Here is a 141,233-nt window from a genome sequence, read left to right on the forward strand (position 1 = left end):
CATACCAGGCTAGACAGATCTGCTCCAGCATAGCTCTGGATCAAACATTATTCACAAATGACCGCTGGATGGGAGCACCAGGAAATGCTCTCTACCCACCCCACCCCCTGTTCATGTGTCCATTTGCACATGACAAAAACATGAATCTATGACCATACATGTTCAGAAGGCAAGCAAGTGGAAGGGGGCAATGAGAGAGATAACTCAAGCTGGTTCTCAGTCACAATCTCACTTGCTGAGCACACAGACAGATCATTGTCTTGAGGATGAGGGACTCTGGTTCTAAACAATGGTTTCCTGTTTCAGATAGCATCTTGCGGCTTTCAGCTAAATGCCTTCCAGATGTTGTCAGGCTCCATCTCCCAATGGCCAGTTGACAGAGGTGATGTGAGCTGTGATCCAGCAATATCTGGGGTCATGCCAGTTCCACAGCCCTGGGGATCAGGGTTGGGGAATCTGTTGAACTCAGATTCCAAAGTGGGCTCATTTGTTGCAATCTGGTCAGATCAAGCCCCTGGATTGCATCCTGAGTTTACTTCAGAATCCACAGTCTGGTGGATTCCTTTACAGAGTGGCCCACGGACTGCATCGCTGCAGGAAGTTGCATTCTTGCCCTTGCAAACCCAGTAACGGACGTTGCAGCTTTGGTGTCTGTGAAAGAAACGAAAGAGGAGACTGCAATGTCAAGTAAACCATGCAAGACAGAACCCCAAGTCCTGCTTTGAGGACTTGAAGAGGAGAACAGAGGGCAGAGTTCCTGATTGTATAGGCATTTCTGAGCACACACCCCCCCTATGGAAATTGCTGAATGCACAGGGCCTTGAAGGCGGGGACTCCTGTGCAGGCTGGGGTTCCTCCGGTTCAGCCTCTGAATCAGACTTCCAGGCCATCACAGCCTGTGAGAAAGACAGCAGTTTCCTGTGTGGCCAGGAGAAGCCAGAGGAGCAGCAGGTGAATGTTCTAGCCTATCTAGCGCAGGTAAATGCTCCCGATGATTCTGCGACCGTTTACAAGTTTACAAGAGATTATAGGGAGCAAGCCTTACTGAACAGGATTTATATCTGATATATATGCTTTTGAACCAACTGCTGAAGGAAAGAAGAAGGAACAGCCAAAAATGACTGAAGTGACCGAACACCCCCAAATCAACTCCTAAGGGGGAGACTGACAAAGTTGCACTTGGATAAACGACTGAGAATTGTAAGTAAGCAACGAACTTTACCTACTTTTTTCTTCGCTCACCAGGGCCCTGCACAAAGAAATATACATTTCTTACAAAACGTTTGATTCCTGAGGATGCTAAAGCTATCCAATATCCAATACCTAGGGGCTGGAGGGTCTCGCCAGGGGTGCAAAGTGTATGCAAAAATCACCCAGAAAGCTGTCTCCAGTTATTTGTGCAAGGCCATGAGTTTACACAAGAGTTGGGAGCTGAGCAGTAGAAGAAATGTCAAGGTGGTATGAAGGCAGACCGCTGGAGACTATGGAGTCTATGACATATATATGTGTGGATCTGCACCACAAAGAGATCAAACGTCCCATCCTTCTTGCACCATGGCACAAAGGCATGCAGGTTTTTTTCGCCCTTCCTCCTCGCCTTGCCCTCACTCTGGAGGCTTTGAAGCAGTTGGATCTCACAAAATGTAGTACAGTGGTACCTCGAGTTACATACGCTTCAGGTTACAGACTCCGCTAACCCAGAAATAGTGCTTCAGGTTAAGAACTTTGCTTCAGGATGAGAACAGAAATCGTGCTTTGGCGGTGTGGGGGCAGCAGGAGGCCCCATTAGCTAAAGTGATGCTTCAGGTTAAGAAAAGTTTCAGGTTAAGTATGGACCTCCGGAACGAATTAAGTCCTTAACCCAAGGTACCACTGTAATTTCTAAAGTGGCTATTGTGTAAAGTGATTTTTTTTTCAGGGTGATGTCTATACAGCTCCTTGCCAAGGGCGCAAGGGACTCTAAGGTGTGTTCAGCTGAACATGGCCAGAGTCCCCCTGAAATATACTCGGAGTCGAGTGTGGATTTCATGCTCCTTATTCAGCTCATAGTAGTGAGGAATGGAAGTTCCCCCAAAATGTCTGCTTTATATACATTATTTACACAATGGGCCCCACGTGATTGGCTAATTCTGGGATTCTCCTGTAGGCCAATCAGGTTGCGGATTCACTTCCACCTGGAGTTGGATTGCGTGGCTCCTGCGGACCAATCAGACTGCTGCATTCTAGATCCTATTGTTCTAGGACCAATCAGACTGCCGCATTCTGAATCCTATTTTCATGGGAGAAATGTTGGAGGGTACGGAGTTATGTGACCCCCTGAGCCAAGGAAGTAAGTAATTTTATACGACCTTTAGGTGACATCTGAAGGCAGCCCTGTATAGGAATATTTTTTAATGTTTAATGGGTGGTATATAAATAATATAATAATTATTATTACTACTGCTGCTGCTGCTACTACTACTATGGAATAGGACGTCCCTATTTTCATTGGAGAAATGTTGGAAGTATGGGCACAACAATGTACTGTAATTTATTCTGACCATAGAGCGTCCCCATCCCTCAGTATTATTGCACGACAAAACTACATGCAAATGCCGCTTCTGGGTTTTGATTTCTGTTGATGCTTTAAGAGCTTCTTGCCTGATGGATGAATGCTCCCTAGGAAGCAGTAAGCCTGAAAATCAAAACCAGGCTTAGCAAAGCACTACTCCCACGCAGGAGCAGATATTAAAGAAAAACAAATTGCGGAAGCCATAGTTTCAGATCCACGTCTGTGTTCAGTCTAGAAGGGGTACCATAAACATTTTTATTGTGCAAGCACAAATTGCGCTTCCAGGAACTCATCAGGACAGGGGGCCTCAGCCCAGGGGACGCTGGCCTCTGGATGCTTTGCAAAGAAAAATATTATGCTATGAATCTGGCAGCTCAACACCCCTCCAGATCCAATTCAGCTCCACCTAGCGCTGCAGATGAAAACCACATGGCAACCACTGTCCCCGTTGCTTAGCTCAGCTCTTCTCCACCAAGGAGGAGCCACCACTTCTGTCCTCCCGAGTGCAAAGATGGGCAAAGTGAGGACATCATCTCCTGACAACAGCCAGGCAGGGCTTTCCCTGTGCGACACGTCCTCATTGCAGCTCAGCTCCTTGATCTGTCTTCAGCGTCAGCCTTGAGCCCTGATGCACAGAGGTCAAGGAAGAAGAGAGTACCTCTGTGGATGTGCAGAGTGCCTTTCACTCCCTGCCAGGGGCATTGCAGGGCATTTAAATGACACACCTTTCCCTGTGCTAAATTTTTAAGTGTAGATACTGTTATGTACTGAAGTTCTGACCCTGGGCCAGCAGGGGGATACTGTAGATAGTTTTCACTCAGGTCCACATATGCAAATAAGGAATTGAAAGTGACGTTCAGTGGTTGAATAGTTACAGAAAGTTGTTACTGTTGCTTTGTAGTTGAGCTCTATATAAGCAGGTTGGCTGAACCCTTCAGCTCAGTTCTGTTCTGGCCTGTGAATAAACAAGAGCTGTTTGAAGAATCGCTGTGTCGTCTGATATGTTCACCCACAACTTAACAGATACAGGTTTAGGCCTCTGAATGAGTGAAGGTCAGTGGGTAGGAGTCCCAACAACAGACACAAAGTTTTGCAGCAGGCCCAGCTATTGGTAAGCCAAGTTTGGCTTAAAAACAAAACAAAAAAGCTTTTTCAAGTTTGGGGCCCGGTGCAAAAGATGCTGTGTGGACACCCTGGGTACTTATGAACATTGATTTCATTGATTTGACCACTTTAGGTCAGGGAACCCTGGGGTTCTCTAAACCCTGGGTCACCAACCCAGCACCCATGGGTGCCATGGCATCTGTAAAGGCTTTCATTGGTACCCCAGGAAAGGTGACCCAACTTCTGAGCTTTCTTTTCTTGAAAGAAAGTTATGGGGCTAAATGTGCAGATACCTTCTAGGGAATTTCTGTGAAATGAGTTTGATGTGGCCAGCACGTATATTTTTCCTCGTACTGTTATTGTTGGACAGCAATGACATCAATGTGTGGGTGAGGAGGGAGAGAGAGGGAGATAATTGTTGTGTGATCTCCACAATCAGGACTGGCACAACATAGCTAACTTCCCACTGTAAGCATAAAGTTGTCGGCTCTAAATTTTTTGCTATGCCACACTCCCACATGGTAGCCATTTTGTGACTAGTACCCCCAGCACTCCCATTGATATGTGCCCATTGGTTCCAAAATTTTGGCTACCGCTGCTCTAGATGGTGCTGGACTACAACTCCCACAAGCCCTGACCTTTGGTCATGCTTGATGGGCCTGATGGGAACTGTAGTCCAACAAAATCTGAATGGGGAGCCACAGGATCTCCACCCCTGCTTTGGCTTGTAAGCCTGAGGTAGGACATATGTGGCTTCTAATTCCTGTCCTGGGCTGGGTGGCTTTCTTTTCCTTCTTTTAACATACAATTCTTTTATTAATTTTTTCAAACATTTTTACAATAACCTTCAAATCAAATAATTACATTATTTCATAAGCTGACTTCCCTCTCTCAGCTCCTCAGTGTTTTTACTCAAACCTTTTCTATTGCGTTATATCGTTATCTATTACAAAAGGTTTCTCTATTACAATTATTTGTCATTTTTATTCTGCTGATTTTATCTTGAATCCTGCCCACGATTTCATTTGACTGTAATATTTTTTTTTCTAAATAATCCATGAAAGGCTTCCATTCTTCTATAAAAAGTTCATCATTTTGATCTCTTAATTTCCCTTTCGGCATTGCCAATCCTGCTAGGGTTGCCATATTTCCAAAAAAAATTTGGCCATTTCTGAGCTATTTTTAAGGAAAATCAGCAAAAAGCGCACTGCCGACATGGGCAGCCATACGTCCTGATTTTCCCAGACATTTCTCCAATTTCTTCCCAGGCACTATTTCTGACTGCAGTATTCCAGATATGTCTGGGAAATTCTGGATGTATGGCAAATCTAATTTCTGCATAGCCCATTAATTTTAAAAGTCACTCCTCCTTCAGTGGAACCTTCTCTTCTTTCCATTTCTGTGCCTGTAATATTCTAGATGCTGTTATCACATACATAGACTTTCTACAGAAATAACTAATCTCCAGAACAAAATATACCCTCACCCCCCCAAAAAAAACCCCTCCTGCTTCACCCTGTTATTCTTTCAGTGGTCTTCCCTTCAGCTCTGGCATTTTTGGGCCACCACAATGCCGAATGCCTTTGCGTCTGTCTCAGATAGTGGCAAATCGATCTTGGTCTCCTTGAACAATTTGACAGCAAAGCCTGCCTCCTTGAGGGCTTCCTCCGCAGATGCCCACTCCAAGTAGAGGCAGGAGAAGGGCTGCTGGCCCACCTTGTAGTAGGTTTCTTTTAGGACGGAGCCTAAGATGAGGTGCCCCCCTGGTTTGACAAGGGAGCTGATGTTCTTCAGAGCAGAGCGGTAGGTGGGCAGGTCTTTGCAGGCTGCTTCCAGGCACAAGGAGGACAGCAAGCAGTCTGCGGGAGGCAGAGCCACAGGGCCCAATGGGCTGGCCTGGGTCACGTCGCATTTCAGTACCTGCTTAATGGCTCTTCGGACCTTTTCTTCCTTTTCTTCCCACTTTTCCCTGGGGAAGAATGAAAGATGAACATGACAAGATCCTTGCACCCCACAATGCCCAACCCCTGTCCTCAGATGTTCCTAATTCCAGCCAGGCACATCTCAGGATCGCTCCACATCCTCAGCTGAATGTGTGAATAATTCCTGGTTGCCATGGATCTCAAAGGGTGAGCCAGTGTCCTACAAGTTACAAGCAAGGTGCAATTTACTCTGTATGTGCCTGGCTGAAATTTGCAGATGTTATTTTCCTATTAGACGTTGGATCAGTAAAGGTGCTGTGCTGCTGTGCTCACGTAAACCAACTGAGGAAACTAAACTACAGTGCCTGATTGCTGCTTCTTTCATTTACGGTCTACAAGAACCTGTGATGGCTGTACCAACCTTCCTTCCAGAGGGTATCTGAGTGCCGAGGAGTCTTAAAATTCCACCTTCAATGTCCCATGCCAGAAAATTCTCCATACCTGTTACCCTCCAGCTCGCACACATATTTCACCACCGGGCTCCAGTCGAAAGCTCCTGGCTCCTTCCTTAGCCATCGTTGCATCTCCTCCCTGTTCTGATCGCAATAATCTGTGGCGACAATTTCTCGGAAGGACTCACAAGCCGAGAGGAACTGGTAGATGGTCGGTCCACTTCCAATATCAATCAGGGTGTCACCTTTTATGTCATCTGCATGGAATTAACCCATTAACCCATTTGTTCAGATTTCAGCCATGATTCTTGGAGAACAACAGCCTTGCTTGGTCATTTCACATTTAGTCAACAACTTTATATGTGAATATTAGAAGGGAAAGCTTTCACAGTGTTTCAAAACTGTTGCTGAATCACTATAGATCAAGGGTGGCTAACCTGTGCTAATGGGGGAAGACAGAAAATCAATTCTATTTGTATTGGTAGGCAAACCTGCCTAACCTCTTTTCAAAACAATATATGAAGTGATGCACAGGTAGCTTTCAAAATTCACACATCTCTGAATTTTGCAGTGTAGATCTACAGTCAAGACATGGGTACAAAAATAGACATAGCAGGGTAAAGTGTGCATAAAAGTTCATGTCTTTATGAAACAATATTTGAAAGGTATCAGGGAAAACTGCTTTGCAAAAATCCATGTATTATACAAAAATTGCACACAGAATTCTGTCTGTTAGGAGACGTTTGCACTAAAATGCTAATGCATTTTCATAAGAACTTAATTATTCCCCCTGCAAATTGGAATGTGGAAATGTGGGGAACGGAACTTAAGGCTGGAAGAATGAGAAACAACAAATGGCAGGTTTGCTCATTTCGACTTGCAGCGCTCTAAATGTTGCTGAACCACAACTCCTATCATTCCCCTGAGCACTGACGCATGCTGGCCGGGGCTAATGGGAGCTGGAAAGCTACAACCACTATAGATCCAACTGGTATTAAAGGTCTCTCCCACCACAGGCCACCTTAGAGGCTGGCAACTGTGGACATAATCAAATTGATCATTCATATCCCTTTCAGGGAATCTCTTTCCAGGCAACCCAGTTTTGTGACAGCTCTGGAGCCCATGAAATACACCAGCACTTACCTAAAGTGAATGCCTGGTGGAGATTGTTCAGAAAGAAAAACAAAAAGGCATTCTTGTTTTCTTTTCCAGAGCTGAAGTTGTAAAAGGTGTCCAAATATTCTTTTGGATTGAAATGTGCAGCATAGAACTCTTTGTCGGTGAAAGCCATTTGCACGATCCTTGAAAACCTGTTCGGTTTTTGGAGTGTTTATAGGGAGTTTTGTTTACTGGCTCCTCCTTTGCATTCCTATTATGCTATCTAGGGTCATTAGGGGGGTTTTCTTCTTCTTCTTCTTTTTTAATGAAGTCACCAGAATTCCAGCCTATCCGGTCTTTCCTGCCCCTCTAAAAACCAAGCAAACAAGCAAATACCTTTTAAATATCTTCTAGGTTTACCTCTGGGACATCTTTCGTAAGCTAACCTTTTCTCCCCTATGTCTGAGAAATTATCTGTTGCAAACAATTATTATCTTGGAAATGGAGAGAGAAAATCCCAACGTCCCTTTGTGTAAAAACACTTAAACTTTGGGATCACAATACCTGGAAATAATTAACTTATTTGCCTAATGTTATACTGGCCCTGCTTCTTTGAGCTGTGTGGCAATTCCAGGGTGCAGCATTTATGTACGTCTGTTTTCCTTCGGAAGCAGCTCACAGCTGGTATAGTTCTAGATATAGCTTAACTTGTGATGGATTTCTTCAATAAACACACCATTGTGATATTTGATGTGACTTTACTTGGTGAAACAGAACAGCAGCTGCTGCTGGGGACTCCACAAAATCAGACCCTCCAACTATCCCTATTTTCCAGAGACGTCCCTGATTTAGAGAATTTGTCCTAGTTTCTGATTTCATCCCGGAATGTCCCACTTTTCCTTAGGATGTCCCTATTTTCATTGGAGAAATGTTGGAGAGTATGGAGTTATCTGACCACTCAGCCATCTGAAGGCAATTCTGTACAGTCGTACCTCCATTTACGTAACCCTCTGGTGGTTACGTAAACTTCGGGATGCGTGTGCGGCAAACCCAGAAGTATTTTACCGGGTTTTGCTGTGTGCACATGCGCAGAAGCGGTCCTCAGGTTGCAGAAACCTCGGGATCCGACCGGACCTCTGGAACGGATCCCGTCCCCAACCGGAGGTACCACTGTATAGGGAAGTTTTTAAAAAAATGTTTAATGTTTATTATTTTTCTATATATGTTGGTAGCTGCCCAGAGTGGCTGGGTCAACCCAGTAAGATGTATGGGGTATAAATAGTAACATTCTCATTATGCAATTGGACCTCCCTATTTTCATCAGAAAAATGTTGGAGGGCGTGCAAAATGGAGTCCACAGGCCTATAAATTGCACAGGTCTATACAGAGGCATTTCCTCACCTTAGTTTTACACATGTGTAGAAATTTGGGCTTGTCCACATTTCCACTTACAGTGGTGCCTTGCAAGACGAAATTAATTCGTTCCGCGAGTTTTTTCATCTAGCGAATTTTTCGTCTTGCGAAGCACGGTGTCAGAAAAGTTTTGGAAAAGCTTCAAAAATCACCAAAAACCTCAAAAAGGCTACCACACCGCATTCTATGAGTTGCTCCTTGAAGTCGAGTCGCAACTGTATTAAGGGTGTTAAGAAAAAGGAAACAAACTTGCAAGACGTTTTCGTCTTGCGAAGCAGCTCAAAAACCGCAAAACCCTTTTGTCTAGCGAGTTTTTCGTCTTGCGGGGCACCACTGTACTCTGTGGTATTCTAAGCATGTGCTCTAAGAGGTTTTCCACTTGCCTTGCCACTTTCTTTGCTGTTTACTACTACAAAGGCCAATCTGCAGGAGAAGCAATGATCCAATTCAGCAGTAAACAGCAACTTTTCCTGGGGGGGGGGGAGGCAGGAAAAGTGGAAGTGTGGATGAACCCTAATTCATGTTCTTGGAGGAGAAAAATGTCTGCATGGTCAGAATTAGATGCCTGATTCAGCAGGAATAATAGGGTGCCTACTGGCTGTCAGGCAAACTCAAAGCTGAGTTCTTCCTGTGCAAACATTCTGGACACTTACAGACTGAGTAAACAGATTCTCCCAACAAGGTCTTTTCACACTCTGTTTTACTGTTTTTACAACTCTTGACATGTAGACTCTCTATCAAAGCATATACTATAATTTATTTAATCTCCAATCCTGCCCGCAATTCATTTGAGTGTAATCTTTTCCTAAATAGTCCACAAAAGGCTTCCATTCTTCTATAAAAAGTTCATCGTATCTGTCTCTTAATTTTGCTGTCAGCATTGCCATTTCTGCATAGTCCATTAAATGTAAAAGCCACTCCTCCTTCGGTGGAACCTTCTCTTCTTTCCATTTCTGTGCATATATTTTAGCTGCTGTTGTCACATACATAAAATTTCTAAAGAAAAAACTAATATTTTTTACAAATTCCACCACAAAATATTTCCTGCTTTGCCCTGCTTTTCTTTCAGTGCTCTTTACTTCAATTCTGGCATTTCTGGGCCACTGCAACGCAGACCGCCTTCGCGTCCGTCACAGAGAGTGGCAAGTTGATCTTGGTCTCCTTGAGCCACTTGACAGCAAAGCCTGCCCCCTTGAGGGCTTCCTCCACAGATGCCCGCTCCAAGTAGAGGCAGGAGAAGGGCCGCTGGCCCACCTTGTAGTAGGTTTCTTCTAGGATGGAGCATAAGATGAGGTGCCCCCCTGGTTTGACAAGGGAGCTGATGTTCTTGAGAGCAGAGCGGAAGGTGGGCAGGTCTTTGCAGGCCGATTCCAGGCACAAGGAGGACAGCAAGCAGTCTGCGGGAGGCAGAGACACAGGGCCCAATGGGCTTGGCTGGGTCACATCACATTTCAGTATCTGCTTGATGGCTCTTCGGACCTTCTCTTCCTTCTCTTCCCACTTTTCCCTAAGGGAGAATGCAAGATGAATGTGAAAAGATTCCCACGCCCCACGATGCCGGACCCCCCAAGTGTCCCTAACTTCCAGGGACAGTCCCAGATTTACAGAAGCCATCCCAGTTATTGATTTGATCCCAGAATGTCCCGCTTTTCCTTAGGATGTCCCTAATTTCTTTGGAGAAATTTTGGAGGGTATGGAGTTATGCAACCCCTGAGCCAAGGAGATAAGTAACTGTATAACCTTTAGAAGACTTCTGAAGGCAGTCTTGTATTGGGAAGTTTTTGAAATGTTTAATGTTTTATTATGTTTTTATCTATGTTGGAAGCAACCCATCAAATTCTCCATACCTGTTACCCTCCAGCTCGCACACATATTTCACCACCGGGCTCCAGTCGAAAGCTCCTGGCTCCTTCCTTAGCCATCGTTGCATCTCCTCCCAGTTCTGTTCAGAATAATCTGTGGCGACGATTTCTCGAAAGGACTCACAAGCTGAGAGGAACTGGTAGATGGTCGGTCCACTTCCAATATCAATCAGGGTGTCCCCTTTTATGTCATCTGCATGGCATCAACCCAATAACACATATGTTCCAATGTCAGCCATGATGCTTAGACAACAACAGCTTGGCCTGGTCATTTCACATTTCGTCAAAAACATTATATGTGAATATCAGCAGGGGAATTTTTTCACGGTGTTTCAAAATTGCTGCTGAACCCTATAGATCAAGGGTGGCTAACCTGTGCTAATGGGGGGAGGGAGAAATTAAATTCTATTTGCATTGATAGGCAAACCTGCCTAATCTGCTCTTTTCAAAACAATATATGAATTGACGTACAGCTAGCTTTCAAAATTCACACATCTCTGAATTTTGCAGTGTAGTTCTAGGAATGGGCTCAGAAATACATATAGCAGGGTAAAATGTGCATAAAAGTTTATATCTTAGCTAAAACAATATTTTTTTGAAATGCATTGTATTAGCAAAGACTGCTTTGCAAAAAATCTGTGTATTATGCAAAAATTGCACACAGAATTATGCAGTTAAATCAGTACTAAAATGCTGATGCATTTCTGTGCAGATGTAATTATTCCCCCTACAGACTGGAAAATGGAAATGTGGGGAACTGGACTTAATCCTGGAAGAATGAGAAACAACAGATGACAGGCTTGCCCATTCCAACCTGCAGCCCTCTAAATGTTGCTGAACCACAACTCCTATCATTCCCCTGAGCATTGACACATGCTGGCCAGGGCTAAGGGGAGCTGGAAAGCTACCACTGCTATAGATTCAACTGGTATTAAAGGTCTCCCCCACCAGGGCCACCTTAGAGGCTGACATAATCAAATGGATCATTCATGTCCCTTTTGGGGATCTCTTTCCAGGCAACCCAGTGTGGCGACAGCTCTGGAACCCATGAAATACACCAAGACTTACCTAAAATGAATGCCTGGTGGAGATTTTTCAGATAGAAAATCAAAAAGCCATTCTCATCTTCTTTTCCAGAGCTGAAGGTGTAATAGGTGTCCAAATAGTCTTTTGGACTGAAATGTGCAGCATAGAAGTCTTTCTCGGTGAAAGCCATTTGCACGATCCTTGAAAACCTGCTCGGTTTTTGGAGTGTTTATAGGGAGTTTTGTTTACTGACTCCTCCTTTGCGTTCCTATTATGCTATCTAGGGTCATTAGGGGGTTTTTCTTCTTCTTCATCTTTTTTAATGAAGTCACCAGAATTCCAGCCTATCCGGTCTTTCCTGCCCCTCTAAAAACCAAGCAAACAAGCAAATACCTTTTAAATATCTTCTAGGTTTACCTCTGGGACATCTTTCGTAAGCTAAACTTTTCTCCCCTATGTCTGAGAAATTATCTGTTGCAAACAATTATTATCTTGGAAACGGAGAGAGAAAATCCCAACGTCCCTTTGTGTAAAAACACTTAAACTTTGGGATCACAATACCTGGAAATAATTAACTTATTTGCCTAATGTTATACTGGCCCTGCTTCTTTGAGCTGTGTGGCAATTCCAGGGTGCAGCATTTATGTACGTCTGTTTTCCTTCGGAAGCAGCTCACAGCTGGTATAGTTCTAGATATAGCTTAACTTGTGATGGATTTCTTCAATAAACACACCATTGTGATATTTGATGTGACTTTACTTGGTGAAACAGAACAGCAGCTGCTGCTGGGGACTCCACAAAATCAGACCCTCCAACTATCCCTATTTTCCAGAGACGTCCCTGATTTAGAGAATTTGTCCTAGTTTCTGATTTCATCCCGGAATGTCCCCCTTTTCCTTAGGATGTCCCTATTTTCATTGGAGAAATGTTAGAGAGTATGGAGTTATCTGACCACTCAGCCATCTGAAGGCAATTCTGTACAGTCGTACCTCCATTTACGTAACCCTCTGGTTACGTAAACTTCGGGATGTGTGTGTGGCAAACCCAGAAGTATTTTACCGGGTTTTGCTGTGCGCACATGCGCAGAAGCAGTCCTCAGGTTGCAGAAACCTCGGGATCTGACCAGACCTCTGGAATGGATCCCATCCACAACCGGAGGTACCACTGTATAGGGAAGTTTTTAAAAAAATGTTTAATGTTTTATTATGTTTTTATATATGTTGGTAGCTGCCCAGAGTGCAGCAATAAGATGTATGGGGTATAAATAGTAAAATTCTCAATATGCAATTGGACGTCCCTATTTTCATCGGAGAAATGTTGGAGGGCATGCAAAATGGAGTCTACAGGCCTATAAATTACACAGGGCTTGTCCACATTTCCACTTATTCTGTCGTTTTCTAAGCCTGTGCTCTAAGAGGTTTTCCACTTGCCTTGCCACATTCCTTGCTGTTTACTACTGAATCAGAACAAACGCTAATCTGCAGGAGAAGCAATGATCGAATTCAGCAGTAAACAGCAACTTTTCGGGGGGAGGGGAGAGAGAAGTGGTGGGAAAAGTGGAAGTGTGGATGAAGACTAATTCAGGTTCTCGGAGGAAAAAAATGTCTGCATGATCAGAATTAGATGCCTGATTCAGCAGGAAGAATAGGGTGCCTACTGGCTGCCAGGCAAACTCAAAGCTGAGTTCTTTCTGTGCAAACATTCTTGACACTTACAATCTGAGTAAACAAATTCTCCCAACAAGGTCTTTTCACACTCTGTTTTAACTTTTTTACAACTCTTGACATGTAGACTCTCTATTGTTAACGGAAAAATCCGAGGGCTCCCTTGGACAAAAACAAAGACACCAACCAGGATAACTTGGAGCAAAACAGCAGCCTGTAGGCTTGGCCTTTATTGAACTGTTGCAACAGGGTGTTCCCCTCACTTGCAGGAGAGAGGAAAGACCCAGAAAGATGGTGTGCAAGACCTTATAAAAACTTTTGAAATTCCCATCCTCTAGGTCAAGCCCACCCCCAGAAACATCATGCATACATTACAGAAAGGAGGGGTTGAGGGAGGAGTTGTGGTGGTAACCTGAGTGTCCTGTCACCTGGCCTTCCCCCTCCCCATGAGTCACCTCCAGGAGACAAAGGGGAGTTTGCAGTTTCCTGCCCTCAGAGGGAAGATCTGATCATTGTCCTTTGTTTCAGTCCATGCTGAATCCACTCCCATATGCAAGTTCTTTGTGATTTTGATTGTCTTCTGTCTGGGATCATCAGGGTTGGCATAGCAACTGGGCAGGGCTCCTGTGGATGTGCTGGGATGGTGAAGGGATTATGGCTGACCAGAACCAAGCCACCCCCCTTTGATAGTCCTTTTCATATGGAGTAAAATAAAAATGGAACAGTTCAAATCTGATGTATGGTTGATTTTTCTATGAATTTATAACAGAAATGTGGCGTATGTAATGTGTGAGTGAGTGTGTGTGTGAAGTTTGTACAAACAGAATGATTGGGGTGGGGGGGTTCCTGCTACACTATCAAAGCATATACTATAATTTATTTAATCTCAAATCCTGCCCGCAATTTCATTTGAGTGTAATCTTTTTCTAAATAGTCCATGAAAGGCTTCCATTCTTCTATAAAAAGTTCATCATCTTGATCTCTTAATTTCGCTGTCAGCATTGTCATTTCTGCATAGTCCATTAAATCTAAAAGCTACTCCTCCTTCGGTGGAACATTCTCTTCTTTCCATTTCTGTGCATATAATATTTTAGCTGCTGTTGTCGCATAAATAAAAGTTCTAAAGAAATAACGAATACTTTTTTACAAATTTCACCACAAAATATTTCCTGCTTTGCCCTGCTTTTCTTTCAGTGCTCTTTACTTCAATTCTGGCATTTCTGGGCCACTGCAACGCAGACCGCCTTCGCGTCCGTCACAGAGAGCGGCAAGTTGATCTTGGTCTCCTTGAGCCACTTGACAGCAAAGCCTGCCCCCTTGAGGGCTTCCTCCACAGATGCCCGCTCCAAGTAGAGGCAGGAGAAGGGCCGCTGGCCCACCTTGTAGTAGGTTTCTTCTAGGATGGAGCATAAGACGAGGTGCCCCCCTGGTTTGACAAGGGAACTGATGTTCTTGAGAGCAGAGCGGAAGGTGGGCAGGTCTTTGCAGGCCCCTTCCAGGCACAAGGAGGACAGCAAGCAGTCTGCGGGAGGCAGAGACACAGGGCCCAATGGGCTTGGCTGGGTCACATCACATTTCAGTATCTGCTTGATGGCTCTTCGGACCTTCTCTTCCTTCTCTTCCCACTTTTCCCTAAGGGAGAATGCAAGATGAATGTGAAAAGATTCCTGCGGCCCACAATGCTGGACCCCCCAAGTGTCCCCTTCCAGGGACAGTCCCAGATTTACAGAAGCCATCCCAGTTATAGATTTGATCCCAGAATGTCCCGCTTTTCCTTAGGATGTCCCTATTTTCTTTGGAGAGATGTTGGAGGGTATGGAGTTATGCAACCCCTGAGCCAAGGAGATAAGTAACTGTATAACCTTTAGAAGACTTCTGAAGGCAGTCTTGTATTGGGAAGTTTTTGAAATGTTTAATGTTTTATTATGTTTTTATCTATGTTGGAAGCAACCCATCAAATTCTCCATACCTGTTACCCTCCAGCTCGCACACATATTTCACCACTGGGCTCCAGTCGAAAGCTCCTGGCTCCTTCCTTAGCCATCGTTGCATCTCCTCCCAGTTCTGTTCACAATAATCTGTGGCGACGATTTCTCGAAAGGACTCACAAGCTGAGAGGAACTGGTAGATGGTCGGTCCACTTCCAATATCAATCAGGGTGTCCCCTTTTATGTCATCTGCATGGCATCAACCCAATAACACATATGTTCCAATGTCAGCCATGATGCTTAGACAACAACAGCTTGGCCTAGTCATTTCACATTTCGTCAAAAACGTTATATGTGAATATCAGCAGGGGAATTTTTTCACGGTGTTTCAAAATTGCTGCTGAACCCTATAGATCAAGGGTGGCTAACCTGTGCTAATGGGGGGGAGTGAGAAATTCAATTCTATTTGCATTGATAGGCAAACCTGCCTAATCTGCTCTTTTCAAAACAATATATGAATTGACGCACAGCTAGCTTTCAAAATTCACACATCTCTGAATTTTGCAGTGTAGTTCTAGGAATGGGCTCAGAAATACATATAGCAGGGTAAAATGTGCATAAAAGTTTATATCTTAGCTAAAACAATATTTTTTTGAAATGCATTGTATTAGCAAAGACTGCTTTGCAAAAAATCTGTGTATTATGCAAAAATTGCACACAGAATTATGCAGTTAAATCAGTACTAAAATGCTGATGCATTTCTGTGCAGATGTAATTATTCCCCCTACAGACTGGAAAATGGAAATGTGGGGAACTGGACTTAATCCTGGAAGAATGAGAAACAACAGATGACAGGCTTGCCCATTCCAACCTGCAGCCCTCTAAATGTTGCTGAACCACAACTCCTATCATTCCCCTGAGCATTGACACATGCTGGCCAGGGCTAACGGGAGCTGGAAAGCTACCACTGCTATAGATTCAACTGGTATTAAAGGTCTCCCCCACCATGGGCCACCTTAGAGGCTGACATAATCAAATGGATCATTCATATCCCTTTTGGGGATCTCTTTCCAGGCAACCCAGTGTGGCGACTGCTCTGGAACCCATGAAATACACCAGCACTTACCTAAAATGAATGCCTGGTGGAGATTTTTCAGATAGAAAATCAGAAAGCCATTCTCATGTTCTTTTGCAGAGCTGAAGGTGTAATAGGTGTCCAAATAGTCTTTTGGATTGAAATGTCCAGCATAGAAGTCTTTCTCGGTGAAAGCCATTTGCACGATCCTTGGAAATGCTCTGCTGAGAGGTTTTTGGAGTTTCTTTTTGGAGTTCTGACTCCACCTCTGCATTCCTGTTATGTAACCAAGGGTTGTTGTGATGTTTCCATTCTTAAAAAATGAAGCCTTGCTGATTCCAATATGTTGTGATATCCTTATTAGCTTCTCTTCCCACCAGTCTAAAAAGCAAGCAAACAAGCAAAACAACCACCTTGCAAAATCCTTCTAGGTTTACCTCTCTGGCACTCTTCCATATATTTTCGAAATTGTCTGTTGAAAACAATTAGTATCTTATAAAGAGAGAGCGAGAAAATCCCATAATCCATTTATGTAATAAAGGTTAAGCTTTGGTATCACAATACCAGGAAGTAATTAACCTCTTGGCAGAATGGAAAGCTACCACTCAGAATGCTTTTTTGAGCTGTGCGGAAGTTCCTGGGTGCAGCATTTATGTAACTTATGGATAGATAGATCAATCAATCAATCAATCAATCAATCAATCAATAGATAGTATTTACAAATATATAGTTTCACTTTTGGTGGATTACTTCAATAAGCACACTATTGTGATGTTTGATGAGACTTTACTTGCTGAAACAGAACAGCAGTGGCTGCTGGGAAACCCACAAAAATATAGTCCACGGCGTATGAAGTACACAGGCCTGAACAGAGGCATTCCTCACCTTGGCTTTATAAATGCGCAGAAATTCAGGACTTTCTAGCCATGTGTCCAAGGGGCTTTCTTGCTACCTTGCCAGTTTCCTAGCTGTTTGCCACTAAATTGGAACAAATGTCAAACTGCCAATTGGACGTGCCAATTCATTTTTTTAAAAAATAAACATTATTTTATGATTTTCAATTTTATACATTTCAATAGTTTTATAATCACTTTAGCATTTAAAAACTTGACCTTTCCCCCTCTTTCTGTGGTTCCTTAAATTTATTTTTAATATTTTCTGCATATCGAATTTATGCAGGCAGAGGGCCTTCTTGATAGTGGCGCCCACCCTGTGGAATGCCCTCCCATCAAATGTCAAGGAATTAAATGACTATCTGACCTTTAGAAGACATCTGAAGGCAGCCCTGTATTGCAAAATTTTTAATGTTTTATATTTTATTGCATTATTATTATTATTATTATTATTATTATTATTATTATTATTATTCCGTTGGGTGCCACCCATAATAAATTAATATACAGTAATAATAATAATTTTTATATACCTTAATTTGCTCATTTATTCTTCTACTTTAAATATATACTCTTATGAAACTGCAGGTTATTACAATAATCCTGCCAATGTTCTTATCTTTTTACAGTTTACTTGTAAATATTCAATAAACCATTTCAATTCTTTTATAAAAAGTTTGTTATCTTGATTTCTTATTTTTCCAGTAAGTTTCGCCATCTCTGCATATTCCATAAGTTTCTGTATCCATTCTTCTTTTGCTGGGACTTCTGCTTCTTTCCATTTTTGGGTGAGTAACATTCTTGCCACTGTAGTCACATACATGAATAAATTTCCACACAGTTTGGGTAGTTCTGTCCCTATATTTCCCAAATGGAAAGCTTCTGGATGTTGTTTTTACAAACATTATTTTAAACATCTTTTTCATTATATATCGTTTCCCAGTGAGCTTTAACTTTACTGTAAGACCACCACATATGATAAAAAGAACCTTCTTTCTCTTTACATTTCCAGCACTTATTTGATATGGATTTATACATTTTTGCCAATTTACTCAGTGTTAGATACCATCGATATATCATTTTCATATAATTTTCTCTTAAACATAACATGCTGTAAATTTCATATCCGTTTTCCACAATCTTTCCCATGCTTCCATGTCTATATTAAGACCAATATCTATTGCCCAATGTATCACTGAGGATTTTCATAGAATCATAGAATCATAGAGTTGGAAGAGACCACAAGGGCCATCGAGTCCAACCCCCTGCCAAGCAGGAAACACCATCAGAGCACTCCTGACATATGGTTGTCAAGCCTCTGCTTAAAGACCTCCAAAGAAGGAGACTCCACCACACTCCTTGGCAGCAAATTCCGCTGTCAAACAGCTCTTACTGTCAGGAAGTTCTTCCTAATGTTTAGGTGGAATCTTCTTTCTTGTAGTTTGGATCCATTGCTCCGTGTCCGCTTCTCTGGAGCAGCAGAAAACAACCTTTCTCCCTCCTCTATGTGACATCCTTTTATATATTTGAACATGGCTATCATATCACCCCTTAACCTCCTCTTCTCCAGGCTAAACATGCCCAGCTCCCTTAGCCGTTCCTCATAAGGCATCGTTTCCAGGCCTTTGACCATTTTGGTTGCCCTCCTCTGGACTCCTATTGATGCAGCCCAGAATTGCATTGGCTTTTTTAGCTGCCGCTAAAAACTTGCTCATCCTTTGTCTCCCAAAGGATTCCAACAGTGATCACCAAAGTGGTGTTTTTACCTCTAATAGATTTTTGTATTTATCCCATATGCTATATAATTTTTTCCAAATTATATGATTTTTAAATCCTTTATGTACTTTCACCTTTTTATACCATAAATGAGCATGCCAACCAAAAATATTACTATGACCTTCTAACTCTAGAATATGTGAATTTTCCAATGTCATCCATTCCTTCGGCCAACAAAGCCTAGAAGCTTCATAGTATAATCTGATATCTGGCAGAGAGAAACCTCCTCTCTCTTTTGCATCTATCAATATTTTATATTTTATTCTCGGTTTTTTCTCTTGCCAAATATATATTTGCCATACGTTGAAACAATCTGTCTTGCCAATCACCGGAATTGTTTGAAACAAAAATAACATTCTAGGTAATACATTCATTTTTATAGTTGACACTCTGCCTAATAGTGAAAGATTCATTATGTTCCATATTTGCAAATTTATTTTAATATCTTCCCAAGTTGATGAATGTGCCAATTCAACAGTAAACAGCAAGTTTTCCATGGGGAAAGTAGGCTGGATGTTGAGACCCTGCTAATCCCCGGATCCAGCAAGTGGTAGCATCTAAGCATGGATTCAAATTCCTGGTGAGGTGATAGCCTAAGTATGGGTTGTTAAGCTAACAAAGGAAGTGGCTCTTTGCCAATAGTTAGAAAGACAAAGGCCAGAGCTGAGAGTAGAGATATGTGATCTAGAGGCTCGCATTTGGAAGCTAGAAGGAGGCAGAAGCCAGAGAGTCAGAGACATGCCTGATTTCTGCTGGAAATCAAGGGCATGGCCATGAGAGAAACAAGACCTTGTGTTAATGCTGTGAACCTCTCCATCGTAGGCTTGGGTTGTATATGTGTGTAAATAAACCATATATCCTAAAGGCACCACAGTCTCCACTGTCCCTCATTCTGAGGAAACGGGACCCCAGGATCCCTGGAATCTGGCACTGCTTGGAGATTGTGGTGGCGTGCAACAATATGTTGTATTTAATCAGAGTGTTGTATAGTGCTATGAGGATCTCCTACATTTTAAAACGTTACAAACATCAGCAATAACAACTGTCATCCAGTAATAGAACCAGATGCAAATTCATAGTTTTGCTGTGGGTTAAACCACAGCGCCTAGGACTTGCCGATCAGAAGGTCGGTGGTTCAATTCCCCACAACGGGGTGAGCTCCCGTTGCTCGGTCCTTGCTCCTGCCAACCTAGCAGTTCGAAAGCATGTCAAAGTGCAAGTAGATAAATAGGTACCGCTCTGGCGGGAAGGTAAACGGTGTTTCTGTGCACTGCTCTGGTTCGCCAGAAGCTGCTTAGTCATGCTGGCCACATGACCCGGAAGCTGTACGCCGGCTCCCTTGGCCAATAAAGCGAGATGAGCACCGCAACCCCAGAGTCGGTCACGACTGGACCTAATGGTCAGGGGTCCCTTTACCTTTACCTTTAAGGGACCACGAGGATCATCTAGTCCAACTTCCTGCAGTGCAACAACGTGGGGCTTGAACCCACAACCCTGAGATTTAAGACTCTTGTGCTCTACCAACTGAGCTGTTGCCTCTGATGCCTTGCAAATTTTGCATATTAGAATCAACTCATTCGGGATCTCTAAAACACCATTTCCTCTGCAGCGTACTGTAAGTTTTATCATCTCACAGCTTTGGCACTCTCTTGGGCAATCCTTGCTCAACTTCTGGGAAGGAATGCTGTGGCTTCTCAGTTTGTTTTGCAACACATTTTTATTGTTGCCCAGATGTAAGTTTTAAGGCTGATGATGGGAAACAAGATTTCAAGTGCACCTCTGTATGTGAAGTGTCATTTCTTCCCAAGTCATGCACTGCCACGTGCCTATAAAGTTCATCTCGTACACTCGATTCGGTCGCGTTGATTGTATTGTTCACCTGCTGGTCAGTATTACAGCACACACACGAGTTGCCATTTTGTGCACATAGCTAGGGAGGTCTAGCTGCAGAGACCAAAATACTCTTATAGGTGTGGTCAGACCACCTTCTTTGTAAGACAACGGCTTTAGCTGGCCAGTTAAGTACTTCCATTCACATGTCCAAAGAGTACCCTGTTGCCATGGAGACAAAGGAATGGGCCTTTCCCCCATCTTTTCTGGCTGGATATCACATCATTCTAGGAGAGAGAACAATAGGCCAAGGGTGGCAATATGTGTGAACGAAAGAGAGTTTTGCCTCAGGCTGGAAGCTGGAAGAACTGAGGTTTGTCTTGCTTTGTGCAGGACCTAGAGTTGTGGCTTGGGGATCTCCCTGGGAATCTAGTGGGGGAGGCAAGATCTTCTAGAGCAGTGGCTTTCAACCAGTGTGCTGTGGCGCCCTGGGGTGCCTTGAATGATGGTCAGGGGTACCGTGGGCGACACTGGCCTCTGTCCCTCTTTGCTCCTCTCCTTGCTCTGATGCCCTTTTGTTTCTCTTTCTCCCAAAGGCTTACACAACTGTTTATTGCAGCAGCCCTGGCTATAAGTTCCACAGATGAATGGTGCCTCTGGAAGGCATCTCTCTTTGCAGTATGTGTGTGTGTGGGGGGGGGGGGAGACAGCTCATAGACCAGGGACAGCAGCAGCAGCTGCCTGGAAGACTCCCAAGGAGAAGAAAAAGAAGAGTTTGGATTTGATATCCTGCTTTATCGCTTCCCGAAGGAGCCTCAAAGCGGCTAACATTCTCCTTTCCCTTCCTCCCCCACAACAAACACTCTGTGAGGTGAGTGGGGCTGAGAGACTTCAAAGAAGTGTGACTAGCCCAAGGTCACCCAACAGCTGCATGTGGAGGAGCGGAGACACGAACCCGGTTCACCGGATTATGAGTCTACCGCTCTTAATCACTACACCACACTGGTGTAGGAGAGGGGAGGGGAGAGGAGACTGAGTGAACAATACACAAGGGAGGGTGTAATAATAATAATAATAATAATAATAATAATAATAATAATAATAATAATTTATTTATACCCCGTCCTTGGGGTCAGGGCGGCTAACACCAGATATATAATACAGTGGTACCTCGGGTTACATACGCTTCAGGTTACATATGCTTCAGGTTACAGACTCCACTAACCCAGAAATATTACCTCAGGTTAAGAACTTTGCTTCAGGATGAGAACAGAAATCGTGCTCCGGCAGCGTGGCGGCAGCTGGAGGCCCCATTAGCTAAAGTGGTGCTTCAGGTTAAGAACAGTTTCAGGTTAAGAACGGACCTCTGGAATGAATTAAGTACTTAAACCGAGATACCACTGTACATTAAAAACACAAAATCAAACAACTGATTAAAACATAACTCAAAATCACAGTAAAATCAAAATAAAATTAAGTGGCCAACCCACGAATCACAGCCATGAAGGTAGGGATATTAAATATTTGCCAGACCCAGTCACCCATGCTGGTCCCATATGGGCCGATAGAAAGGGCCAAGGGAGCCACTTACATACAGGGTTTCATGGAAAGAAGGGGGTCAGAATGGGCCCGGACTAAAGGCCTGGCAGAACAGCTCCATCTTGCAGGCCCTGTGGAAAGATCTCAAATCCCGCAAAGGTGAGAGGCTGCCAGCTCTGCAAGCAAGGGTTGACATAACTGGGTTCCTGAGCCCCACAGGGGGGTTGCAGAAAGAATGTAGTTGGTTAAAAGAGCTGTGGACTCAAAAAGGTTGAAAACCTCTGTGCTAGAGTGTTAGTGCTGTGAGCCCTTCCATCCTAGGCTCAGGTTGTATATATGTGTAACTAAAACCATACATCCTAAAGACACCACAGTCTGCACTGCCCTTCATTCCAAGGAAACAAAATCCTTGGGCAGCCCTGGAAGTCCTTGAATCTCATCGCTTGGAGACTGAGGTGTGCACAACAATATTTTAAATCATCTCCTTTTGGTGTAGACATGGCTGAATAGGGCCCAACACTGGAGGGATTACATGTGACTACTGCTGCAGCTGGTGGGCAGCAGAGAGAGAGTGCAGAGATCTAACACCAGGCTTTGTTTGCTTTGAGAGGGGCACACCGATCCACTCTGTGCATGCAGTCGTTGCTGCAGCTGGCACGAGTATGCTAACGAAGTTGGAATGACTCTTTGAGCACAGTCACGTCAGTTTAGTGGAACTGAAGTGTAGGGCAAAATCCGTATCCTGGCAAAAGCTCTTTACAGTAATTAATCAAAACGAGTTTCCCCCTTCCAGGATGGGAGAGCAGATGATTTAAAAGGTAGATGATTAAAAAGGAAGGCTGGGATTGTAAAGTAATTAGTCTGATCGATATATCTGCTAAACTTTATGCCTGGTTCCATCTGGGAATACAAGAACTTGCTAAGCAGATGAAAACTCTGTTACAGTTGAAAAACAATCTGTTTCTGGAAAAAGTGACTCAACAATTGGCTACGTTTTGCTTTCTATAATCTGAACCAGAGAGGGGAGGAAACAAACATATTTCTTGCCAGTTTTAGTTACAGGCAGCAGAGATGGTGGGAGAACGGCTCAGTTCAACATGGATCACAGAGGACTTTGGTTAGCTCAGGGTTTATCTCTGCAGAACCTCAGGTGAACCATATATTTCTAGCTGGCCCTCAGGAGCCTGCTCAGGGCACACGACACCCTTGCTGGCCCTTCTCCACCCACACCCTTGAATGCTTGAGCCTGGCTGGAATGTGCCCTTGAGTTTTGATAATGCTTTTTCGGTTGCCTGGATAGAGATGGGGCATGTGTTTACAGGAGAGGACCTCGGTCTTTCAAATTTCAGTGGCACCCTGTGCAAGGCCAAAATTCAGCGCCCCCTTGCCTTCTGTTCTGCTCAATGCTCTACGGCTACGTCTTAGTTGTGATGCCCTGCGGCGCACCCTAGGCTTGGCGCCCAGCGTGGTGAAACCATTCACCTTGCCCTAAAATTGCCTTTGGTGTGTAGAAACCTCAGACTTGGAACATAGCCTATGGTGCAAATGTAGAAGTCACAGCTGTAGTCCAGCCTACTTTTTGCCACTGGCCATGCCTATGATAAGTCTCATGGAGATGTTGTGGAGTGTATGAGGCATTGGATGACAGGGAGGAGTGGGATCAGAGAGCTGGGGAAAGGTCCTGTCAGGCTGTGGAGCTGGGAGCCTGTGATCCCAAGAGCAATGTGTCCCAGTGGAGGGACTCTGGAGCTTGGGAGATGAAGATCTGGATCCCCAGTAAGGGCCGAGTGGGTTGTCAGGAGAATGGCCCACACTTGTGCCACCAGATACTGCAAGTGTAATATCTCTACCCACGGCTCTGTCTCAGGTGCTTCCCTCCCCACACCAGCAAAGAGTTAATCCCTTCCAGGGAGGCATCCGGAGATAAGTCCAATGGTGAGCCAACTGGAGTGTGAGTGCCTGGAGGCAGTTGGAGGATGGATAGCGGCTAATAGATTGAGGTTGAATCCTGACAAGAGAGAAGTACTGTTCTTGGGGGACAGGGGGCGGGCTGGTGTGGAGGACTCCCTGATCCTGATTGGGGTAACTGTGCCCCTGAAGGGCCAGGTGCACAGCCTGGGAGTCATTTTGGACTAACAGCTGCCAATGAGGCACAGGTCAATTCTGTATCCAGGGCAGCTGTCTACCAGCTCCACCTGGTACACAGGCTGAGACCCTACCTGCCCGTGGACTGTCTTGCCAGAGTGGTGCATGCTCTAGTTGTCTCCTGCTTGGACTACTGCAATGTGCTCTACGTGGGGCTACCTTTGAAGGTGACCCGGAAACTACAACTAATCCAGAATGCGGCAGCTAGACTGGTGACTGGGGGCGGCCGCCGAGACCACATAACACTGGTCTTGAAAGACCTACGGTATATTGGCTCCCAGTACGTTTCCGAGCACAATTCAAAGTGTTGGTGTTGACCTTTAAAGCCCTAAACAGCCTCGGCCCAGTATACCTGAAGGAGCGTCTCCACTCCCATTGTTCAGGCCAGACACTGAGGTCCAGCTCCAAGGGCCTTCTGGTGGTTCCCTCACTGCGAGAAGTGAGGTTACAGGGAACCAGGCAGAGGGCCTTCTCGGTAGTGGCGCCTGCCCTGTGGAACGCCCTCCCATCAGATGTCAATGAGATAAACAACTACCTGACATTCAGAAGACATCTGAAGGCAGCCCTGTTCAGGGAAGTTTTTAATGTGTGACATTTTAGTGTGTATTTTTGGTCTTTGTTAGTAGCCTCCCAGAGTGGCTGGGGAAACCCAGCCAGATAGGTGGGGTACAAATAATAATAAATTATTATTATTATTATTATTATTATTATTATTATTATTATTCTGTTGACTCCATCTCCATTTCCAAGGACGTGGAAGCAATAGTGCCGGCACAAACAAACCTTGTGCTCCCAACCTCTGTGAAGACGTTTCTGCTTGCCTGCTTGCCCATTCCCAGGCTTTTTGACATCAATGTAGGTGAAGAGCTGCAACATCTTAGCTAATGCCCAGATCTCTGCCATGCCTTATGAACTTTGTAACCTGCTGTCAAGTACAGGAGTTCCCCTCTCCCTTCTGGTAGCCCACCAATAAGACTTAACAAGCATTTGGTAGATTTATAGTCCTTTCATTACAGCATTATGTTACAAGCACAAACAGGCAACCCTCCACAAGGATGTTGTTGTTGTTGTTGTTGTTGTTGTTTAGTCATTTAGTTGTGTCCGACTCTTTGTGACTCCATGGACCAGAGCAAGCCAGGCACTCCACAAGGATATCAGTTGCTTATTCTGATTCCTCCCCACTTCCGCAGCAAGAAACACGCCAACAGGAAGTCCCTTCCCACCGAGTCTCCTTTGTTCTCTGACACGCTCAGACCTCCAAATTCAGGGGGTGGAAGGGGGTTTCCCCACACTCTCGATTGATGTATCGCCCAGCTGCTCCCTCTCTTGCGGTTGCTTAGCTACTATCTCATAGCTGGGTAGCTCCTCTCTCAACTGTGCAGCTTCTGTGTCTGGAAGCGGAAGCGGGGGGGGGGGCAAATATTCCCCCTCCTCTTCTGTTAGGAGCTAATCTCCCTGTGATTGCATTCCCCAATCTTCTGATCCAGACCAGCCCCTGACACCTGCAGTCCCATGTTGAATTGTCATGCTGACTTCTTAAAGAAAACTTGAAAAACTCCAGCTGTGACAAAAGTTTGAGTTCCAAGTTGGATCGAGGGGGTGGAGGAGCCAGCTCAAAGCTCATTTCCCCCCTACCTGCTACTGGATTGCAGCCTCTGAAAGATTGCGTATGAGGGGATCAGGTGCTTAGAATGAAAATGTCCCCCCTCCAGACAAACACCTGAAGGGTTTCTTCAACATTAAACATTAAAAACCAACTGAAGATACACCTCTTCACCCTAGCTACTGACACCTGAGATATTTTTATGACCCACCTCCTTTCTGTAAGTTGTTTTTAATATTGTGTTTTAATTGTTGTAACCTGCCCTGGGAGCTGAGGGGGAAAGGTGGGTTTACCCTCATGCTCATCATCTGACTAATCGTGTCCTTGTTGTCAGCAATGCTTCACAGCTGCATTCCCATGGTCTTGAAATTATTATTTTTTTGTTTTAAAAAATACAGCTTGCCTAAATGGTAAACATGACCATCATCGGAAAATGCTCTCTTGTCTAGTTTTTGATTTTTTATTCATATATTTGGTCCTATTACATATGATTGACAACGTTCAGAATTACAGAAAACAAACTGTATACGTTTGCCAAAAGCAAAGAAGTGATTATATAGTGTTCCTTACATGCCAGAATGAACCAATGCCATGTATTGTTTTTAATATTCAATTGGGAGGAAACTCAGCTAGATGGGCGGGGTATTATTATTATTAATGATAATAAATATTCCAGATAGTAATTCTGCAAGTACTGCAGTAGCTCATTATTATGCATATTGCTGCAGGATATAAAACTTATGCCTACTGCCAAGAATTTCACATTAGCATTTGCAAAGCTGTGAACATAATGAAGAAGATCCACTCCCAACCAGCGTGGGATACTCAGCTGCTGCTTGAGGGTTTCCCCCAGGTATCAGGGGGGCCACGGTGAGAACTGGATGCTGGACTAGATGGGCCATTGGCCTGATCCTGCAGGGCTCTTCTTAAGTTCTTAAGCTGTAGTTTGGATGACTGTGTCATGAGAGGTAGGCCTATGTGGTGATCAGGTAGCGGAATTCCCAAGGTTATTTATTTGTGTGTGTGTGTGTGTGTGTGTGTGTGTGTGTGACTCCGTATGCCTATTTTCCAGGGACAGTCCTGGATTTACAGAAGCCACCCTAGTTTCTGATTTGATACTGGAAAGTACAGCGGTATCTTGCTTTTTGAACATAATCCATTCTGGAAGACCATTAGACTTCTGAAACATTCGAAAACAAAGGTGCAAAGGGGGGGGGTCTGCAAATTCAGTGGAGAAAACTGAAAAAACCCGCAGCGGAAGCCGTTTGACTTCTGAGGCACATTTGAAAATGGAAGCATTTATATCCGGGTTTTCAGCGTTCAAAAACCGAAACGTTTGGCTTCCAAGATGTTCAAAAACCGAAGTACCACTGCACCACTTTTCCTTAGAACATCCTTATTTCCACTGGAAAAATGTTGGAGTGTGTATGTCTGTGTCTCTCTCTGTGTGTAGATCTATCTCTATCTCTATCTCTATCTCTATCTCTATCTCTATCTCTATCTCTATCTCTATCTCTATCTATATAGCTGCCCTCACTCACACTGACCTGCATGTGTGGACTACGTCTAGACATTGATTAATACTTTCCTTTGGCCTCCTGTCATTTCCCACAAGCACCTACACCTTGATACGTTTCTGGGCAACCAGGAAATAGACATTCTTACAATCACTATATGTTGGTGAATAGCTATTTTTGGCCCCTTCAGACCATAAGATATCAAAGCCTGCCTCTGTCACTGCACTGTCTACAGTTTCCTTCTCAAGGTAAAGGTTGAAGAACATTTGCTCGCCAGCCATGTAGAAGCTTGCTCCGAGAGCTACCAGGAGCACAAGGTGCCCCCCGGGCTTTACAAGGGAGCCAACGTTCTTCAAGGCAGCACGGTAGGCAGTCACGTCTTTGCAGGCCGAGTCCAAGCAAAATGCGGAAGTCACACAGCTAGCTTGGGCCACCACCAGCGGAGCCAAAGGGTTGACTTGGGTCACGTCACATTTCAGCACTCGCCGGATGGTGCTTCGTACCTTCTCTCCCTTTTCTACCCATTTCTCCCTGGGGAAGAGCAAAGGTGGGAAAGAGCAGGAAACAGTGAGCATGCAAACCTCCTTTTCTGGCAAGCCAGCAGCCTTGTCCCCCTGCAGGAGCATGTGAAATAAAGCAACTTCTTTATTAAAATATTCAGCTACCGCTTCTCCAGTTGCTCATAATGGATTACAAAACTGGAAGGGGTGTGAAAAGTGCTTTGCTGCTGGTGGTGGCTGAGGGCACATGCCTTAATTTTGTTGCGCTGGTCAAATTGGCTTGGCAGGCTTTTGCAGAAGTATGAAACCTGCCATCCTTGTTTAGAGATGAAATGGGGATGGGTGTGTACAGGCCAGCTGCCACATTCTGGTCCCATCCTAGGTGGTGGCCATATTTCTGTTATAATGAATATGCATTCTAAAAACAGCGGCAGAAGGTTCTTGCGGCACCTTTAACTCAATCCTAATCAGACCTACTCTGAAATAAATCCTATTGAATTTAGCAGCGCTTACTGCCAGGTTATTGTTGCAGCCTAAGAAACTTAAGAAAGTAAGTCCAGTTCATCAGATGCATGGAGATTATGTGTTTGTTAGGACAAGCTATTTAAAGCAATTCACAAACACCTCCCTTTCTGTAGTATTCCCAAGTGTAGGTCCCTGAATGGTCACTCTGATCAGAAACCAGAATGTTGTGCTGTGCCCCTCTATAAATGTCATTACTTAGTATAAACCTGTGGAGAAACTATAGCTGAAATGTCCAAATCTACCAAGGATGCTGCAAAAGAGAGTTCCCAGCATTGGCAAGAGGTTGCACTAGATTGAAGTACTTTCAAACTGTTCCATGAGTTTATTAATGAATGGAAGTTAAAAGCCCAGTACCTGTCTCCCTCCAGCTCACACACATATTTCAGAGCCTGGCTCCAATCAAAAGCATCTGGGTCCTTCTTCAACCACCTCTTAATCTCCTCCCTGTTCTGGTCAGTGTAATCTGTGGCAATGATCTCTCGGAAGGACCCGCAGGAAGAGAGAAATTGGTAGATAGTGGGTCCGGTTCCAATATCAATCAGTGTGTCTCCTTTAATGCCATCTGCATTTGAAAATGATAATGAGGTTACTGTTACACCCACACCCACACACGATTCCTCATCTTGGCCACATTTTGTCTGCCCTCACTGGGATGATGATGGCATCTTTTGCACAGGGTGACAAATTGAAGTGGCAGTAGACTTATTTGCTCATGGGGTCTTAATCATAAGACGCATGCAAAGTTCCTGGATAATAATAAAAGCTTGGTATGCCTATATGTCCAACTGCATGCACTAAAATATCCTCTTTCTCCTCATTAATAATACTAATTAATTTATATAGCACCACCACTGTGCATGGGGCATTATAGAATGCAACAGGGAGTTTACAGTGTCAAGAGGGACAGTGTATACCATTCCATTATTTCTCCTTTCCCATCAAGGAAGCTGACTGACTCACAGGCACTAGCAGAGAAAGAGGAGTGTGGGGGAGTGCACTGCCCCCGGCAGCACAATCCCATTGGGGTGACATCACGGCTGCCCCCCGTGCCTGTGCTGGGTGCCCAGCCCTCGCAGGCAGAGTGCCCCGCCCCCGGGAGCGCACCCTCCCTGCCTGCTCTCTGCCCCCCCAGTGCTGGAGCATGAAACTCTGCCACTGCTCAGAGGCCATTGCCTTTCAAAGATATGAAGGGTTCAACGGGTACTTATCCCACCCAACAGTTATGCTGCTCTGATTTCAATTTGCTTGCTGTACACTTATTCATACAAAACATGAATTTGGAAGCATTCTCTCCATCATGAACAACAAATTGACAAAGCTCAGCCAGCCCAGCAGTGCCAGAAAGCAGTCTATGGGGTACTCACCCACGGTGAAAGTTTTGTGGAATTTTTGCAGATTAAATTGTAGGGCCCTATTTTCTTGGGTGCCATCTTCCTTGCTGAAGGAATAGTACATTTTTAAATAATCTTTTGGAGCAAAATGCTTCCCGTAAACATCTTTCCCAGTGAAGTCCCCCTCCATCCTTCCTCCAAGTCTGCAATGCACACAAGTGTTCCTTTCCATTCTTATTGATCCAACCTCCCACCCCACCCCACCCCACCCCTGCCTATTCATGGAATGAAATCTCTTTCCAGTTGTGGACGTCATCTGGGGAACATTTGGAATTATTAACTAGTGCTGCTACTGATGGGGTAAACCTCTTGCAGGATGGGTAGGTTTGGTTTGTCCAATATTATCTCAATAGATAATGCTTAGGAAATCTCAGAAATTTGCAAAAGTTGTTTACTTCTAAAGGAGAAACCTCACTTTCTTACAACTTAACTCTTATTAATTTATCCCCTATAAAAACAGATCATTTGTATTCAAATAATAAATTAATCAATTCATCAGCCTGGATCATCAATCAGTATATTATTATCAGTTCAGCAATTCATTAATTCATCAGTTATTTTGGCCTTCATCAGTTGAATCTATCAGTTCATCCATAAAATAGATAGTATCAAATAGGAAATACTGCAGGAATAAGCCGTTTGCAGGATGGGTAGGTTTGGTTTGTCAAATATTATCTCAATAGCTAATGCTTAAGGAACTGGGTGTCTCTTAAATATCCACATAATGTAGTTGCCAACTTTTCAGCTGCCTCTAATCCCCTCTCTTTAACAGCAGCCCAGCCCAAAGATGTTAATGAAAAAGGAACTGCCTCTAGTGGTATTCCAGCTGCTGGATAAGCTTAGCTATTTCATTTCTGTTTAGGGGAATGCTCTTAAACAGGGGTCAGCCGGTCCACTGTCCCTCAGACCTTGTGGGGGGCTGGACTATATTTTGAAGAAGAAGAAAAAAGAACGAATTCCTATGCCCCACAAATAACCCAGAGATGCATTTTAAATAAAAGCACACATTCTACTCCTGTAAAAACACCAGGCAGGCCCCACAAATATCCCAGAGATGCATTTTAAATAAAAGGACACATTCTACTCATGTAAAAACACGCTGATTCCCAGACTGTCTGCGGGCCGGATTGAGAAGGTGATTGGGCCAGATACGGCCCCCAGGCCTTAGTTTGCCTACCCATGCTCTTAAAGGTACAGAAGCAACACAAGGGTTGGGGAAGGTGCCTCCTCTGTCAGAATATGGCAGTTCCATTCTTCTTGCCTCCTCTTTTTAAAAAATAGGATATAGGGGTGGGGAAGTGTTTTGTATAATAGAAAAGTCTTGGGCCTCTGCATTTGCCAAGTTTTCTCAAACAGTTACACAACCAAGAACTAGGGAGGAACAGAAAGAAGCAGGGCGACAGAGTCCATTTCCACCTGGGAACTAATATTTTATCTCTGTTGAACATGGAGGCTGACATTCAGTTTGCTGGTATACACACCTGCTGTTCCATCAGTTGTGAAGGTGGACTCAGGGTACCTACTGCAGGGGCCAAATTAAATGTGATGCTGAAACACCAGTCTTTGTATTTATTATGCAAGTCTTTACAAAAAAACACAAATAGCATCAGCTGGGAGACGTGATATTTATTGGGATTGTGGCAGGCATGGGGGGGGCAAGCGATTGACCCATTCCTCCTGTACTATGACCCTCAGGAAAATCCCATCCATTTTGCACAAGAGGGATATCTCCCATTGGCACCAATGGGGTATATTCCTCGAAAGAAATGCAAGCTCCAGTAAAAAGGGGGGTGCCTCAAAACCACCCCCTTGCATTGTTGTTGTTGTTGTTTAGTCGTTTAGTCGTGTCCGACTCTTCGTGACCCCATGGACCAGAGCACGCCAGGCACTTCTGTCCTCCACTGCCTCCCGCAGTTTGATCAAACTCATGCTGGTAGCTTCAAGAACACCATCCAACCATCTCATTCTCTGTCGTCCCCTTCTCCTTGTGCCCTCCATCTTTCCCAACATCAGGGTCTTTTCCAGGGAGTCTTCTCTTCTCATGAGGTGGCCAAAGTATTGGAGCCTCAGCTTCACGATCTGTCCTTCCAGTGAGCACTCAGGGCTGATTTCCTTCAGAATGGAGAGGTTTGATCTTCTTGCAGTCCATGGGACTCTCAAGAGTCTCCTCCAGCACCATAATTCAAAAGCATCAATTCTTCGGCGATCAGCCTTCTTTATGGTCCAGCTCTCACTTCCATACATCACTACTGGGAAAACCATGGCTTTTACTATACGGACCTTTGTTGGCAAGGTGATGTCTCTGCTTTTTAAGATGTTGTCCAGGTTTGCCATCGCCTTTCTCCCAAGGATCAGGCGTCTTTTAATTTCGTGACTGCTGTCACCATCTGCAGTGATCATGGAGCCCAAGAAGGTAAAATCTCTCACTGCCTCCATTTCTTCCCCTTCTATTTGCCAGGAGGTGATGGGCCCAGTGGCCATGATCTTCGTTTTTTTGATGTTGAGCTTCAGACCATATTTTGCGCTCTCCTCTTTCACCCTCATTAAAAGGTTCTTTAATTCCTCTTCACTTTCTGCCATCAAGGTTGTGTCATCTGCATATCTTTAAGTACTTGGGAGTGCCTGATCACCTCATCTTGTCCCACATAGAGATTTCTCAGGAGACAGATGAGGTCCCCCTTGCATTAGTGCTGTCAAATTCCCAGTTCTGAATGTTTTCTTCCACTCTGTAAGGTAAAGGTAAAGGGTCCCCTGACCATTAGGTCCAGTTGTGGCCGACTCTGGGGTTGCGGCGCTCATCTCGCTTTATTGGCCGAGGGAGCCGACATTTGTCCTCAGACAGCTTCTGGGTCATGTGGCCAGCATGACTAAGTCGCTTCTGGCAAACCAGAGCAGTGCACGGAAACACCGTTTACCTTCCCGCAGGAATGGTACCTATTTATCTACTTGCACTTTGATGTGCTTTCGAACTGCTAGGTTGGCAGGAGCAGGGACCAAGCAATGGGAGCTCACCCCTTCAAACCGCCGACCTTCTGATCGGCAAGTCCTAGGCTCTGTGGTTTAACCCACAGTGCTACTCAATGTGACTCGTCTAAGCATATATGCACACACAAGGAAAATGCACGGGTGTGCCGTAGTGCTTTGTGCACAAATCATAATCACATATCACTGGGCAGTTCTGTGTTTTCCCTTTTAAAAGTCCTGGCATGGTTCATGGAAGCTTTGTGAAATCTCTGCCCAGAAGGAGCCTCTAGTAAAGGCTCATAGCCAAAAAATGAAGGGAAGCTCTTACACAATCGAGCATTTAACTTTAGCCTTTGGACTGGGTCTTGAACTTCTGTTCCAAAATTCCTCTGTGATTTGAACTGTGGATTCAGGCATGCTGGTGTGCCAGACAATTTGAAATTGAACAAAGCTGGCATTCAAAAGCACACCAAAGCTCTTGGAAACTGGAGCTGGAAATGAAGATGTCGAAAGGGCATAGATACATGTTTAGGGTTCCCAGATCTCTGACTGGAGGCTGGAGATGCACCCTTCCTCACAACAGCTACATATGAAGAGGCTTCTAGGTGGTGTCACGTATCTCTAGGGTTAGTATTTTTATTTCCTTTTATTTCTTGTATTTTAATTCCAGAGAAATCTCCGCATGGTTTACAAAAATATAACACTTTTAAAATATTTCAAACAATAAAACTTGAAAAAAAAACCCTATGATGCTGTGAATTTCAAAGCATGAATACGGGTGCAGCAAAGAATAGGGTGTTGCCTGAATGCCTTGTGCTAATGTACCAAAGCATTCTCTCAGTAAAAGTCAACAGGAGAACCTCAACGAGAGTCTTGGCTCAATTCCAGGTGGGCAGGACACTGGCTGACTTCTCCCTTCCCTCCTGATGGAAGGGCCTGGCTGGGAGAAGCTACACCAGGACCCTTTGAAGGCTCAGAAGAATGGCAGGGCCTTGGAGGAGAAAGGGCACATGGCTCCACAGGAAACCTGCTGCTATTCCTCTTCCAGAGCCACCTCCATGGGCTCACTCTCATCAGCATGGAGCCCCAGGGAAGGTTGCCAAGGCAAATGGCTTGGTTTTGTCTCTGCTGACTGACTGGCAGCTGCTCCCCCTGGGATTCAGGGAGTTTCCAGTCCCACCTGCAGTTGCCTTTGGGGATCGAACTCACAGCCTTCTGAACGCACAGAAGCCTGCTGTTTCAACATCACATTTAATTTGGCCCTTGCAGGAGTTATCTTGTTAATAATTCCAAATGTTCCCCAGATGAAGTCCACAACTGGACAGAGATTTCATTCCAGGAATAGGCAGGGATATGTTTTGGGGTGGAGTGGGAGGTTGGATCAATGAGAATGGAAAGGAACAAATGTCATTTGTGTGTATTGCAGACTTGGAGGAAGGATGGAGGGGGACTTCACTGGGAAAGATGTTTACGGGAAGCATTTTGCTCCAAAAGATTATTTGAAAATGTACTATTCCTTCAGCAAGGAAGACGGCTCTCAAGAAGATGCTCTCCTAAATTTTTATCTGCAAAAATTCCACAAAACTTTCACCATGGGTGAGTACCCCATAGACTGCTTTCTGGCACTGGTGGGCTGGCTGAGCTTTGTCAATTTGTTGTTCATGATGGAGAGAATGCTTCCAAATTAATATCCTTTTTTTTACAAGCGTGTCCACCTTTTGCAAAATTTCCAGGGGTCATCCCGTTCCCACAAGAATCGTGGTGGGAGGCAGAAGTGGGATCAACCACCCTTTATCCCTGGAGCATTTGTTGTTGGGGCCAAGGACAGTGAGCCAGTGGGTCACTTCTCAGACCAATTAGTTATTTCACTGGGCAAGTGGCCAAGAGGACTCACTGCCCCTTTGCTAGGTCCCCAAGCTGCTATTCAGCCGGGTCAAGAATTTTGTTTTGATCCAAACAATCACTTCCTTGATCAAATTTTCCACAGCCAGCTGGAATAGTTCAGTTCATAGAGTGGCTGCATGTCTAGCTTTGCAAAGGACAGCCCTCACATGAAGGAGTGCCAGAGGAACGATCCTCTCTCTGGACATCCTCTGTCCCGTTCAGTTGTTCCTTAAAGATGCAAAACCCTAAGAAAAGAGAGCAGGAGGATTGCCTTGAAATTGCCCTCCACTGCTGAGCTTCTAGACAGCAGACTGAGCTAGTCATCCGGCCACAGCAGTCCCACTGTGGTGAAATGGACTGTGATTCTGTTCAAATTATAGTATAATGATTTCAAAAAAGAAGAGATGAGGAAGAAAAGCATGTAGCATTTTTAAAAAACAAACCAGCTTAATCTAAGCATGCATAAAAATCCATGTGTTGGTAAAGATGCATTCTATTTGGGGAAATTGCTTGGAAAACATGCATGAAATGGATGCACCTTGCTCAACCTTCTGCATGAGAAGCTGCCCTAAAAAATCCCAATTGTTCTTTTGCATCTGATCACTGTTGGCCATTGCTGGGCAACCTGTAACCTCCATGGTTGTGCACTCCTCTCAGCCAGCATGGCCAATAGGCAGGGGCGATGGAAATTTCCAGCCAGTAACGTCTGGAAGGCAAAGGTTTCTCCTTCCAGGGAAAACTGTATTGGCCACTGACCCTAAAAAGTGTGACATTAGATGTTTTGCATGAATAAGTGTATGGCAAGCAAGTTCATATCAGAGCAGTCATTCCAGCTTGCAGTAGGATATTCCGTAGCACTGGAAAAACTACAATTGTCTTCCTGCCCACAGCATAACTGTTGGGTGGGAGGAGTACCCTTTTGGAGTATACATTGTCTCCTTTGAGCCTGTAAGCTCCCTGTTGCATTCTATAATGCCCCATGCACAGTGGTGGTTAAATATATTAATTAATATTGTTAATGAGGAGGAAGAGGATATTTTAGTGCATACAGTTGGACATATAGGCATACCAAGTTTGTGTTATTATCTAGGAAGAGCATGCATCTTATGACTAAGACCCCATGAGCAAATAAATCTACTGCCACTTCAATTTGTCACCCTGTGCAAAAGATGCCATCATCATCCCAGTGAGGGCAGACAAAATGTGGCCAAGATGAGGAATTGTGTGTGGGTGTGGGTGTAACAGTAACCTCATTATCATTTTCAAATGCAGATGGCATTAAAGGAGACACTCTGATTGATATTGGAAGCGGACCCACTATCTACCAATTTCTCTCTTCCTGCGGGTCCTTCCGAGAGATCATTGCCACAGATTACACTGACCAGAACAGGGAGGAGATTAAGAGGTGGCTGAAGAAGGACCCAGATGCTTTTGATTGGAGCCAGGCTCTGAAATATGTGTGTGAGCTGGAGGGAGACAGGTACTGGGCTTTTAACTTCCATTCATTAATAAACTCATGGAACAGTTTGAAAGTACTTCAATCTAGTGCAAGCTCTTGCCAATGCTGGGAACTCTCTTTTGCAGCATCCTTGGTAGATTTGGACATTTCAGCTATAGTTTCTCCACAAGTTTATACTAAGTAACGACATTTATAGAGGGGCACAGCACAACATTCTGGTTTCTGATCAGAGTGACCATTCAGGGACCTACACTTGGGAATACTACAGAAAGGGAGTTAGTTACAGATAGGTAGCCGTGTTGGTCTGCCATAGTCAAAATAAAAAAATTCCTTCCAGTAGCACCTTAAAGACCAACTAAGTTAGTTCTTGGTATGAGCTTTCGTGTGCATGCACACTTCTTCAGATACACTATCTAGTGTGCATGCACACGAAAGCTCATACCAAGAACTAACTTAGTTGGTCTTTAAGGTGCTACTGGAAGGACTTTTTTTATTTTGACTACAGAAAGGGAGGTATTTATGAATTGCTTTAAATAGCTTGTCCTAACAAACACATAATCTCCATGCATCTGATGAACTGGACTTACTTTCTTAAGTTTCTTAGGCTGCAACAATAATAATAATAATAATAATAATAAATTTTATTTATATCCCGCCCTCCCCAGCCAAAGCCGGGCTCAGGGCGGCTAACAACAATCAAATAATCAGTCAAATAATCACACAATCTAAAAATATTTCATTATAAAAATTAATTAAATCAAATTGATGGCAACCAATTAAACAGAATTATGTGCAGGTTGCCAGAGGAGGGAGTCAGGCTGCGCCCTGACCAAAGGCCTGGCGGAACAACTCTGTCTTGCAGGCCCTGCGGAAAGATGTCAGGTCCCGCAGGGCCCTAGTCTCTTTTGACAGAGCATTCCACCAGTTTGGAGCAGCAGCCGAGAAGGCCCTGGCTCTAGTTGAGGCCAGCCTAACCTCTCTGAGGCCTGGGACCTTGAGGATGTTATTATTTGCAGACCGTAGGTTTCTCTGTGGGGCATACCAGGAGAGGCGGTCCCGTAGGTACGAGGGTCCTAGGCCGTATAGGGCTTTAAAGGTTAAAACCAGCACCTTAAACCTGATCCTGTACTCCACCGGGAGCCAGTGCAGCTGGTATAATACCGGATGAATGTGCTCTCGCAGCGAAGACCCCATAAGGAGTCTCGCCGCGGCATTCTGCACCCGTTGGAGTTTCTGGGTCAGTCTCAAGGGCAGCCCCACGTAGAACGCGGTAAGTAAGCGCTGCTAAATTCAATAGGATTTATTTCAGAGTAGGTCTGATTAGGATTGTGTTAAAGGTGCTGCAAGAATCTTCTGCTGCTGTTTTTAGAATGCATATTCCTTATAACAGAAATATGGCCACCACCTAGGATGGGACCAGAATGTGGCAGCTGGCCTGTACAGACCCATCCCCATTTCACCTCTCAACAAGGATGGCAGGTTTCATACTTCTGCAAAAACCTGCCAGGCCAATTTGACCAGTGCAACAAAATTAAGGCACATGCCATCCACCACCAGCAGCAAAGCACTTTTCACACCCCTTCCAGCTCTCTAATCCACTTTCAGCAACTGGGAAAGCGGTAGCTGAATATTTTAATAAACAGGTTGCTTTATTTCACATGCTCCTGCAGGGGGACGAGGTTGCTGGCTTGCCAGAAAAGGAGGTTTGCATGCTCACTGTTTCCTGCTCTTTCCCACCTTTGCTCTTCCCAGGGAGAAATGGGTAGAAAAGGGAGAGAAGGTACGAAGCACCATCCGGCGAGTGCTGAAATGTGATGTGACCCAAGTCAACCCCTTGGCTCCGCTGGTGGTGGCCCAAGCTAGCTGTGTGACTTCCTCATTTTGCATGGACTCGGCCTGCAAAGACGTCACTGCCTACCGTGCCGCCTTGAGGAACGTTGGCTCCCTTGTAAAGCCCGGGGGGCACCTTGTGCTCCTGGTAGCTCTCGGAGGAAGCTTCTACGTGGTTGGCCAGCACCGATTTTTCTGCCTTTACCTTGAGAAGGAAACTGTAGACAGTGCAGTGACAGAGGCAGGCTTTGATATCTTATGGTCAGAAGAGGCCAAAAATAGCTATTCACCAACATATAGTGATTGTAAGAATGCCTATTTCCTAGTTGCCCAGAAACGTATCAAGGTGTAGGTGCTTGTGGGGAAATGACAGGAGGCCAAAGGAAAGCAATAATCTTACAATGTCCAGACATAGCCACACATGCAGATCAGTGTGAGGGCAGTTATATATCTATATCTATATCTATATCTATATCTATATCTATATCTATATCTATATCTATATCTATATCTATATCTATATCTATATCTATATCTATTTTTTGTTGTTGTTTAGTTGTTTAGTCGTGTCCGACTCTTCGTGACCCTATGGACCAGAGCACGCCAGGCACTTCTGTCTTCCACTGCCTCCCGCAGTTTGGTCAGACTCATGTTTGTAGCTTCGAGAACACTGTCCAACCATCTCATCCTCTGTCGTCCCCTTCTTCTTGTGCCCTCCATCTTTCCCAACATCAGGGTCTTTTCCAGGGAGTCTTCTCTTCTCATGAGGTGGCCAAAGTATTGGAGCCTCAGCTTCACGATCTGTCCTTCCAGTGAGCACTCAGGGCTGATTTCCTTAAGAATGGATGCGTTTGATCTTCTTGCAGTCCATGGGACTCTCAAGAGTCTCCTCCAGCACCATAATTCAAAAGCATCAATTCTTCGGCCTTCTTTATGGTCCAGCTCTCACTTCCATACATCACTACTGGGAAAACCCTGGCTTTAACTATACGGACCTTTGTTGGCAAGGTGATGTCTCTGCTTTTTAAGATGCTGTCTATATCTATATCTATATCTATATCTATATCTATATCTATATCTATATCTATATCTATATCTATATCTATATCATCTATATCATCTATATCATCTATATCTATACACACACACACACACACGTGTCAAACCCTTCAATATTTTTCCAGTGAAAATAAGGATGTTCTAAGGAAAAGCGGTACAGTGGTACCTTGGTTTTCGAACATCTTGGAAGCCGAATGTTTTGGTTTTCGAATGTCAAAAATCTGGAAGTAAATGCTTCCATTTTTGAATGCACCTCAAAAGTCAAACGGCTTCCATTGAGGTTTTTTTCCCTTCATTTTTCTCTATTGAATTTGCAGACCTCCCTTTGCACCTCGGTTTTCAAATGTTCAGAAGTCAAATGGTCTTCCGGAATGGATTACGTTCGAAAACCAAGGTACCGCTGTACTTTTGAAGATCAAATCAGAAACTAGGGCGGTTTCTGTAAATCCAGGACTGTCCCTGGAAAATAGGGATATGGAGTCTCTCTCTCTCTCTCTCTCTCTCTCTCTCTCTCTCTCTCTCTCTCTCTCTCTCACACACACACACACACACACACACACACACACACACACACACAAATAACCTTGGGAATTCCGCTACCTGATCACCACATAGGCCTGCCTCTCATGACACAGTCATCCAAACTACAGCTTAAGAACTTAAGAAGAGCCCTGCAGGATCAGGCCAATGGCCCTTCTAGTCCAGCTTCCTGTTCTCACCGTGGCCCCCCTGATACCCGGGGGAAACCCTCAAGCAGCAGCTGAGTATCCCACGCTGGTTGGGAGTGGACCTTCTTCATTATGTTCACAGCTTTGCAAATTCTAATGTGAAATTCTTGGTAGTAGGCATAAGTTTGATATCCTGCAGCATAATAATGAGCTACTGCATTACCTGCAGAATTACTATCTGGAATATACATGGCATTGGTTCATTCCGGCATGTAACGCTATAATCACTTCTTTCCTTTTGGCTCATGTATACAGTACGTTTTCTGTAATTCTGAACATTGTCAATCATATGCAATGTGACCAAATATATGAATAAAAAATCTGAAACCAGACAAGAGAGCATTTTCAGATGATGGCAATGTTCACCATTTAGGCAAGCTGTATTTTTTAAAACAAAAAATAATTTTAAGACCATGAGAATTCAGTTGTCAAGCATTGCTGAGAACAAGGACACGATTAGTCAGATGATGAGTGTGAGGGTAAACCCACCTTTCCCCCTCAGCTCCCAGGGCAGTTACAACAATTAAAACATAATATTAAAAACTTACAAAAATGAGGTGGACCATAAAAATATCTCAGGTGTTAGAAGCCAGAGTTTTTAGGGAAAATAGAGATGCAGAAGCCACAAAGCCACTATGTTCCTAGTACTCCAGGAGGGAAATATGACCCAAATTGCTCAAATCTGCTTTTCACACCATTGGCATATTAGAACACCATCCCTGAAATCAATAGAGGTGAATGAGAATAATGCGAGATAAAAGGATTCTGCTTAAACCTCGTCTATTCTATTTGTGTTACATGCAACAAGCAATAGGTAACAGCTGAAAATTTCCTGTTCAGTAAACTGCAACAGAACCTTTGCAGGGAGTCACTGCTGGTGTGTATAAAAACCACCAAGTCTAGTTTACGACAGCTTCTGCCACTGCAGAGAAGCTTTGCCTTATTTCAACATTGCTAGAAATATTATTTCCAGACCACTCCTGACATCACCTTATTTGACCCAAACAGACACACAGAAAGAGAGAGTGAGAGCGAGCCAGCGAGAGAGAGCTAAGATTTCAATCTGGGACAATATAAAACTGCCTTCCATTCAGTATCAATTAACACCTCATTTATTCCAGTGGTTTCTGCAAGAAGAAGAAGAAAAATTCTCAAATACACATTTAGAGGGGGATAAATTGTCTATCAAGTTCTCATCTAAATTGTAGAAAGGTTGACTGACCACGTAGCCAATCATGAATATGGTTGCTTTGGAGAATTTCCTATTCGCTTCAAACAAGGAGTATCTGATTTTAATATTAGGTTTTTACACTGTTGTAACCTGCATTGGGACTTTATGGTGAAGGATAGGCAGGAAAACTAATAATTATTATTTATTCATCATCATTATTAGTAGTAGGCTGTCTCTCCCATTCACAAGCACAGAGGTGAATTTCAGGACCCCTTCACTCATCTCACTGCTTCCTCCTGGGAAAACTCACTGTTTACCTCTCAGTTGGTTTTTCTGCAGATTGATGTTGCAGCAGGGCAAATGAAAAATCAGGAAAACACAGGACAAGTGGCAAACCTCTTGGACCTGAGCTTTCTGGGCACGAGACAAGCAGAAGTGTGGCTGAGCCTGTAATGTTGCACAATCACTGTGGCAATAGAGGAATTCAGTGGAATAGCTGCGCTTATGGGAATTCGTTGCGAAAGAGATTGCACATTTATTCTGCAACAAAGTTACCAGCAACCCGCTTTTGCATTCTCTTATGCAACAATATTCTCGTGCATGCTCAGGCTCTGCACTCTCTCTGCCCCCCAACTCTTTGATGGCAAGGTAAATAAAGGACACAGCACGGCTTGAGTGGGGTCAAGTTTATTGACAACAAATGTAAGAGGTTTGGCACAGGCAATTGGGCAACCATTTACTTCTGGCCTGCCTGCCGGAAGTGACACCAAGGCTCAACCTAGCAGCGGGGGTTCCCATGACTTACATCAAATAAGGGGGACCCCTGCGGGGGTCAATGCCAGATTTAAATATAAGCTAAACAACCTGTAGCTTAGGGTCCCACTCTCTTGGGGGCCCCAAAAAAAATTGAAGGAAAAGAAACTGGGTGTACATTTCCAACATATATAAGATAAAAAACAAATAAAATAAACCCTACATACAGCAACAGTGTTGTGTGTTGTGTAGGCTCCTATTAGTTCAATAAATTGCCATATTTATAGCATATATTTGTTAAGTTGTGGGTGAAGATATCAGGTGACACAGCAATTCTCCAACAGCTCTTGTTTATTCACAGGTCAGAACAGAACTGAACTGAAGGGTTCAGCCAGCCTGCTTATATAGAGTTCCAGTACAACGTAACTGTAACAACTTTCTGTAACTATCCAATCACTGAATGTCACTTTTGATCCCTTATTTGCATATGTGGACCTGAGTAAAAACTATCTACAGTATCCCCCTGCTGGCCCAGGGTGAGAACTTCAGTACATAACAATATTCAACACAAAAAATAGTGACAATTTGTTGTTGATAAAGGACATTGGACATATAAAGGGCCCCATTACCTTCAGTAGCTTAGGGCCTCATCAAATCTAAATCCAGCCCCGGTCACTGCCTTGAGGAGTGCTGAGGTCCAAGCTGCTGCCTGGACATACAGACCCAGAAGCAACTCCTCCCAGACCCCTTTAACAAGATACCCTAGATTTTGAGAGGCGCAGGCAGAGATTGCTCCCCAACCAAGACTAAGGCTTACCCAATGCCTAAACCACTGAATTGGTGACGTTTCCTTCTTAGAATTACTTTATTATTTCAAAAAGTGAAAATCCAAACACGAGAGTTGTTGGGCTTTTTTTGGGGGGGGGGAGTTGTTGTTGAGCTGTTTTTTTTTAAAAGTTTGCTTTTTAGTTGCGCTTTCTAAAAAAAGTTTTTGAGCTATTTTTAATAAAATTTGCCAAAATCTACACTTCCGACATGGGTTGCCATACGTCCAGATTTTCCTGGACATTTCGGCGATTTCCACCGGTACGCAGTTTCCAACTGCCCTATTCTGCCTATGTCCAGGAAATTCTGTATGTATGGCAACCCTAAAATAGAGGACAATTCCCCCTTCAAAGGAGGGTACATGACCATTCCAGCAGAAGAGCATCTTCTTACCACATCCTGCCCCACCTCCAGGGACAGCGGGCAGGGGAAACAAAAAAAAAACTGTGACAGAGCCAGTGCCTACAGACCAAGGCAGAACCCGTTTAGGACCAGCGGACTACGCAGGCTTTCTGTTGGTTCCACACCATTGCTGGAGCAATGATTTGTGCATTGAACATGCCACTCTTTTAAACCAAGTTGTCATTAAGGATTTATGGAAGGAAGACTGTACTTTCAGGCCACATCCTATGCATGGATTTAGAGTTATAACCTAGCCTGAAAAGCTTGGAATCGGGAAGAAAAAGCAGTGGATTCAAATGCGATTGGACCCAGTCTCTTGTTACTATGAGCCAGGCCGATGCTGAGCTTCTCTGAGGCCCTGGTCCTGTTCTTGGCACAACAGCCTATATCCAGCAGGCCCCTAGTGGGACCCCCTGGCCAGCTGAGCCCTCCGAAGCCTGGGGCAACTGCATACCCTCCAAGTGTCCTGATTTTCCAGGGACAGTCCCAGAATTATGAAAGCCATCCCAGTTTCTGATTTGATTCCGGAATGTCCCCATTTCTTCCACCAGCACTGCCTTCACTGAGCTCAGAGAAGCCAGCCCTTGTCCCAAGCAACGACAATGGGGTTGGTGGTTGCCGTGAAGGAGACCCTGTTGGCTCTCCATAGTCGCCGCTCCCAGTCTCCTCTCTGGGCAGCTCATAGTGGCAGCTGAAGAACAGGCAAGGAGGAAGAGAGGGTGCCACTGCCAAGGCCCAGCCCTGTGTAACATGCTGGCTCTGAGGTGCAGGCAGAGGGCAGGACCACCCTGAGCAGAAAGAAAGGGGAAGCACATGGAGCCTTGGTTTTTATTTTTTTTAATGAGCCCAATAAAAGACATTGCATTCAACATTGGGAATAAGCAATAAATCACTAACTGGTAAGAGAATGTTGCAATGATGATCCAAGGACCTAAAATCTCTGTTCTCCTTTGTTTGTGATAATAATAATAATAATAATAATAATAATAATAATAATAATAATAATAATAATAATTTATTATTTGTACCCCGCCCATCTGGCTGGGTTTCCCCAGCCACTCTGGGCGGCTTCCACAGAAACCAAAAAACACTAAAATATCATACATTAAAAGCTTCCCTGAATAGGGCCGCCTTAAGATGTTTTCTGAATGTCAGGTAGTTGTCCATCACCTTGACATCCGATGGGAGGGCATTCCACAGGGCGGGCGCCACCACCGAAAAGGCCCTCTGCCTGGTTCCCTGTAGCTTCGCTTCTCGCAATGAGGGAACCGCCAGAAGGCCCTCGGCGCTGGACCTCAGTGTCCGGGCAGAACGATGGGGGTGGAGACGCTCCTTCAGGTATACTGAAGGAACAAATAAAGGATTTGGCTTCAATTAATCCAGAGATTTGCTAACAATCTGCAGAAAGCAAATTGCCCCACTCTAAGATTTGATTTACATTCTCCACTGTGTAATGTCTGTTAAGCATCAGTGGGTCCTCATGAGGACTTTGGACTTGTGTTTCTTTTCATTCACAGAATCTTAGGACTATAGAGTTGGAAAGGATTGTGAGGGTCATCTAGTCCAACCCCCTACAATGCAAGAAACTTTCACACAAATTGTTGTTTTATCATGATAGCGTAGCAACAGCAGTTCATTCTCTGGTGCCGCCCTTGGTACAGAATGCAATGACCAGTTCACTAAGTGCTACAGCATGATGTGATCATATTACTTCGGGGTAGTTTTGTTTGTTTGTTTTTGAGTAGGAACTCAGGGGAACAGAGTTTTTCTCTTTTTTTGAATTTCTTTTTGTCGTTGTTGCTGGGGGCGGGACTGGAATTTTTCATGAGGATTGGATGAAGTTTACAAGCAAGTTTAGGTGACACAAGCAAGGCTCTTCTGGGATTCTTATGGAAACCCAATGAGACAAAATCATGCACATGCAACATTTGACAAAGGGTCTCATGTATTAAACCAACATACTTGCTGATCCAAAATATGCTGCTCTGTTTAATTAAAGTTTGCACACTAGCTGTGCTTTAGTGTATTAACAAATATGAGTTAGAAACATAACAATTTGATTCCAGACCACGTCTTCTGGCGGGTGACCTTGGTGAGCTTTGTAGGCAATTGCCATGTCCCAGGCATCAATGAAACCAACATTAAGACGCTGAAAAATATCCTTTGTTGCAAGGTATTGGGCATAGCCATGGAAGTTGCTATATAGCTCCTGGTCATCGTCCATCTCCCGGGTGTTCTCTGCTTTGATGATGACCTTTGTATCTGGGCTCCTCAGGAGAAGGCGCTGAATGGCTCCCCAGATGTTAACCATCCTTCGAACGAAGAGCTCAGTGGGGAAGGGGCGGAAGTGCTGGCCTAGGGAGATGACAACCACAGTGTCTCTGTTGCCTTCCACCATGTCAATCACTCGAGCAATGTAAGTGTGAGATTTCATTGAGTGCATAAAGAAAGATAAAAAGGGATGCCCATGCCTTCTCCAATGGATTGTAATGTTTTTGGTCATGTCCACAACGACAGAACTCTGGATTATGCTCTGTCCTTGGGTATCAAAGTACGAAAGCGCTAATATGGGAACAGATGCAAAATAAAGACAAGTTACATATATATATGTAAAATCCTCTGAGAAATCACTGGGCTATTTCAAGTGGGGCAAAACAGAAACAGAAAAGGAACAGGACAAGCCAGTTAATTACCTTGTACAAAGTTCTGAATAAAACACTAAAAGATAATCAGGAGACCAGGAATTGAAAAACAAAAACTGATATCAAGTGAAAATAATTTGCAAATATATTGGTCAGAAGCTATAAAACACAGACTTCTTTGTAAATGCTCCCTATGTATCCCTGCAAGGTCTCATATTCCATTTGCATAGACCTACATCTAAATAAAGGTCCTCTTGACAAAAACAGATGGATCTGTTTTTGTTGTTGTTTTTAAAAAGTTGCTCCACTTTTACAATGAGAAATATCTTGCACCTAATAAAACCACCTTTGCAGACTTGGGGGTCCCCCCACTCCTCCTACTTTTTGTGAGGAAAACTTACTGAGCAAAGATGTTGCTTGTTTAATAGAGAAACAGCCAAAAACGTCCACCTGCAGCAAGCTTGGTTCTCTTTCTTAGGCACAACTTACTGCTCTCCCATACACAAGTCCCCTAGAAAAGTTCCTTGCTCTTTACATAACCTAAATGAGTAAATGCAGAACAAGCACATCTGTCTCTACTGTATATCTCTATCTATCTATCTATCTATCTATCTATCTATCTATCTATCTATCTATCTATCTATCATCTATCTATCTATCTATCTATCTCTCTAGGGATGTGGGTGGCGCTTTGGTCTAAACCACTGAGTCTCTTGGGCTTGCTGATTGGAAGGTTGGCGGTTCGAATCCCCACGATGGGGTGAGCTCCTGTTGCTCTGTCCCAGCTCCTGCCAGCCAAGCAGTTCAAAAGCATACCAGCACGAGCAGATAAATAGGTACCACTGTGACGGGAAGGTAAATGGAGTTTCCGTGCGCTCCAGTACTCATCATGGTGTTCTGTTGCGCCAGCAGTTTTTGTCATGCTGGCCACATGAGCTGGAAAAGTTATCTGTGGACAAACGCCACTTCTCTCAGCCTGAAAGCAGAGATGAGTGCTGCACCCCATAGTTGAATTTGACTGGACTTAACAAACCTTTTACCTTTACTATTGATTGATTGATTGATTGATTGATTGATTGATTGATCGATCGATCTATCAGTCTGTCTATCTGTCTGTCTATCTGTCTGTCTGTCTGTCTGTCTGTCTGTCTGTCTGTCTATCTGTCTGTCTATCTATCTATCTATCTATCTATCTATCTATCAGTGCTGGATCCTTTCTAACCATACCGCTTCAGCCACCAAATAGAATGATCTCTGATAACATTCCCTTCATTTCACAAAGCTTTCTAACTTTCACTAAACCCTCCTGCCATCCAAGGAAAGTGTCTCTAATCAGGCTTTCACTGCAACCAGATCAGTTCAGGTGGCTCTTTATGGCCAGCATCAAGCTGTACAGAAGTCTCCCTACATCATCATCATCATCATCATCATCATCATCATCATCATTATTATCATTAAATAACAAAAGTTTCTGGGTACATAGAAGTTGATACTGTTAATAGGCCAAATACTACATTGTGGTTTCTCTGGGTGGGAAAACGTACTGCTCACTCTTTTGGAGAGATACTCGATCCATTGCCACACAGTTGAGTCTCCCAGGAGGAAAACCTGCTTTCCCTGTAAGCAAGAGTAAACATTATCCAAGGTGCTGCCATTGAGCACTTTGCAGAAAGCAGGATGCCATTGGCTCTGCCAAACAAAGCCACTGGGAGACGGGGAAGTCATCCCGACTCTGCAGTTCATGTTAGCCATTGTCTTCTTCCCTACCAAAAGGAAAAGAAGAAATGACAAGATGAAAATAGTATGGAGGATTCTGTTTGAGCTTTAGAAACCCCATCAGTCAACTTGACCAGCTCTGTATTTGGGGGGGTTTAACAACTCATGGGAAAGGGGTCCTTGGGGTGGGGGATGTTGTTCTCTTTCAATATCAAGACCCACCTCTCCCCATATGAATAAACTTGGACTCTGTGATCATCCCCTGTAGCCCAGAAGATGGCAACAAGAGAACGGGCCTTTTTTGTGGGGGCTCCCCACTTGTGGAATGCTCTCCCCAGGGAGGCTCGCCTGGAGCCTTTGAAGGAAAAAGAGAGACCCTCTTGGCCTATGTGTCCATAATGTTGGCTTCTCCCCAGTTAGATTATGATTACAAATGGCATGACCTACTAAGTATAACCCATTTAGCTGGTGCTTTCAAGAAGCAAAAGTCAAACTGTCCACTTGCAAGGGACCTTGTGGTTGCACATTTCCTGAAAATGCTGGTGCAGATCTTGTGTTTAGAAATTTCCTGGTAGTGTGTGTACTTTTAGGGGGAAGGTATAAATTGTTCAGACTTTGTGGATGGAGATTTCCTGGCATTTTCAGTAAAGCAATGACCAGGAGGGAAGGAAAAAAACAAATAAAATAATTCCTTCCAGTAGCACCTTAGAGACCAACTAAGTTTGTTATTGGTATCTGAAGAAGTGTGCATGCACACGAAAACTCATACCAATAACAAACTTAGTTGGTCTCTAAGGTGCTACTGGAAGGAATGTTTTTTGTTTTGTTTTGTTTCGACTATGGCAGACCAGCATGGTTACCTACCTGTAACTAGGAGGGAAGGGACAGTGGCCAAAAGATTCTGGGAATTGAGCCCCATGCACTGAGCCCCAAGGTTTTCTGTTGAGACCTATGCCTATGCTTAATGCTACATGTATGTAACCCATTGTAATTAGGATCAAACGTTTCTCACATGTAACAATGTATTGGAACAGTCTAAGTATTCACCGTGTGCTCATCAGAGGTGCCCAGATTCTTTGGGTGCTAACCCACTCTGTGCCTTCTGCTATAACCAAATAAACTGCTTTTTGTTTTCCACTCCCGGTGTGATCATTGGCTAAGTTAACCCTGTTTGAATTGGATACTTGTCCACAACACTTTCATCAATTCAGTTTACATACTGCCCTTTATCAAAAGATCCCAGGGCTGAGTACAACAATAAAAACACATTAGAGAACATCAATGATAAAAACATAATAAAAAGCATACTGACAGACAGCCTATTAATAAAAGAGTCTTCATTGTAACAGTCATCTCCTCCGCTTTCACAGACCATAATTTAATAGCCATAGGCCTGGGTAAAGAGGAATGACCTTTGAGTGTAGACGACTGTAAAAAGGGAAGACTTGTGTTCATTGCTCCATGTTGTTTCAGAGGTGGATTTAGCATGACCTGCATTAGTAAAAAAGGTAAAAGTAAAGGACCCTTGGACAGTTAAATCCAGTCAAAGGCAACTATGGGGTTGTGGCGCTCATCTGGCTTTCAGGCCGAGAGAGCCGGCATTTGTCCAAAGTCAACTGTCCTGGTCATGTGGCCAGCATGACTAAACTGCTTCCGGTGCAACAGAACACCGTGACTGAAACCAGAGCGCACGGAAATGCTGTTTACCTACCCACTGCAGAGGTACCTATTTATCTACTTGCATTGGCATACTTTTGAACTGCTAGGTGGGCAGGAGCTGGGACAGAGCAATGGGAGCTCACCCCGTCGCGGGGATTTGAACCACTGACCATCTGATCGGCAAGCCAAAGAGGCTCAGTGGTTTAGACCGCAGTACCACCCGCGTCCACTGGGCACCGAGCTGAGAGGGCGCTGCAGGGGTCACTGCAAAAATGACTTGGAACAGAGGCAGATGGGTAGCCGTGTTGGTCTGCCATAGTCAAAATAAAAAAATTCCTTCCTGTAGCACCTTAAAGACCAACTAAGTTAGTTCTTGGTATAAGCTTTCGTGTGCATGCACACTTCTTCAGATACACACGAAGAAGAAGAAGTGTGCATGCACACGAAAGCTTATACCAAGAACTAACTTAGTTGGTCTTTAAGGTGCTACAGGAAGGAATTTTTTTATTGGAACAGAGGGCGAGAGGCAGGGGGTGGGATTTTGGTGTCACACAGGGCGCCTCTGAAATGTGAAAGCCCAAAGTCTGTCACTGTGTGTTTCTGCTCTGATCACACCCACCACTGGAATACAACCCTGGAAGGTTATCCAAGAGGTAAGGTGGCCCTCACATTGAAAGGATTGCCCATTTATATGTAATATATGGCAGCCATTGTGGTGGTGTAAGCCTCTTCCTGGCAAGTTGGGAGTATAGGATGGTTCTGCCCATCTCAAGGTATTTGAAGGCTGTGATGTGCTAAAAAATGTATCCCAAATTCCTACATTCATTATATGTGCCAACAAAACGTTACATTGAGAACTGGAAGGTCTAACTCACTTCCACAGGATACAACATGGATGCCCACAAATGGATGCAGGATCTCAGCTCCAACTTTGTTCCTTCAAGGGGGAAAAAGGGAAGTCAGCATATGTGGAATATTTCCATCATCGATGTTTCCCACTAAATTCTCACATCTAACATGTTGCTGCTGTAAATGGAAGGTGAATCTTAATCTGATTTTGCAAAGCCTTTTGTACATTGTCAGGTTTTTATTGGGTCAAGTAGAAAATGACATTAAAATGGGCCTGATAAAAAGAAATAAATTTGGTTCAATTCACTCCTTGTGCAATGAATGCTTAAGGGAAATATTTGTTCTATTACTTGCATTTCCCCTGTAAAGTATTCCACATTACAGTGGTTCCTTGGGTTAAGTACTTAATTAGTTCCGGAGGTCTGTACTTAACCTGAAACTGTTCTTAACCTGAAGCACCACTTTAGCTAATGGGGCCTCCTGCTGCTGCCACGCCGCCAGAGCACAATTTTGCTCCTGAAGCAAAGTTCTTAACCTGAATCACTAGTTCTGGGTTAGCAGAGTCTGTAACCTGAAGCGTATGTAACCCGAGATACCACTGTATAATGTACTGTTTTTCTGTCTTTTTATTGGAAGCCTTTCTGAATGCTGCACACCAATATTTTAAATAAATGGAAGTTCTGATTGTGACAAGTATGACTTCTATATTGTTGTAATGTAATTTTTTTTTTTTTTTTTTTTTTTTTTGCTCTGGAGCTTCCCCCACAAAAACCCATGCTTTAACGCTGAATTGGAGCAAATGGCAAACCACAAAAACCCAAAATTGCTGGTTTTTTGTGCTTCAGCTTTAAGGAGCGAGTTTTGTGGGTGAAACTCTGGGACAAAGAGAAGAGCACTCAGACATGGAGCTATAAAGCACAGATCTGTGCCTAGGAAGTGTAGGAAGAAAGGTGAGTGTGGATAAGCCCGATATTGGTGCTCTGAGGATTGTCTGGGTCTGGATCTTAGAGATTAACTAAGATACAAGTTAACAGAGAACACAGGGTAAAGATGTGCCCACACAACCAACACCACTCCAACCACTGTTCACTTCTATTGCAGAACTTGCCCAATCTTCAGCTGGAAATTAAGCAATTGTTTGCCCCACATAACTGTTGAAAGCCAATATTTTGCAACACAAATGTGTATTTAACTGGTGATGTAACCAACTGCCTTTGTGATGCACGCTGAAGCCTTGGATTCAACAGATGAAACCTTCTTCTCATCTTCTTCCTCAATACTGCAAACAGATTCCAATAATCTTGAGGAATTTGACTCATCATTGTATTGAGCAACCAAGCCGGGAAGAGGATCTATCTTGGGAGAGGAACAGCTTACCCATTTGTAATCATTTCAGCCTGCACAACCCCAGAAGGGGCACGTACACACACATGGGAACAAAAGAAGAAGAAGAGGAGGAGTTTGGATTTGATATCCCGCTTTATCACTACCCGAAGGAATCTCAAAACGGCTAACAATCTCCTTTCCCTTCCTCCCCCACAACAAACACTCTGTGAGGTGAGTGAGGCTGAGACACCACTACACCACACATCACCCCCCATGTGGTGAGGCACCTGAACTGCAGATTGGAACATTGCCCCCCACCCCAACTACTCTTCAGCTCTAGAACAGGGCTTCCCAAACTTGGGTCTCCAGCTGCTTATGGACTCCCATCATCCCTAGCTAGCAGGACCAGTGGTCAGGGATGATGGGAAGTATAGTCCAAAAACAGCTAGAGACTCAAGTTTGGGAAAACTTGTTGGGATACTGCCAGGGAGATATAGTCCATCATGGCCCCAAGCCGGCTGCCGGACGATCCATCGATCCCTGTAGTCACGCAGCTTCTAGTGACACGAGTTTTCTGGAAATACCATGCCACATTCCAGGGCTCGTGCACACTCTTTATCAGCAGATAATGCACACAGCAGAAGATGCACAGCAGGAGAGCATATTTATAGACTTTATTTAGCGTTGATCAGAACAAAGGAAAAACATGACCGTTCTGAGTCAGTGTCTCCGACAGACTGAGAAATCGAAAGCAACAGCAAACATAAACATCCTGTGAACAGGAAATACGCAGGCTGTGACACAAACAATAAGGTGGAACGGAAATATCCTAACATCCTCCCCCTTTCCATGTAACCTGTAGTACCTGTGGTTCAACCCAATTGCAACTTCTGTACATAAACCTTAAGTTGTTTTCTGTTAACAACCTTAGACAACAGATCAGCAGGAATTTCATTTTCTGCCATGTAGGACACCTGAATGAGTCCTTTCTGAATACACTCCCTTGCACGATGTAGCTTAATCTGCAAGTACTTGGTTCTTTGCTTGCAAACTCTCTGAGTTCAGCAAAGCCAAACACGATCTATTGTCTTGATACACTTGTACAGGACATTTTACAGACACTCTGATGTCCTTAAACAGTTGCATCAACCATTCACAATCCATGAGTGAAAATGACAGAGCATTGAGTTCTGCTTCACAGGAACTTAGGCTCACTGTCGTCTGCTTCTTGCACAACCAGTCAAACAGGCAGTGGTTGTACATGTAGCATACTCCAGAAGTGCTTGTACCATCCGTGGTGTCACTTCCAAAACTTGCATCTGCAAAGATTTCAAGACCTCCAGTCTTTTGACTGGTGAACCTCAGCCTGTAGCGCATAGTCCCTTTCAAATAGCGGGCTATGCGCTTCAGAGCTTTCCAATCCTGAACCGTAGGATTGTTGGCGTGTCTGCTAAGCAGGTTACAGCTTACAGCTATGTCAGGTCTTGAACATCTGGCAATGAAATTCAACTTGCCTAGAATGCATCTGTACAGCGTTGTGTCAGAAAACGCTTCAGCAGTACTGTCTACCTGGTAACCTGTCACCATCGGTGTGTCTGCTGGGTTTGCATCAACCAAATTCAACCTGGTTAATACATCAGCAATTTTCTGTGTTTGGTGTACCAGAAAATTACCTGCTTGGTCCCTCTCCACCTGCAGAGAAAGATAGTTGGATACCTCACCAAGATCCTTCATGTCAAAGTGCTCCTTCAGCTGAGCTAGGGTGCTTTGGTAGAAAGCCTGATTCTTCCAATACATCAGAAGATCATCAACAAAACATAAACAATCTAGTTTGCTCTAGAATGTCCCCAATCACCCAGGCCGGCCTCCTGAACAGAAAGGAAGACTATAAAAGACTTCTTGTTTGGTCTGTGGCTACACCACACTGGCTGGATCAGGCCAATGGCTCATCTAGCCCAGCATCTGACCAAACACCTGAAAGCAGGACATGAACATAAGTATAGATGCAGCTGCTGCTGCTTTTGCATCCTTCACTTCTCCCTCGCTCTCATTCTAGTATGTGAGGAGGAAGAGAGCATTCCACCCCACACAGTTGTGAAGTTTTGCGAAACCAGGCTCATCTTTGCCTTTGACAAGCGCCAGCAGCGGCCAGCAACATAAGGCAAAAGGGAATGGGAAGAGGATCGAGCAGGGAAAGAGCTGGTAGGGAATAGATATGAGAACTGAAAAAGGCCTCACCAATGTCACCAGCAAAGTGATTGATCTGATTTGTTAATACATGGCTCATTTTGACACCTCTGAAGATGAGAATCTGGAGCATGCAATGAGAAAGAAAGAATTACAAGCGTTCACAAGGGGAAAACAGAGCAGTAGTAAGGCACAATTCCCAAGCAAAACCTCCATGTGGAAGCATATCTGAATAGCAGGTGCCAGGGTTGATAGTGGACACAGGTTTAAAAAACAATGTTCTTCCACAGGGGGAAAGGCTGCAATAAAAGGTTTTCTGAAAAATAGAGAAACATTTACTCAAGGTGAATATTGCATTTAAAATTCCATTCTGCGAAAGTGTCACACCGCAAGAGCCAAACTATTTACTTCTATTTTTAAATGGTAATCAGAGTCCAATCCATGTTGTATTTCAGGGCCATCAGGTGCTAATTAACTAAATGTATTAACAACAACAACAACTTTTTATTTATACCCCACTCATCTGTCTGGGTTTCCCCAGCCACTCTAGGTGGCTGACAACAGAATATTAAAAATACAATAAAACATCAAACATTAAAAGCTTCCCTAAACAGGGCTGCCTTCAGATGTCTTCTGAATGTCAGGTTGTTGTTTATCTCTTTGACATCTGATGGGAGGGCATTCCACAGGGCGGGCGCCACTACCGAGAAGGCCCTCTGCCTGGTTCCCTGTAACTTGGCTTCTCACAGTGAGGGAACCGCCAGAAGGCCCTCGGAGCTGGACCTCAGCATCCGGGCAGAACAATGGGGGTGGAGACACTCCTTCAGGTATATGTAAAGGTAAAGGTAAAGGTACCCCTGCCCGAACGGACCAGTCTTGACAGACTCTGGGGTTTGTGCGCCCATCTCACATCTATTGGCCGGGGGCCAGCGCTGTCCGGAGACACTTCCGGGTCACGTGGCCAGCGTGACAAAGCTGCATCTGGCGAGCCAGCGCAGCACACGGAACGCCGTTTACCTTCCCGCTGGTAAGCGGTACCTATTTATCTACTTGCACCCGGGGGTGCTTTCGAACTGCTAGGTTGGCAGGCGCTGGGACCGAGCAGCGGGAGCGCACCCCGCCGCGGGTATTCGAACCGCCGACCTTTCGATCGGCAAGCCCTAGGCGCTGAGGCTTTAGCCCACAACGCCACCCGCGTCCCCAGGTATATGTACATACACCATTTTTAAAAAAAATCTTTATGAATTAGTTTGTGTTATTGAATAAGGTAAGACACTCTACCTGGGTATCAGTTTTGTAGATGTGGACAGTGTAGATGATGAAGAAACTGACTCCAAGCATGAGAGCCAGGAAGACTGTTGAGGTCATGGTACAAACCAAAGATATTCCTGTCACCTCTGTCAAAAGGCACAGATAAATTCCTTTTCATCGCCTTTGGTTTCAAACCTGTTGCAACCAAAGGCAAGGGGAGAGTAGTAATACTTTCCAACAGACTATTCTAGAATGTATGTTTTTAAAAACTCACTGAAAATTTATTTAACCCAGTAGCCTGTAAGTATTGACATCAGAAAATCATTAGTAGAGTAGTAGGCTCTCTCTCTCTCTCTCTCTCTCTCTCTCTCTCTCTCTCTCTCTCTCTCTCTCTCTCTCCTACTCTGTTTCACTCTTACTGATCTTTTCTATAATGCAAATAAACCTTTTAATAACTGAAAATACCGCTGATTTTCAGATATGAAGACCTCCACCTGGTTGTAGTTCCTGAGTCTTGAATGGATGAATATGCACTCCCTACTTCTCTGAGTTCAAACTACTACTAGAGTCGGACACGACTAAACGACTAAACAACAACAACAAACTTCTCTGAGTTGTAAGAATTCCCATGTTACATATTGAAAATAAGTAAGTAAAATAATAATCATGTTGATAATAATACTTCCAGGGTAGAGATTACCAGCAGGTGGCTTCCTTTGGAGAGTACTTGAGCCTTTGGTCCTTAAAAACAAGCAAGCAAACAAACAAACCTTGCTTGTTTACAAATATATGAATAACACAGGTGGAGACCACTTTCAAACTCCTAGCTAGGCCTCTTTCTGGGTCTATCATTTCCTTGTTCAAAACTGCTTTTGTGGCTGTCTCTCTTTCTCTCATAGTGGGTGAAGGGTGCCCTCTTTTTCATCAAAATTGCTGCCAACCACCTGACCTCACCTCTAACCTCTGATGTTTGATCGCAAAGATGGAAGAAGGCATGATGCTCAGGCAGGCCCTTTAAAACACAGACTCTCTGACCATAGGAATCAAAGTACAGTGCTACACTGGGCTCAAAGACTGGTGAGGGAGCATAATATCCCAGAAGACTACAGAAAGAAATAGGGTGGGAGGGCATAGGAGCCAATGCCTAGAGACTGAGCCCCCCCTCCCCATTTTTTATGGGGACAGGCCCTACCAAAGTTGATGGGCATTGCCATTCAAATAGTGTGAATGTACCATATAATGAAATGATTTTAGAATGTTGTATTATTTTACTGTTGCTAGCCGCTCTGAGCCCAGCTTCAGCTGGGGAGGGCGGGCTATAAATAAAATTTCATTATTATTTTATTTATATCATGTGATTGATTATGTAGGGTGGGGCTTACCTCCCCCCCCCCCAATATTTTATTCTTCCATCTGGGGATGGAAGAATCTTAGCAAATTTGAGACACAGTGTGGAAAAATGCTACGTGTATATCTGTACATTCTTTGCCCTTTGTAAAAAAAAAAAGGTTTCTGCGGCCTCCGTTGACATAGAGCAAAACCCTCAAAGTCCAAAACCTTGAACTCCTACTATGTTGCAGGCCTGTTTGGCAGTAGCAGCTTGGCAACAGATTCTGCAAGAGGGATAGCACTGCTTCGAGTATTTATAGGGGCCTGGATCAGAGAACTCCATTTTGATTGGTCAAGGGACCGGCAGGCTCTGATTAGCTGGAAGTTCTGGTTGGTGAATAAAGGATAGTTAATTGTCAGTTGTGGAAAACAAACGTCAGTTTGGAAAGTCGGTTGGGAAAGTCAGTTGATCGATGAAGTGTGAGGCAAAGATTTGAGAAGACTGAGGGGTTAGGGTCAATAGTGGAGAGCTGAGGTCTGAATATTAAGCTACTCACCCCAAGTGTGTTAGCAATACAGTGGTACCTCAGGTTACATATGCTTCAGGTTACACACTCTGCTAACCCAGAAACAGTGCTTCAGGTTAAGAAGTTTGCTTCAGGATAAGAACAGAAATCGGGCTCCGGCGGCGCGGCAGCAGCAGGAGCCCCATTAGCTAAAGTGGTGCTTCAGGTTAAGAACAGTTTCAGGTTAAGAACGGCCCTCCGGAACGAATTAAGTACTTAACCTGAGGTACCACTGTACTTGGCTGGTGAAGTACTGAAGAAGGAAGCCAGTGGTTGGGTTAGGCTAAGATGGTTGCCCTGACTAAAGGTCTCGCCAGAAGACACAGGCCTTGAAAAATCAGCTAAACAGTCAAAGTTAGCCAGAAACACAACCGGGTCAGTTCTGGGGTCAGAGGCTGATTGCCCCCAGTAGCAAAACCAGGTTGCGGGTGAATTTGGCTGGTGTGGATATTTAGTGAAATTGGCCTGAGGCAAAAGCCACCAAAAGGTTGGCATTACTGCAACAGCGTCGCTTGAGTCTTTGGAAACTATCAACAAGCACATGAAAGAACCCATTGTCAATATCAATATTCCCTTATGTACATAAGGAAATTTAATCTGGACAGCTTTAGTCCATAGTTCATGATGTCTCCATGCCCAAGCCGATTCAACCAAGTTACAAGGCGGCTTCATTCACTCTTCTAATTCCTTTTGCTGCTTTCTGCGTATCAACTTTGAACATAATGGTGCGTGGGGAATGAAGACCCCCTGGGAATATGCAGGATTACCTCTCTGCACAATAACCACCACATACATACCTTCCGTTAGGTGATAATAATAAAATAGTTTATTATTTGTATCCCACCCATGTGGCTGGGTTTCCCCAACCACTCTGGGCAGCTTCCAATAAAGATTAAAAATACATTAAAATGTCACACATTAAAAACATCCCCAAATGCCTTCCTAGCTCAGAAGGCGTTACCTGCAAATGGGTGGAACCCTGGGATCACTTACTTTAGTCGATAATGGGGCTATCCCATGTCACAGCTAAATTCCTAGAATCCTGGCACTGGAAGATCTAGTACCAGGATCAGGCTGGCATAACCTATCTGCTAAAACAGCACATTCTTTTTGTGCCACTCAACCCACCTATTCTATGAGCTACAACAGAATGCTTTAAAACAACAACTCCAAACTTCAGCAGGTGGAGAAGACCTTGTGGGTACCAAGGAAGACGTATATGGGTGACACACTGGCAATCCCTGCCTTAGTTTGAGGTACCTCTTAGAGACGTGTGTAAAAAAGGGAGGTGATGATTTCTCCTGGAGGAGGTTTAGCAAAAGTTATTCCACACCCCTTCTGGTCCACGGAGATCTTTTCCCAGCACATTCTGCACACACTCATCCTGTTTTGCAGAGAGTCCGTAATACATATTATCAAACAACTGGTTGGATAATAGAGAGCTTCAAGGTCCAGGCCATTGATTTTATTTTTATTTATTTAATAAAAATTGTAAGTCGCTTCCTTGACAGAAGGCACCTGAGTGACAATCTAAAACTTTCTTTATATATGCAGATAAAAACAAACATGAAAAACAAGTTAGCACAATTTTTAAAAATATACTGTATTTTTTGCTCTATAAGACTCACTTTTTCCCTCCTAAAAAGTAAGGGGAAATGTGTGTGCGTCTTATGGAGCGAATGCAGGCTGCGCAGCTATCCCAGAAGCCAGAACAGAAAGAGGGATTGCTGCTTTCACTGAGCAGTGATCCCTCTTGCTGTTCTGGCTTCTGAGACTCAGAATATTTTTTTTCTTGTTTTCCTCCTCCAAAAACTAGGTGTGTCTTGTGGTCTGGTGCGTATTATAGAGCGAAAAATACGGTAAATAAAACAGTTGCTACACATATATGAAAATTACATGCCTTGGTAGGCTTGCGGAAACAAAAACAATTGCTGAAACCAATACAGAAAAGAACCCGGCGAAGATCAATGGGAAGGGAGTTCCAAAGAGTAGTGCACATATTAGTAAAAATACAGTGGTGCCTCGCAAGACGAAAAGAATTCGTTCCGCGAGTCTTTTCATCTTGCGATGTTTTTCGTCTTGCGAAGCACGGTCCGTCGCAACTGCGCCTCTTCAAGCGGCTTTTAAAAAAAAGCGCAAGACGTTTTCGTCTTGCGAAGCAAGCCCATAGGGAAATTCGTCTAGCGAAGCAACGCAAAAACGGAAAACCCTTTCGTCTAGCGAGTTTTTCGTCTTGCGAGGCATTCGTCTTGCGGGGCACCACTGTAACATACAAAATGCATTATTTTCGAGAAAGTTACTTGCAAGAATGTGTATATTGGTCAAAACTGCATACAGAAACATGTTTAATAGGAGAAATCTACACTAATATGCTGATGGTGTTTCGTGAGGATATCTTTTTTTTTAAAAAAAAAAAATCTAATTGTAGAGGAAATGCAGGTAACCAAATTTTAAAAACTTGGAAACTTGGCAAGCCAAAGCTGACAGATTTCTCTATCCTGAAATCCAAGCCATATTTCTGACAAGGTAGCTTCTGGACACACAGACAAGGGCCAGGCACCGGGTTTAACTGAATAGCCCAATGGCCATCCAGATGTATGATGAAGCATTCCTTTTGCAAACGAAAATCATTCCGAACAAGCACAAAGTCACATTTTGGTAAACAGAATGGTGGCAAGCCCTGCTGCACAACTAGAAATCAATACAGAGTTCTATTTTAGTGTCTGTTCTCAGTGCCTTTAGCTCCCTCTTCTGGTTTCCACTCAGCCATGTGCAGTACTTTTGCCTATGAATAAAAAGCTGAACTGCTGCTCATCTAGTGCAGCCCGAGCAACAGTTGTTGTAACCTGGCTCAGCGGAAGCCACCCTGGGATTGGAAGATTAGGCTATTAGCAAATGCATACCAGGATGTTACACACAAGCTCAAGTTTCCCAAGAGACTTCACGTGATAGATCATGTTTCTCACTGAGATTTAGCCAAGAGGCTTCCTGCTGGTTACTTGCACAGAAGCAGCTGCCCCCAATCTGATTATTCGCTATTTGAGAGTGATTCCACAGCTAATAATTTAAGGTTTCTAGGAACAGCATCTTTTAGCCGGGGTGAAGAGGAATGTTTTAAAGTTTTTCCTGAATGTTAGTGAGGGAGGCAGACACATCTCACCAGGGAGGGCATTCCACAAATGGCAAACTGCCAACAAGAAGACCCCTGGCACGGATCAGTGCCAACTAGGCAGCATTCGGTGGTGGACTCCCTGCCAATCGTAGGGCCCAAGATGGTTGATATTGAGGGAGGTGCTTTTCAGTACTTGGATCCCAAGCTGTTTGCAGGTTTGCATGCTAGTACTTAAATTGAGCCAGCAACCACTGCAGTGCCTTCAAGAGTGGAGACACATGGTCCCATCGGGCTGCTCCAGTCACCAGCCTAGCAGCCACAAATGGAACAGTCAAGACGGTTCTCTCCGTTGATTATAAGGGCCAAGGTCATTCTTAACAGAGGTATGTTAGAAACATCATGATTTGGCTCCAAACCACTTCTTCTGGTGGGTGAACTGTGTTTGAATTATAGGCGATAGTCATGTCCCAGGCATCAATTACGCCAACCCTGAGACCTCGAAAAATGTATTTCATGGCAAGGTATTGGGCATAGCCATGGAAGTCGCCAAATCGCTCTGTGTCTGCATTCATTTCTCGGATATTCTCTGCTTTGACAATGACTTTCATGTCAGGGCTTCTCAGGAGAAGGCGCTCAATGGCGCAGCGAATGTTTACAACCCTTCGCACAAAGAGATCCATGGGAAATGGTCTGAAGTGCTGGCCTATAGCGATGACGATGGCTGTGTCGTTGTCCCCTGCTACTTGGTCGATTTCCCGAGCAATGTAATTCAGATCTTTCACTGAATAGAAGGACTTTGTCACGAGGGGGTACCCGTGTTTTTTCCACTGGATGAATGTGTTCCTCTCCAGGTCCAAAGCCACATGTGTCTTGAAGACTGGAACGCTTTGGTGATCAAAGTACTTCAGCGCTAACAAAGAAGAGGTTGGAAAGAGGAAATGAAATACTTTAATAGGAATGTTTTGAAAACTAATAGCAAGGAAGTTGTGATGGTTCCAAGGGACAGCTTTTCTTTTCTTTTTAATAATATTTTTATTAGTTTTCAATTACAATATTCCAATTATAGCCTCATTATAACAATGCCATATTATAATACAGTTACTAATACCAACCATTCAGATGCCAAATTATATAATTTAGGTGCCCCCCTGTGTGCTAGAATTGATGGTTTGATGATTTACTTCATTTCTGCATTCCAAAATCTTATTAATTTCAATTACACTCCAGTCAAAATAACAATCCCTTATACAACAACTGCAATATTAATGCCTTCCATTTTTATTGACACATTAAATGATTTATAAATCAACAGGTGAATTATTCAAACTATATCTTTTTTCTTCCTGTGTGTAGCAATTATTCTGTCCATGGTGTTTCTTCCTGTCCTTGTAAAATGTTATGTCTATCTTTTCCTAGTTGTTGCTGTTTTCCATCATGCCTTGGGCGGATAACTTTTCTGCCCTACATGTCTTGATCTTCCAAGGGTCCAACAACATTCCCTCCCCAAAACTTATTCAGAGCACTTGAGCTCATTCACAATACTAGGTAGTCGGGTCCAAGAGTCCATAACTAAGTGGTAGAGCACTTGTTAGCAAGCAGATGGTTCCAGATACTTTAACTGGAAATGTCAAGGATTGTATCTCATGTAAGAAGGCAGGGAAACTCCTCTTTACTGAAGACTCTAACGCCGCAGAATTACGCAGCTATCTTTGTGTACCTACAGAGGGCTGCATTCCTTAAAGCCAGTGTTCTTCAATTTGGGTCATTGACTAAGTTGGCTGGGCATGATGGGAGTTGTAGTTCGACAACATCTGAGGACCTGAGGCTGAAAACCACTGCCTTAAACTACAGTCCCACATCCCACATTCTGCAAAGCAAGCTGCTTTGGAAACTTAAGAAACTGCCCATTGCAATAACAGGTCTTGGGTATCTGCTGTTCAAAGGAGGGTGTAGTCCAAAATTTCTAAACTGGGAAGGAAGGAAGGAAGGAAGGAAGGAAGGAAGGAAGGAAGGAAGGAAGGAAGGAAAACAACATTTTGGATCTCAGAAGAGTGAGAAAATCCAAAACCCAGCCAGGACGTACTTGTCACTCTCTTGGTAAGGTAATTAATCCATTGAAATGATGTTGAATCCCCCATGAGATAAATCATTTTGCTCTTCAGACTCGCACGGATCTTATCCAAAGTGCTGAAATCATGGATGGAGCAAAATTCTGGGTGCCAGGTGTTGTGCAAAACGTAGCCGCTGGGGACAGGAGAAGCCATCCCAATCCTGCACTTCTCTCTCGTCACCTTACTCGCTGAAGAAATATAACAAATGAGAGGATGAAGAAGGAAGTAGTCGCTGATACTGCCTCTGACCACACAAGACCTCTCCAGGAAGTGATTGGCTATTCAGATTCTCATCTTTGTAGGAAATCAAGTCATCCTAAGCAATAACTGAATTTTCTCCCTTCCATTATTCTTCCCATGACCTCTCTCTCTTGCCCCTTTCAAACTCTTCCTCCCATCATCTTTTTTCAAATAGTCCTGTTCTTGCCACATTGCACCTCAGTCTTACAATACCAATTAAAAATACAGGCCCTCCCTCAATTTCGTCATTTGTTGCATTCAAGTTGTGACCAGAACCAGATAGTCTAGCTTACTTTTGCAGGGCACGACACGAATGTTCCCGAAATTCTGAGGTATCTGAATTCCAACACTGGACGTTCAAGAAAGAGAAAATACTCATTAGACAAAAGCAGACGAGGACAAATTAGGTTTTTACACACCTTAATGGCTACTGCTGGAAACTCAACACTTGAGCCAAGCTTCCATTGGAAGGGGAGTGGGAACACCTGTTTGTAACTGTTTTGATAACCAAACTTTGGAAAAGAGATGGAAGCACAACTTCTCCCTGTGTTCAAAAGCCACTTTCAGATCCTCTAAGTATCCCTTTTTTTCCAGGGACAGTACTGGATTTACAGAAGCTGTCCAGGTTTCTGATTTGATCCCAGAATGTCCCACTTTTCCTTAGGACATCCCTATTTTCATGGGAGAAATGTTGGAGGGCATGGGATTGTGCAACCCCTGAGCCAATGTTTTATTATATTTTTTAGTGTTTAATGTTTTATTATATTTTTATATGTGTTGGAAGCCACCCAGCGTGATTGGCGCAACCCAGTCAGATGGGCAGGGTATAAATAATAAAATTATTATTATTATTATTATTATTATTATTATTATTATTATTATTATTGAATAGGATGTCCCTATTTTCATTGGAGAAATATTGGAGGGTGTGCACTTAATGGTCTGTGAAGAAACCTTCCCTGGTTCTGCAAATGGATGGAACAAGGGAGATTTTCTTCCCAGCATGGCCAGCAGAGATGATAAGATATCATCACTCAGTTTTTGTTTTCAAAAAACCTTTTAGGGGATCCCATAGGAGTTTTCAGTGCTTCCCTAAGATAAAGCATTTGAACAGCAAACAATGTACCTGTTTAAAAGTCTCTTTTCTATGGCTGTTAAGTATGAGATGGGTCTGTTGTTGGACGAAAGCTGGACGAAAGCTTCACATGGCACATATTTTGGTTTCACACAGTAGAAGGCCTCCTGGTCTCGCTCATCTAGATACTCGCACAGTTCTGCATTTGTGGTCTTGTTAAATCCACATTCAGTGAAGACATCTAACGTTTTGTTTAAAAAATTGCCTTTGAAAACTATTTTGTCGTAGCCTTTTTTCCTTGCAGCCCACAGTGCTGAAACTCCTTCGCTGGGGTGGATGAGCAAGATGGACACTCTGACATCGCCCTCCCAAAATAAAGTGAAATTGACCAGGTACGTCCCATTCCTATAGTCTGTGATGCGCCCAGAAGCTCCAGCCCTAAGACTTGAAGAGGAGATCCTCGCTCGTAAGAAGTCTCCTCCGTATTCCTTCCTCTTGCCCAAGTAGTTGTATAAATCCAGTCGAACCATCAAATGCTCGCCAACACAATAAGAGCTTTTGTAGTTTAAGATGGTGGCCTTGCTGTTCTTAGCACTTGTGGTGGTATTGATATCCATGAAAGTGATGCTGGGCATCAGGTTGTCTAGTTTTCTAAGGACAGCTTTAATTTCTTTGTCCTTTTCTGCCCATTCCATTCTAGCATGTCTTGGGGTTCCATCTTTCATTGCCCAAAGTTCACTCCTGCTGTCTGTGATTGAAGCATTTAATAGTATTAAAAAGGAAGCCACCTTATATTTGACACTTAGTGCATGTAGCCCAGTATTATGGACTGTCTGTATATTGGTGCGATTATGCAGGGCCTCAAGCAGATGGTTTTTCACATTAGCTGCTACGTTGTCCTTTTAATGGGAAATGTTGGGCAGTCATTCTAAGTCAAGGGTCAACAAACTTTTTCAGCAGGGGGCTGGTCCACTGTCCCTCAGACCTTGTGGGGGGCCGGACTATATTTTTTTTTGGGGGGAGGGGAATGAACGAATTCCTATGCCCCACAAATAACCCAGAGATGCATTTTAAATAAAAGCACACATTCTGCTTATGTCAAAACACCAGGCAAGCCCAACAAATAACCCAGAGATGCATTTTAAATAAAAGGACACATTCTACTCATGTAAAAACACACTGATTCCGGGACTGGATTTAGAAGGCAATTGGGCCTAATCTGGCCCCCGGGCCTTAGTTTGCCTACCTGTGTCCTAGGTCTTACTGTTCTACCACCAAGTTGCAATCCCTCCATCATCTTAAAAATGTTTGAATTTACAAGAATCTGGGAAACAGAGGTAGGGAATAAGCTGCACCACATATTTTCTTTATTGAAAATGAACATTGTTCACAATGCGTTGTGTTGATATAATGCCTGGTGTGGTTACAAAATTAACAAGAAAATGCTTACCAATACCTGCAGGAACTTCATTTTCTTTACATTGCTTCCCAAGGCCTCCAAAGATGGTAAACTTGAGTGTGGAATTAAAAATAAATAATTTCAAGGGTGAGCACAGAGACACAGCCTCAGCTCCAATGGGTTCATTTGCAGCAAATTAGAAATGATGAAACCAAAATGTGGGTTCTTCCCTAGCTCCCCAAAATAATTTCTCATCCTGAATCACCAAACAGGGGTGGGGGGAGTTTATTCTCAGGCCACTGGTGTAAGTAATGATCTGTGATACTCCATATACAAAAGCAGTATACCCCTAAATATCAGGTGGCAGGGACAAAAGGACCGGGGAAGGGGGTCACTTTCACACACAAACACGCACAGTTCCATGCATCCCAGAGGTCTCCGACTGGCCTCAACCGAAAGCTAAATATTGGATTACATGGCAGTTGGTCTGATTTAACAAGGCAATTTATGAACGGACGGCTTACAGGTTCTTTCCAACACTTTATTTCTTTTAACTGAAATCACGTTAATAAAATATAAATATTAGAAAACAAACAAACAAACAAACAAACAAACAAACAAACAAACAAGGCAACTGTAACATTCAGTGCATTTTCCCCAGAAATAGGGTGCTGGAACACACTTCCCTCAGAAAACTCACTTCAAGCTTGTTGAGGCTGCTCAGCTGAGGTGAGGGGAGCCTTCTGCACCTTATCTGAGCAGCTGAATGAATCCCTACCTTGCATTTCTGGCTCATGTGAGCCAGAATGGGGGGGGGGGCTTGCTCAGCTGAGGCGGAGCTTTCACACGCCTCTACTATTAGCCAGGAGGCTGAAGAGCCTCAACTAAGCCTTGCTGCACCTCCAACTTGCAAGGAGACCCTTTCCAGAGCTCGTAGTGGATGTCCCCTTTGGCCTCCTGGGAGGGTCTCCTCATGAATCAGAGGCACAGCAGGGCTTTGCTGAGGCTGGTCAGGTTTCTCCCTCCACTTCCTTGGCCCAACTGAGAGGTACACCGTTCTGGCATGTTCTGGCTGAAAAAAAAGCCCTGGTAAAATTGCTACATTTGTAGCATACTGTCAGGGGTTCAGAAGCAGAGACGCAGAGAAGGGAGGAGACAGAGAGCGAGGGGGAGGAATACGAAGGAAAGATGAGTGGGGATGACGAACCGAGATCGCCGAGCTTATCCAGTGAGTCCGAGGATTCCCAGAAGGGAGCGCCAGCAGTCAGAGCAAGGGGGGAAAGCAGGGGGACACCCCAGGAAGAAGGGTCCAGAGAGGAATCAGAGAGCAGCAGTTGGAGATCGGGACCCACGTACCCAGACGGGAACAGCGGGGAGAAAGGGGACCAGATATCGGGTTCCGGAGGCTTTCAGAAGGAGGGAGGGCATGAGTCAGGAGTAGTCACGCCCACCTCGGGGAGCGACGAAACGATCAAGAGGAAGGTTGAGAGTTGGGCGCGCGCGCCAAGTTCAAATGTAGCGGAAGCTGGCGCAGTAAGCAGCCCAGAGAGTGAACCAGGTCCCAAAGCCCGCCGCAAGGAGGCGGAAGGGTCAGGGGGGTCCGCGTCAGAAGAGAGTAGGAAAAAGGAGACCCCGGGGGGCAGAAGGACCCAGAGACGGAGGGAAAGGCGCAGGAGGTGGAGCAAGGCTAGGGTATTAAGCTGGTGTGGTAGAGGCGGAGACTCAGACGGGTCTTCGCCGGTCTGACCTAGAAGAAGTAGGGCTGCACATTGCAGTTTGGAAATGGAACCTGTAATCCAATAAAGACTCTTTTAACCTGAACGCTGGCTAGCGTGGTCCTATGTGAGCTGGGACTGAGTGGCAGCCCTGACACATACATTTAATCTCTTATTATAATGACTGTAGTTTTTGCATCGCATTGCCATTCAGCAGTGTGTGTGTGTGTGTGTGTGTGTGTGTGTGTGTGTGTGTATACAGTGGTACCTCAGGTTAAGTACTTAATTCGTTCCAGAGGTCTGTACTTAACCTGAAACTGTTCTTAACCTGAAGCACCACTTTAGCTAATGGGGCCTCCCGCTGCTGCCGCACCGCCACAGCAAAATTTCTGTTCTCATCCTGAAGGAAAGTTCTTAACCTGAAGCAATATTTCTGGGTTAACGGAGTCTGTAACCTGAAGCGTATGTAACCCGAGGTACCACTGTATATATAATCCTACCTACAAAGATTTCACTTCATGCATCTGATGAAATGGGCTTAAATCCACAGAAGTCTATGCCGCAATGCATTTGCTAGATTCTTAAGGTGCTGATTTGTTTTGTTTTTTGCAGCTCCAGATTAACATGGTCATACTTCTGGGAACTCTAAATTAATATTGTGGTGAAAACTCCTCTCTCTCTCTCTTATTTATTTATTTAAGTTCCAGTTGAGATGCTCACTTTATGTTTAAGGGTCACCAGGCACTAAACACACATTGGATGTAACACCAGGGAGTGACCCTCTTTTTAAAAAGAAAAAAGAAACTCTTTAAGGCACTTTATATTCCACTCTTTTGCTTTGCCAACATTTTATTTTCATAGAAAAAACTGGGTGACGAATGATTCCTACCTTGGTCTCCATTCTGTGGAAGGTGTAGCTGAGGACAAGGACTGTTCCCAGGACAAGGGCCAATAAAGTTGGCGGCCTCAGGATCTGCACTAAAAGCATTCTGATCAGCTGTGTGAGAGGAGAGAGTTACTCTTGATTTCAACTCTTATCAGTGTAGCATATCTGAATGTTGCTTTAAGGCTGAAGGGGAACTCAAGCAGTGAATAGAAATTCATGGTAAAAACCAATTTCATTTTTACATGCTTAAGTTCCCCCTGGTGAGGACACATTACTACCCTCTGCAGAACCTTTCTCCCAAAGAGGCATCAGAAGAAGAGTAAACACAGAAATAGTGAGGAGAATGTGTGAGGAGAAAGATGTCCAGGTAATAGCTTTATAGCTGTCTATGAGAGGAAACCTGTTCTTAAAAGCTGCTGAGGTTGCGGCCCCCTTTAATGAACATCAGATCGCCCCATACCCTCCAACATATCACGCAGCAGTAAATTAATCAAGCAGAGTCTTCTTCATGAACAGAATAAAGGTTTACTGAAGAAAATAAACTTGTTCATAAACAGCGTAGTCAAAGAGCATACACAGAGTGCTCATAGCAGCTATCTTAGTCTTCACAGAGGCACAGATCTTGGTTACTGATTAACTGGAGTCCTGGAGCCACTCTGTCTGCAACAACACAACATACTGGCTGACACACACACAGACGACACTGAGGCCCACAGAGATAGCTGGTTACATTTACAGTCATACCTCGGGTTACAGACGCTTCAGGTTGCATTTTTTCGGGTTACAGACCCACCGAAACCAGGAAGTACCAGAACGGGTTACTTCCGGGTTTCGGCGGCCGCGTATGCACAGAAGCACTAAATCGCGCATGCGCAGAAGTGCCGCTGCGGGTTGTGAACTCTCAAGAACCTTTGTCTCATGACACAACACTCCTCAGATGAAAACAGGAACATTTCTCACTCGCCCCATCTGACCCTCCTACCCCCCCCCCCAATTTTTTGTACCCCCATTTCCTATCAGAAGAAGGTGAGTGCCACTGAAGGAAGGTGAGGACAGGTGACCTCACCTAGGCCCGAAGTCACCCCCCCCCAAGCAGGCTCAAAGCTTCTCAAAGCTTTTCAAAATCATTTTCTCAGCAGCTAAGCATCAGAAACATTCCGCTTGCTGTAACTAAAAAGATTGCAGAGCCCATTGTCTTCTCAGGCCTTTCTCAGAACCACGTTGCAACTTGCTTTCTCTCCGGGAACCATGCCAAAACACAAGAATGAAACAACGGGAACACTCTGAAAACCCCCTCACCCCCTTTCCTGCCAAGAGTCCAATAGTCCCAAGACAGCTTTCTGTTCATGCTCAGAGGACTCCTGAGGGAGGAGAAAGGAGTAGGGAACTGGAAGGGGTATATATGCTTGTGCACATGATTGTGAACTCGTGCATGCTTTTTGTGACTTATCACACTTGCTCCTTCTACCAGTTCATGGATGGTAGAAATAAAAGCCTTTTCTCCGAAACTATTCCTTGAGTGTCTGTTGACTCCCACTTCCCTTTCCCAGGCGCAATATTTTTCCCACTCGAGGGCAAAGCCTCATAAGGCTACACCACCACCACTTGACCGATGGGATACAGCACACCCTCACCAGTCCTGAGAAAACCCCTTAATCCAGATTCTATTTTATTTTATTCTTTGGCAGATGTACAAAAAGAAAAGCACACACCAATGAATATATTTTAGAAAGGGGCAAGATTGGATGAGGAAGCACAAGGCATATATATATATATATATATGCTTTCGTAGATTTTCACGGGTACAGGAATGCAGGTTTTGGTGTCTTCGGGTGTCTTCCCGTGTAAGAGTTGGGGTGTCTAGGCGACGTTTCGACGAGGTCTCACTCGTCATCTTCAGGCTGGTGCTTTCGGCTTCTTGTTACTGGAACAGAGCTCTGTTCCAGTAACAAGAAGCCAAAAGCACCAGCCTGAAGATGACGAGTGAGACCTCGTCGAAACGTCGCCTAGACACCCCAACTCTTACACGGGAAGACACCCGAAGACACCAAAACCTACATATATATATATATATATATATATATATATATATATTCGAGATTCCTTGTGCTCTGCTCATGTAGCCTTATGAGGCTTTGCCCTCGGGTGGGGAAAATACTGTGCCTGGGAAAGGGAAGTGGGAGTCAACAGACACTCAAGGAATAGTTTCGGAGAAAAGGCTTTTATTTCTACCATCCATGAACTGGTAGAAGGAGCAAGTGTGATAAGTCACAAAAAGCATGCACGAGTTCACAATCATGTGCACAAGCATATATACCCCTTTCCAGTTCCCTCCTCCTTTCTCCTCCCTCAGGAGTCCTGCCCCATGTTGAGGTTCCTGAGCATGTACAGAAAGCTGTCTTGGGACTATTGTGGACTCTTGGCAGGAAAGGGGGTGAGGGGGGTTTCAGTGTGTTCCAGTTGTTTCATTCTTGTGCTTTGGCCTGGTTCCCGGAGAGAAAGCAAGTTGCAATGTGGTTCTGAGAAAGGCCTGAGAAGACAATGGGCTCTGTTCTCTACCTTGTTGCAATCTTTTTAGTTACAGCAAGCGGAATGTTTCTGATGCTTAGCTGCTGAGAAAATGATTTTGAAAAGCTTTGAGAAGCTTTGAGCCTGCTTTGGTGGAGGGTGACTTCGGGCCTAGGTGAGGTCACCTGTCCTCACCTTCCTTCACTCGCCCTTTCTCCAACCCCCAGGGCGGTTCTGCCCTCTGCCTGCCCTTCAGAGCTGGTGCGTCACATGGAGTTGGGACTCAGAGGTTGCAGCCTCTCCTTTTTGCTTGCCCTCTCTGCAAGGGAGGAGAGTCAGCAGGATGCTCTCTCACAGCCACAATCCTTCCTGAGCATTATCATCATCATAATTTATTACGGTCAAAGACCAGCTCGAAAAGTGTAGCAATGTGCTTAGGGAATCCATTTTGAGAGTTAAAATGTTAAGCAAGGAAGCCATTTTGTTGATCTAGGCCACGCTCCCATATCCAGTAAATACACTCAGACACCCACTACTCAGAGACACACAGAGATAGGCTGATAAGGATTACCAAATAAGGACATGGAAGGGTAATGTCCAACTCCTCATGCCTAATCTAGTGTATCTATCTGAGTATGTGCAATGCTGTAACTTTTGATTGAATAAAGACCTGATTCAAGAATGTATAGAGGGAAGCCTCCCCTGTTGGGAGGGGCCGAACTTTTGAACTTATTCCTCCGTGCCATTGCTTGCTGCCGGCAAGCAATTAAAACTTTATTGCTTTTTTTCTCTGATTCCTGCGTGGTCATTTGACTGGCCTAACCAGTTGCTACAAAAGCACAACTGGGACAGCTTTCACAAGAATAAAAGGTACATGTAAAACGGTGTACAACAACAGCTTAAAAATTAAAATCTAAGATAAGCGCATATACACATAAAGACCTAAAAAATTTGGGCTACCATACAAATTGGCCCTGACACCCTGGAGGCTGACTTCGCCTGTTTTCCTAGTGAACTAATTTGTTTCAGGGGGTGGTCTGCGCCTGCAAATCTGCACACAGAAACTGGTGACCATCCAGGTCGTCTTGTGGTCTTTGCGTATGAGGAGAAAATTGAGTTTAGACTTATCCGGAAGGTCAGCAAGCCTCACCAGCTGGGGGTCAATGGTATCTCTGCGTACCTTGACCTTGCTGAGTACACATTCCCGTAACTTACATTTGTGTAAGGTTTTGTTATAAGAATTTTAAGGTCCTATATGTAATAGATATTCATAAATGTACCAAACAAACACATACAAATATGTAAACCACATGTCTGAAACCTACAGAAAAGTCCTGAAATCATTTTCTCTTTCCCAAAATGACCTCAAATATTTCTCTGCAAGGTCTAAGGAAATGGGGAAAAACCTCCTCATTGTCTTTGAGCTCACAAATCCTGCCTTAAGGGCACATTTAAGGTGTGAATATGGTGAACCTGTGACCTGGATTTGGGAATTTGTTGTTGTTTAGTCGTTTAGTCATGTCTTCATGACCCCATGGACCAGAGCACGCCAGGCACTCCTGTCTTCCACTGCCTCCCGCAGTTTGGTCAAACTCATGCTGGTAGCTTCGAGAACACTGTCCAACCATCTTGTTCTCTGTCGTCCCCTTCTCCTTGTGCCCTCAATCTTTCCCAACATCAGGGTCTTTTCTAGGGAGTCTTCTCTTCTCATGAGGTGGCCAAAGTATTGGAGCCTCAGCTTCACGATCTGTCCTTCCAGTGAGCACTCAGGACTCACTGGAGGGCATTTCCTTCAGAATGGATAGCTTTGATCTTCTGGCAGTCCATGGGACTCTCAAGAGTCTCTTCCAGCACCATAATTCAAAAGCATCAATTCTTCGGCGATCAGCCTTCTTTATGGACCAGCTCTCACTTCCATACATCACTACTGGGAAAACCATAGCTTTAACTATACGGGGGCAGTGGCGTAGCGTGGGTTGTCAGCACCCGGGGCAAGGCAAGTAATATGCGCCCCCTAACCCGTGGATTTGCGCCCCCTAACCCTAACCCCCAGATGTTGCACCCGGTGCGGCGGGGCCCCCCTGCACCCCCCACGCTACGCCACTGTACGGAGGACCTTTGTCGGCAAGGTGATATCTCTGCTTTTTAAGATGCTGTCTAGGTTTGTCATTGCAAGAAGCAGGCGTCTTTTAATTTCGTGACTGCTGTCACCATCTGCAGTGATCATGGAGCCCAAGAAAGTCAAATCTCTCACTGCCTCCATTACTTCCATTCGGGAATTAAGTAGTTATAAAAAGAAAAGAGTGGCCAAAACCCAGATAATGCAATCAGGTAACCTGCCAGACAGGAGAGAACACACTCAGCATTCTGTTTTAGACCGCCCCCTGTGATATATGTATGATGTATTGGGGGAGGTGGCTACCCCCCTTCTGTGATGTATGTATGATATTTCTGGGAGTGGTCTGGAGTTTAAGGATGTGCAGTTTCAAAAGTCTATATGAGGGCAGGCACATCTTTGTTCTGGGTTCCTCCTCTTTCCTGCTGGTGGCGAGTGAGGACTCTGTTGCAACAGTTTAATAAAGAACAGGCTTACTCGCTGCTTTGCTTCTCAATATTCTCTGGTTGGTCTCTGTTATTTTCTCCTACTGATAGAGAACCTACAAAAGGACTCTATATGGGCTCTTGGGTACCGCGTAAGGGAAAAGGAGCAGGGTTATTTTTTCTCATAACAGTTTGCAAATACAGAGTTGATGGACACAGATCATCTTCAGTAGCAGCTATGATTAAGATGAGCCCCATTCGGTACCAATGCACTTTGGCCAGAGATATTCGCAGGATGTAGAACACAATGTTTGCAGCTCCAAACAGGAGTTCATATGCACCGTGTTGCCAGCGGGGAGGTATGTGTGAGAGAGATTGAGTAATCTGTTCTGGTCAGGCACAGCGAGGTGGGAAACTGGGTGAGAGTTTATCATTTGGGGAGAAGACCAAAATCCAAGAAACCAATCAGAAAGTGGTAGGAGGATCAAAGGCAATGAGCTGGAAGAGCAGAGGGGAGGAAGGAGCTACCGGTAAGTCAGTGCAAGAGGTTAGGGGTGAAGGGAACAGTGGAGCTAGAGGAACCAAGTAAGAGAAGGAGGGACAAGGACCAGAAGAGAAACTGGACCCAGGGTCGGACCTGACACTTGTGCTTGCAAGCTAGGATGCTGTTCCATGTAAGAACCAATTGGTTAGCATTTGTTGCTCTTTCCTTTGTGGATACTTGTTGGGGCTTTTCGTATATTAAAAACCCCCACAAAACTCAACTCCTTTGAACTTGTCTGATATAGCAGTGCTTGGATGGGATGATGGGATCACTGCAATGACATCCAGGACCGCAGTAGAGTAGGATCTCAGTTGAAGAGTGATTGAGGCCTCCTTATAAAATATCTCATAAAAATCCCGACAGCTACATCATTTTGGAGCAATTTGGAAGCTAGATCTTAATGCTAGTCCTCTTAGAATTTCTGATGCTCACTACAGAAGGATCTCAGGGAAGCAGGAATGAAAGGAGAAGTGTGGACTTTTGGCTTGAAAAGGTTCCCTGCCACCACCTTTAACAAATTCCCTCTGTCACAAGAAGGAAGTTGGCTAAAGGGATTTGGATGTTTGGTTTTTCTTTTATTTATGCAGCAGTTTCTACCATGCCCCTCTAACGCAGAAGACAGTGATAGCCATCACAGTGCCCTCCAAATGGTGTTGGACTGGAACTCCCATCACCAGCCTGTATTCAATTATGTGGGGCAGGGCTTACCTGCCCACCTCCCAATATTTTATTCAGGTTGGCACCCCTGCCAGTGGGCATGCTGGCTGGGGCCAGTGGGAACTGGAGTCTCCAAATCTGGAGGCCACCATGTTGGCTACCCCTGGCATCAACAATACCGCAACAGTTACTGTATAAAAACAGGTAACAGAACAATATAAATTACAACTGAGGTAGGCACAAGCAGATAAAATAGCACGTTTTAACACCACCAGCTACCTACCTGACCAGGCAGAAGCCTAGGATGCAATAAGAATGTCTTCACTCACCGGAAGAAGAGCATCAGAGAAGGGAAGTCACCCAAGCCTTGTGGGACAGCCACTGCATAGGTTCTGTTTCTGAACAGCCCTACAGTCTGTGATTCTGTGCTTGAGGTAAGACACAGATAAGGGCTTCCGCCCCATACCCACCCAGATCTTAAGCATTAGGCTGGCTGGTAAATAAAGAGGCCCCTGAGTCACCCTGAACCCAAGCCATTTAGGGCTTTAGCAGAAATTAATCACTAATATTTGGAATTGTGCCCAAAAGCAAATTGGAAAGCAGTGCAGGCATTGCTGAATCCATGTAACTTAGGCTGTGTTGACATGGCAGTTTATTCCCTTTTCACGACTTTTCCCTGTTAATTTCCATATGACTGTATATTTAACAACAACAACAACAACAACAATTTTATTAATTATAACTCCCCAATAAAATATTAGAGGGGGCTGGATGCCGGAAAAGGTGAGGGCCATTGCCATTCAAATGCATACCTTTCAACATTTCTCTGGTGAACACAGGGACATCCTATTCCGTAATAGTAGTGGTAATAGTAATAATCAAATTTATTATTTATACCCCACCCATCTGACTGGGTTGTCCCAGCTACTCTGGGTGGCTTCCAACACATATCAAAGCATAATAAAATATCAAACATCAAAAACATTTTTGATACAAGGCTGCCTTCAGATGTCTTCAGTTGTATAGTTAACTATCTCCTTGACATCTGATGGGAGGGCGTTTCACAGGGAAGGTGCCATTGCTGGGAAAGCCCTCTGCCTGATTCCGTGTAACTTCATTTCTCGCGTTTGACTTTTCACATGATGCAAAAACCAGTTTCAGAAGTATGGGGGCATTATAGTGCAAGTTGAGCCCAGAAAGCATAGGGCTAAATGGGTTTCCCACTTCTCATGTGCTTCCTAGACATGGGTCTGAGCAGTTTTCTTCTTGTCCCACTGCTTTCTCCAGGAAAAAATGGCTCTTTAGCCCTAAATCAGAACAAATGTGGACAACCCAATTGATGTTTGCTCCGATTCAGCACTGAAGAGTGGGTTTTCCCAGGGGAAAGTGGTGGGAGAAGCAGAAGTCTGGATGAGCCCATGGTCTCATTGGTATGCACCCAGTAAACCCCAATTGAGTCTAAGCCATGGTAGTCCCAGAGGCAATTTGGAAAACCCATTGCCACCCTTCCAGTTGCTAGCATTGCTTTTTATAAACTGTAACCCTTGCTTACAGAGATCTAGCAAAAATGGGTTAGCGATTCTTACCTAGCTGTTCCACAAGAGATGGGGAAGGGCTTTGGACCCAGATCCTGTCCTGAGCCACTTAATCCCTAACTCACCAATCTCATTCCCATCTGGATTCCTCCACGTCCTCGTCTCTAGATCTGTTCCTTCTTTCTCTCATTCTTGCTTGCATTCTCCCCTCACTGATGTCGGCAACAAAAGGTGAGAAAAACTGTGCTAGTCAGACAGTATATTTCTCTTCTCCTTGCTTGGCAGTGAAATGCCTCTCTCCTTGCTTGGCAGTGAAGTGCCTGGGGTGCGGGGTGGAGCTGAGAGAGTGTGTCGCAAATAAAGTCAACTTAAATGTGAACATTGGAATTAAGCCCACGATAGCAGTCAAACTGGATTGCCACCCACTAGGCACCCACTACTCATTTTTCATCCACTTTTTTTATGAGCATATGTGTTTGTGTATCTCAAAACAAGAGGAAGAGAAATGAATACTGGTCTGTCTAGCACAATTTTCGCCCTGCTACTCTCATCTATAGGGACGCGGGTGGCGCTGTGGGTTAAACCACAGAGCCTAGGGCTTGCTGATCTGAAGGTCGGCGGTTCGAATCACCGCGACGGGGTGAGCTCCTGTTGCTCGGTCCCTGCTCCTGCCAACCTAGCAGTTCGAAAGCAAGTAGTTCCCGGCGGGAAGGTAAACGGCGTTTCCGTGCACTGCTCTGGTTCACCAGAAGTGGCTTAGTCATGCTGGCCACATGACCCGGAAGCTGTATGCCGGCTCCCTCGGCCAATAAAGCGGGATGAGCGCCACAACCCCAGAGTCAGCCACGAGTCTACTGAGTCATCGTTTTCTGCCTTCTAATTGATGAGTTTCATTGCACTTGGTTGAGTTTCATTGCACTTGGTTGCCCTCTGACTTCACTGCTTTCATTTATTTCTCTCTCTATGCCCTGCCTGCAGCTGATAGCATACCAGGCATCCGATGAAGTAGAAGTTCATGAACAGATGGTTCCCCGCTTTTCAATAACTGCAGTGCATATGATCTCCATATTTTTCTAGGGAAAATAATGCTAAGAGTTGACTCTAAAATAATAGGAATGGAGTTAGCACACTCACTGCTTTATTTTAACCTGAACATTCGCAGAAATGGAGTGAAATGTACATATTGAAGTCTCACCAGGGCTCTTTTTATGCAAACCGTATGCTTTTAAATAACACTATGTGCTTGCATAAAACTAGAATGTCATGGATTTTAGAAGGTAGCGGTTGAATTGTATTCTCTTCAGCGGCTGCATATGCAAAACAACTGAAAACATATTTATTTATTTTTGCCAGTGTAGCTGAGCTAAATATCTATTAGGCATAATTCTTTGGATCAATGTCCTAGTTTTTAGCTTGATGTGAGCACTGCCTCTTACTTTCTGTCTGATGTTTTGTGCTGCTCTCCCTTTTCCTCTACAAAAATGACCCAGGTCTACCCTTGGGCATGGTGGGCAGGACACAAAGGTGTTCTGCTCTCTGTACTGGGGCTTTTCGACCCCTGCTTCCTGTGCTGGCCACCATATGTGTCCAGGGCCGGATTTAGGTTTGATGAGGCCCTAAGCTACTGAAGGTAATGGAGCCCTTTATATGTCCAGCTTTCCTTTGTTAACAACAAATTGTCACTGCATCTTGTATTGAATATATGCTATATGGTATCTGAAGCTACTGTTTTATTTATTTTATAGTGCTGTACATTGATTATTGCTTTCATTTTATGGATCAGTGGTCTCATTGGATAGTACAGTTCATGTTAAATTGCTGTTTTAGGGGTTGTTTTTAAAAGTCTGGAACGGATTAATCCGTTTTGCATTACTTTCTATGGGAAAGCGCGCCTTGGCTTTGGAATGCTTTGGTTTTGGAACAGACTTCCAGAATGGATTAAGTTTGAGAACCAAGATACCACTGTACTACCTCCTTGCAAGGAGGGGAAGGAACTCTGTTGCAACAGAAAAATAACAGAAATGCCTTGCTTTCCCCTGGATCCTGCCTCCATCCATTCTTCTCTGACCAATCATGGGCTTAAGGGACTCAGAGTCCCATGGGGAGTTGGCCCCAAGCCCACCTCAAAATAATGTCCCAGAGACATAGTAATTAAATCTCATCATTTCCAAATGAAACATAGCATTATGAGAATGACTCACAACGCACCTAATTGAACCTGTGGAGGAGTAGAAATCTGGATCTTTCAGGATCTCAGCAGTGAAATGCTGTGAAAAAGGCAGGAACTTTGAAAAATTAGAGAAGCCAAGAGCAACAAATCTAGAGGGGAGTTGCCCTTTAAATTAATAGCATTGCAGCATGGCACTCATAGAATCATAGAATCATAGAACTGTAGAGTTGGAAGGGACCCTGGGGATCATCTAGTCCAACCCCCTGCAGTGCAGGAATATGCAGCTGGTCCATACAGGGATCGAACCTACAACCTTGGTGTTATCAGCACCATGGTCTAACCCAGTGTTTCCCAACCGGTGTTCCGCGGCACACGAGTGTGCCGTGAGACATCGGCTGGTGTGCCGCGAGATGCCTGGAGGGAGGCGGGCGAGTCGGGCGGTGAGAGGCGGGGCGGCGGCGGCGAGGAGAGGCCGCGCCTCCTGCTGCTGCCTGGCGCTCCTCCTCGCAGCCGGCAGCGCTGCCTGGGCGCCTCCGCGCGACTCTGCCTCGCTGGGTTTGGTCTCCCAGCAGAGACGGGTCACACGCGCACCTCCCTCCCTCCCTCAGCCTGCGCGGAGGGAGAGCCAGAGAGAGGCATCGCTCCTGCGCGGCGGGAGAGGGAGCAGCCGGAGCGATGCCCCAAACGAGCTGAATTCCGAGCGAGGGACTGAGGGGGGAGGGAAAAAACTTTCACTTTCGTGCGTCCCTCCCGGCGTGACGCTGCGCGCTGACGTCACGGGGCGGGGCTTTAATGGTGGTGTGCCGCGAGATTTTTTTTCAGTAAACAGGTGTGCCGTTGCCCAAAAAAGTTTGGGAAACACTGGTCTAACCAACTGAGCTATCCAGGCCTGAGCTAACTGCTATTAATCCCTTAACTGCTATTAATAACAGAGATCAAACGAGTTGTTTGCTGCCATAAAATTGAACAATAAGACAGTAGGGAGAAGAGGAAGATAATATTCAAAGGGTCCATGGCAGTGAAAGACAAGGAAGAACAAGGAAAAACATAGATGGTAATGCCTGAATACATTCCTTTTTTGCCTTTTTCAATTACTGGAAACTGCTCTTATATTTTACCTTCTCTATTAATATGTCTGAAAATCAAAGTTGAACTTGCTTAACTGTTCGGTGCCTTCAAGAGGAAAACAAAGGACAGCTATGACAAGCACATTTAAGGAAATTTTTAAGAGAGCCAGCAAACATCTTAATACTGGGCGGTGTCATACAGGAAAGAATATGATGTCTAATGTTGTAAAATGGCGAAGACACAGAGATCCCAAGCCTTCACCTTCTCAAACTTCAGGGGGTGCTTTATTAAGAATCCTGCTCATCCTCTCACGATATCAGGGTTGCTTATGCAATCTAAACTTGTTCAAGCTCATTCATTTCCCCCTGTAATGGGAACATGATGCGGTGCAGCAAGTTGCATAGGTAAGAAGAAAGGGAAAAGGACGTTGTGATGTATCCCGGGCTCCTACAGAGTGTCTTTACACCTCTCTTTTCCCCAGCCCCCTGCTAGGTGGGCAAGGGGGTGTCACAAAGAAAGTCAGCTTAAAGGTGATCATTGGAATTAAGGCCGCCCTGCTGGGTGGGCAAGGGGGTGTCACAAAGAAAGTCAGCTTAAAGGTGATCTTTGGAATTAAGGCCGCAATAGAATAGCTGAATTGCATTTCCAAGCCCTACTGAAAGTGTGCAGGTTTCTCTTCCTACATGACCCACAAGGGATGGAGAAGGGTTTTGGACTCGGATCCTGCCCTGAGCCCGGTTAACCTCTTACTCACCAACCTCCTCCTCCAGCCTCCTCCATGCCCTCCACTCTGTCTCTCACCTCCTCCCTTCTTGCTTGCGCGCTGTCCTCCCTGATGTCAGCTGCAACAGGTGAGATCAGCAGGATAGGCAAGCTGGTATTTGTTTCTCTTCCCCTTGCTTTGCAGTGAGGTATTTGCCCTGCATAGGTTGGGCCATGGGAGAAGGGGAGGGCCAGAGGAGAGAAATGGGGATCCTCTGAGCGTGTGCCACTAAGCTCACTAAGAAAAGCAAGCTAGCAATCTCAAGGTTTCCCCAAACATGGAATTAAGGCAGAACAAAGGAGAGTGCTGTAATAGACAGGCAGGCTTAAACCTCTCACTTGGGAGAGTGAGAGCAAGAGAGATTTCACTTTACAGATAGGCTTATCCCCCAGGCCCCAGCTCTGGCAAAAGGCATCTAAACATATTTGAACCAAGGATAGACATTTTTCCCAGCACAAAAGTTAGCCATCTTTAAGAGTGTGATGCTGGGCCTGCCTCTGGGCACAATGAACACACCTGCCCCTGGTTTTAGTTGTGAGCGTGACTTGCATACAGTTTTTTAAGGCCACAGAAATCTCCCTTATACCGGGTCAGGCTATTGGTCCATCACTGGCCGGCAGTGCCCACAATCCAACAAGCATTTCAGGCGAGGAGGTTTCTTTCCCAGCCCTACCTGTCTATTGTTAACGGAAAAATCCGAGGGCTCCCTTGGACAAAAACAAAGACACCAACCAGGATAACTTGGAGCAAAACAGCAGCCTGTAGGCTTGGCCTTTATTGAACTGTTGCAACAGGGTGTTCCCCTCACTTGCAAGAGAGAGGAAAGACCCAGAAAGATGGTCTGCAAGACCTTATAAAAACTTTTGAAATTCCCATCCTCCAGGTCAAGCCCACCCCCAGAAACATCATCCATACATTACAGAAAGGAGGGGTTGACATCATGCATACATTACAGAAGGGGTTGACATCATGCATACATTACAGAAAGGAGGGGTTGAGGGAGGAGTTGTGGTGGTAACCTGAGTGTCCTGTCACCTGGCTGGTTCCTCCTTTCCCCCTGCCCATGAGTCACTTCCAGGAGACAAAGGGGATCTGATCATTGTCCTTTGTTTCAGTCCATGCTGAATCCACTACCATATGCAAGTTCTTTGTGATTTTGATTGTCTTCTGTCTGGGATTATCAGGGTTGACATAGCAACTGGGCAGGGCTCCTGTGGATGTGCTGGGATGGTGAAGGGATTATGGCTGACCAGAACCAAGCCACCCCCCCCCCCTTGATAGTCCTTCTCATATGGAGTAAAATAAAATGGAACAGAGCAAATCTGATGTATGGTTGATTTTTCTATGAGTTTATAACAGAAATGTGGCGTATGTAGTGTGTGAGTGTGAGTGTGTGTGAAGTTTGTACAAACAGAATGATTGGGGTGGGGGGATTCCTGCTACACTATAAGTGCATGTGGCAAGAGGTAGGAGAGTTAGGGCCTCAGACATGGAGAGTAACTCACTGATACAGAGGGAAGGCATGGATAGGGGGTGCTGTTAATCAAAGAAAAGGCTTAACAAACAACCGATCCATCTGGGGTGTATGGCAGGAGGGCACCAGTAGGGGGAGACAAAGCCAATGACAGGCACCTTCTGTTTCAACTTTTAAACGCCTGAAAACATTTCTATTCTGTCAGGCTTATGCGGGCAATACCATTTTCCAACATTGTTAGCTGATTCCTGTTTTATTTTAGATAGATGCTAGCTAGCTAGCTAGAATGGTTTTATAGGTAATTGTTGTAAACCACTCTGATATATATATGCAGCCCTCGCCACAGCCACCAAGTGTGTCCCATATCCTTAATTGCTACATTTTCCGATCCAAAATTCTCTGCTTCATCTGTTATTTGTTTTGGTGCTTTATTACACCCTTAAGTGTCTAAGTGCAACTGATAAAAATGTTCCACATGTTTAGCTGACTGTCTTGCCCCATTCAAAATCCTTTCCTTTGCATAATTAAAGCTTTCACTCTGGGTTTATTTTACTGCCTTAACATATGTAAGACAAAAACATATCAATCTGACTTCCGACCACATGATCTGGTGGGTGAACCAGGTTTGTGCCATAGGCAACTGTCATGTCCCAGGCATCAATGAAGCCCACCTTCAGATCTCGAAAAATGTCCTTTAGCGCAAGGTATTGGGCATAACCATGGAAGTCCCCAAATCGCTCCTGGTCTATTGACATCTCTCGGGTGTTCTCTGCCTTGATGATGACTTTTGTGTCTGGGCTCCTCAGGAGAAGACGTTGGATGGCTGCCCGTATGTTAATCATTCTTCGAATGAAGAGGTCGATGGGGAAGGGGCGGAAGTGTTGGCCCAGAGAGATGACAACTGCTGTGTCTCTGTCACCTGCTACAAGGTCGATGTCCCAAGCGACATAACTATGGTCTTTCACTGTATACTCAAAAGAGCCTACAAAGGGGTGAGCATGTTTTTTCCAATTGATTTGAATGTTTCTAGCCATGTCCACTGCGACCAGTCGGTCGAGTTTCCCGATTGTATGGCGCTTGAGATATTTCAGTGCTAATGTAGGAATAGAGAAAAAAAATCAGTACAAGTTTTTTGGTCATTGCCCTTAGAAAAATTAGGGGACTACTTCTTGTGGGGAAAACTCTACTGCATGTCTAGTGTACTCTCTTGGATCTGATGGTGCTATTTGTTTCAGGACAATTACAGAGACATTTGTATTAGCCTGATCTCCCCACTACTTCATAAGTACTGTACCCAGGTCTCACAGAGCAATTCTATACCTCCCTGCTGTTCTCAGATACCAGTCCTGCTACAACATACAATGTTGCTAGATTCTGCACAGCAGTGCTTAAAATTTGTTGGAGGATGACCTGTACCACAAACCAGATTTAATGAACATATCAGAATGCTCTGTAAATGGTAAAGTCTTTTATATATCAACATTTTATGCTCTTCCATACCCGCCCAATGCTCCTAGCCCTTCTTTTAGATTCTTTTAGCTCTTTTAAAATTCTTATAGACTTTTATATTAACCTTTTGTTTTAATACCTTTTAGGTTTCCAAAACGCTTTCCAGATTTTAAATGGCTGTATCCCATCCTTTTATGTTGGTCTATGACCATAATAAAGATTTCTATTGTTTCAGGGCAAAGACTTTATCTCTGTTCTATTGACAGGCTGGGCCCACACTGCAAGGAACTCCCACAGAGCAGAGGACAAACATCTTCTAGATGTCCTTTCTCCATTCCTCTTGGCTATAATCTCTTTGCTTCAGACAGTTGCTTGGTGGCATGCAGGGAAAAGGGATACTGGGAACTGGTGTTCCTTTCCTTCCGGGAGCATGGTGGAACCTGCAGCTTCTGCTCAAGCAATCTAGCAAAAACGGACAATTCCATTGGAGCTGCATTTTTCCTGCACATTAACCTTATGATTTAGCAAACATACCAGTACATACAAGCACGGTGTGACTCTAGGAGACAAGGAACACACTCTTGATTTCTTGCACACCATTCCAGTGTAATGCTGCCAGTTTCACCGGCCACATGTGAACTCTGGGAGCAAAGCTTCCATTTGCCTAATTCCTGCACCGGGTTTCTGCAAGGGGCAGCCTCTAGGCTGAGCGTTGTCAACATTTTTGGGTCAGTGGCTACATTTGGAATTTTAAGACAGTTCCAGGGGTGCCAGCCCAAAAGCGGTTGCCATGAGGTGCATGGCATAATGTGACAGTGTTTAAATGGTTCATCCAATGGAGAAGAGGCCGAGCCAATCCAAACAGGAACTGAGCAGAAAGAGCAAACTGTCTCTCACATACAGCGGTACCTTGGTTTGCAACCGTTTTGTATTATAACCAAGTCAAACCTGGAAGTGTGTGTCCCTTTTTTTGGATTACAACCATTTATTTATTTATTTATTTATGGAGCCCCCATTGGCGAAAGCGCCCTTGGGTTGCAACCTGTTTTGGTTTACAGCCGGACCTCCGGAATGGATTATGGTTGTAAACCAAGGTACCACTGTATATGTGGATTTATTGGCGGGCGGGGGGGGGGGAGATCTTTACAGACACCTTTTGTAGGCACCGTAGGAGGTCTGGTTGTTACATTGCCACCCCAAGGTGCCATGCTGGTGGTTCTGGGTCGTGCATGCCAGCAGCAGAGCATGCTGTCCTGGTGCCCGGTGCGTGGAGAGGGATGTGGACTTGGAGGGTGAATGGAACCTGCCGTGTGCCAGCCCAGCCCTCACTGCTGAAGTGACACTTGAGCTGCTTTGGGGCTGGCTTGGGGAGGGCGGCATAAGCATCCCCCCCCACGCACCCAGATCAATCGCCCGGGCAACCCCCACCGTTGCTACTCCCTTGGTGCATGTATAGGCAAAGACTAGAAAGGGATCAATCAGGGATCAGAGTGGCCCGTGGAAGGTGTATTGTCATAACTAGGCAAGGATCAAGAGCCAAGGCAGCAGTGAATGACTGGAAACAGGCCCTCTAGTTGAGCAGACTAAGGAGGAAACTCTGAGCCTCAGCTGGGTGGTGTCCTCCAAGCACAGAACAGATGCCTGTTGCATGTGTCGGGCAGGGGGTGGGGAGCATACAGGTGATATAGGAGGTAAAGTTCTGGGGTGTTATGTACTGAGTTGAATAGGATCCAAAATGAAGCAGTCTGATTGGTCCACAGGAGCCACCCAATCCAGCTCCAGGTGGAGGTGAATCCACAACCTGATTGGCCTACAGGAGAATCCCGGAATTATCCAATTACGTGGGGCCCATTGTGTAAATATTGTATATAAAGCAGACATTCTGGGGGAACTTCCATTCCTCCTTACCACTACAGTGGTGCCCCGCAAGACGAATGCCTCGCAAGACGGAAAACCCGCTAGACGAAAGGGTTTTCCGTTTCTGAGTTGCTTCGCCGGACGAATTTCCCTATGGGCTTGCTTCGCAAGACGAAAATGTCTTGCGAGTCTTGAGATTTTTTTTCGCTCCCCCCCTTTTTCTAAGCCGCTAAGCCGCTAATAGCCTTTTAGCAGCTAAGCCGCTAAACCTTTAATAGCCGCTAAACCGCTAATAGCGCTAATCCGCTAAGCCGCTAATATGGTTGCTTCGCAAGACGAAAAAACCGCTAGACGAAGACACTCGCGGAACGGATTAATTTCGTCTTGCGAGGCACCACTGTACGAGCTGAATAAAGAGCATGAAATCCACTCTCGACTCCGACTATATTTCATGGGGTATGACTGCTGGGGACCTGTTTGGGACACTCCTTTCCATCTTATACCTTGCTACTTAGTCTCTTATATAATGAATGTTGTAGCCAAGAAAAAAACAACAATATGGTTCTTACAGCCCTAGATGTAAACTAGGAGATGGCTCTTTTGCGGGTAGAAAGGACTGTGAGTTATCAGAAGCAGGCACTGTGTGTTACTGGACGTTTGCTACGTTGAGATTATATCTAGGTGGGAGAACGTACTATTGACTCTCTTTGTGAGATACTCCATCCATTGCCGCAGAGTTGAGTCTCCCAGGAGGTAAATGATCTTTTGTTGCAAGCAAGCGTTAATCCTATCCAAGGTATGGAAAGCCGACATGCTGCAGAACACAGGATGCCACTGGTTCTGCCAAACGAAGCCCCTGGGAGATGGGGACGTCATGCCAACATTGCACTTCTTGCTCACCGTGGTCATCGCCATGCCTACCAAAAGGAAATGAGAGACAAGCAGGTGTCAGTGAACTCTGTGACTGCAGCGCTGTGAAGGAAAAAAACAGGGTTGAAAGTATGACTGGTCCCACAGCCTCCTAGGCAATCACTGGGGATCCCAAAGCTATAGAAAGAAGGACAGTAGCCAGCACGGACAACCCTTTATTGCAGCTCCTCAATTCTGCACCTGGCAAACTTTGTGCCAGCCCTGAAGATGGCGTCATTTTCAAGGATGGGGAAGAACCAGAATAGCAATGGAGTTATTTATCATAATTATTTGGCCTCCTGCTTCTACGCCAAGAGGTTTTGGAGGGTCTGAGGACAAGAGCAGCAATAAAGGATAAACTTAAAAACTGTGGAAGGCAGGAGATCAGCCAAAAAGTCTTAGCTTAAAATAAAGGAGAAAACACCAAGATCCAAAAGGTCTAGCTGAATGAAAAGAGTCTTTCTTGGGAATCTCCTAAAGCACACAAGAGGTTGGGGTGCAGGAGGAGGTTGGGGGCCAGAGTCACTAGGTTGGGTTGAGCCCAGAAAAAATATGCTTGGGGATGGCAAACCTAGGGTTTCTTGCACCCTTGGCAAAGAGCTGTATCTGCACCCCCTGTCCCTTGTGGCCCGGCCGTCCAGAGCAGTGGAGGAGAAGCCCAGGGAGTGTGTGGACAGGCGGGCTAGGCTACTAGCCACTTCAAGCCAGAATGGACAGGCATGGTTTTTGCGTCATCCCCCCCCCTTAGCAGGGGCCAGCCTCACCAACCCCTAGGTATGCCCCTGGGTGGACCACACAAAAGTTGTGTCAATAATCATAATGTCCAGCTCACTTTCACAGGCAACAACACGAATGTCCCCAAATGTCTGAGGGATCTCAGCTCCAGTGTTGGACCTTTATGAGAGAGAAAATGGCCATTAAAAATCAAGTTGGAATATAAGTCCATTACCCAGAGTGCTGTGGGCTTTATCCCACCCCATTCTCACACCTCAGTGGCCTCTATCGGAAATGGAAGCCTTGGCTAGATGGTTCTTGGTGTGTCCCGGCAAGATGATTATTGTATTGTCGTGTTCTCATTAGGTGCAAATGGAAAGTTATATTGGAGTTTCTTTAAGACAGACCCCAGAGTGTTCCAGCTGTGGAGGATGTGTGTGAAATCAAGGAAGCTACCTGTCAAAGCATTGCTCCATCAAGTTCTATATTGTCTACACTGACAGGCAGCAGCTCCCCTACAGGGAGATGCTGGGTATCAAATTTAGAACATTCAGCTTGCAAAACAGATGCTCTACCATGGAGCCACAACCACATCCCCATACAGTGGTACCTCGGGTTGCATACACTTCAGGTTACAGACTCCGCTAACCCAGAAATAATACCTTGGGTTAAGAACTTTGCTTCAGGATGAGAACAGAAATCGTGTTCCGGCAGCGTGGCAGCAGCGGGAGGCCCAATTAGCTAAAGTGGTGCTTCAGCTTAAGAACAGTTTCAGGTTAAGAACAGACCTCTGGAACGAATTAAGTACTTAACCCGAGGTACCACTGTGTTAGGGACGTGTGTCCCGCTGTGGGTTAAACCACAGAGCCTAGGACTTGCCAGTAAGAAGGTCGGCGGTTCGAATCCCTGCAATGGGGTGAGCTCCCGTTGCTCGGTCCCTGTTCCTGCCAACCTAGCAGTTCGAAAGCACATCAAAGTGCAAGTAGATAAATAGGCACTGCTCCGGTGGGAAGGTAAATGCCATTTCCGTGCACTGCTCTGGTTCACCAGAAATGGCTTAGTCATGCTGGCCACATGACCCGGAGGCTGTTCGCCGGCTTCCTCGGCCAATAAAGCGAGATGAGCGCCGCAACCCCAGAGTCGGCCATGACTGGACCTAATGGTCAGGGGTCCCTTTACTTTACCTTTTTTACCACTGTATTACATTGAAATGTTTCAAGACTGACCCCAGAGTGCTCCTGATTTGGGGGAAGCAAAATTAATAGTGTTAATAGTCCTACCCTCCAGAGCAGGAGAAAACAAGCTTGCTCCATCTTCCATATGACAGCCCTTGAGATATATGAAGATGGCTATCATATCTAGAGCACATAACTTCCTCCAAAGAATTCTAGGAAGTGTAATTTTCTAGAGCTACAATCCCCAGCACCCTTAACAAGCTACAGTTCCCAGGATTATTTTGGGGAAGCTGTGTGCTTTAAATACACGGTACACATTTAGCCTGTGTAATATCCCCCCCCCCCCGTGTCAGAAAACAGTAGTTTTCTGCTGATTGGTGTGACTATTTGCTGAGATATAACAATGGTAACAATTGGCTGTTGGGACCCCAGGTGTTTTGCAGGCTGAAGCGAAGAACAATACCTGCTAAAAAGGCTGTGTTCCAAGGCAGTGAGGTAGGAGATGGGCTTGTTGTTGGACTTCAGGGTAACAAAAGCATCGCAAGGTACATTATTCGGTTTCTCACAATAGAAGGCCTCTCGGTCTCGTACATCTAGATACTCACACAGTTCTGTGTCTGTGGTCTTGTTAAAACCACATTCAGTGTGGACGCTTGATGTCCCATTTAAAAATTTGCCTGTGAAAACTATTTTGTCGTAGCCTTTTTTCCTTGCAGCCCACAGTGCAGAAACTCCTTCGCTGGGGTGGATGAGCAAGATGGACACTCTGACATCGCCCTCCCAAAATAAAGTGAAATTGACCAGGTACGTCCCATTCCTATAGTCTGTGATGCGCCCAGAAGCTCCAGCCCTAAGACTTGAAGAAAACATCCTCGCTCGTAAGAAGTCTCCTCCGTATTCCTTCCTCTTGCCCAAGTAGTTGTATAAATCCAGTCGAACCATCAAATACTCGCCAACACAATAAGAGCTTTTGTAGTTTAAGATGGTGGCCTTGCTGTTCTTAGCACTTGTGGTGGTATTGATATCCATGAAAATGATGCTGGGCATCAGGTCGTCTAGTTTTCTAAGGACAGCTTTAATTTCTTTGTCCTTTTCTGCCCATTCCATTCTAGCATGTCTCGGGGTTCCATCTTTCCTTGCCCAAAGTTCACTCCTGCTGTCTGTGATTGAAGCATTTAATAGTATTAAAAAGGAAGCCACCTTATATTAGACACTTAGTGCATGTAGCCCAGTATTATGGACTGTCTGTATATTGGTGCGATTATGCAGGGCCTCAAGCAGATGGTTTTTCACATTAGCTGCTACATTGTCCTTTTAATGGGAAATGTTGGGCAGTCATTCTAAGTCAAGAGTCAGCAAACTTTTTCAGCAGGGGGCCGGTCCACTGTCCCCCAGACCTTGTGGGGGGCGGACTATATCTTTTTTGGGGGGAGGGGAATGAACGAATTCCTATGCCCCACAAATAACCCAGAGATGCATTTTAAATAAAAGCACACATTCTGCTTATGTCAAAACACCAGGCAAGCCCAACAAATAACCCAGAGATGCATTTTAAATAAAAGGACACATTCTACTCATGTAAAAACACACTGATTCCGGGACTGGATTTAGAAGGCAATTGGGCCTAATCTGGCCCCCGGGCCTTAGTTTGCCTACCTGTGTCCTAGGTCTTACTGTTCTACCACCAAGTTGCAATCCCTCCATCATCTTAAAAATGCTTTAATTTACAAGAATCTGGGAAACAGAGGTAGGGAATAAGCTGCACCACATATTTTCTTTATTGAAAATGAACATTGTTCACAATGCGTTGTGTTGATATAATGCCTGGTGTGGTTACAAAATTAACAAGAAAGTGCTTACCAATACCTGCAGGAACTTCATTTTCTTTAAATTGCTTCCCAAGGCCTCCAAAGATGGTAAACTTGAGTGTGGAATTAAAAATAAATAATTTCAAGGGTGAGCACAGAGACACTGCCTCAGCTCCAATGGGTTCATTTGCAGCAAATTGGAAATGATGAAACCAAAATGTGGGTTCTTCCCTAGCTCCCCAAAATAATTTCTCATCCTGAATCACCAAACAGAGGAGTGGGGGGAGTTTATTCTCAGGCCACTGATTTCTGGAGGCAGAATCAAGCCAATACCCTCACAATTCAATGGCAATATATTTGTGGAAACAGGCACTGAATGATAGATTCCCACTTTCCTCTTATAACTTGCTGAATAAATACATATATACATCTTCAGGCTGGATTTGGCTAAACTGTGAAAGCATAGGAGGGGTTGTTTCAAAGAGGTGAACTGGCACAATGTAACAAGAGATGTTTAATATGGTGATGGGCAAAAATGCCAACTTTGTTTTTTAAGAGGCGAGGTCAGCTTCATGCAGTTCTGGTGTAAGTAATGATCTGTGATACTCCATATACAAAAGCAGTATACCCCTAAATATCAGGTGGCAGGGACAAAAGGACCGGGGAAGGGGGTCACTTTCACACACAAACACACACAGTTCCATGCATCCCAGAGGTCTCTGATTGGCTCAACCGAAAGCTAAATATTGGATTACATGGCAGTTGGTCTGATTTAACAAGGCAATTTATGAACGGACGGCTTACAGGTGCAGACACTGTGTGGATAAATACAAGAACACTTGGAATGAGTTTATACAAAATGTAGTAGTCTATTAACATTTTCATAAGCACTAGGACAACAACACTATAGCAATTTATACATGAATGTATGGGGATATTGTATACTGTTTCTTCTTTTTTGGTATATTTTCACATTTATATGTATCCTTGTTGTTTTTCTCCCTCTCACTTTTCCTTCTTTCCAACACTTTATTTCTTTTAACTGAAATCACGTTAATAAAATATAAATATTAGGAAACAAACAAACAAACAAGGCAACTGTAACATTCAGTGCATTTTCCCCAGACATAGGGTGCTGGAACACACTTCCCACAGAAAACTCACTTCAAGCTTGTTGAGGCTGCTCAGCTGAGGTGAGGGGAGCCTTCTGCACCTTATCTGAGCAGCTGAATGAATCCCTACCTTGCATTTCTGGCTCATGTGAGCCAGAATTGGGGGGGGGGGCCTTGCTCAGCTGAGGCGGAGCTTTCACACGCCCCTACTATTAGCCAGGAGGCTGAAGAGCCTCAACTAAGCCTTGCTGCACCTCCAACTTGCAAGGAGACCCTTTCCAGAGCTCGTAGTGGATGTCCCCTTTGGCCTCCTGGGAGGGTCTCCTCATGAATCAGAGGCACAGCAGGGCTTTGCTGAGGCTGGTCAGGTCTCTCCCTCCACTTCCTTGGCCCAACTGAGAGGTACACCGTTCTGGCATGTTCTGGCTGAAAAGAAAGCCCTGGTAAAATTGCTACATTTGTAGCATACATTTAATCTCTTATTATAATGACTGTAGGTTTTGCATCACATTGCCATTCAACAGTGTGTGTGGTGTGTGTGTGTGTGTGTGTGTGTGTGTGTGTGTGTGTGTGTGTACACAGTGGTACCTCAGGTTAAGTACTTAATTCGTTCCAGAGGTCCGTACTTAACCTGAAACTGTTCTTAACCTGAAGCACCACTTTAGCTAATGGGGCCTCCCGCTGCTGCCGCACCGCCAGAGCAAAATTTCTGTTCTCATCCTGAAGGAAAGTTCTTAACCTGAAGCAATATTTCTGGGTTAACGGAGTCTGTAACCTGAAATCTATGTAACCCGAGGTACCACTGTATATATAATCCTACCTACAAAGATTTCACTTCATGCATCTGATGAAATGGGCTTAAATCCACAGAAGTCTATGCCGCAATGCATTTGCTAGATTCTTAAGGTGCTGATTTGTTTTGTTTTTTGCAGCTCCAGATTAACATGGTCATACCTCTGGGACCTCTAAATTAATATTGTGGTGAAAACTCCTCTCTCTCTCTCTCTTATTTATTTATTTAAGTTCCAGTTGAGATGCTCACTTTATGTTTAAGGGTCACCAGGCACTAAACACACATTGGATGTAACATCAGGGAGTGACCCTCTTTTTAAAAAGGAAAAAAAAACTCTTTAAGGCACTTTATATTCCACTCTTTCACTTTGCCAACATTTTATTTTCATAGAAAAAACTGGGTGACGAATGATTCCTACCTTGGTCTCCGTTCTGTGGAAGGTGTAGCTGAGGACAAGGACTATTCCCAGGACAAGGGCCAATAAAGTTGGCGGCCTCAGGATCTGCACTAAAAGCATTCTGATCAGCTGTGTGAGAGGAGAGAGTTACTCTTGATTTCAACTCTTATCAGTGTAGCATATCTGAATGTTGCTTTAAGGCTGAAGGGAAACTCAAGCAGTGAATAGAAATTCATGGTAAAAACCAATTTCATTTTTACATGCTTGAGTTCCCCCTGGTGAGGACACATTACTACCCTCTGCAGAACCTTTCTCCCAAAGAGGCATCAGAAGAAGAGTAAACACAGAAATAGTGCTTCGTAAATGTGTGAGGAGAAAGATGTCCAGGTAATAGTTTCCTGTCTATGAGAGGAAACCTGTTCTTAAAAGCTGCTGAGGTTGCGGCCCCCTTTAAGGAACATGGGATCGCCACATACCCTCCAACATATCACACAACAGTAAATTAATCAAGCAGAGTCTTTTTCATGAACAGAATAAAGGTTTACTGAAGAAAATAAACTTGTTCATAAACAGCATAGTCAAAGAGCATACACAGAGTGCTCATAGCAGCTATCTTAGTCTTCACAGAGGCACAGATCTTGGTTACTGATTAACTGGAGTCCTGGAGCCACTCTGTCTGCAACAACACAACATACTGGCTGACCAGCTCAAAAAGTGTAGCAATGTGCTTAGGGAATCCATTTTGAGAGTTAAAATGTTAAGGAAGGAAGCCATTTTGTTGATCTAGGCCACGCCCCCATATCCAGTAAATACACTCAGACACCCACTACTCAGAGACACACAGAGATAGGCTGATAAGGATTACCAAATAAGGACATAGAAGGGTAATGTCCAACTCCTCATGCCTAATCTAGTGTATCTATCTGAGTATGTGCAATGCTGTAACTTTTGATTGAATAAAGACCTGATTCAAGAATGTATAGAGGGAAGCCTCCCCTGTTGGGAGGGGCCGAACTTTTGAACTTATTCCTCCATGCCATTGCTTGCTGCCGGCACGCAATTAAAACTTTATTGCTTTATTTCTCTGATTGCTGCGTGGTCATTTGACTGGCCTAACCAGTTGCTACAAAAGCACAACTGGGACAGCTTTCACAAGAATAAAAGGTACATGTAAAACGGTGTACAACAACAGCTTAAAAATTAAAATCTAAGATAAGCACATATACACATAAAGACCTAAAAAAATTGGGCTACCATACAAATTGGCCCTGACACCCTGGAGGCTGACTTCGCCTGTTTTCCTAGCGAACTAATTTGTTTCAGGTGGTGGTCTGCGCCTGCAAATCTGCACACAGAAAGTAGTGACCATCCAGGTCGTCTTGTGGTCTTTGCCTATGAGGAGAAAATTGAGTTTAGACTTATCCGGAAGGTCAGCAAGCCTCACCAGCTGGGGGTCAATGGTATCTCTGCGTACCTTGACCTTGCTGAGTACACATTCCCGTAACTTACATTTGTGTAAGGTTTTGTAATAGATATTCATAAATGTACCAAACAAACACATACAAATATGTAAACCACATGTCTGAAACCTACAGAAAAGTCCTGAAATCATTTTCTCTTTCCCAAAATGACCTCAAATATTTCTCTGCAAGGTCTAAGGAAATGGGGAAAAACCTCCTCATTGTCTTTGAGCTCACAAATCCTGCCTTAAGGGCACATTTAAGGTGTGAATATGGTGAACCTGTGACCTGGATTTGGGAATTTGTTGTTGTTTAGTTGTTTAGTCATGTCTTCATGACCCCATGGACCAGAGCACGCCAGGCACTCCTGTCTTCCACTGCCTCCTGCAGTTTGGTCAAACTCATGCTGGTAGCTTCGAGAACACTGTCCAACCATCTTGTTCTCTGTCGTCCCCTTCTCCTTGTGCCCTCAATCTTTCCCAACATCAGGGTCTTTTCTAGGGAGTCTTCTCTTCTCATGAGGTGGCCAAAGTATTGGAGCCTCAGCTTCATGATCTGTCCTTCCAGTGAGCACTCAGGACTCACTGGAGGGCATTTCCTTCAGAATGGATAGCTTTGATCTTCTGGCAGTCCATGGGACTCTCAAGAGTCTCTTCCAGCACCATAATTCAAAAGAGTCAATTCTTCGGCGATCAGCCTTCTTTATGGACCAGCTCTCACTTCCATACATCACTACTGGGAAAACCATAGCTTTAACTATACGGAGGCAGTGGCGTAGCGTGGGTTGTCAGCACCCGGGGCAAGGCAAGTAATATGCGCCCCCTAACCCGTGGATTTGCGCCCCCTAACCCTAACCCCCAGATGTTGCGCCCGGTGCGGCGGGCCCCCCCTGCACCCCCACGCTACGCCACTGTACGGAGGACCTTTGTCGGCAAGGTGATGTCTCTGCTTTTTAAGATGCTGTCTAGGTTTGTCATTGCAAGAAGCAGGCGTCTTTTAATTTCGTGACTGCTGTCACCATCTGCAGTGATCATGGAGCCCAAGAAAGTCAAATCTCTCACTGCCTCCATTACTTCCATTCGGGAATTAAGTACTGTAGTTATAAAAAGAAAAGAGTGGCCAAAACCCAGATAATGCAATCAGGTAACCTGCCAGACAGGAGAGAACACACTCAGCATTCTGTTTTAGACCGCCCCCTGTGATATATGTATGATGTATTGGGGGAGGTGGTCCTGGGCTACCCCCCTTCTGTGATGTATGTATGATATTTCTGGGGGTGGTCTGGAGTTTAAGGATGTGCAATTTCAAAAGTCTATATGAGGGCAGGCACATCTTTGTTCTGGGTTCCTCCTCTTTCCTGCTGGTGGCGAGTGAGGACTCTGTTGCAACAGTTTAATAAAGAACAGGCTTACTCGCTGCTTTGCTTCTCAATATTCTCTGGTTGGTCTCTGTTATTTTCTCCTACTGATAGAGAACCTACAAAAGGACTCTATATGGGCTCTTGGGTACCGCGTAAGGGAAAAGGAGCAGGGTTATTTTTTCTCATAACAGTTTGCAAATACAGAGTTGATGGACACAGATCATCTTCAGTAGCAGCTATGATTAAGATGAGCCCCATTCGGTACCAATGCACTTTGGCCAGAGATATTCGCAGGATGTAGAACACAATGTTTGCAGCTCCAAACAGGAGTTCATATGCACCGTGTTGCCAGCGGGGTGTGTGTGTGTGAGAGAGATTGAGTAATCTGTTCTGGTCAGGCACAGCGAGGTGGGAAACTGGGTGAGAGTTTATCATTTGGGGAGAAGACCAAAATCCAGGAAACCAATCAGAAAGTGGTAGGAGGATCAAAGGCAATGAGCTGGAAGAGCAGGGAGGAGGAAAGAACTACCGGTAAGTCAGTGCAAGAGGTTAGGGGTGAAGGGAACAGTGGAGCTAGAGGAACCAAGTAAGAGAAGGAGGGACAAGGACCAGAAGAGAAACTGGACCCAGGGTCGGACCTGACACTTGTGCTTGCAAGCTAGGATGCTGTTCCATGTAAGAACCAATTGGTTAGCATTTGTTGCTCTTTCCTTTGTGGATACTTGTTGGGGCTTTTCATATATTAAAACCCCCCACAAAACTCAACTCCTTTGAACTTGTCTGATATAGCAGTGCTTGGATGGGATGATGGGATCACTGCAATGGCATCCAGGACAGCAGTAGAGTAGGATCCCAGTTGAAGAGTGATTGAGGCCTCCTTATAAAATATCTCATAAAAATCCCGACAGCTACATCATTTTGGAGCAATTTGGAAGCTAGATCTTAATGCTAGTCCTCTTAGAATTTCTGATGCTCACTGCAGAAGGATCTCAGGGAAGCAGGAATGAAAGGAGAAGTGTGGACTTTTGGCTTGAAAAGGTTCCCTGCCACCACCTTTAACCAATTCCCTCTGTCACAAGAAGGAAGTTGGCTAAAGGGATTTGGATGTTTGGTTTTTCTTTTATTTATGCAGCAGTTTCTACCATGCCCCTCTAACGCAGAAGACAGCGATAGCCATCACAGTGCCCTCCAAATGGTGTTGGACTGGAACTCCCATCACCAGCCTGTATTCAATTATGTGGGGCAGGGCTTACCTGCCCACCTCCCAATATTTTATTCAGGTTGGCACCCCTGCCAGCGGGCATGCTGGCTGGGGCCAGTGGGAACTGGAGTCTCCAAATCTGGAGGCCACCATGTTGGCTACCCCTGGCATAAACAATACCGCAACAGTTACTGTATAAAAACAGGTAACAGAACAATATAAATTACAACTGAGGTAGGCACAAGCAGATAAAATAGCACGTTTTAACACCACCAGCTACCTACCTGACCAGGCAGAAGCCTAGGATGCAATAAGAATGTCTTCACTCACCGGAAGAAGAGCATCAGAGAAGGGAAGTCACCCAAGCCTTGTGGGACAGCCACTGCATAGGTTCTGTTTCTGAACAGCCCTACAGTCTGTGATTCTGTGCTTGAGGTAAGACACAGATAAGGGCTTCCGCCCCATACCCACCCAGATCTTAAGCATTAGGCTGGCTGGTAAATAAAGAGGCCCCTGAGTCACCCTGAACCCAAGCCATTTAGGGCTTTAGCAGAAATTAATCACTAATATTTGGAATTGTGCCCAAAAGCAAATTGGAAAGCAGTGCAGGCATTGCTGAATCCATGTAACTTAGGCTGTGTTGACATGGCAGTTTATTCCCTTTTCACGACTTTTCCCTGTTAATTTCCATATGACTCTATATTTAACAAAAACAACAACAACAATTTTATTAATTATAACTCCCCAATAAAATATTAGAGGGGGCTGGATGCCGGAAAAGGTGAGGGCCATTGCCATTCAAATGCATACCTTTCAACATTTCTCTGATGAACACAGGGACATCCTGTTCCGTAATAGTAGTGGTAATAGTAATAATCAAATTTATTATTTATACCCCACCCATCTGACTGGGTTGTCCCAGCTACTCTGGGTGGCTTCCAACACATATCAAAGCATAATAAAATATCAAACATCAAAAACATTTTTGATACAAGGCTGCCTTCAGATGTCTTCAGTTGTATAGTTAACTATCTCCTTGACATCTGATGGGAGGGCGTTTCACAGGGAAGGTGCCATTGCTGGGAAAGCCCTCTGCCTGGTTCCGTGTAACTTCATTTCTCGCGTTTGACTTTTCACATGATGCAAAAACCAATTTCAGAAGTATGGGGGCATTATAGTGCAAGTTGAGCCCAGAAAGCATAGGGCTAAATGGGTTTCCCACTTCTCATGTGCTTCCTAGACATGGGTCTGAGTGGTTTTCTGCTTGTCCCACTGCTTTCTCCAGGAAAAAATGGCTCTTTAGCCCTAAATCAGAACAAATGTGGACAACCCAATTGATGTTTGCTCCGATTCAGCACTGAAGAGTGGGTTTTCCCAGGGGAAAGTGGTGGGAGAAGCAGAAGTCTGGATGAGCCCATGGTCTCATTGGTATGCACCCAGTAAACCCCAATTGAGTCTAAGCCATGGTAGTCCCAGAGGCAATTTGGAAAACCCATTGCCACCCTTCCAGTTGCTAGCATTGCTTTTTATAAACTGTAACCCTTGCTTACAGAGATCTAGCAAAAATGGGTTAGCGATTCTTACCTAGCTGTTCCACAAGAGATGGGGAAGGGCTTTGGACCCAGATCCTGTCCTAAGCCACTTAATCCCTAACTCACCAATCTCATTCCCATCTGGATTCCTCCACGTCCTCGTCTCTAGATCTGTTCCTTCTTTCTCTCATTCTTGCTTGCATTCTCCCCTCACTGATGTCGGCAACAAAAGGTGAGAAAAACTGTGCTAGTCAGACAGTATATTTCTCTTCTCCTTGCTTGGCAGTGAAGTGCCTCTCTCCTTGCTTGGCAGTGAAGTGCCTGGGGTGCGGGGTGGAGGGGAGAGAGTGTGTCGCAAATAAAGTCAACTTAAATGTGAACATTGGAATTAAGCCCACAATAGCAGTCAAACTGGATTGTCATCCACTTTTTTATGAGCATATGTGTTTGTGTATCTCAAAACAAGAGGAAGAGAAATGAATACTGGTCTGTCTAGCACAATTTTCGCCCTGCTACTCTCATCTATAGGGACGCGGGTGGCGCTGTGGGTTAAACCACAGAGCCTAGGGCTTGCTGATCTGAAAGTCGGCGGTTCGAATCACCGCGACGGGGTGAGCTCCTGTTGCTCGGTCCCTGCTCCTGCCAACCTAGCAGTTCGAAAGCAAGTAGTTCCCGGCGGGAAGGTAAACGGTGTTTCCGTGCACTGCTCTGGTTCACCAGAAGTGGCTTAGTCATGCTGGCCACATGACCCGGAAGCTGTATGCCGGCTCCCTCGGCCAATAAAGCGGGATGAGCGCCGCAACCCCAGAGTCTGCCACGAGTCTACTGAGTCATCGTTTTCTGCCTTCTAATTGCTAATTTTCATTGCACTTGGTTGAGTTTCATTGCACTTGGTTGCCCTCTGACTTCACTGCTTTCATTTATTTCTCTCTCTATGCCCTGCCTGCAGCTGATAGCATACCAGGCATCCGATGAAGTAGAAGTTCATGAACAGATGGTGAGGCATCTAATCATAGCCTGCATTTTTATCAAGGCTTATAGTTTGATTAGGGTCTGTATTTTAAAATGAGCTTAAAGATTTTCAAATGTTTTATGCCCGGCAGAAGACCAGCTGCCTAAGTACTTTGGCAAGATGTTTATCCTCCTGGACAAGGGGGCCCCCTGATTTATAGCAGAAAACAATTCTCAAAGTCGTAAAAAGGGAATTACAGTCTGAGACCAAGGTTACACTGACCCTACATAATTAATAGTTGGTAAATAGTAAAATAAAACCATGTGCCTTAAACTTGAGCCATATCTTCCTAAGGTTAAAGGCCAAGAGCAAATGGAAAAGAAAACAACTGGCTGAGAAGGGAAGTGTAAATAGAAGAAGAGGCTTTTATTTTGAGGCTGTAAACTAGTCCTTCCTTTTACTTTGAGAAGGTTTATTCTTCTAAAAAGCTATCTATGATAATGTATGAAATATACTGGCTTAAATGTAATTATGCAAAAGATCTAGAAAGAAAGAAATGTTAAATTCTTATTTCATAGAGTCATATTGCTGTAGGAGACCAGGGGGGCAGATGAGCCCAGCCCCCTGCCAGACAGGAGACGCCATCGAGCACTCCTGACATATGGTTGTCAGGCCTTTGTTTAAAGACCTCCAAAAAGGAGATATTTCATTGATGATGCATGAGAATGTGAACCCAAGATCCCTGACATCTGTTTAAGATAAAAATTTAAAACTATTAACCATCTGTTTTGGAGGGCAATAGGGCAAGGAGGACAAGAGGTGAGCTGGTAATTAAGGTTCCTTGTTGAGACAAATGTAAGATATATGACTACTTATTTGTCATTTATAGATAGAAGAATATATAGCTTTTTGTATCCCATAAAAGGCAATAGGAAATGGGTGTATCTTTTAGGATTGGTTATAGCAATCAGCCAATAGGAAATTCAACCAGGCTGATTGGACAGAGGCAGCCAAAGGAGGAGCAAGGGGGCTGGACTGAGGGAATATAAGTGCTGGCCATAATGACAGGAGACCAGGCCAGAGCTTGGTAACCATATACCACTGTGCCTCTCATTTATTTGTCTGACAAATAAATTATTATTTTAATTTCTCTATTGCTGCGTTGAATATTTCATTCCAGCTAAGCGTTAACCACAAGCAGGGTGCTACAATGGTTCCCCGCTTTTCAATAACTGCAGTACATATGATCTCCATATTTTTCTAGGGAAAATAATGCTAAGAGTTGACTCTAAAATAACAGGAATGGAGTTAGCACACTCACTGCTTTATTTTAACCTGAACATTCGCAGAAATGGAGTGAAATGTACATATTGAAGTCTCACCAGGGCTCTTTTTATGCAAACCGTATGCTTTTAAATAACACTATGTGCTTGCATAAAACTAGAATGTCATGGATTTTAGAAGGTAGCGGTTGAATTTTATTCTCTTCAGCGGCTGCATATGCAAAACAACTGAAAACATTTTTATTTTTTTTGCCAGTGTAGCTGAGCTAAATATCTATTAGGCATAATTCTTTGGATCAATGTCCTAGTTTTTAGCTTGATGTGAGCACTGCCTCTTACTTTCTGTCTGATGTTTTGTGCTGCTCTCCCTTTTCCTCTACAAAAATGACCCAGGTCTACCCTTGGGCATGGTGGGCAGGACACAAAGGTGTTCTGCTCTCTGTACTGGGGCTTTTCGACCCCTGCTTCCTGTGCTGGCCACCATATGTGTCCAGGGCCGGATTTAGGTTTGATGAGGCCCTAAGCTACTGAAGGTAATGGAGCCCTTTATATGTCCAGCTTTCCTTTGTTAACAACAAATTGTCACTGCATCTTGTATTGAATATATGCTATATGGTATCTGAAGCTACTGTTTTATTTATTTTATAGTGCTGTACATTGATTATTGCTTTCATTTTATGGATCAGTGGTCTCATTGGATAGTACAGTTCATGTTAAATTGCTGTTTTAGGGGTTGTTTTTAAAAGTCTGGAATGGATTAATCCATTTTGCATTACTTTCTATGGGAAAGCGCGCCTTGGCTTTGGAATGCTTTGGTTTTGGAACAGACTTCCAGAATGGATTAAGTTTGAGAACCAAGATACCACTGTACTACCTCCTTGCAAGGAGGGGAAGGAACTCTGTTGCAACAGAAAAATAACAGAAATGCCTTGCTTTCCCCTGGATCCTGCCTCCATCCATTCTTCTCTGACCAATCATGGGCTTAAGGGACTCAGAGTCCCATGGGGAGTTGGCCCCAAGCCCACCTCAAAATAATGTCCCAGAGACATAGTAATTAAATCTCATCATTTCCAAACGAAACATAGCATTATGAGAATGACTCACAATGCACCTAATTGAACCTGGGGAGGAGTAGAAATCTGGATCTTTCAGGATCTCAGCAGTGAAATGCTGTGAAAAAGGCAGGAACTTTGAAAAATTAGAGAAGCCAAGAGCAACAAATCTAGAGGGGAGTTGCCCTTTAAATTAATAGCATTGCAGCATGGCACTCCCTTAACTGCTATTAATAACAGAGATCAAACAAGTTGTTTGCTGCCATAAAATTGAACAATAAGACAGTAGGGAGAAGAGGAAGATAATATTCAAAGGGTCCATGGCAGTGAAAGACAAGGAAGAACAAGGAAAAACATAGATGGTAATGCCTGAATACATTCCTTTTTTGCCTTTTTCAATTACTGGAAACTGCTCTTATATTTTACCTTCTCTATTAATATGTCTGAAAATCAAAGTTGAACTTGCTTAACTGTTCGGTGCCTTCAAGAGGAAAACAAAGGACAGCTATGACAAGCACATTTAAGGAATTTTTTAAGGGAGCCAGCAAACATCTTAATACTGGGCGGTGTCATACAGGAAAGAATATGATGTCTAATGTTGTAAAATGGCGAAGACACAGAGATCCCAAGCCTTCACCTTCTCAAACTTCGGGGGGTGCTTTATTAAGAATCCTGCTCATCCTCTCACGATATCAGGGTTGCTTATGCAATCTAAACTTGTTCAAGCTCATTCATTTTCCCCTGTAATGGGAACATGATGCGGTGCAGCAAGTTGCATAGGTAAGAAGAAAGGGGAAAAGACGTTGTGATGTATCCCGGGCAGTGGCGTAGCGTGGGGGGTGCAGGGGGGGCGCCCGCACCGGGCGCAACATCTGGGGGTTAGGGTTAGGGGGCGAAAATCCACGGGTTAGGGGGCACAAATCCACGGGTTAGGGGGCGCAAATTACTTGCCTTGCCCCGGGTGCTGACAACCCACGCTACGCCACTGATCCCGGGCTCCTTCAGAGTGTCTTTACCCCTCTCTTTTCCCCAGCCCCCTGCTGGGTGGGCAAGGGGGTGTCACAAAGAAAGTCAGCTTAAAGGTGATCATTGGAATTAAGGCCGCCCTGCTGGGTGGGCAAGGGGGTGTCACAAAGAAAGTCAGCTTAAAGGTGATCATTGGAATTAAGGCCGCAATAGAATAGCTGAATTGCATTTCCAAGCCCTACTGAAAGTGTGCAGGTTTCTCTTCCTACATGACCCACAAGGGATGGAGAAGGGTTTTGGACTCGGATCCTGCACTGAGCCCGGTTAACCTCTTACTCACCAACCTCCTCCTCCAGCCTCCTCCATGCCCTCCACTCTGTCTCTCACCTCCTTCCTTCTTGCTTGCGCGCTGTCCTCCCTGATGTCAGCTGCAACAGGTGAGATCAGCAGGATAGGCAAGCTGGTATTTGTTTCTCTTCCCCTTGCTTTGCAGTGAGGTATTTGCCCTGCATAGGTTGGGCCATGGGAGAAGGGGAGGGCCAGAGGAGAGAAATGGGGATCCTCTGAGCGTGTGCCACTAAGCTCACTAAGAAAAGCAAGCTAGCAATCTCAAGGTTTCCCCAAACATGGAATTAAGGCAGAACAAAGGAGAGTGCTGTAATAGACAGGCAGGCTTAAACCTCTCACTTGGGAGAGCGAGAGCAAGAGAGATTTCACTTTACAGATAGGCTTATCCCCCAGCTCTGGCAAAAGGCATCTAAACAGATTTGAACCAAGGATAGACATTTTTCCCAGCACAAAAGTTAGCCATCTTTAAGAGTGTGATGCTGGGCCTGCCTCTGGGCACAATGAACACACCTGCCCCTGGTTTTAGTTGTGAGCGTGACTTGCATACAGTTTTTTAAGGCCACAGAAATCTCCCTTATACCAAGTCAGGCTATTGGTCCATCACTGGCCGGCAGTGCCCACAATCCAACAAGCATTTCAGGCGAGGAGGTTTCTTTAACTCACTGATACAGAGGGGGAAGGCATGGATAGGGGGTGCTGGTAATCAAAGAAAAGGCTTAACAAACAACCGATCCATCTGGGGTGTATGGCAGGAGGGCACCAGTAGGGGGAGACAAAGCCAATGACAGGCACCTTCTGTTTCAACTTTTAAATGCCTGAAAACATTTCTATTCTGTCAGGCTTATGCAGGCAATACCATTTTCCAGCATTGTTAGCTGATTCCTGTTTTATTTTAGATAGATGCTAGCTAGCTACCTAGAATGGTTTTATAGGTAATTGTTGTAAACCACTCTGATATATATATGCAGTCCTTGCCGCAGCCACCAATCACCCGTCCCAATTGCCACAGAAAATCTCCTGCTCGAGGCAGCAATCAGTCCCCCGCCCCATCTCTTCACTATCCATGTATAAGAAGACACCCCATTTTTGACATTAATTCATAAGAAAACAAACCTCATCTTATACAAGGAAAAGTACGGTATATTTTTTAATAACATGTTTTTTAATATATAGTCATGGCGTTTATGAGGGCATTGTTTGAATTGTGTTTTCTCCTCGCCCCCTACCAAAACACTTCTGCAAACCCCTCTGCAGAAGAGGTGGCTGGGACGTGAGGTCTTCTGCTCCACTCTCCATAACAACTTACCTGCACCTCCAAATCACCCTACCCCACCTTAGTCTGAAGTGGCACCCCATGAGATATTAGTGGCACAGGGAAAAGCTTCTCAGAAGGATCTGCACAGGCACTGCTGGAAAATGATTCCAGGTGGACCCTTGGGAAGGATCTGGCAGTTCCATATATATAACTGACAGTTTTGCCAATCCAGAATCCTTTGCTTTGGGTAATTGAACTTTTCACATTTGATATCCCTTAGCACTTCAACATATGTAAGTTAAAAACATATCAGTCTGATTTCCAAACACGTGATCTGGTGGATGAAGTATGTTCACACCGTAAGCAACTGTCATGTCCCAGGCATCAACAAAACCCACGAAAAAATATCCTTTTGTGCAAGGAATACCTTGCCCTATACCCAATAGGGTATAGCCATGGACGCCCACACATTGCTCTTGGTCTACTGACATCTTCTGGGTGTTCTCTGCTTTGATGATGACTTTTGTATCTGGGCTCCTCAGGAGAAGGCGCTGGATGGCTCCCCAGATGTTGATCATCCTTCGAATGAAGACCTCAGTGGGGAAGGGGCGGAAGTGCTGGTCCAGGGAGATGACAACCACCGTGTCCCAGTCGCCTGCCATGTTGTCAATCTCCCGAGTGATGAAAGGAGACTGGTTAACTTACAGAGACCTATTGATAGAATAAAATAATATTATTAAAATTAGGCTTTATGAGGATCTCAAAACAAAATTAACAGGATGGTTGGAATACCACCAGTTCAATAATATATTGACTCTCCTGTGTGAGTGTCTGAGGGCCCTGCTCCTTCCTGCCACTCACCATCTGGCCCAGGGCAGGGCCTGAAGGACTCACAGGGACTGCTGCATTCTGCTGCCCAGGAGGACTCTCCTGTGTGAGTGTCTGAGGCCCCTGCTCCTTCCTGCCACTCACCATCTGGCCTAGGGCGGGGCCTGAAGGACTCACAGGGACTGCTGCGTTCTGCTGCCCAGGAGGACTCTCCTGTGTGAGTGTCTGAGGGCCCTGCTCCTTCCTGCCACTAACCACCTGGCCCAGGGCAGGGCCTGAAGGGCTCACAGGGACGGTTGCTGTCACTGCTGCTGCGGCCCAGGGGGATCCGGAGGGGCGCAGAGTTCTTTTTAAAATGTTTTAAAATGTTCCTTTTCCTTTTCCTTTTATTTTTTGTATATGCGGGGACGGGGATGGGGGTGGGATGGATGTTTAGTTGGGAATTTGTTTGATTTTAATGGATTTGTAATTTTTATAGTTTTTCATTTGTATTGTTTTTTGTTTTCTGGGGTTTTTTATTGTTTTAAGGTCTTATTCTGTTCTTAAGGGGAAGGGTCAGGGCTGCCGGGGAGTGGGTCCCAGCCAACAAAATGGCTGGGGTATGTTCCACAGGGGGGGATGCGCTGGGACAACCGATCTCAGTGATCACGGGTAGGAGGAGGAGTTACGCTAAGACCAGACCATGTCATTACAGAGGAGGCAGGTTTAGTCGTTGTCTGAGGACTATCCCTGCCTCCGGGTCTGGTCCTGTCCGGACGGATACTAGAATCAGCAAGGGATACCCACATAGCCTGAAGGTGCTGCTGTGCAATGCCAGGTCAATGATTCATAAGACCACTGCCATCCATGACTTGATCATGGATGAAGGATTTGACCTGGCTTGTGTAACAGAGACTTGGTTGGATGAAGCAGATGGGCCTGTTCTTGCCGCTGCTTGTCCACCAGGTTTCTCTTATGCACAGCAACCCAGGCCTTGTGGGCGGGGAGGGGGGGTTGCAGTGATTTTTAGGAAGTCATTAGTTTGCACCAGGCGTCCAATTGGGAAGACCCAGTTCTCTGAGTGCATGTTCTGGAAGTTGGGCAATAGGGGCAGTACAGGATTCCTTTTGGTGTACCGACCTCCCCGCTGCACCAAGGATTCCCTGCCCGAGCTGCTTCAGGTCGTGGCGGATGTTCTCCTGGAGACACCTAGTTTGGTTGTCCTAGGGGATTTTAATATCCATGCCGACACTACCTTACAAGGGGCCGCTCGGGACTTCATGGAAAGCATGGCCTCCATGGGGCTGTCCCTGAATAAATTTGGCCCAACCCATAGCCGCGGACATGCCTTGGACCTGGTGTTTACCTCCATGGATGTTGGTGTTCTGACACTAAGTAAAAGCGAAACAAAAGAAGTGCCATGGTCAGACCACTTCCTGGTGCAACTTGACTTCTCCGCAACCCTTCCCCTCTGCAGGGAGGTGGGACCGATTCGGATGGTCCGCCCCCGCCACTTAATGGATCCAAATGGTTTCCAGAGAGCGGTAGGGGATGCTTTATCCCATGTTGATGGCCTTTCAGCTGATTCCCTGGTGGCCCGCTGGAATGTGGAGTTAACCAGGGCTATTGACAGTTTGGCTCCGAAGCGCCCTCTCCGATTGCATGGAGCCCGGACAGCCCCGTGGTTTTCCACGGATCTGAGGGCAATGAAACAATTGTTGAGACGGCTAGAGCGCCGGTGGCGGATGACCCATTCTGAAGCTGACCGGACACAGGTTAGAGCTCAGTGTCGAGCCTACCAAGTGGCGGTAGTGACGGCGAAGAAGGCTTTCTTCGCCGCCTCTATTGCATCTGCAGAAAACAGCAGCAGGAGACTTTTTCAGGTGGTCCGCAATTTAGCGGAACCACCTGCTACATCGGGGCCCAGTACGGGCCACATGATCTCCTGCAATGATTTTGCAAAGTTTTTTGCAGATAAAGTCACTCAGATTCGGGAAGAGGTAGACGCCACCGTGGGAGCAGGGCCGGGGCGGGAGAGTGCTAGAGTCCTGTCAAGTCAAATTGCATGGGATCAATTCCAATCTGTTACCTCCGAGGATGTGGACAGGCTGATTGGACGAGTGAAACCAACCACCTGTCTCCTTGATCCTTGCCCATCCTGGCTTATAAAAGCTAGCCGGGAAGGGCTGGGCGATGGGCTTCGTGGGGTGGTGAATGCTTCCCTCCGTGAGGGAGCCTTCCCAGACCCGCTGAAAGAGGCGGTTATTAAACCGCTTCTTAAAAAAAAATCTTTAGATGCGGCCATGATGCCAACTATCGCCCAGTCTCAAATCTTCCATTCTTGGGCAAGGTGATTGAGCGAGTGGTTGCTGAACAACTCCAGGCACGCCTGGAAGAAGCGGACCATTTGGATCCCTTCCAATCGGGATTCAGGCCTCATCACGGGACTGAAACTGCCTTGGTCGCACTGGTTGATGATCTCCAGCGGGCTAGGGACAAAGGTGAGAGCTGTTTCCTAGTTCTGTTGGATCTCTCAGCGGCGTTTGATACCATCGACCATAACATCCTTCTGGACCGTCTTGAGGGGCTGGGAGCTGGGGGCACTGTCATACAGTGGTTCCGCTCCTTCCTCCTGGGCCGTGTTCAGAATGTGGTGGTGGGGGATGAGTGTTCAGACCCCTGGGCTCTCACTTGTGGGGTGCCTCAGGGTTCTGTCCTCTCCCCCATGCTTTTCAACATCTACATGCAGCCGCTGGGAGAGATCATCAGGGGGTTTGGGCTGGGTGTTCATCAGTATGCAGATGATACCCAGCTCTACCTTTCTTTCAAATCAGAACCAGTGAAGGCGGTGACGGTCCTGTGTGAGTGTCTGGAGGCGGTTGGAGGATGGATGGCGGCAAACAGATTGAGATTGAATCCTGACAAGACAGAAGTACTGTTTCTGGGGGACAGGAGGCGGGCAGGTGTGGGGGATTCCCTGGTCCTGAATGGGGTAATCGTGCCCCTGAAGGACCAGGTGCGCAGCCTGGGAGTCATTTTGGACTCACAGCTGTCCATGGAGGCACAGGTTAAATCCGTGTCCAGGGCAGCTGTGTACCAGCTCCATCTGGTACGTAGGCTGAGACCCTATCTGCCCGTGGACTGCCTCGCCAGAGTGGTGCATGCTCTGGTTATCTCCCGCTTGGACTACTGCAATGTGCTCTACGTGGGGCTACCTTTGAAGGTGACCCGGAAACTACAACTAATCCAGAATGCAGCAGCAAGACTGGTGACTGGGAACGGCCACCGAGACCATATAACACCAGTCTTGAAAGACCTACATTGGCTCCCAGTACGTTTCCGAGCACAATTCAAAGTGTTGGTGCTGACCTTTAAAGCCCTAAACGGCCTCGGTCCAGTATACCTGAAGGAGCGTCTCCACCTCCATCGTTCTACCTGGACACTGAGGTCCAGCACCGAGGGCCTTCTGGCGGTTCCCTCACTGCGAGAAGCCAAGTTACAGGGAACCAGGCAGAGGGCCTTCTCGGTAGTGGCGCCCTCCCTGTGGAACGCCCTCCCACCAGATGTCAAAGAGAACAACAACTACCAGACTTTTAGAAGACATCTGAAGGCAGCCCTGTTTAGGGAAGCTTTTAATGTTTGATGTATCATAGTATTTTAATATTCTTTTGGAAGCCGCCCAGAGTGGCTGGGGAAACCCAGCCAGATGGGCGGGGTATAAATAATAAATTATTATTATTATTATTATTATTATTATTATTATTATTATTATTAAAGGACAAACAACAACAATGGCTTCGGACATGTTAGATCAAGGATAGAAATGGATGTAATACAAGGAGGTACAAAAACATTGTCTAGAATTTATGAGTTTTTGCTGGAGTGGCATACAAAGGATGAAGAAATTAAAGAGGTCCTGATAAAGTGGACAATTGACATAGGTTATAATATTGAATATGAGAAATGGTTAAAGCTATGGAACATAGGATTAAAATTTACTGCTTGTGTGACCCAGAAGGAAAATATATTAAAAATGACCGCTCCACGCTTAAAACGGGGGGCGCCCTTTGCGTGGACGCGCGCAGCCCCTAGATCTGGAGCGGCTCCAACAGCATAGGCTTGGTTTGCCTTCCCTCAGGTGGGATACCTGGAGGTCTCCGCCTACCTCAGTCAGTTGTCCAATCCCACTTGGGGGAAGCGTTGCCAAGGAGACCAGGCCAGGTAGGGGAGGGATTACCTGCCCACACAATAGAGGGAGGATCTTACCTGGGAATCCTCACTTGGCTCCAGAGCTTCTCCCACCCTACCCACCCTCAGTTAATGTCTTATTTGCAGGTTAACTTTTCTTCACAGGTTTTGCAGGTTAACTTTTCTTCACAGGTATGCGGGCGCTGCTACGTTAAGGTCGCTGTTAAAGGGCCGGAAAGGAATTTCCCTGCATTGGCAGATTTCGCCTTTCCCGTAGCAAAACGTCACAACTTTGGCGGTATCAGGCCTTGGGCGGAATCCTTTTGTCCACCTTCCTCTTTGCGGCGGCGATATCAGGGTTCCCCGTTAAAGGGGTTTCTGAAGGGAGACTTTGGCCGTACGCCGAAAGGTCGTCATTGCTCTCCCCTGTGGCGGCGGCGTAACGGGGGCGGCTATCTCTGCTTGAACATATGTTCTCCAGAGCCGGCCCATCCCCCCCCCCCACACTGGATAACCCTGATGCTCCCTAGGTCTCCGGCTGGGGACTGGGGAGGGAGAACGCCCAATGCCTGAGCCAAGGTCTACCCACATTTGAAATTTAATAAAGTTGTGGCCAATTTAATCCCATAGCACGTTGTCATGAGTCGTTATTTCACATGATGGGGGGGGGGCGCACGGGATCTGGGGACTCCGCCTGTCCACGCAATGATGTATAGATGGTATCTTACCACAGCCAGGTGAGCAAAGATGTATAGAATGAGAAATAAGAACTGTTGGAAATGTGAATTCAAGGAAGGAAACTTTTTCCACATGTGGTGGTTATATGCAAAAGTTAAAACCTTCTGGGAAAATATTTATAATGAGTTTTAAAAGTTTTTTAGATAACTTTCCAAAAAAACTACACAGAGGCATTTTTGCTAGGTATGGTTGGAGATGATATAATAAAGAGTGACCAGAAACTGTTCCTTTATGCTACTACCGTGGCAAGAATACTACTTGCACAGAAATGGAAACAACATGAAATACCCACAGTTGGCAGCGGAAACTCATGGAGTACACAGAAATAGCAAAATTGACTGGAAAAATCAGAGAACAGGGTTACAAAGCATTCCAAAGAGACTGGATGAAATATACAACATACATAGAAAAGAACTATACACAAATTTGTGGAACTGAAATAGACCTCATAATGTTTATTAAAAATCATTCATTTTGGATTTAAGAACACTGAAGAAATATATTACAACAACTGAAGGATATATATTTAATGAAATTTTGAATAGTATTATTCCATAGTATTAAGTACATATAGAATGTAAACATGACAAATGCATAAATATAAAGAAAATATAGAGAAATCAGAAGAAGGAGGGAGGGAAGTACAAACTTGTTTAGAGTTAAAGTATTAAGGTTAAAAGGAAAACATATGTATTATGTATTATGATGGTGAAATTTGTAAAATCTGTAAAACCAATAAAGATCATTAAAAAAATACTGTTTTATTTATTTGTACTTTGATTATTGCTTTCACTTTATGGATCAATGGCCTCGTAAATCTGGCACTATAATGTGTCCAAAAGCCTGCTCTAGGCCAAGATTGGAATGGCATACCATCAAATATGAGCAGCTGCTATTACTCAAAGCAAATATTTGCAGAGAAGGCACACCAATTATTCTTTCTCTCTCCCAGCTTCCCAGAAGCATCTCAACAGGAATTGCTGGGAAATGATCCTAGCCCAGAAGGATCTTTGGGAAGACCTAGCAAGGCTCTCCTGGCATTCTAAGGGAAACCCAGTGGGATAAAGTTTATCCATCCAATATTTGATAAAGTGTCCCATATCCTTAATTGCTACATTTTTCAATCCAAAATTCTCTGCTTCGTCTGTTATTTGCTTTGGTGCTTTATTACACCCTTAAGTGTCTAAACGCAACTGATAAAAATGTTCCACATGTTTAGCTGACTGTCTTGCCCCATTCAAAATCCTTTCCTTTGCATAATTAAAGCTTTCACTCTGGGTTTATTTTACTGCCTTAACATATGTAAGACAAAAACATATCAATCTGACTTCCAACCACGTGATCTGGTGGGTGAACCAGGTTTGTGCCATAGGCAATTGCCATGTCCCAGGCATCAATGAAGCACACCTTTAAATCTCGAAAAATGTCCTTTAGCGCAAGGTATTGGGCATAACCATGGAAGTCCCCAAATCTCTCCTGGTCGATGTCTATCTCCCTGGTGTTTTCTGCTTTGATGATGACTTTTGTATCTGGGCTCCTCACGAGAAGGCGCTGGATGGCTCCCCGTATGTTAATCATTCTTCGAATGAAGAGCTCAATGGGGAAGGGGCGGAAGTGATGGCCTAGGGAGACGACAACCACCGTGTCTCCGTCGCCTGCCACATTGTCAATCTCCCGAGCGATGTAGCTGTGATCTGCTGTCATGTATTCAAGGATGGTGACGAAAGGGTGGTTGTGCTTCTTCCACTGGATCTGGCTGTTTCTTTTCATGTCCAGAGCCACCATATTCTTCTGCTTACCCGTTCCATGGAGGTCAAAATACTGAAATGCTAATGCAGGAATAGAGGGGGTGGGGAATCAATACAAATCTTTGAAAACTATCCTCTGAGAAATCAATGGACTACTTCTTGTGGGGGAAACTGCAGAATGACTAGCCTACTCTTGTTGATCTAATAGTGCTGTTCATTTCAAAGAGATTCCTGTGTCTGCTATGAGTTTTCTTCGTCCACCCTGGTACGCATGCTGTTTCCCTTACAATGATTGCACCAATTTCTCTCTGGAAGTTGCAGTGGCTGCACCTTCACTACCAGGCAAATGACCTCTTCATTGCTGTCATGTGCCAATTGGCTATGGAGTGGTAAGGAAGGAGAGCACCTGTGCACTCGTCAGCCAAAGGAGATCAAAGCTCCCAGCAGGTAGGACTTTTCCTCTTCCAGAGAGAACTGAATGAGGAAGGATGGTAAGGTTACAGCCACAAGTGCTGGGAGTTGACTCTTGCAAGCTGAATTCATTCAGAACTGGCTCCCACTTCGTGCATAGTCTCAGTGAGTGAACAAACAAATACATTCTACAAACCGTTTAAAATGTTCACTCAACCAGTGATTTCAGCGAAGCCAGGAACAGTATCTTTGAGCCTGGATAAACAGGATTCTTTTTAAACTCCTCTGGAAAATCAATATTTTTTGCAAGCAAACAACTTTCCTAAAATAAAGTGCCCTAATAAATGCGTTTTTGTTTACATTTCTTGGTTGGAGAACAGCACCATAAGATTCAAATAATGAATTCCAAAGGATAGCTGTGTTTGGATTTATGAATTAGTTTGGAAAGCACAACTTAGGGCTTATTACACTTTCCTTTGCTCTTTCCAGGCAAGGTCCTTCCTTTAAAACTCTGTATCTGAGTGACATTTTTTTTTTGTCCAGAGCTTTCCCCATGAAAACATGCTCTTTAAAGCTCAATTGGAGCAAATGGCAACTGAGTACTGAAGAGTGGGGAAAGCTCATGGGTAAAAACAGAAACAAACAAACAAAAAAACCCACTCAGATACAGAGCTTTTAAGTGTTGACCTGGAAAGAACAAGGCAAAAACATGTGTGGATAAGCCCTTAGACAAATTTCTCCCTGATCTCCATGTAGAACAGATTTCTGAAACATAAGAAAGACTGGGTGTTCAAAAGTTAGGGTACAGAAGCCTGAAACAAAGATACTTGTTACAGGCAACAATATTACATTGTGGTTGTCTCTAGGTAGGAAAACGTACATTGGATTTTATCTGTGATATACCACATCCATTGTCTCAAAGTTGAATCTCCCAGGAGGTAAATAATCTTTCGTTTCAAACAACTTTTAATTCTCTTGAGGTTTCTGAAGCTGAGCACATGGCAGAACACAGGATACCACTCGTTCCTCCAGACGAAGCCACTGGGAGATGGATAGCTCATTCCAACCCCACATTTCCCCTTTGCCACAGTTGCCTTCTTGCCTGTCAAAAGGAAATGAGAAACAAGAAGATGCCAATGACTTATTGCATTCCTATGCCACTCTTCATTCTGGAAAGCACTTTACAAACAATAAATAGCAACAGAACATTATAAATACAGCATAAATAATATGAAATAATTAACAATTGCAATCTATGAAATACTATTAAGGAAACAGCACTTAAAAATAAACTCAACGTCACAATTACAGCAAAGGTCATATTACACGATTAACAAATGAGTGCAGCGTTTTCTAACCTATAAAACAACATTAACGAAATATCAACAAATGAAATACGCACTGCCCCCATGACTCATAATCTTTCGCTCTATTTAGTTCATTAAGATACACATAAGATACAGTGGATGCTCGGGTTGCGAACGTGATCCATGCGGGAGGCACGTTCGCAACCCACAGCGTTCGCAGCCCCCCAGATCCCAGTGTGACTCCTGGTAGTTCGGGCTGGCTTCACCCTCCCCAGGCTGGATACCTGGAGGTCTCCGCCTACCTCAGCCAATTGCCCAATCCCGCCTGGGGACTCGTTGCCAGGGGATTGGCCAGGTAAGGAGAGGGACTGTCCTGCCCACACAACAGAAGGTGAATCTTACCTGCAAAGCGGCAGTCGGCTCCAGAGATGCTGTACCTACGGGGGTCCTTGGGCAGCAATGATTGTAGCAGTGTGAGGAAACCAGCATTGAAAGGAATGAATGGATCCATAGTTTGTGGGCAATCAGTGGGGACCCAAAAGCTCCAGAAAGGAGGGAGGAGGAAAGTAGTTGGCAGAGGCAGCAGCATAGCTAGCCGCTCGGGTGCCTGGTGAGGGGGCGTGTCCTGCAGCTGGGGGTGGGGCAATCTGCCCATGGGGGCGGGGCAAGCATCTCTGACCCTTGGAGCCTCTCCACTGCCTCCCCCTCTGCTGTAGGGTGGCTGAGGGAGAGGCAGCAGGCAGACGCAAGTCCCACGCTGCCGTTTCAGCCACCATGTCAACCCTGAAAAGTTTCGTCAGCCCAATTTTATTTTATTTTTTTAAAACTCATTTTGTCACACCCCCTCAGTGATGACACCTGGGGTGGCCCGCACCCCCTTCCTCCGCCACTGGGCAGAGACAACATTTTATAGCAGCCCATCAGTTCGGCACCTGACAAACCATGTGCTAGTTCTGAAGCCACAGTCATTGAGCCAGTGGTTCTAGTCTCTACTTGAAACTGAAACTCGCTGGGTAGCCTTGGGCCAGTTACTTCCTCTCAGCCTAATCTACCTCGCAGGGTTGTCATGTGGAGAAGAACGATCTACACCACTTTCAGCATATTGGAGGAAAGATGAGTTATCCCAGTGGTTAGGGGTGCTGGTAGTTGTAGGCCAACAATACCTGGGGACCCAAGGTTGAGAAAGGCTGGTCTAGAGTACCATATTGGAGGTGGAAGGCAGCACTATTGTTTGTGCTTGAATAATCCATAAATGCCTTTCCATCTTTTCTCAGATGGATCCTTTATCCTTTGTCCCCTGGCAACCTACAGTTTTTGTTTCATTTCTTTAAAAGAGCGCATTGGGTAACGCTGGTCAATACTTATATTCTGAAGTGTCTTCCAATTCTGAGCTATAACTGCTCATGAAGCCAAAAGGAAATAACCCAACTTTGTGATTGAGAGTGGTTGGGGCAACCCATATTGAGAATGGCTGGGGGATATACGTAATGAAATCATCACCATCATCATCTAAATTTCCATCCAGAAACATATTTAACAGCACCAACCAGATGGTGCCAGAGAGCAAACAAAGTTTCTATGCAATTTTTACATAGGTTCCCCCCCTTTTGTTATAACAATTCAATTTCTGACTTATTTATAGCTTTTTCCCCCTTGTGTGTAGATCCACCCCATATCATACCCTCTCCAACAAGAGAGGCTTTGTTTTCAGTAAGATTTAAGTCTGTTAGGGAGGCAAAACCCCAGTATTTCTTTATTCCCTTCCCCAAACCCTTCTCTCTACTGCTGTTGTATATACTGCATAAGCAGAATTGGTGAGACTTGTTACAGGAGCTTCCCCATTTTCCCAAGCAGAGATCACCAAAGCTGTGAAGAGAGGAAGTCCAACAGACCTTCACAGGCTATGACCCAAAAGGTTCCAAAAGACTGAGGGATGTTGCATCCAATGTTTAACCTTTAGGAGAGAAAAATCATAATTAGGAAAGAACGTTGGAACATATCAGTTTTTAGGAGTGCTCCTGGTTTTTACCCCACTTAATTCTTTCATCCAACTAGACGCGCTCGGAAATGGAATAGCTGAATGAACTATAATCTGATCCAGAAAGACAATTCATATGAAGTTACATCCTCATTGGATATAAATAGAAAATTATATTGAAATGGCCCTAGAATAACCCCAGAGTGTTTCAGATGTGGATGAAGTGAAGGTAATAGGGTGAACCTGGTAGAATAAAAACTGAAATGAAATCAGAGCATAGCTTGTCCTATTATTAGCTATTTTTAGGTGCTCCTGATATTTTTAATGTTTAAAGTATTTTAAAATACTTGAAATGTTATTTTATTTTAGTAACATTATTTTACTGCTCTGGTGTTTGCTGCCTTTGGCTCCTTTGGGAGGAAAGGCAGGGCTGAAATTTAAGAAATAACCACCATCATAATTTACCTACTTATTCAGATGCATTACCCTTCCTATACATTAGGCTCAAGGCATGTTACATCAGCCATACGTACCTGAGATGGACTACTCTCCCTTCCCCCATGGACTACTGGTAGGTGGGGTGAAGAGATAAAAATTACAATCATCCATAAATGCAGCAGAAATCAATCCTCACATTCCTACAAAACAACAGTACCTCTAGCATTTTGCCCACCTCTGATCACTCCTGAAAAATCACTCTCGGGACACCACTCCCTGCCCCCATCTCCAGCTAGAAGTCAGGAGATTCTTTGCCTCATACAAAATAGTGGAGATATTTCCCACTTCAACATTTTATTTGTAACTGGAAATGTGTCTGTCTTAGTAGTCACCCGAAGTGTCTTTGTGGTGGCTTTTGGTATAAAGATTTGGAATAGTTATGTTTTTCAAAGAACAGATAGTTTCATTATAAGCCGGGGGGGGGAGGTGTGTGCTGTTGCAACCTTGGATTCAGAAGAATGAACTTCTTGCCCCCTTCCCCACCCAAATTTAGGACTCTGCCACTAATAATAATAATAATAATAATAATAATAATAATAATAATAATAAACAACCTTGTTTTGTTATCAGTCAGGGATTTTGAAATATGACTTCTGCCATTTGAACAGATCTAATATAGAATCATATATAATTGTAGAGTTGGAAGGAACCACGGGGGTCTTCTGGTTCAACAACCTGCAGTGCAGAAATCTCTTCGCCCAACATGGGTCTCGAACCCACAAACCTGAGATTAAGAGTCTCATGCTTAAAAGGATTAAGGGCCAAAGAGTTTGGATTTGATATCCCGCTTTATCACTACCCTAAGGAGTCTCAAAGTGGCTAACAATCTCCTTTCCCTTCCTCCCCCACAACAAACACTCTGTGAGGTGAGGCTGAGAGACTTCAGAGAAGTGTGACTAGCCCAAGGTCACCCAGCAGCTGCATGTGGAGGAGCGGGGAAGCGAACCCGGTTCACCACATTACGAGTCTACCCCTCTTAACCACTACACCACACATAGGCATCTATGAAATCAGGATGTTAGATGTGATGTTAACCTAGTCCACAAGACTCTTATAGTCTTCTCATGAGACCACAATGTACCTGCTTACTCATAGAGAGCAGATACTCAGATCAGCACAGTCCCACAGGGGATGATTCACAAATAAGTAGCCAAATAAATACCTATTTAAAAGGCTGTGTTCCAAGTCCGTGAGATACGTGACCTTTTCATTGTAGGTTTTCAGGCGGATCAAAGCATCACATGACACATTATTTGGCTTCAAACAGTAGAAGGCCTCTTGGTCTCGCTCATCAAGATACTCACACCGCTCTTTTACTGTTATATTATAACCACAGTCACTGGAGACAGTTGATGTTCCATTTAAAAATGTGCCTACGAAAGCTATTTTGCCGTAGCCCTTCTTCCTCGCAGCCCACAGTGCTGAAACTCCTTCGCTGGGGTGGATGAGCATAAGGGATACTTTAACATTGCCAGGCCAGAATAAAGTGAAATTGACCAGGTATGTCCCATTCCTGTAGTCTGTGATGCTCCCAGAAGCTCCAGCATTAAGACTGGAAGAGATGATCCTCGCTTGTAAGAAGTCTCCTCCGTATTCTTTTCTCTTTCCCAAGTGGTCGTACAAATCCAGTTGAACCAGCAAGGGGTCTCCAACACAATAAAAACTCTTGTAGTTTAATAAGGTGGCCTCACTCTTCTGGGCACTTGTGGTGGTCATTATATCTGTGAAAGTGACGTTGGGCATCATCTGGTCCAGTTTTGCGATGATGCTTTTTACTTCTTCATCCTTTTTGGTCCACTCCATCATATTACAGCTCGGGGTGTCACCTTTCACTGGTCCAGTTGTGCTCCCACCATCTTTGGTTGTTGAATGGTTCATAACAGATCCTGAATATTTCCAAATTCACCCAAATAACAATTAAAATATGAATACAGTCATACCTCGGGTTAGATGTGCTTCAGGTTGAGCGTTTTCAAGTTATACTCTGTGACGACCCGGAAGTAACGGAGCGCATTACTTCCAGGTTTCGCCGCTCATGCATGCGCAGACGCTCAAAATGACGTGTGCATGCGCGGAAGAGGCAAAACGTACCTGCACACATGTAGACGCGTAGTCGCGTCTTACGTTTTACTCAGGATGCGAACAGGGCTCCGGAACGGATCCCGTTCACATCCATAGGTACCTGGGAAAGGTGGGAATAGATTCGAAAATGTCTGGGAGGCACAGCAAGAAAATATGTAAGAAATTACCATATTTTTTGCTCTATAAGATGCACCTGGCCATAAGACACACCTAGTTTTTGGAGGAAAACAAGAAAATAAATATTTTGAATCCCAGAATCCCAGCAAGAGGGATCGCTGTGCAGTAATCCCTCTTGCTGTTCTGGCTTCAGCGAAAGCAACGCAAAGCCTCTTCAGGGCAGCAGGAGGAAGGCTCCCCCTGCCCTGAAGAGGCTTTGCGTGGCTAAGCCATATCCCTCTTGCTGTTCTGGCTTCTGGGATAGCTGTGCAGCCTGCATTCACTCTGTAAGACGCACACACATTTGCCCTTACTTTTTAGGAGGGAAAATGTGTGTCTTATAGAGTGAAAAATAGGGTACACTTATTTTTCACAGGGGTGGGGAGCTTGTGACCCTCAAGGTTAGGCTAGACTACAATGCCCATCACCCCTGGACACTGGCTGTGCCAGTTACTGTGGCTGCTGGGAGTTGAGTCTCACTGTGGGATACAATCCACTGGTACAGTCAAATGCAACATTCCTTATTTCCCTAGAGTGGGCACAGGCAGGGGGACATCCAGTCAGTGTAACTTCCTATTCCACTGGTCTGGAGCGTCCTCCCCCTGCATGTGGCCTGGGAGATGGGCATGGCTCTGGCTGACTCCATAAAAGAGCCGAGTCATGCAGCTATTTTCTCAGTCTTGTTCAGTCCAGTCATCTCATGTTGTCTTCTCTCTCACTTGCTTCCTGCTCTCTTGCTGCCATGCTGCTCTCCCGCAGCCATTTTGTTATCTTAATGTAATTTTTGCTGTCCGCTGGCTCTCGGCCAGGAGCACATGAGGTCAGTCTCCCTGTGAGATGAACTCACAGTTTCTTTGTGCAACTACAGTGGTACCTCGGGTTACATCCACTTCAGGTTACATCCGCTTCAGGTTACAGACTCTGCTAACTCAGAAATATTGCTTCAGGCTAAGAACTTTGTTGCAGGATGAGAACAGAAATTGTGCTCTGGCGGCACAGTGGCAGCAGGAGGCCCCATTAGCTAAAGTGGAGCTTAAGGTTAAGAACAGTTTCAGGTTAAGAACGGACCTCCAGAACAAATTAAGTATTTAACCCGAGGTACCACTGTACTAGGTGAAGCCTGCCTTTCAGGGATCAAATCGTGAAGAGAAACATGAGTAAACCTTTTGTTACTTTACTCAGAAAGACTCCTGTGTCTTTACTCTTTTAAGAGGGATTAAAGGGGAAACCAGGAAATAATATTAGCTAAGAGATTCAAACAAAACTGCAAACTAACTTCCTGTTATAATGAGGGGAATCTGCTCTGCTACATCACTTCACTAGCGTGAGTGAAGGAAGGATAATACTTATTCAATACAGTGGTGCCCCGCAAGACGAATGCCTCGCAAAACGAAAAACTCGCTAGACGAAAGGGTTTTCCGGTTTTTGCGTTGCTTCGCTAGATGAATTTCCCTATGGACTTGCTTCGCAAGACGAAAATGTCTTGCGAGTTTGTTCGCTTTTTTCTTAAAGCCGCTTGAAGAGGCGCAGTTGCGACGGACCGTGCTTCGCAAGACGAAAAACATCGCAAGACGAAAAGACTCGCGGAACGAATTAATTTCGTCTTGCGAGGCACCACTGTATATCCTTTCCTACTATCCTTAACATTCCCACACCCACAACATCTGGTGGGCTACAAATGTCCCCCATCTCTGTTTTATTCCATTAGCCAATACTGTTTGCAATATGTTTTGTATTTATGACTATATTTCTTGAATTAACAGCCGATGAGGTTATCAAAATTATAGAGTCCTTACCAAGAGTTGTAGCAACTGTAATGTTTTCTACTTGTCTCTTGAGACCTCTGGAGTTGGTTATCTGAAGCATGCAATGAGAAAGAAACAACTGCAAGTGTTCACAAGGAAAGAGGATGGCTCATTGGTGGAAAATACTCTTCACCCCATGAAAGTCACATGCTTAGCACAGTCACATGCTGAGTGAAGCTTTAGGAGTCTAGGTGGTTAGGGCTGCACTTAAAATGACAGCAAGGCTGAGCACTTAGTTAGCAAAACTTGTGGGCTTACCAGAGACACCTCAGTTGGTTAGAGTGTCATGCTGATAGCACCAAGGTTTGATCCCCATATGGGGCAGCTGCATATTCCTGTGTTGCAGGGGGTTAGACTAGTTGACCCTCGGAGTCCCTTCCAGCTCTGCAATTCTATGATTCTATGAATGCTGGATTCGAGAATGCATTAATGGGTCCAGCAAGGCAACCGATACATTCATTTTTTTCTTCGACAGAGAGAAAAGCAGCAGGAAATATTTACACACACACTGGAACAAATTTACTCTAAATTAATATTGCCCTTAAACACCATTCTGTCAAGACATTGTTTTCAAAAGCTTTGCCATTTAATTTTCAAATGGAAGGTCAGTAGAAAGCTCGTCAAGGTCTGGATTAGGAGGATACCTATCAGTTAAATTGTTTAAATCTACCTGGATCTCAGATCTGTGAAACTGGTAGCAGAGGATGATGAAGGCTACAATCACAAGGGCACAGAAATGTGTCTTCCTCATGGGGGAGGTGTAGCTATTCTAACCACCTCTGGAAAGCACAGAGAAACTCGTTTTCACCTCATTTGGTTCCAAGCCTGTCACACACAAAAAGGGCAGCAGGTGAGTAGCAATGCTTTGCACTAAAATCTCCAGGTGTGGTTGAACTTCTACTCACATCATCCTCAACCAGCTTAGCCAATGGTCATGGATGATGGGAACTGTAGTCCAACAAAAACATTGAACTGTGCAGTTTGAGCCTGTAACACCAACCCTGGCACAACTGCACTGGCTTTATATCAGTTTCTGGATCCCATTCAAGGTGCTGTTGTTGACCTATAAAGCCTTACATGGCTCAGGACCTCAATACCTTAAGGAGTGCCTCTCCCTGTATAAAACAACCCATATCCTTGTCATCTAAGGCCCCTTCTCTGTGTCCCCCATTCCAGAGAGGTTTGGAGGATGGCAATAAGAGAATGGGCCTTTTCTGTGGGGCTCCCCAATTGTGGAATGCTCTCCCCATTGTGACATGCCTTTAGGTGCCAGGCAAAAACATTCCTCTTTACCCAGGCCTATGGCCCATGAAAGTTGTTTTTTTTTTTGGGTGGAGGAGTGGACTGTTATTATGATTGTTTTACTGCTAGGCTGTCTGCCATTAGGGTTTTTATTATGTTTTTATCATTGATGTTCTGTAATGTGTTTTTAATGTTGTACACTGTCCTGGGTGGTATATAAAGGGTGGTATATAAAATATTATTATTATTATTATTATTATTATTATTATTATTAAGCCATTGAAGTTACCAGTTATACATTCCAAGTACCTAACTGGCAATCAGTACTATCCACACATAATGATAGGGCTGAAAGGGGCCCTGAGGGTAATAATAATAATAATAATAATAATAATAATAATAATAATAATAATAATAATAATAATTTTATTATTTATACCCCACCCATCTGGCGGGGTTTCCCCAGCCTCTCTGTGCGGCTCCCAACAGAATTAAAAACACAATAAAACATCAAACATTAAAAACCTCCCTAAACAGGGCTGCCTTCATCCAATCCAGCCCCCAATTAAGCACAATTAAGCATTTGTCCTTACTCCCCCTGTACATGTCCCCCTCCCCAGGGTTTGGGTTGATTTTGTAATCCTGTGACAATCCCTACCACCACCACCACCCTCCTCCTCTCAATGCCTCTCAACCTGTTTTTACTCATATCCTGCGATGTCTTCTCCCTTTCTCTTTCCGCACCAAAGTTCAAACTTCCCGTCCTACCTCAACTGTACGTCGTCTGTTGGACTGTGGCCTGAGAAGACCGCCTAGCAACAGAAAGGTTCTAAATGACCAGAGGCTGCGATTGGTCAGCAAACCTTTGCCGAGCAAAAGCAGTGTGAGGGTGCTTCCTCTGCCAGAGCGGCTTCTGTTGCACCTCTTCCTGTAAGGTGGCCCCAGTCCATTGCTCCATGAGCCAGGGCTGCCCAGCTAGGAGCAGAGCAGCTACCATCAAGGCCTAAGGAAGGGCTCTTGGAACTCATGCACTTATTATATAGGAATCAATAAAGGCTAATGAGGCAGAAAGGAGTGGTACACAGAGGAGGAACAAAGTCCTTTGGGAACACCAGCTCTTGGATCCACTGCCTTATTTTGGCTGCTGATCCCTGATTTTCGAGGCTGCTGGTCCCTTATTTTCAAATCTGTAAGTTGACAGCTATGCTTCCTGCCCCTCAGAGCTGGTGCACTATGTGGGGTTAGGCCTTGGCGGCGAGAGCTCCTCCTCCTCTTTGCCCGCTCTCCAAGCTGCCCAAAGGAGGAGGCTAACACCACTGGCCATGGAGAGGCCATGGAGAGGTAACAGGATGCTTTCTTGTGGCTGCTGCTCGGGACAAGCGCCGCCTCATCTTCCTCCGTGAGCTTGGTGGCAGCAGCACTGGCAGGGGGAATAAAGGTCTTCCAGGCTCAAATCAGAAGCCGGGATGGCTTTCATAATTCCAGGGTGTCCTGGAAAATTGAGAAAATTATCTGCATACACTGTAAGGGAAAATAATTCCAGAGGACTGATGTCACAGCGCTAAAAGCACCACATAAAGGCATCCTTGTGACTGGCTTTGCTAAAAAATAAAAATAAAAAATTGCTTTGGGGTGAGAAGAATTGAACAGGATCTCCATGGCACATCTCCTTCCTTGCGAATGCCCCAGTAGCATCCTGTGGTGCTAAAACCTGCTTGACAAGGCTATGAATGGCTGCTAGCTATGACGGCTATGACCTGCCTCCATGCTTCTGAATACCACTTGCTGTGAACTGCAGGAGAGGACAGCGCTCTTCTGCTTGGGTCTTGATTAAGGGTTTCCCCAAGGCATCTGGGTTGCCACTGTGAGAACAGAATGTGGACTAGATGGGCTATGGGCCTGATCCAGCTGGCTCTTCATATGTTCTTACGTTCTGCTCCTACAGTGACCAACCAGAAGCTTCCCACAGGTGTGTTGTTGGGCACTGTGGGGAACAGGATGCTGAAGGGGATGAATGCCTTTGATCTCCTCCAGCAGACCTAGTGCTAAGGATGCGTCAGCTGAACTGCATCAGCGCAGCACACGGAAACGCCGTTTACCTTCCCGCTAGAAAGCGGTCCCTATTTATCTACTTGCACTTAGGGGTGCTTTCGAACTGCTAGGTCGGCAGGAGCTGGGACCGAATGATGGGAGCTCACCCCGCTGCGGGGATTCGAACCGCCGACCATGCGATCGGCAAGCCCTAGGCGCTGAGGTTTTACCCACAGCGCCACCCGCGTCCCCCAAGAACATAAACTTATTTCAGGATAATTACACCAAAACTTGGTTAGAGATTAGAAAAAAACTTTGTAACCTGGAGTAAACTAAAATTAACATTTCTGGGTAGGATTTCCATTATAAAGATGAATGTGCTTCCAAAATTACTCTTTTTATTTCAAATGATTCCATTTCTGGGCGAAGCAGGTTGTCAAAAGATATGCCAAAGAGAAATTTCCAAATTCCTGTGGGAAGAATCCTAGGATTAAACACCTGATCTTAATAGACATAAAAGAGAGAGGAGGCTTTTCCCTACCCGACTTAAAACTTTACTACGAGGCAGCCTGTTTCACCTGGCTAAAAGATTGGTGCACGTTGCAGGATCCAGACCGCCTGGACCTGGAAGGTTTTGACAACCGTTGGGAATGGCACGCCTACCTGATATACGGAAAAGCGTAAATTCATAAAAAAATTACCAATCATATAATAAAAAAATAACTCTTTGCTGTATGGGAAAAATATAAAGACCTGATGGAGCCTAACGTCCCGTGGCGGACATCTCCAATAGAAGCCGTAGCAGTAAAATGGAAAAATACTCAGGAAAGCTGGCCAACATATAAAACACTTCTAAAAAATGAAGATAACCAAATAAAATTAAAAAACTTTGAGGAAATAAGAGAACACATCTCAGACTGGTTCCAATACCATCAGTTATTTGAAAAATTTAAATCTGACAAACAAAAGGGGTTCTCAACAGAAATTTCCCGATTCAAATCTGATCTTGTAAATTCTAAAAGAAAAACTCTTTCCAAAACTTATCGACTCCTCCTTGACTGGACAGTCAAGGAGGAGGAGGTAACAGTGGCAATGGTGAGGTGGTCCCAGGATTTTGGCCATTCAATAACCATGGCCCAATGGGAAAATTTATGGAAGATCAATTGGAAATTCACAAATTGTTACACGATTAGAGAGAACTTTCAAAAAATGCAACATCGATGGTATCTAACACCATGGAAACTTTCAAAAATGTACAAAAATGTGTCAAGTAATTGTTGGAGATGCGGTGAATCAGGAACATTCTACCATATGTGGTGGATATGTAGGAAAATACAGGTATTCTGGGAGAGTATCCATGCAGAACTGCAAAAAATGCTAAAGATCTCTTTCAATAAAAAACCAGAGGCCTACCTCCTGGGAATAACAGATTTGGATATTCCACAAAAGAGGAAGGGTATCTTTTTATATGCGACGGCGGCAGCAAGAGTTTTGATCGCAGCAAAATGGAAGAGTAATGAAATCCCCTCTATACAAGATTGGATCCAAAAGCTGACAGAATATGCCGAATTAGATGGTTTATCAGAAAAAAATAAAGAATAAATCAAAACAAGAATTTGTTTCAAAATGGGAGGTTTTCAAAGATTATCTGAAAAATAAATATAGTAATTTAAATTCTGTTGCATAATTCGAGGAGCTTCAGTAATAGTTGCAAGGTAGATATTAAAAAAATAGATTTATTGAGAATAAGATTAATTATGATAAAAGTGTGTAGTGGCAAAAAGTTATATGAATTTGAAATATGGAATAGATGGGAGGTTGAGTCTTTAGTGTTAAGACCAATAGATGTTTTATTGTTTGCTAAGAAAATTATGTGTCTATGGTTATTTTTGTAATTTGTGTGTAATTTGGTATTTGTGTCCCCCCCCCTTTTTCTTGTTGTATAAATAAAAAACTTAATAAAAAAGAAAGAAAATAATGAAGGATTAACACCAGAATGTATTAAGGGAATTATTGTAATATTTTGAAATGTGGTAGATCTATGAGATGATTAGGATTTCCTCCAATCTCGAAGCATGGGAAGTCAGCCAAATAATAATAATAATTTATAATTAGGCATAACATTGGGATTGTTTGATAATTGGATAATTTGTATAATTTGGAATATATAATTTGGTTTGATTGGAAAATTTTAATAAATATTTTTTTTTTTATATATATATATATATATATATATATATATATATATATATATATGGGCTAATGTGGGAAGAGAAACAAAATCAACACAAACTTTTGAAAATTCTTCTCTGACAAATTATTCGACTGCTTCTTGTGGGGAAAACTCTACTGAAAATCTTTCCCCCCCTCTTGGTTCTGATGGCAAGAAAGCATAGTCCCACCTACCAGCCAAAAGAGCTTTAAAAAAATCTGGAAGCTGGTGCTCCTCCCCTTCCAGAAAGAACTTAAGCAGGAAGATGGGTGAGGCTACAACTCTGCTGGGAGTTCCCTCTCCTCTGATGAGTTGATTCAGAACTGCCTCTTGTTCTCTATACACTAAATGCATGAATGAGCAAACAAATACATACCAAACATTTTATAACCAGAGTCTGAGAACATTTGCTGATTTCTTGCTGATTACTAGATACCAGCTTTCCCTGTTAAGAGTAATCTCTGGCCAGCCATCTTTCCAGCTCACTAACCCTTGCCATTTTCACTTAGCCCAACTGGCATCAAAGGCAAGTTCCTATAATATTTTCAGTAAGTAGACTAGACCAATTCACAGCTCCCCTTCAGCCCATATCAGCAGTATATCTATCTGGTGTATATGAAGTTTCCTAAACTGAATTAATTACAGAATGCCTGTAAAATGCATGTTCAGGGCACAGAAAAGGATTCTGGGTACGTCCCATTCTTATGGTCATCGATATGCCCAGCAGCTCCAGCCTTTAGGCTTGGAGAGAAGATCCTTGCTTGTTAGAAGTCTCCTCCATGCTTCTTTCTGTTCCCTAAGTGGTCAAACGAATCCAGCTGAACAGTCAAGGCATCTCCAATGCAATAAGAATCCTTGCTGTTTAATAGAAGGGCCTTACTGTGCGCTTGTGGTGGTACTTATAGCACTGAAAGTAACTCTGGGCACCAGCTGGTCTAGATTTTGAAGGATGCTTTTTAACTCTTCATCCCCCCCCCCCATTCCAACCTAGTACGGCTTGGGCTTCCATCTTTCATTGGCCAAATCCTGCTCCTATTATCTTTGGAAAAAGATTTTTTGTGTTAAAAGGACCCCAATATGTCAAAAACAAGTGTTATACTAAATAACACAACTATATACCTATTATAGGGACGCGGGTGGTGCTGTGGGTTAAACCACAGAGCCTAGGAGTTGCCGATCAGAAGGTCAGCGGTTCAAATCCCCGCAACGGGGTGAGCTCCCGTTGCTCGGTCCCAGCTCTTGCCCACCTAGCAGTTCGAAAGCATGTTAAAGTGCAAGTAGATAAATAGGTACCACTCCGGCAGGAAGGTAAACGGCATTTCCGTGTGTTGCTCTGGTTCGCCAGAAGTGGCTTAGAAGTGCTGACCACATGACCCGGAAGCTGTACGCCGGCTCCCTTGGCCAATAAAATGAGATGAGCGCTGCAACCCCAGAGTCGGCCGCGACTGACCCTAATGGTCAGGGGTCCCTTTACCTTTACCTTTCTACCTATTATACACAACTCATATTGTACTACATGTCATACCTCCTATTTACAATCTCCATCCAATTATTTACGAGGGCTGTTACTACTTTAATGTGGGGAGGGGAAATCCATTGATGAATGGTACCTTTATGATTAAGATTAGAAGCATGCTTTGCAATAGGGTTCTGATGTTCTCTGATGTATTACCTGAAATAACATACAATGTGGTTACGATTGGAGGTGGGGAATCCTTACCAACATCTGTAGCAACTTGAATCCGGGGGACTTCCGGGTTGGCGCCTCTGGCAATGGCGGATTTCCTCCGATCGGGAGGAACCCGCTCTGTGGAAAACAGGGTCTGAACCGCCACGGCGAGGTGGAGACCCATCAAAAACCACAGGCGGGAGAAGCATGTGGATGTGGGATTTGGCTGGCACCTCTGCGCCCCCTCCACTCGTGGGGAAACCCTGTTTTGGGGATCCGGAGCGACGTGGGGTGAGTGGCGCAGTGCTTTGAATCGACTGCTTCTTTCACGGAGTGAAGCCGCATTGCTGTTGCCGGAGAGTGCTGACTTTTTCCTGTGGACAATTGGATTTCAAACAACTGCCCGTGAGTAGAACGGAAAAATGGACTGTGGAATTTTTTTAATTAGGCACCGAAAGCAGGAAGGTCTAAACAGGAAGTCCGCCTTCCGCTTTTTGTAGATAGATTGAAGCAAAGACACGGCAAGCTAGAGTTCAGAAAGTCGTTTGTAAAGGACTAAATTTTAATCATTTAAAATTACTGAACCCCCCTTGGAAGCAGGAGAAGAGGGGGGAACCGTTTTTAGACTGCTTAAACCTGCAGAAGAGAGAGTAAAGAAAGGTAATTTCCCACCGTCTTGAACCTGGGAGCGGGGTGTCAAGACAGATGTTTTGGAGAAGTTCATTGACTATGGACAAACGTTTTTGACAGATAGTTAAAAGAATAGAAACATATTGATTCCATTGTTCCCTTTCGCTTTTAAAAGGAACAAAATATTGACAAAATATCTGAAAAAGGAAAACTTTGTTGCTAAATCTGCCTTTAAAAAAAAAAAGAGGAGAAAAAAAGACAGATACAAATAGAAATTGCTTCCCCTAGAGGGAGCTTGTGAAACTGTTTTTAAAGTTGAACTGGGGAGTTTTGCAGCTGTAAAAGATTAAAGATTGTGGGACCAGACTTCGACCTTGAACAAGAATGTGCTCAGAGGCTTTGGTGCTTGCCTTTTGCAAGACAAGTGCTTTATTGGAACAGTTACATGAGAAAATGGATTTGATGACAGCTGCGATAGGAAATTTTGGACAGGCAGTGGGTACCTATATAGAACTCACTCAGGAATTAATCCAGGAATGCGCTTTGACAGATGAGATGAGGGAGGAAGCTGTTGCTGGACCTCGGGTGGCAGAGATGGAGGGAGCTGTGGCCCAGCAGGAACATGAGTTGTTGGACTTGATGAATGAACCTGGAAAGAGTCAGACTTGGAGAGATGGAATTCTGCTTGGCTTGGAGATGGGGGGCTGGATGGACCCCCCTATGCAGAGATGTTTTGACTTTTCAAGTCTGGCTTTAGGCCGGGGGGAGCTCGGAGTTGTGGGGGCCCCTAATTTTGGAGGGGCCTTGAAACATGCCTTTAAATATCACATGGATTTCAGTGTTGACTATGGAAAAGGGGCTGACTTGTCGAGAAGGGACAAAAATATTGTCAAGTTGAAGTCTCCCAGAGTGGAAGGAGCAGAAGACAAAGTAAAGTACAGGTATAAACATGAAGAAGACCTGCGGAACGGACATGGAAAAGACCTAAGAGCCTCGGATATAAGGTCACCAGGTTGATGGACTAGATGGATGGGACAGAAAGGACTGACAAAACCCGAGACCAGGAGAAGAGACGATGGATGAAGATTGGAAGAAAGTTTTAAAAATTTATTTAGAAAAGTATCATAAAATTAATGAATATTAGAAAAATGTTGAAATGAAATTATTTGGCTTTAGCAGAAATGTTAAAAAGAATTATGTAAGAATATGTTATGGTTAAAAGAATTCGGTATAAGTAAGATTTAAGTTTTAAGTTTTAGGGTTTTTTATGGTAAGATAAGGTTAAAATAGATTAAGGTAATTTAATGACAGAATATTGTGAAAGATGGAAAGGATTTGCTGAGATAATTAACAACTAGAATACAAAAAAGGGAGGTGTGAGGAGGTCGATGAAATAAGTTAATGAAAGTTAAGGATTTGGGAATATTGGATTTGTTTTTAAATTTGTTGTATATTTTTGTTTTTTGACTGTTGTATTATGTGTTTTGTTTTTTCTTTTTGAATTTGGTTTCTATTGATTTGTATTGTTTAATTGTTACTTTTATCTACTGTTGTCTTTCTTTTTCTCTTTTCCTTCTTTTTTCCTTCTTTTTTCCTTTGTAATTTTAAAATTTTCAATAAATATCATTTTTTTTTAAAAAAGCAACTCGAATCCTTTCCTCCTGCCCCAGGAGACATCTGAGTACGGTAATCTGGAACATTTGATGAGAAAGAAATAATTACAAGAGTTCAAAAGGAGAAAATGCAGCTTGTTGGTGTGTTTTTCTCAAGCAGAAAGTCAAAGTCCCATCCTGACATAAAGGTAAAGTTAAAGGGACCCCTGACTATTAGGTCCAGTCGTGGCTGACTCTGGGGTTGCAGCGCTCATCTCACTTTACTGGCCGAGGGAGCCGGCGTACAGCTTCTGGGTCATGTGGCCAGCATGACTAAGCCACTTCTGGCGAACCAGAGCAGCTCATGGAAATGCCATTTACCTTCCCGCCTGAGCGGTACCTATTTATCTAATTGCACTTTGACATGCTTTTGAACTGCTAGGTCGGCAGGAGCAGGGACCGAGCAACAGGAGCTCAGCCCGTCGCGGGGATTCGAACCACCGACCTTCTGATTGGCAAGTCCTAGGCTCTGTGGTTTAACCCACAGCACCACCCATGTCCCTTAACAAATTTATCACATTTCTATAACCACTTCTTTACCTTGTGTCTTATTTTAACATTCACCCTCTTATATGTAAATCTGCTCCTTATTTTCACATTACCAAACATTTTCAGACCACAGCACCACCCATGTTCCTCTAAAGGCGCTTTTAGCTTTGCACAAATCAAACTTGCCAAGTGAATAGTGCTATTCCCAACTGCTCTCACCAGATGACAGTAAAGTGTAAGACATGAATGGAGGGACACAGTAAAATATCTACTGTGCTGGAATAGTGGAGAACAGCTGATCCACAAGCCCTCTTTAAAAAGGACCACATAGTAACTGTGAGGAGGGAAAGACATCGAATGAAGAGCTCACCCACACTTCTGTTTGCTCTGCCACTTTCCCCTTGGAAAAACTGTGGTCTGGTGCTGAATCGGAGCAAATGGCAATCACATTTTGTGTGGATTGCCATTAGTTTTGATTTATCACTGAAGAGCAGGTTTCTGGGGGAGAGCCATGGAGCAAAAGCAAAACCGTTCGAACTTGTAATTAGAAAGCGTGGGACAAGAGGGAAAACGCTCAAATCCGTGCTTTCTAGACATGGGACATACAGGTGTGGACAAGCCCTGAGATCCCGGAGAAGTGCTGTCTGTCTGAGTTGTCAATATTAAGTTAGATGGACCAATAACCTGACTTAGTATGAGGCAGCTTTCCATTTACACTGTGGGAATGTAGAAGATTGTTAATCAGGTAATTCGAACCAAAGGTTTCTTCATTCGTCTCTGGTCCATTGAGCTGTTTTTATCCCCTAGATATTAAAGGGCACTTAAAACACTAGTTTAAAAGGTTTAAACAAAACTTTATTGGTGAATTGCACACACAGCTTTACACAGGCTGTAAAAGAGAAAAGTACAATCGCTCAACCATACATAAAAAAATACAAATGTAGGGGTAGGTGCCAACCTGGCTCAGCCAAAAAACTAAACCTTCTGCCCAGCATCACACCCTTTTTATAAAGTTCTTATATTTTTATTTATTGATGGATTGATTTATATCCCACCTATTATTCAAGGAGCTAAAGGTGACATACATGGCTCTCTCTCTCATTCACTTCCCACAACAACCCTGGGAGGTAGGTTAGGCTGATAGAGAGTGAATGGCCCAAGGTCACCCAGTGAGCACCACGGCAGAGTGAGGATTTGAACTCTGGTCTCCCAGGTCCTAGTTTGAATGCTACACCACACTTTATTTAACTCCACACTTTCCCTTTTCCCTCATTGATGACCTTTGGACACAGGTCTTTTGCATGTACACACCTCCTTCACAACCTAATGTGTAAAACCCTCTCTTACTCCAATATCCTAGCAAGTCCCTTGGTGTTTACTTCCGATTTCTGTAGGTGCATGTTCCACATAGGACACATAGCCCTTCTTCTTTCTTATCTCTAGCTTGCTCCCCTGTTGTGCCTTTCGCTCCTAACCACATTTCCTGTCACATCTAGGTATCTGTATGGTAGAGATGGGAGAGGGAGAATTCCAAACACTGAGCTTCTCGTTTTTCTACCATTCCAGAATATTCCTGAATGATACCTTTTTCAGTACAGCTGCGATCCCCTTTGAATTAAAAAATATTACATTAAAAAATAATAATGCCAGACCACCTTGCTGGTTCAGGTCAAGGGCTCATGAAACCAGGCTTCCTGTTTTCATGGTAGCCACATGTAGATGCTCCAATTTGAAACCTGCAAGCAGGTCATGAATGCAATAGACCTCTGTTTTGGGTCCCTTCCAATCCTATAATTCTATGATCCCCTTACTTGTTCCCCAACAACTAGAATTCAGAGGCACACCAATTTTCAACCATTGGTAGCTATGAATTTGTCTAAAGCCCCTTTAAAGCCATCGGAGTTGGTGGCCATCATGACATCTTGTGGGAACAAATTTCATTGCGAAGAAGGAATTCCTTTTGTCTTCACACCATTCATAATTTTATCCCTCTCTATCATACCACCTCATTCACCCCTTTTCTAAACCATAAAGTCCCAGATAGCGTAAGCTTTCCTTGTCAAAGACCATCTCCACTCCCTTGACCATTTTGGCTGCCCTTTTCTACTTACCCACCACATTTTCTATGTTCCTGTATGGGTCACCAGGCACAATTAACATCAGATGCAATCATCTCACCAAATCTATTAGCCAATTAAATGCCTTTCTGTAAATCACATTTTCGCTTGGCCAACAAGTTTTATTTTTAATATAGAACATAAGGTGAGGATTCCTGCCTTGGTCCCAGTTCTGTGGAAGGTGTAGCTGAGGGCGATGATTGCTCCCAGCACAAGAGCCAAGAAACCAGCTGGCCTCATTCTGGTCTCTGTTGCAAAAGAAAGGTTTCTGCATCAGTTGCTACCTTTGATTCCAGACCTCCTACTTGGCAACTCTAAGCTGTTGAAAACTCAGTCAGCCCTTAGCCCAGTAGCATAAACCAGGCTGCATTTTCATTGTTCCAGGATGTTTCAGAGAATGGTTCATAAATTGCACCCAGTCGTGTGAAACCAGAATGATAGATCATGCAGGAAGTGGCTGCTAGAGAATATTGCAATGACCTGGGAATCCAAAGTCTTTTGCACGCATCATATTTTGTTTGAAATAACACGGAACTTGACGTCAATCAAAAGTAAAATGGTGTTTGTTCTTGACAAGAGGGGGGGGACTGAATCTGGGCAGCAGAAACTTCATGCCCTATTACCCTCCCAATTCTTGTGATTGTACTCGGTTTCTACGGTTTTTAATTCTGAATGTTAAATTGGTGTAACTCACCCTGGGACCTGCTGGTGAAAGGGTGGGTAATAAATTCAATCCTCCTCCTTCTCCAGACAAAAATAGCAATAATAATTCCTAGTACTATTTTTCTAGAAAAAGAGGTGCTGGAACTCTCCATTAACACCTCCTTTGTTCTCTTATAATGGCAATGGTGCCTTCCTGAGATGTGCCGGAACTGAGTTCTGGGGAGTTCTGGCTTGGGGGAAAACAAACACCTGATAATACCTAAGAAAATCTGGTGGGTTTCTCACTCCACCAGGGCCAGCCCAGCCATGAGGTGAGGTGAAGCAATTGCCTCAAGGCTAGTAACATAGCAGGGGTTGCCAGGGCCCGGGGCCGTGTGGGAAGGAGGGAACCAGATGGAGTACGCGGCACATTCAGCTGCCTAATGGTGTCTTCATCACCCAGGAGATCGCAGCCACAGAGATAAGAAAAGAAAAGTCGTTCCATTATCTGGAGAGATCACTTCCTGGTTCACATGGAAAAGCTGTTTTCAACAGAGTCCAGTGATGGAAGCGTGCAGCTATATTGAGGCAGCACGGGGCGTTGAAATTTTTCGCCCCCTAACAATTTTGTGCCTGGGCAACTGCCCCTGTGGGCCCCCCATGCTATGCCACTGCTCAGGGTTGCAGGTTAGGGATAGCTGGGAGGGGTGACAGATCCACGACTGCAAGAAGCGCACCATTTGCCACCTGCCTGCTCCTCCTTCATCCTCTCACCAGCAACAACACCTCCTTCCCCTGCCACTGCTGCTTCCTCCTCCTTCTCCCTGGCAAAGCCTTGCCTCTGCCAGCTTCCTTTTGGGCTTCCTTTTTCTCATTATCATTGGTGGGATGGAGAAGCCATCATCGTGGAGGGGCGCCATTTCCTGGTGTGCCTCAGCAGCAAAATGTCCTGGCCCTGTATCCAAATTTAGCGATGCAGCATCTATCATGTTGTGATATCCACGAAGCTTTCTGCTCACAAACCTTTCTGCCTGCAGTCCAACACAAACTGAGGCCTCAGCTACATTTATTAAAAAGAAAATAATCCACAATGAATTGAAAAAAATGTTTAAAAGTACCTTTCAAAAAACAAAAACAAAAAGCCAAACAGACTTCTTTTCGTTAGGGATAATTCAGACTGAAATTCCCAAGTGTCAAAAATGGTTATTTATGTATGCGACTACTGCGGCCTGTGTTCTGTTAGCCCAAAAATGGAAAGTGAGCGAGGTCCCAACTAAAGAAGAATGGCAACTTAAATTGATGGAATATGCACAGCTTGCGGACCTAACATATAGAATAAGAGAACAAAAGGAACAGAAGATTGCAAAACGTTTATTGAAAATATGGGGGGAAATTGTGTACACTTGAAAACGTTGGCAGCATTAAGATAAATTCAACAGTGTAAACAGGTTTTGATGGATGTAATAATGGAATACAGAATGGTTTAGTTCATGTAAAATATGCAGGGATTCATGATATGAAAAATGAACCATGGAAAGGGAAGAAGGGAAGTCATTGATATTTTAGGGATGTTTAAATGAGTATTTTAAATTGTAAAACAGAACATTTAATAAAAACTATCTATATATTTTAAAAGTATGTATTCCTGGTGTTGGGCAATTGGGACAGATTAGGGATTCTGCTGGCTTACCACCCACCTCGCCGCCCAGCAGTCTCCCTGCCTGAGCTGACAGAGCTGATCTCAGAGGCGGTGTTGAGGACCCTCAGACTGCTGGTTCTGGGAGACTTCAACATCCCTGCCGAGGCAGCTGGCTCTGAGGCATCTCAGGACTTCATGGCTGCCATGATAACCATAGGGCTGCCCAAACATGTCACCGGCCCAACACACATAGCAGGCCACACACTGGACATTGTTTTCTCGACTGGGCAGGTAAAGGTAAAGGGACACCTGACCATTAGGTCCAGTCGTGGCCGACTCTGGGGTTGCAGCGCTCATCTTGCTTTATTGGCCGAGGGAGAGGCATACAGCTTCTGGGTCATGTGGCCAGCATGACTAAGCCACTTCTGGCAAACCAGAGCAGCGCATGGAAATGCCATTTACCTTCCCGCCAGAGCGGTACCTATTTATCTACTTGCACTTTGACGTGCTTTTGAACTGCTAGGTTGGCAGGAGGACTGAGCAGGTAGAGGGGGATTTGAAGGTGGGGGACATTGACACGAGTCCCTTATCGTGGTCAGATCACTTCCTGCTGAGATTTAGGATGTCAGCACCTTTCCCCTCTGCAGTGGTGGGAGACCTATTAGGAAGTTCCGCCCTCGGAGGCTGATGAATCCAGGGGGATTCAAAATGGCACTGGGGGTTTTTCCCACCTGATATGACTGGCACCCATTTCAAAGCCCTGGCCAACCTCTGGAACACCTGAATAGCTCAGGCTATTGACACAATTGCCCCTGAGCTCCCTCTCCCATTTTGTGGAGCCCTCTTCTCCACCCTGGTATACTCCAGAACTTAGGGCAAGGAAACAAGCTGGGAGGCAGCTTGAACACAAGTGGAGGAAAGATCCAAATGAATGCAACCAAACACTGTTAAGGGCTCATTATCGAGCCTACCTAGTGGTAGTGAAGGCAGCAAAGAAGCATACTTTGCTGTCTCCCTTGCATCCTCATTATGTCGTCCAGCAAAGCTTTTCCGGGTTATACGGAGCATTTTACAGCTGTCACAATACACAAAGCGCAACAGATAATGACAATAACTGTGAAAATTTTTACTGATTATTTCCTATCATAAAGGTCTAGCCCAGTATGTGCAACATATACAGTTCATATGTATGGTGTATAATCTATAAGGCTAATTCAAATATTAATACATTTCTTCTTTTCTTTTCTTATTGCTTCTTCAACAGCTGTGTTGTTCTCGATACCTTGGGGACTTTTCTATTCTCACCTAAGAATTGTGTTATACAGGAACTTACAAGAAGAAGCAGTAAGAAGGGAAGAAATGTATTAATATTGGAATTAGCCTCATAGGTTATACATCATACACAATACGCTTTGTGTATTGTGACAACTGTATTTGCGTAGCAAGGTACTGAACTGTTTTGATGGAGCATTTTACAGGCTGGCCCAAAGGAGGTGGTAGAACCAATGGTAGCTCTCTGTGGCTTGTTTGCAAAGCATTTTGAGGATAAAATCACTTGCATCCACCAAGACCTTGACTCTGCTGTTATATCAGATGAATCTCATGGGGTGTCCAGAGCACAGTCTAGTCCTGCTGTGTTGGATGAGTTTCAGTTGGTAAGGCTCAAGGTTGTGGACAAGATGCTCGGATCAGTCAGGGAGACCACTTGCGCTCTAGACCCTTACCTCTCTTGGCTGAAAAAACCAGGAGGGAGGGAACAGCTGGCAGTCATTTCACCCAAGAGGCACAAATCTACCAATCAATGAAAGAGCTTTCTATTCACCACTTTTCCAGTCAGCCAACAAGTTTTTCTCTAGAGAAATGGAGGTGAGGATTCCTACATTGGTCTCAATTCTGTGGAAGGTGTAGCTGAGGGATGACGATTGTTCCCAGTACTAGGAGCAAGAAAACTGCTGGCCTCATGGTGCAAGCTAAAGGCATTCTGGTCAGCTCTGTGAAGGAAGTGGAGACCTTCCCATCAGCCACCACTTTTGATTCCAAGATTCCCACAGCACTTTGCCCCAGGTGTGTATCCAACTGCACATTGTTGAAAACTCAGTGAGAATCCCTTCATCCACTAGCTCGTAAGTATTGGTCTGACATTAGGAATGCAATGTGTAGAATTAAAAAAAAATTGTTATAAACTTGTACTCTGTTGCATCCATCCTGACTTAGGGTGCCCTCCTGGCTGGAAGTGGTGGAGCTTGATGGCACATTGCAGTCAGCATCACATTCACAGAGATGATGCTCTTCATGGGAGACAACTCCTAGGGGCTGTGGGGGCTTCAGACCCCCACAACAAAAAATTTTTTGGGGGGGATGGCCCCCACAAAATTGATGAGCATTCCCATTCAAATGGTGTGTGTGCAGATCATAGAATCATAGAATCATAGAGTTGGAAGAGACCACAAGGGCCATCGAGTCCAACCCCCTGCCAAGCAGGAAATACCATCAGAGCACTCCTGACATATGGTTGTCAAGCCTCTGCTTAAAGACCTCCAAAGTAGGAGACTCCACCACACTCCTTGGCAGCAAATTCCACTGTCAAACAGCTCTTACTGTCAGGAAGTTCTTCCTAATGTTTAGGTGGAATCTTCTTTCTTGTAGTTTGGATCCATTGCTCCGTGTCCGCTTCTCTGGAGCAGCAGAAAACAACCTTTCTCCCTCCTCTATGTGACATCCTTTTATATATTTGAACATGGCTATCATATCACCCCTTAACCTCCTCTTCTCCAGGCTAAACATGCCCAGCTCCCTTCGCCGTTCCTCATAAGGCATCGTTTCCAGGCCTTTGACCATTTTGGTTGCCCTCCTCTGGACACGTTCCAGTTTGTCAGTGTCCTTCTTGAACTGTGATGCCCAGAACTGGACACAGTACTCCAGGTGAGGTCTGACCAGAGCAGAATACAGTGGCACTATTACTTCCCTTGATCTAGATGCTATACTCCTATTGATGCAGCCCAGAATTGCATTGGCTTTTTTAGCTGCTGCGTCACACTGTTGTCTCATGTCAAGTTTGTGGTTAACCAAGACTCCTAGATCCTTTTCACATGTACTGCTCTCAAGCCAGGTGTCACCCATCTTGTATTTGTGCCTCTCATTTTTTTTGCCCAAGTGCAATACTTTACATTTCTCCCTGTTAAAATTCATCTTGTTTGTTTTTGCCCAGTTCTCTAATTTGTCATAATGCCACATAAAACTTTTTTGTTTTATTCTCCAAAGCAGGCAGAAACTTCCCATGTTCTGTTCGTGCATTAGTAGAAAAGCACAGTAAGGAAATGCTTGAGTAATACCAACTAAAATGTCACAATGGTCTTTTCAAAAGGAAGATCTAGGGTGTGGTCAGACACACAAAAGAAAAAATGTCATTTTCGTCATTTGTCTTTTTTTTTGGAATGAAGAGATTTGGGATAACAAATCTGGTGAGTTCCACACTTGAAGCTGGGTAAATGAGCTTCTGTCATGTTGTGATATCTATGAATAAACTCTGGGGTTGGCATAATGTGTTTCTGTGACATTTGGTTGTCCCCCCCCCCCCGTTGATACTGTTTGCATTGAAAGTGGGACCCAGACTGTGAATGGCCATAATCTAGCTGGGAGCAGGGGAGAGACTAAGTCTGCATCTGCCCATACAGGCCACCTGTGCACACCCCAGCAGTGGCTTGCCAAACACGTTATGCTGTCACTTTTGGTTTCATGTTTGTTTTCTGTGATGCTCATCACAATGCCAAGGCCTTGACTGGTAGGACTTAAAGGAGCAAAAGTTGGCACAAACATCCAAACAGCTTCTGAAAGATCAACACACGCCTGACGTGGTGCCGTCCGTCTTAATCCATCAAGGCTGCTCTACTGTGTGCATTAAGCTTATCATAACTGCTGAGGATCCGGAATTATTGGGCCCAAGAGTCACACATTACAGAGAAGGAAGCAAAACACACAATCCCTCTGAATCCAGATAATGGAGGCTTTGATGCACAAAACTGCCTGGTCTACCCTCTCAGGGAGAAGCGCCCTTCAACGACAGTCTCCTCCTAAGTGTCTCCAGCCTTGACCAACATCCCTTTGCTGCCTCCTGATTGATTTGTCAGTTATGAACCCTCCTGGTTACACATTACAGTCATACCTCAGGTTGAAAGTGCTTCATGTTGAGCGCCTTCGAGTTGCGCTCCGTGGCAACCTGGAAGTAACGGAGCATGTTACTTCCGGGTTTCGCCGCTCACACATGTGCAGACCCTCAAAATGACGTCATGCGCAGAAGCGGCGAAAAGGGACGTGTGCATGCGCAGACGTGCCGTCGCTAGTTATGTTTGCGAACGGGGCTCCGGAACGGATCCCGTTCGTATCCAGAGGTACCACTGTATAAAGGTGGGGTGCTTTCCCCTCTGTCGTCATATTTTTTGTACATGGGCATTGGCCTATGCCAGAGGTGCCAGCTTTGGCCAAAGATTGGAGGTCCCAGTGTTGGGTCACGCATGCGCCATCACACTCGCGACATGTGTCACACGTCAGTGACGTCACACATGCACCACATGATTTGCACCTCTGACTTCATGCGCACAATGCGTGCACATCATCAGGAGGAAGCTGAGTGCGTAGCCCGGCACCACGCAGCTGGTCTAGGAACTCATGCTTTGCTGCGTTTGGCTCAGTGCTCGGCTTCTTCTGCCCCCTCATCACTCGGGGGGGGGGTGAGTGCCCTGCTAAACAATATTGAGCAGGCAGAAGTCATCTCAGCCCTAAGGAGTTGGCACATATGGCCCTTGCTATAAGCCATGTGAGTTGGCTGGTTATGCAGCTTAGGCTACTTAGAAGCCAATTGTGTTTCTTCTAAGCTATGTTGTATGTACAGTACAGTGGTACCTCAGGTTACAGACGCTTCAGGTTACAGTCGCTTCAGGTTACAAATTCCACTAACCCAGAAATAGTACCTTGGGTTAAGAACTTTGCTTCAGGATGAGAACAGAAATCGTGCAGCAGCAGTGCGGTGGCAGTGGGATATAGCCCCATTAGCTATAATAATAATAATAATAATAATAATAATAATAATAATAATAATAATAATAATAATTTATACCCCGCCCATCTGGCTGAGTTTCCCCAGCCACTCTGGGCGGCTTCCAACTGAGTGGAGCTAAAGTGGTGCTTCAGGTTAAGAACGGACCTCCAGAACGAATTAAGTTCTTAACCCGAGGTACCACTGTATTCCTATCTGAAGGAAGGGCCATGGCAAGCACTTTGCATGCAAAAAGTTCCAGGTTCAATCCCTGGCAGGATCTCCAGGTAGGACTTTAAGCTCCTCCTGACAGAAGCTCTGGAGACCTGCTTTCTGTGATTGTGGGTCATGGACTGACTGAATGTAAAGTGGCTTCCTGTGTTTCTATAATGATCCCTTGCGACTAGCCAGCTTCCTGGCAGTAAGCTGACTCCTATCAGTTCAAGATAGTTCAAGATAGTTCAGAAACAAACCTCCTGAGCGGAGCCTCGCACTCCTCTCAGCAGCAATAGATGCCCTAGTCTGAGTTCCGCCTCCAACAGGATCTACGCCAGAACCTCGTATGTCTGCCCCTCCTCTTAAAGCTCTCTTTCTGTGGCCCTTCAGATGTTCCTTAACTACAATTCCCATCATCCCTGACCATGGACCTAATGGGATAAGCATACCTAGGTGCTGGAATCACATTACAGGTTTTGGAGAAATATGGAGAGGATATGCTATTGTAGTGTTGCTTCATTATATTACTACAAAATTGTTTTTGCAGAGTTTGACTTTGAAATGCATTTTTGTTTTCTTTGTTGTGTAAACTGCTTTGAGCAAGATTTTTTTTATGGGAAAGCCACATGCAAATAAAATTATGAATGAATATGTAACAAGGTGCTTATGAAATTAATCTCAACAAAGATTCAAAAATCTACTCTTAAGATAATATTTACGTAGGTGCCACTATACACAGGTGAATTTAACACACACTAACCCCAATCTGTCCCCAGAAATTCTGGCAGTACTGGGGATATGAAATGGACCAAAGGAATATGGTTTGGATAAAGAATTGATTCTATATTTATAAATAACTACCAGGATGTTTATTGCAAAAAAGGGGAGGGATATTTAGAAGAATTAAATAATGATTTATGGTTAAGTCAACTCTGGTTCATAGCTATTGCTGAAAAATCAATGTGTACTAGAGCACCAAAAAGAGAAAACAGTGCATTTTCAATTATGTGGCAAAAATTTATTATAGCAATGTTCAAAGAGCTGCTAAATATGCTACTATTAGCATTTCATTCATTCATTCATTCAGATTTATATAACGCCCTTCATCGTAAGATTTCAGAGTGGTTCACAGAATAAAGTACAGGATATGAACAAGTAAGGAATTAAAAACAAAACAGCAAAACTACAACCCCTGCTTACTGAACTAGATGGGCCTTTGGCCTGATCTAGCAGACAGGATCTGCTAATGTTCCCTATCCACTTTCCTCACACCACAAACACTTACACAGTTTTACCAAATGCTGTCTTATTCCCCTTGATTCTGAAGTAAATTGTCCCAAACGTCATCACTCCTTGTTTGGGAGCTGCCCCGGATCCCCTCAACCTTCTTGCTGCCCCATTCTCCCCCTTTTTCTGCAGCTCAAGATTGCACTGTCCTCCTGTGGAACTTGAAGGTGATTAGCTTTGATTGGAATGTACTCCAAACATCCATACAGCAGAAGTTTTTCGACAGTTTTAGATTTTAAAACAGCAGCAGCTGTTTTGAATGTAATAGGATATGTGCTCAGGTAAAGTTTGTGAACTGCCTAAAAATATCTGTTCTCTCCAGTTTGCAATAATGGAAGAAATAAGGGACTTCTTTTCAAGAAATTCTGGCAGTTGCTAGCTTCCTACAGATAATAATAATAATAATAATAATAATAATAATAATAATAATAATAATAATAATAATAATAATAATTTATTATTTGTACCCTACCCATCTGACTGGGTTGCCCCACCCACTCTGGGTGGCTTCCAGCATATACAAAAATATTAAACCTTACATAGCTTCCCTATACAGGGTTGCCTTCAGATGTCTCCTGAAAGATATATAATTTCTCATCTCCTTGACATCTGATGGGAGGAATTCCACAGAGTGCGTGCCACTACTGGGAAGGCCCTCTGCCCTCAGAGAGCTAATTGCCCCACCCTAGCGGTGGATGTAAACACAGGAAAAAACTTCTATAAAAAGTCAGAAATTAAAAGAAGAAAAACACTATGGAAAATCATTTAGATTTTTATTTTTTGCTCTCCAGTGGAATCCTGAACCCGGTTTTCTGAACCAGGAAGGGCGGGGTATAAATAAAATTTTATTATTATTATTATCATTATCTGGTGTTGCATGTTTATAACTCATCCAAAACGTTGTTTCTTGACTAATGTAGCCGAGTCCCAAGTGTCCCTTCAATTTGCAATGCCTGTTAAGCACTAGTGGACCCTCCTCAATCAAGAAGGGGTCAAATTGAACTATGGCAGGACCATGGCGAATAGCTTGATGAAGTCTGACTCAGTGTGCGTCAGTTGTGAAAAAGGGGAATGCCATGTTAGGTATCTTCATCTCTTATTTGAAAGCAAGAGAGACCAGTATCCTAATGCCATTATCTTGCGAACCACCCTTAAACCTTCAGATGAAGGGTGGTACAGTGGTACCTCAGGTTACAAGCACCTCAGGTTACAAACACTTTGGGTTACAGACTCTGCTAACCAAGAAGTAGTACCTTGGGTTAAGAACCTTACCACTGGATGAGAACAGAAATCATGCGGCGGCGGTGTGGTGGCAGCGGGAGGCCCCTTTAGCTAAAGTGGTACCCCAGGTTAAGAACTGTTTCAGGTTAAGAACGGAATGAATTAAGTTCATAACCAGAGGTACCACTGTATATAAATTTAATAAATAAATAAATAACAAAATATTTATACAAACCACTGCATCTGACCACACTTGGTCAGTATTGGTCACCTCACCTCAAAAAATTGTATTGTGGAGTTGAAAAAGTTTCAGAAAAGGGCAACCAAATTGATCAAGTTGAAGAAAGGTTACAACATTTGGGGCTACTTTGATAAAATGGGGGGAAGGGGTCAAATAGTGAAGTACAACATTCTTCAAAGTGTGGAGCAGTGGATCTTCTTACTCTAGTAGGATGTGTTATGTACCCCAAAGCCATCCCTGAGCCAAAACCAGGGTGACGGCCTATGAGATATAAGAGTCTGCTCCTACCTGACAGAAATATTTGTGCAGAAGAAAACCACACCAATTATTCTCCCTATCCCAGGCAGCTTCCCAGAAGCACCTCAACAGGCACTATTTGAGAAAGATGCAAGGCTAGAAAGGTATTTAGGGAAATCCAATGGAGCAAAATATCCAAGTGCACTATTTAAATAAAGTGCTCCATATCTTTCACTGATACGTTTTCTGACCCGTAGTTCTCTGCTTCCTCTTTGCTTTAGCGCTTTAACATATGTAAGTTAAAAACATATCAATCTGATTTCCAACCACATGATCTGGTGGGTGAAGTATGTTCATGCCGTAAGCAACTGTCATGTCCCAGGCATCAACGAAGCCCACCTTCAGATCCCGAAAAATGTCCTTTAGTGCAAGGTGCTGGGCATAGCCATGGAAGTCTGCAAATATTTCTTGTTCTATGGACACCTCCCGGGTGTTCTCCCCTTTGATGATGACTTTTGTATCTGGGCTCCTCAGGAGAAGGCGCTGGATGGCTCCCCGGGCATTGATTGCCCTTCGGATGAAGAGCTCGATGGGGAAGGGGCGGAAGTGCTGGCCCAGACCGATGACAACCACTGTGTCTTTGTCACCTGCCACCAGGTCAATCTCCCGAGCGACGTAGTTATGATCTCTTACCATATACTCAGAAGCAGTCACTAAAGGGTGGTTGTGTTTTTTCCATTGGATTTGGATGTTTCTCTCCATGTCCACAGCGATCAAATTCCGGTGCTTCCCAGTTCCATGGCTGTCAAGATATTTAAGGGCTAATGTGGGAACAGACATAGAATTAATCTAACTTTCTTTGTTCATTGACCTCTCAGAAGATACTGAGCTATTTATTTCTGAATGACTAGTCTACTCTCTTGCATCTGACGGCAAGGAAGACGCAGGACTTGCCCATTCACAAGGATAGGTGAGACAGTCATTTCAGGTGGCAGAACTGGTTTCCTAAACAGAATTAATGCAATAATGTCTGGAAGATGGATGTTGCGGGGTTGTTGTTACTATGTTATGTAATTTTAGGTTTTCATATTGTAAACTGCCCCCTGTTCCTTGGATGAAGAGA

General features: G+C 44.5%; 8 protein-coding genes and 1 long non-coding RNA gene across 16 annotated transcripts in view; 1 reads left to right on the top strand and 8 right to left on the bottom strand.

Moving 5' to 3' along the window:
• Positions 1-4,409: 4,409 nt before the first annotated feature.
• Positions 4,410-9,082, bottom strand: LOC308574648 (nicotinamide N-methyltransferase-like). The gene is made up of 4 exons (XM_081172752.1): positions 8,875-9,082; positions 7,173-8,574; positions 6,079-6,286; positions 4,410-5,624 (listed from the first exon to the last, which is right to left on the bottom strand). The coding sequence occupies exons 2-4, from the start codon at positions 7,318-7,320 to the stop codon at positions 5,198-5,200; spliced, it is 783 nt and encodes a 260-aa protein (XP_081028878.1). The 5' UTR covers positions 7,321-8,574; positions 8,875-9,082; the 3' UTR covers positions 4,410-5,197.
• Positions 9,083-9,222: 140 nt separating this feature from the next.
• Positions 9,223-29,981, bottom strand: LOC308574728 (uncharacterized protein). Its single transcript, XM_081172812.1, has 6 exons — positions 29,788-29,981; positions 28,778-28,985; positions 27,503-27,929; positions 11,471-11,651; positions 10,388-10,595; positions 9,223-10,047 (listed from the first exon to the last, which is right to left on the bottom strand). Exons 1-6 carry the CDS (start codon positions 29,942-29,944, stop codon positions 9,621-9,623), a joined length of 1,608 nt encoding a protein of 535 aa, XP_081028938.1. The 5' UTR covers positions 29,945-29,981; the 3' UTR covers positions 9,223-9,620.
• On the bottom strand, positions 13,960-16,457 carry LOC308574643 (nicotinamide N-methyltransferase-like). The gene is made up of 3 exons (XM_081172745.1): positions 16,147-16,457; positions 15,062-15,269; positions 13,960-14,724 (listed from the first exon to the last, which is right to left on the bottom strand). The coding sequence occupies exons 1-3, from the start codon at positions 16,367-16,369 to the stop codon at positions 14,298-14,300; spliced, it is 858 nt and encodes a 285-aa protein (XP_081028871.1). The 5' UTR covers positions 16,370-16,457; the 3' UTR covers positions 13,960-14,297.
• A 4,188-nt stretch (positions 29,982-34,169) lies between the features above and the next one.
• LOC308574439 (indolethylamine N-methyltransferase-like) lies at positions 34,170-38,407 on the top strand. Its single transcript, XM_081172262.1, has 3 exons — positions 34,170-34,374; positions 35,935-36,142; positions 37,874-38,407. Exons 1-3 carry the CDS (start codon positions 34,218-34,220, stop codon positions 38,301-38,303), a joined length of 795 nt encoding a protein of 264 aa, XP_081028388.1. The 5' UTR covers positions 34,170-34,217; the 3' UTR covers positions 38,304-38,407.
• A 14,675-nt stretch (positions 38,408-53,082) lies between these two features.
• Positions 53,083-57,189, bottom strand: LOC308574687. Its single transcript, XR_014002536.1, has 3 exons — positions 56,090-57,189; positions 54,550-54,714; positions 53,083-53,392 (listed from the first exon to the last, which is right to left on the bottom strand). It is a non-coding gene; the product is annotated as an uncharacterized lncRNA (long non-coding RNA).
• Positions 57,190-57,873: 684 nt separating this feature from the next.
• On the bottom strand, positions 57,874-78,855 carry LOC308574592 (NXPE family member 2-like). 5 transcript variants are annotated; one of them, XM_081172599.1, is made up of 7 exons: positions 78,777-78,855; positions 66,956-67,063; positions 64,403-64,463; positions 63,004-63,700; positions 62,171-62,226; positions 61,610-61,825; positions 57,874-60,436 (listed from the first exon to the last, which is right to left on the bottom strand). In XM_081172599.1, the coding sequence occupies exons 2-7, from the start codon at positions 67,052-67,054 to the stop codon at positions 59,901-59,903; spliced, it is 1,665 nt and encodes a 554-aa protein (XP_081028725.1). In that variant the 5' UTR covers positions 67,055-67,063; positions 78,777-78,855; the 3' UTR covers positions 57,874-59,900. The 5 variants fall into 5 exon arrangements, with proteins under 5 accessions (XP_081028725.1, XP_081028723.1, XP_081028726.1 ...); XM_081172597.1 differs by lacking the exon at positions 78,777-78,855 and adding an exon at positions 73,532-73,986; XM_081172600.1 differs by lacking the exon at positions 78,777-78,855 and adding an exon at positions 73,486-73,500.
• A 1,347-nt stretch (positions 78,856-80,202) lies between these two features.
• On the bottom strand, positions 80,203-101,080 carry LOC308574729 (NXPE family member 4-like). The gene is made up of 8 exons (XM_081172813.1): positions 100,620-101,080; positions 96,106-96,300; positions 90,448-90,555; positions 88,177-88,237; positions 86,708-87,476; positions 85,260-85,321; positions 84,214-84,435; positions 80,203-81,305 (listed from the first exon to the last, which is right to left on the bottom strand). The coding sequence occupies exons 2-8, from the start codon at positions 96,118-96,120 to the stop codon at positions 80,770-80,772; spliced, it is 1,773 nt and encodes a 590-aa protein (XP_081028939.1). The 5' UTR covers positions 96,121-96,300; positions 100,620-101,080; the 3' UTR covers positions 80,203-80,769.
• Positions 101,081-108,036: 6,956 nt separating this feature from the next.
• Positions 108,037-119,571, bottom strand: LOC308574594 (NXPE family member 1-like). Of its 3 annotated transcripts, none has more exons than XM_081172608.1 (6): positions 119,491-119,571; positions 117,545-117,605; positions 114,673-115,396; positions 112,927-112,988; positions 110,608-110,829; positions 108,037-109,397 (listed from the first exon to the last, which is right to left on the bottom strand). In XM_081172608.1, exons 3-6 carry the CDS (start codon positions 115,386-115,388, stop codon positions 108,862-108,864), a joined length of 1,536 nt encoding a protein of 511 aa, XP_081028734.1. In that variant the 5' UTR covers positions 115,389-115,396; positions 117,545-117,605; positions 119,491-119,571; the 3' UTR covers positions 108,037-108,861. The 3 variants fall into 3 exon arrangements, with proteins under 3 accessions (XP_081028734.1, XP_081028735.1, XP_081028733.1); XM_081172609.1 differs by having other exon boundaries at positions 119,501-119,555; XM_081172607.1 differs by lacking the exon at positions 119,491-119,571 and adding an exon at positions 118,224-118,381.
• Positions 119,572-139,202: 19,631 nt separating this feature from the next.
• The window catches only part of LOC308574595 (NXPE family member 2-like), a 7,530-nt gene continuing 5,499 nt past the window's right edge, over positions 139,203-141,233 (bottom strand). For both annotated transcript variants that reach the window (XM_081172611.1, XM_081172610.1), the window contains one exon: positions 139,203-140,931. In XM_081172611.1, coding sequence (XP_081028737.1) covers positions 140,396-140,931 — 536 coding nt within the window. In that variant the 3' untranslated portion in view covers positions 139,203-140,395. The remainder of the gene's footprint in view (positions 140,932-141,233) is intronic.

The sequence above is a fragment of the Podarcis bocagei genome (genome assembly GCF_964188305.1).
Source record: "Podarcis bocagei genome assembly, chromosome: 15".
Classification (NCBI taxonomy): domain Eukaryota; kingdom Metazoa; phylum Chordata; class Lepidosauria; order Squamata; family Lacertidae; genus Podarcis; species Podarcis bocagei.

Excerpts from the sequence above, each read along its gene's own strand:
- LOC308574648 (XM_081172752.1), bottom strand. The coding sequence starts at position 7,320 with ATGGCTTTCACCGACAAAGAGTTCTATGCTGCACATTTCAATCCAAAA. Across the intron at positions 6,287-7,172 it reads CCACCAGGCATTCACTTTAG|ATGACATAAAAGGTGACACC; the intron begins GTAAGTGCTGGT and ends AATTCCATGCAG. Across the intron at positions 5,625-6,078 it reads TGCGAGCTGGAGGGTAACAG|GGAAAAGTGGGAAGAAAAGG; the intron begins GTATGGAGAATT and ends ATTCTTCCCCAG.
- LOC308574643 (XM_081172745.1), bottom strand. The coding sequence starts at position 16,369 with ATGCAGAGGTGGAGTCAGAACTCCAAAAAGAAACTCCAAAAACCTCTC. Across the intron at positions 15,270-16,146 it reads CCACCAGGCATTCATTTTAG|ATGACATAAAAGGGGACACC; the intron begins GTAAGTGCTGGT and ends GATGCCATGCAG. Across the intron at positions 14,725-15,061 it reads TGCGAGCTGGAGGGTAACAG|GGAAAAGTGGGAAGAGAAGG; the intron begins GTATGGAGAATT and ends ATTCTCCCTTAG.
- LOC308574728 (XM_081172812.1), bottom strand. The coding sequence starts at position 29,944 with ATGGAGGGGGACTTCACTGGGAAAGATGTTTACGGGAAGCATTTTGCT. Across the intron at positions 28,986-29,787 it reads CCACAAAACTTTCACCGTGG|ATGGCATTAAAGGAGACACA; the intron begins GTGAGTACCCCA and ends TTTCAAATGCAG. Across the intron at positions 10,596-11,470 it reads CCACCAGGCATTCATTTTAG|ATGACATAAAAGGGGACACC; the intron begins GTAAGTCTTGGT and ends GATGCCATGCAG.
- LOC308574439 (XM_081172262.1), top strand. The coding sequence starts at position 34,218 with ATGGAGGGGGACTTCACTGGGAAAGATGTTTACGGGAAGCATTTTGCT. Across the intron at positions 34,375-35,934 it reads CCACAAAACTTTCACCATGG|ATGGCATTAAAGGAGACACT; the intron begins GTGAGTACCCCA and ends TTTCAAATGCAG. Across the intron at positions 36,143-37,873 it reads TGTGAGCTGGAGGGAGACAG|GGAGAAATGGGTAGAAAAGG; the intron begins GTACTGGGCTTT and ends TGCTCTTCCCAG.
- LOC308574592 (XM_081172599.1), bottom strand. The coding sequence starts at position 67,054 with ATGCTTTTAGTGCAGATCCTGAGGCCGCCAACTTTATTGGCCCTTGTC. Across the intron at positions 62,227-63,003 it reads GAAAAGAGACTTTTAAACAG|TGTTGGAATTCAGATACCTC; the intron begins GTACATTGTTTG and ends TTGAACGTCCAG. Across the intron at positions 61,826-62,170 it reads TCGTGTCGTGCCCTGCAAAA|CGAGTAAGGTGACGAGAGAG; the intron begins GTAAGCTAGACT and ends ATATTTCTTCAG.
- LOC308574729 (XM_081172813.1), bottom strand. Across the intron at positions 88,238-90,447 it reads TCCACAGAACGGAGACCAAG|TTTACCATCTTTGGAGGCCT; the intron begins GTAGGAATCATT and ends TCCACACTCAAG. Across the intron at positions 87,477-88,176 it reads TGAAGTTCCTGCAGGTATTG|ACAGCAGGAGTGAACTTTGG; the intron begins GTAAGCACTTTC and ends CTTCAATCACAG.
- LOC308574594 (XM_081172607.1), bottom strand. The coding sequence starts at position 118,304 with ATGAGGAAGACACATTTCTGTGCCCTTGTGATTGTAGCCTTCATCATC. Across the intron at positions 115,397-117,544 it reads TACAGTTGCTACAACTCTTG|GATCTGTTATGAACCATTCA; the intron begins GTAAGGACTCTA and ends GGAAATATTCAG. Across the intron at positions 112,989-114,672 it reads GAACACAGCCTTTTAAATAG|GTTAAACATTGGATGCAACA; the intron begins GTATTTATTTGG and ends TCTCTCCTAAAG.